The 137,451-nt window shown below is 35.9% G+C and overlaps 3 protein-coding genes across 9 annotated transcripts in view; 2 read left to right on the top strand and 1 right to left on the bottom strand.

The window, feature by feature from the left end:
- LOC110440354 overlaps positions 1 to 1,469 on the bottom strand; it is a 40,066-nt gene extending 38,597 nt beyond the window's left edge. The window contains exon 1 of the mRNA XM_021483374.1: positions 1,381 to 1,469. The gene's annotated coding sequence lies outside the window, so the exon portion shown is untranslated. The remainder of the gene's footprint in view (positions 1 to 1,380) is intronic.
- Positions 1,470 to 3,209: 1,740 nt separating this feature from the next.
- LOC110440362 (zinc finger matrin-type protein 5-like) lies at positions 3,210 to 5,049 on the top strand. Of its 2 annotated transcripts, none has more exons than XM_021483395.1 (2): positions 3,210 to 3,250; positions 4,353 to 5,049. In XM_021483395.1, the coding sequence occupies exon 2, from the start codon at positions 4,387 to 4,389 to the stop codon at positions 4,900 to 4,902; it is 516 nt and encodes a 171-aa protein (XP_021339070.1). In that variant the 5' UTR covers positions 3,210 to 3,250; positions 4,353 to 4,386; the 3' UTR covers positions 4,903 to 5,049. The 2 variants fall into 2 exon arrangements, with proteins under 2 accessions (XP_021339070.1, XP_021339069.1); XM_021483394.1 differs by having other exon boundaries at positions 3,212 to 3,279.
- Positions 5,050 to 19,458: 14,409 nt separating this feature from the next.
- LOC110440333 (protocadherin-11 X-linked-like) lies at positions 19,459 to 131,520 on the top strand. 6 transcript variants are annotated; one of them, XM_021483326.1, is made up of 8 exons: positions 19,459 to 19,531; positions 24,606 to 24,970; positions 29,183 to 29,237; positions 30,712 to 30,859; positions 121,578 to 124,485; positions 126,552 to 126,719; positions 128,738 to 128,891; positions 129,269 to 131,520. In XM_021483326.1, the coding sequence occupies exons 5-8, from the start codon at positions 121,756 to 121,758 to the stop codon at positions 129,775 to 129,777; spliced, it is 3,561 nt and encodes a 1,186-aa protein (XP_021339001.1). In that variant the 5' UTR covers positions 19,459 to 19,531; positions 24,606 to 24,970; positions 29,183 to 29,237; positions 30,712 to 30,859; positions 121,578 to 121,755; the 3' UTR covers positions 129,778 to 131,520. The 6 variants fall into 6 exon arrangements, with proteins under 6 accessions (XP_021339001.1, XP_021339000.1, XP_021338999.1 ...); XM_021483325.1 differs by lacking the exons at positions 19,459 to 19,531; positions 24,606 to 24,970; positions 29,183 to 29,237; positions 30,712 to 30,859 and adding an exon at positions 67,370 to 67,929; XM_021483324.1 differs by lacking the exons at positions 19,459 to 19,531; positions 24,606 to 24,970; positions 29,183 to 29,237; positions 30,712 to 30,859 and adding an exon at positions 84,817 to 85,438.
- Positions 131,521 to 137,451: the final 5,931 nt, after the last annotated feature.

The raw sequence follows: 137,451 nt of genomic DNA, 5'->3' as shown, positions 1-137,451 counted from the left end.
AATAAGTTAATGTCAGATGAGATGCCTACATTTATATCGTTTACATATACTAAAAATAAGAGCGGTCCAAGGATCGAGCCCTGGGGGACACCAGAGTTAATATATTTATGACCAGAAGATTGACCGTTTAAGACTACATACTGTTTTCTATTATAAAGATAACTTTTAAGCCAACAAAGCAAACTACCTCTAATACCTATGTTTTCTAATTTGTGAAGTAGACCTTCGTGCCACACCTTGTCAAAAGCTTTTGAGACATCTAAAAATACTGTACAAACATCCCCACCATTATCTATACATTTATAAATGCTGTGGATTATTTTTAACAGCTGATTAATGGTAGAATCATTTCTTTTAAATCCAGAGTTTTCTTTGATAAGAATGTTATTTGCCAAAAAGAATTCATAAATACGTTTGTATACTATTTTTTCAAGACATTTAGATATATTTGAAAGAAGTGATATTGGCCGATAATTTTTAACATCATTTTTGCTGTCTTTTTTATGAATAGGACAAACTTGAGCTGTTTTCCACAAAGTGGGAAAAATACCTGACCTGAGAGAAGTATTAAAGATATGTGCCCAAGTATGACATAATGATTGACAGCAATTTTTAAGAATAAAATTTCCTATGCCATCTGGCCCTGTTGCCTTTTTGGTGTTTAGCGACTTAAAAATATTACATACCTCTTCTGGAGTGGTTTGTACGGTACTAATTACAGGTAAGTTATTATTTACATTAGTTTGGGGTAGAACTGGTTTCTCGATGTTATCCGGGATAGTACATTGATCAGAGAAATATGTGTTAAATCGATCTGCCTTGTCAGTATCATCGTGTATATAGTGATTGTTTTCCATTAAAGGAGGGATAGTGTGATCACCATTTTTGCGTAGAAGTGATTTAGTAATTGACCAGAAAAGTTTAGGATTGGTATTTTTGTTAGATAGTTTAGTAATAGTGGATTCTTGCCAGCGTTTAAGTGCTTCGCGTTATATGCCTATGTCACTCCACTTGCACGTTGTATCAAGATCTTTCTGCACTTACAGTGTAGTTGGGTGGTTTTTTTTAATCAATGCTTTTATATATTATATAGCTAGTTAGAACCAAGAAGAAGAAGAAAAAGAAGAAACGTATGCTTACCTGTTAAACTCAGCGAGTGAAAATAATGAAACCACGTGCACGAGGCAAATATAGCAATTCAGATAAAAAAAAAAGGGGGGGATTTGCTTGAGAAAACTCGATTGCACAACAATACCGAAATACTGAACTCGTTCAAATGTAAACTGAAAGTAAACTGAATGACAGTAACTGGGTAAGCATAGTTGTGGTGACACAATTAGATAAAAGAAAAAGTGGATATGAAATCCATTAGGGACTTACGAGTCAAATATAGAACTTGGACCTACTGTTGCTGCTTAAACTACATGTCGAAACTAGGCTCGCCATGAAGCTAAGGCGGTTGTTGATGGCAAACAAATAACAAGCGTTAATGTGACCTCGTAAAACGAAGATGGATAGTCCTAGTGTCAGGAATGTACGGGCAAAATCGTAAGGTAACGGGTTGTTTCGCCCTAAATCCTGTTCGCCCTAAGGGTTGTTTCGCCCTAATTCCCGTTATCCCTAGGTTGTTTCGCCCTAAAAAAAATGTTAATTTATACGCTAATATAAAAGTTAATATTTAAACATATGAACTAAACTTATTAGTTATCTAGTGTTAGGTATATATAAAATAAAAACACGCAACTGTGCGAGTGCGGAGTCAGCTTTTCACAGCTGCCGTTTGTCACACTCCCTTAAAGACAAGAAAACACATATTTTTTTTATAAAATTGATTTTAATCATATGGAAGACCAAGAGACTTAATTTGTGTCAAAACTGCTAAAGTTGAAAAAAAAAATAACAAACAATGTTTCACCATATTTTTGTTTTGTTTTAAGGGCGAAAAAACCTAGCGCGAACAACCTAGGGAGAACGAGATTTCGGGTGAAACAACACGGACCTAATCGTAATATATACTTCTATCTAGTTTTAAAAGTAAAAAAATGGCAGAACTTTTTATAGAAACCGCTGAAAGTTTCATCAATTTCCTTCCTGAACGCAAAGAAATACAGATATTATAAACATTTATTATGTATTGTTCATTGGGGAACTATATTTTTGTAATTTCATAGGTTTTATAAGACACCTATTTGTTAACCTCCGATCATGATAACTTGACTTATCACTTTTCGCCACTGCCTTAACGATGAAGTTCTGCTTTAGATTAGATAATAATTACCAGTTACATGTATATACTGTTTTTGAGATGGGTATGTGCCTGTTATTTTTTTTAGTCCAACATCACCCATTTCTGTTGTTGTTGTTTTTTAAAGAAATACTTGACAATTTTTCTTTTCAAATTTTCTGTGGATGGTCGCTCCCATGACCCTCAGTTGTGTGTGTTTCATTTTGAGACAGTAAAACAAGATGGCCACTGTATGCTAGTCGTCCTTCTTGGATTTTGACAGTATATGTTGTTTTGTTTTTTTCTCTATTTATCAAGAATAAAGGAAGTTATACTTATCCAAGGAACACATCAAATCGTTTCTTTTTTCATCGTTTTTTGTACATCCGATATAATAGTATGTAAAAGATACTTTCTTAAATATGTTTGCTAATCAGTACCTTCAACAGTTTTTACATACAATCATTCAAATATGAAGAAACCTAATTTTTAAAGCAAGAGATGGGAAACTTGTATAAACTGTGGTTAGATTTAACATTTGATTCCCTAATGAATTGCAAGAAAAAATATCAATTCCTTGTAAGTGAGATCGGGTTAAATAATTACAGGCTTACATTCTGTATCATGCACGCCTCATCAGATGAGGCATGCATGATACAGAATTTAAGCCTGTAATTGGAATAACCTTGGTTGGAATAACGTTATTAATCAAAGTTATCAACTGAGAAAATTACATTTCTCTTCTTTTGCAAGAAATAGATATTTAAAAAAAAAACTTATGGTTTATGTTATGTTGTTAAGTTCCCGATTAACCGGGTCGCTACACAAGCATTGGCATGAACAAATATTCCCGTTAATATGGCAATTTATCGTTTGAAGTAGCAAAAAAAACAAAAAACATAATTAAGTCAATAATAATTCATGAAAATTTTGGACGCTACTTCAAAAATATCAGTGCTTTAGTATAACCCAGATTTCAGTTACTATATGTACTTCCGGTTTTCCTCCTATGAGAACATTTTGCCGGTATGTTGTTGCATTTTAGGATTTAAACGGTAATCTCTGATAGTAACGGTACTGTGCTGTACTTACCGATATGGGATCGAGAGTCATAAGATCAGCACGATCAGTTCAAAGTCTTTTCATTAACAACAGTCTGAAATTCTGTCAAAAATTAATTATACCATCCACCACTGGGACCTGAGAATTTGTTACAGCTACGGTTATATTTGGACCTAAATTAAGGTGTTCAGAGTAAATTTACACGTTTGTGGGGTTTAGATCGATTTTCGGTAAAAAAAAAAATACCACCCCAATGATCAAGAAAGTTAGGTGGGGTCGATTTCTCGACATCGAGAACTTTCCGCCATTCTCCTTTATATGATCATTGGGGGTGGCATTTACCGAAAATCGATCTAACCCCCTCCCCCACAAACGTATAAATTTACTCTGAACACCTTAGTTTAGGTCCAAATATCTCTGTTGACTCCACTTGTGCACAGGAGTCTGACGTTTAATCGATATAAGTATAACAGTCTATATATATATACATGTACATGTGTAAAAAATGCCCTGTATACTAAAAAAAAGGTGGGTTTTTTTTATAGTAAACAGGGTATTTTTTTTTATATATATATACTTTTATACTTATATTCAATAAACGTCTGACTCCCGTGACCTGTGTTTCATGTGAAGAGGACAGTCACAGATTTATTGTCATATTCGAAAAAATATTGATTATGTAAATCCAAACAACCAACTTTTTCCTAGACAGTAAAATAGTAATATTTATCAACAATAGTTAATATGGTCTCTTCACAAACACTATCATTACAGTCTACACAACTTCAAATCTAACAAGCATATCATATGCTAATGAAAACTACAGTATGATATAAGCTTACATTCTAAAAATATTTTGACCACTTTTATGAGGGACAGTATTGTGACACGACCAATGTCTTTTATGTGCTTAGAGGCATTTCAATTAAAGCATTCAATGTGAATGCTTTAATTTCAAATGTCTCTTAGCACATAAATGTAAATGTTAGAAGACACTGCCTTCCTTTGTCAAATAATGTGGTTATTTACATGTCAAATTATACTTTCTTTTTTTTTTCTATTTTAGAGGAGGATCGATAATGTGATATATTTGCTTGATCATGGGGAAGAATTATTATTGTGACTTCTGCGACAAGACATTTGCTGATAAAGCAAACAATCGTAAAAACCATCTAAAAGGCCTGATACACCAACGTTGTCGCAAAGCTTATTACGATCAGTACCGCGAGCCGGGGGTAATCCTGGCAGAGGAGTTGTCGAAACGTCCATGTAAACATTTTCTGTCCTCTGGACACTGCTCCTTCATGGGAAGTTGTAAATATTCACACATGACAGATGAACAGAAGCAAGAAATGCAAAGACAAATTGATGCTAAGAAAAATGTTGCAAGTTCCAAGACAGCAGAGTCAATAGAACCACCATCTCTTGAAAAATGGCTAGAAAAAGTTCAAAAGTGTTCAAAGGATAAAACGAAAGTAGATAAAATCCACAAAGAACAGGAATTACCTGTGTATTCCCTTCCTCCACATCTGGAGGGCATCACTAATCTTCCTCCCTCGTTGCTTCCTCCCCCTCCAGGCATTTTTACATCCCTGCCTTTGGAGGAGTGGGGCTGAAAATAACTGTGTAGTCTAGATAATATTTTTATTGTGAATTCTTTGTATAATAAACATGTGAAGGTCTTGTCAATTAAATTTTCTCAATGGCACAATATTTACATATGTCATTGTGTTTTTTCTGTTTATTTTCATGCTGCATGTAGTTCTAGTAATATAAATATATATATATATATATAATAAATCAGAAAAGTGATCCTTACGGACGAAGAAATATTATCATAAATCAGAAAAATTATCCTTATGGACAAAGAAATATTATTATAAATCAGAAAAATTATCCTTACAGACGAAGAAATATTATTATAAATCAGAAAAATTTCTCAAAAAATTTCTCAAAAAATATCCCAGTCTGAAGAATCTCCTAGAAGAGATGAAAGTACTAAAGACTTGTTGAGAATTTTTCTTTTCATAATATATATAAATATATACACTTTAATAATGATTCAATTATCTAATTAATCAGTCTCTAGATTTTAAAATTCAGTAGTTATATACAGTTTGGATTTCCAACACTTTTTGGCCCCTAGCATCACTGATGACTCCTAGATGGACAAAACAGCTGTATGATACAGTGCAATTAATTTTTTGGGCAATATTGCATACTGTATCTATTACCAAATTTTAAAGGTGGACTCAACTATGTGTGTGTGTGTGTACTGTTAATCTTTCTTAGGTTAGCATATGTATACATGTATATGCCATGACTATATGATACTGTGAATAACATCAATTTGTTTTCTGTTGTACAGTGTAATAGTAATCTTTACCTTATCACTGACTCAAAGGTCAATTCCAAGCAAGTTTTTTGTTAAAAAAAGCCTTTAGGATTACTGGTACCCAAAATAACACAGACTGTATGTCTTCACTTTTGGCTATTTCTAAATATTTTCTTCAGGTTGGTAAGTACATGTATAGATTATGAGAAGATTCTTGTAACACAACCTATACATGTTTCTATCTGAGGTTTCGATGACTGGTATGGTATTAACGGTTCCTGTGATAACATAGCTTTCTGACGACGAGATATTTTTTTTATATATGGCGTCTTCAGAGGAGGCCAGGTATTACTATTAGGACTAGTACGGTATGTACACAAGGGTGTAACATGGGAACTAGTTGTCCACAAATCAATGTTGATTCGGCTACATGTACAATTAGTTGTTATGTACCGAAATGACTCAATTCAGCTACGCATACAAATGTAATTCACTTTTGGCTATATATTGAAGAATGTTAAGAAGGAAACTAGTTGGGTATCAATTCCCAGGCCAGGTGGGATACTTCAGCATAAAGTCTGCATCATATCAGCACTCTCGCAGGGAGGCAAATACACCAATATACTGCCTCCAGCACACACATATACATACATTACACACACGGAGGCACACCATTAAATGACTTAGCTTTTAACAGAATGCTAAACCCTATATGTTCAAACAAATTATATTAATGGTGACTATGACCTGTCTAGCTACCTATTGACCAAAAAGCAACCCCAAATGAAACAATTTGGGAAAGAAAGTCAGGAATTATATGTAGCTTGAGTTTGACCCACCAGGGGGACTAATAGAAATGTACATCAACTAATTGTCTACAGTACTGGAACAGAAATAGAAAAGTTTTTGTGGACAGACATTTCAATAACCTCTCACTCTGGGCCCGTATTCATGAAACCGTACTCATACTCAAGCATGAATTCTGTGCTCACACCAACTGTCTTGTAACTCAATTAAATCATGTCAAACGATCAAAAAGTGAAATGTATACAATGAAAACGTTTTTTGTCTTCAAGTTTTTCCAAATCATTGACAATTTAAAGTTTCATTAATAATTTATAACTGGAAGAAGAAATTAGGCTTGAGCATGAGAACGGGTTCATGAATACGGGCCTGATCTTTTATATGTGAGGACAGAAATTAAAAGGACAAATATATTAATAATTGGTATAAAGGAAACTCGCATTATAAATCATTCAATATGGTTATTACTATATATCAATGACCCAATATCACAAAAGCAAGTGTACATTTTCGTAAAGGAAAATAATCAACATTGATTTGAGTCTTAGTACTGAAGTGTCAATTGTAAATCAAGGGAAATAACTGTCATTATTTTAAATTACAAACCAAGGGAGGCTACTGTGGTTGTTTTAATGTTGGAGTGCAACATGGCCCGCTAAAAAATGGTAGTGACGTTCACACAGCACTTCGATTAATTACAAGAAAAACGATTTGAAAGTGACAGGTTTTTGAAATATTTAAAGGATTTATTGATTGCTTTAAAAATGCAAAATAAATTTCAAATTATTGTAATATAACATCAGAACATTAAAACAAATATGAATCAATTTTGTGCCAGGAATTAATTGAAATTGAATTATTTATTGAGTTGTGTAAATGTGTAGGATGCCCCGCTGTGGTTTTGATTGGTTTGTCAGATGTTGGTGACATCGAGACACATGACAAAAATATCTTAAACAATATTTTATTCGGTAACGGCACCAATAATCATACAAAAATACAAGCTTTAAAAGGAATCTGACAGCTCTACTGCAATCATAAATAAAATGTAATAGAAAAAAGAATGCTGCAGGGCCACACAAGGATTCGAACCCGGGTTACTTCAAATTCTTAGACGGACGCTTTACCATTTTAGCTTGGTCGCTGGCGAACGACCCAGCTCAAGTTTCCTACATTTTTTTAAGTCTTGGCCCCCGAAGACACAACTATTTATAACCCAGGTTCGGGGACCAAGCATTCAGCCAGTACTTAAAACACGGGTTAGCAAGAGCGAAATGCACGGACAGGCCGTGATTCGAACCTGGGACCCTCCGAACTCTTGACGGTCGACGCTCTACCAGAGTTCCACTTCACAAATAACACACGTGTTCGTCTGGAATAATAAAGTCATACCTCGATCAGCTAGCTCACTGACCATGATATATTCAGATTTCGGTTAATTGTGAGCTGACAATCAGAATGCATTTTAAATGATATAATTCGGCACAGCGATGAAGAACATTTATACACAGTGATTGGAAAATCAATTAAAACTTCATTCTATAGCTTTGATAAACTATCGTTATTATTATGATTTTAAAGTAAAAAATCAGAATTTCGTAGTTTGTATGATTAACGACATTGTAAACGCAATTGATAATTGCAACTGAGGTGAATTTATCATCGTAATAATGTGTAACAGATTGATGAAGAGTGTCGGGTCAGACAACTAAAAAATCACCCTCAAGGAAAGGGACGAGTATTTTCCATTTATTCTAATATTTCAGTCACAACTGAACAACGGTAGTCTTGCGTAATTGCCAGGATATCACCTATTCTGGACGAATCCATCTCCTAGGGGCAAGTTGGTCCTTCCCTGCTTTAACGGAATGAAATTGATTTGAATCTATCATGATAAAATATGATATACTAAAGACCCCCCGCTCCCTTGTTCTTATACAAACCTGTTCTACTCAGCACTTTATGGCATGGAACGCCCTACATGAATTTAATGTTCAATTGCATTATCAATAAACCAAAGAAAACATCAGTCAAGCTCTACCTTCATTTAACGATAAAAGTTCTTAAAACTTACAAAAGATTGAATACATATGTATGTGCCATTAAAACTAAACATGTTACTACCGTGTTCTCCTGTAGTGTAGAAATAATATAGACATGACGTAAAGCTTCATTTTAAAGGAACTTTTAAGGTTCGTTTCATAAATCACGTGCATTTGATAATGACCAATCCCAATCAAATCAAATAATTTTTCCGATTCTTAAAGAAGGCTATCCATTTCTCTGAATTAATTAATTTAATAAAGCTACATAGTGCAATAAGTTCGAATGCAATGCAGTATCCGAAAGGCCAGGGCGACATTTTAAAATGTCGCATGTTTTTAACTTGTTACAGTTTGTCTCTAAAAGAATTGAACGAACTATTTAAAGCTGTTAACTAAGAAATGAGGAATGCATTAAAATGCTAGTATCTAGTGGTGAGACGTCCATGTCACAAAGCCTCGTGGTTTAACATCAAGGTCACAATGCCTCGAGGTTAATCATTAAGGTCACAAAACCACGTCGTTTAACATCAAGGTCACAAAGCAACGTGGTCTAACGTCAAGGTCAAAAAGCCTCGTGGTTTAACGTCAAGGTCACAAAGCCTCGTAGGTAAACGTCAAGGTCACAAAGCCTCATGGTTAAACGTCAAGGTCACAAAGTCACGTGGTTAAACATCAAGATCACAAAGCCACGTGGTTAAACGTCAAGATCACAAAGCCACGAAGTTAAACGTCAAGATCACAAAGCCACGTGGTTAAACGTCAAGATCACAAAGCCACGTGGTTAAACGTCAAGGTCACAAAAACACGTGGTTAAACGTTAAGGTCACAAAGCCTCGTGGTTAAACGGCTAGGCCACAAAGCTGCGTGATTAAAAAGTCAAGGTCACAAAGCCTCGTGGTTAAACGTCAAGGTCACAAAGCCACGTGATTAACCGTCAAGGTCACAAATCCTCGTGGTTAAACGTCAAGGTCTCAAAGCCACGTGATTAAACGTTTAGGTTACACAGCCACGTTGTTAAACGTCAAGGTAACAAAGCCTTGTGGTTAAACGTCAAGGTCACAAAGCCATGTAGTTAAACGTCAAGGTCACAAAGCCACGTGGTTAAACGTCAAGGTCACAAAGCCACGTGGTTAAACATCAAGATCACAAAGCCACGTGGTTAAACGTCAAGATCACAAAGCCACGAAGTTAAACGTCAAGATCACAAAGCCATGTGGTTAAACGTCAATATCACAAAGCCACGTGGTTAAACGTCAAGGTCACAAAAACACGTGGTTAAACGTTAAGGTCACAAAGCCTCGTGGTTAAACGGCTAGGCCACAAAGCTGCGTGATTAAAAAGTCAAGGTCACAAAGCCTCGTGGTTAAACGTCAAGGTCACAAAGCCACGTGATTAACCGTCAAGGTCACAAATCCTCGTGGTTAAACGTCAAGGTCTCAAAGCCACGTGATTAAACGTTTAGGTTACACAGCCACGTTGTTAAACGTCAAGGTAACAAAGCCTTGTGGTTAAACGTCAAGGTCACAAAGCCATGTAGTTAAACGTCAAGGTCACAAAGCCACGTGGTTAAACGTCAAGGTCACAATGTCCCGTGGTTAAACGTCAAGGTCACAAAGTCTCGTGGTTTAACGTCAAGGTCACAAAGCCTCGTAGGTAAACGTCAAGGTCACAAAGCCTCGTGATTAAACGCCAAGGTCACAAAGCCATGTAGTTAAACGTCAAGGCCCCACTTGTATAAAACATCTCAAAGTTAAGGAAATTCTCAAGCAATGTATTGTCTATGGGAAATCTTAGACTTGAGGAAATCTCAAGAGTTGAGATGTTTTATACAAGTGGGCCCTGGTCACAAAGCCAAAGTGGTTAAACGTCAAGATCACAAAGCCTCGTGGTTAAACGGCTAGGTCACGAAAGCCTCATGGTTAAACGTCAAGGTCACAAAGCCTCGTGGTTAAACGTCAAGGTCACAAAACCTCACGGTTAAACGTCAAGGTCACAAAGCCACATGGTCAAACGTCAAGGTTACAAAGCCTCGTGGTCAAACGTCAAGATCACAAAGCCACGTGATTAAACGTCAAGGTCACAAAGCATCGTGGTTAAACGTCAAAGTCACAAAGCATTGTGGTAAAACAATGTTTAGACTCTCAAAGCAGTCAGACACTGAAATCTGGGTTTATCTATAGGATCAACCCTTAATTTGGTCTCCACATGTTTCCAGTTTTCAAGGTCATTATGTTGAACGGTATTTGAAGTTTCCGTAGTTGTCTACCGCAAAGACTACGAGCTACGCTATGATACTTAAATCATTATCCTAACTTGCTTTCCGGCTATGTCCTTCAGAAACCGTCATTATTAAGACAAGTTCACCGTCTTAGATCGTTGTCGAAAGACATTTTGCCAAAATGTTATAATCACTAAAAATGAGAAGAAAGGGGCTTCGATTTAAAAGATTAGTATGTCGATGCAGAGAGCTAAGCAGAGTAAACCTTTAATTGTATTGCGCCATGTCATCTTTTTAAGACTAAAGGTCAAGGAACGAAAATCCATGCCTGAACTGTTCCAAAATACAGGCCGGTAATGGGACATGTGCCTATACAATGGGGCTGCAACGATATATCGTATTGTATCGTATCGTGATACCTTCTTGTGTATTGTATCGAATTGTTCTGTTTGTCTGTATCGCGATACACTAACAGTACTTAAATTATCAATCAAATACTTTCAAACTCTAAAGAAGTGTATTTTTATTTTTTTAATCCTTCAGTAAAGATGTGGTCCACTCTGCAGTCATACCCAAAAGTACTAGAAATGATACATAAATATATTTCAATAGTATTTACTATTGAAGTCTATGACAAAACTCAATAAAATCCTGCTCTCAAACATTAGGAAGTTGACCTTTCAAGCAGATATTTATATCGTGATACGTATCGTATCGTAAGCATGATCATACAGCAATACGTATCGGTATCGTGAGGCATACGTATCGTTGCAGACCTACAGTGTTCTATAAAACGCTTTACAATGTTCCGTGTTTACACTTTTCGATATTAGAACTAGCATTTCAACCGTACCAATGTAATAGCTACACTTTTAAAGAATTTAACCTGTATATCACTGTCTTAAAAAGAACAATCTTGAAATTTTGATTCTTTTAGTGAGACATATCTTTTCAAATGTTGAAACATTGGCCTGTATTCAAGAAACCTTTCCCATGCTCATCCTGAAATAATGAGATCTAAGTATTTTTCTTGTGACTTGCAAGGGAATAAAAAATACGGAAGACATTTGACATTGAGATTTTGCCCAACTTCAATTCAACGTTATATATACAGTGTACATGCAAAACTTTCAAAAACAATTTTTGAAAATATAATCTCATTCAAATAACGAACTGAGTTTGAGCATGAAAATGGTTTTATGAATATGGGCCTTGGGCTCAAAGTCCTGAGAAATTTATTTCGTTCTTCTCTTGGCAAAGCTGCTAACCCCTGTTTTTGTCGCGCTGACCGAGGTTTCCGTTCGGCCTGTAGTGGTCAGCTTTGAGTAACAAATATAAAAGGGACCACTTGAGAATGGGGACCGGTAGCTGAAGGACCCATATGCTGTCTATAACATTCTATATGATGATATCTCCTGGTAAGGGACCCACTTGTGAACCCTGAAAGTGGCCATATTGATAACGCCTTTAGTTCAGACAGAAAGAAATCGCTGCTATTATCATGACAAATTATTTCTTGAAAAGTTAATCAACCAAACGTTTTAATCCAATTAGTTAGCAGATGCTCGTCCGGGGGTCACTTTTAATGAATGTTTGCTTTTAGTGAAGCTTTTTCCACGTCGAATGAAATTGAACTGGTCACCAGGGGACGAGCGCAGCCCCTTTTCACGCCGCTCTCTATCAGGTAGGGTGGACAATAACGTTCGTTCTTTAGCAGACTGCGGACGCGGACTCCATAAACCAAGCATTTCTGCCTGATTTAATGGCTAATCGGTGGACATAGAAGGGCTGAAGTGTCAATGGACGGCGTCAAATCTGTCATATTACACGCTCGGTTAATTACACAAATATTTTATTGTTGTTTGTGCCTCGCTCAGTTGGAATTGTGTTTTCTATTGATGCGTTTGAGTTTCCAAGGCAGAGCTTGAATTGAGATTATTTATGGGAACAATGAATGATTGATTTGGTATTTTTCGTTAATAGCATGATGAATCAATTTTATAAGCAGATTTGTTGTTGTATTTGATAAATGGCAAAGTTTCTGCGGTAGCATTATAGGAACTGTCGAATATGATAGTTGGTCGAAAAATCTCAAGGAATCGTTACGTATATACTTCATACAAAAGAATACATTTCGAACCAAGATATCAAATGCGCATGCGCTTCATAAATAAAGGTAGCTAGGCAATCTTGATGTTCAAATTTTGAATTCAATGGGTCAAAACTTCTATGCTCGGCGAAATCATTACAATCTCTCAATAATTTCCTTTAAAAACGAAATGTCAACCGTGGCTCCGGACTAATACAACGTATCCGCTTAAAATCTTTTAAAATATGTAAAAAATACTAATATTTTGGTTAAAACAAGAAGGACATTAGAAAATTGTTCAGTACAAAACTGCGGGCACAATTAAGGAATGCATCTTACTTTTGTCAATTTCATGAAAGTAAAAACTTGATTTCCTTTGTGATACATGCTGGTTTTTGGTCCCATGATTTTTTGTGTGTGCTTTTTTTATTCAAACTGGACATTTCTTAGCCCCTATGACCGTTTATAAACTATTTTCCAACAGGTATTTTGAGCAGAATTGTTTATACATGTACCTACTGTTCCCATGCCCTCGAAGATTTCGACAGAGCTGTAATAATGTGTAATACATAAAAACTACATCAGTGGCTTTCACGCTATGTCGAATAAAAAAGCGATATAGGTACATTTTGGCCAGACATATCGGATGCCATTATTTGATGAAAACCAACTCGGTGGCGACCCATATAATAATTTGGTCCGTTTTATCTGTAATTGTTTGTTTTGGGTACTTTCTACTCCTTAATGGGAAACGCAATTTGTAACGGAAATAAATTACGGAAGGAATTTGTGATATTCAGAAGTGTGTGCTTTACAGACAGTTTTGTTTATTTTTTGCTGTAATTTTGTGTTATACATTTTATATATACGACGTTAACATTTTTGACATAGTGATGGACATGTTTGAATCTGGGATTAGAATTCTTGTCATGTGAAATCAAATAAAAGCATGGTGTTCTTGCAACTGTGACACTCGAACTGTGACATGTTAAACACCCCCATTTCTGGAGCGAGTCGTACAACCATTTACTCGAACTGAGAAGATCTAGAGTCGAACATCCCTTAACTCAATCTGTGGTGGATCGCACACCTATTTTCTCGATCTGCGACGCATCGTATACCTATTTTCTGGATATGTTACGAGTCAACCATTTTTTTCTCTCGATCCGCGACGAGTCATACAGCTATTTCCTAGAACTGTGATGAGTGGAATACCACTTTACTCGAACTGTTTGTTACTCAAACTGTGACGAGTCAACCATTTTTTTCTCTCCATCCGCGACGAGTCATACAGCTATTCCCTAGAACTGTGATGAGTGGAATACCACTTTACTCGAACTGTTTGTTACTCAAACTGTGACGAGTCGGACATCCCTTTACTGGAACTGAGACTAGTCGAACACACATTTTCTCCACGTGAAACGAATTGAACACCTCTTTACTCGAAACTTTACCGGTGTCGAACATCCCTTAACTCGAACTGAAATGAATCACACATCTATCCTTAGAACTATGACGGTACGTGTTTGATTCGAACTGTGACAATTCGTGTTTAACTCGAACTGTGAAAAGTCGAACATCATTCCCAGTATGTTTAACATCAACCTAACAAGGCATTGAATGCTGAGCCCAGAGACGCAAGACTAGCATTACTTTCGGTGAAAACAAAACGTTTATGAAGAAACCATCTCGGTTTTATCAGTCATTAAATAATTGATGCCTGAGAGTATCACATTTTTATGAATTAGAGACCGAGGCGGGAGACATGCTGAAGTAATCACCTCGTCAAGAAACACACTACCGACTTATGTAATATGGAATTTTTCATCAAAAGATGATTGTTTCAGTAACAGGCAGGACTCCGTTCCTACCACCGGAGGGTTGTTGTGGACAGCCCTATAAAACAGTGGGATCCTTTTCTGAAGGAAAATCATGATGCTGCGAATTTGCCATTATGATTTCTCCTGAAGAATATTTCAATTAGCCCTGTGTGTTTTCGCTCCCTGAGAGAAGTTACCGGGTCTGGTCTGGGGTAAGCTGGTCTGGGAGTGTTGGCTAGTCTGGTTATGTACAGTATGTATGCCAGTTCCAAAGTTCCTTTGGTACACAAGCATAGATCAGATCACGCGCAAATTGTGACCTACCTCTTGATGCAAGAGCTTAGGAAATCGGTTTAGAGAAGTTGCTTATTCTTTTACACTGTGAAATACTATACGTAAGCAAATAATGGCAAATGTCTACTCTTTCTTCACGACAACACATATTATTATACTACTGCTAAACACTAACAAGAAAGAATATTCTTAATTCATGAACAGTACGTATGGTTATAAAGATGTTGAAGAAATACTTATTCTTTATACAGTAAAACCTCGATATAATGCCCCTCGTTTTATTTACCAACTCGCTTACCGCCAACAAATTCAAGCCCCCTTTTTTTCTTAAAACTCTTTTAAACATTTCCCCCCACTTTATAGCCAAAACTCTTTATAATGCCAACATTTCTCTAGGAATAGGGTGGCAGTATAACAAAGTGTTACTGTATTTTAAAACTATTCAAGATAACAGAATAATTTGAGAATCTGACCCAAATACGATAGAGTATATCGTTAATTGTCAATCATAATCAATCAATAATACAAGTATACCTTAACATAGAGTATTTAAACAACAGGCATACTGAAACGTATAAGTCCTCTTTATACAGCAAACTATTGGCGTTATGAAGAGGTTTGTCGATATACAGGGTAAGATGTATCAAGCAATGGTCATAAAAAAGGAAAAGGGGATCTTGAAATATGCTGACGAACAGTGATGTAGCAAATAAAATATGCATGTTTTCGTGTGGCATTATATCGTGGTTTTACTGAATGTAAACGAGGGTTTTGTTTTGTTTAATTTTGCTTAATGTCCTATTTACATATCAGGTCATTTAAGAACGTGCCTTTATGTGTGTAGTGAAAGCGTGCTCGCGTGTGTGTATGCAGGAGACAGGGTATGTTGGTGTGCTTGCCTCCTTGTGATAACGCGGATTTGATGCCGACTTTATAGTGCTATCTCACTGAAATGACATAATATCAAAATGTTACTGCATAAAAATGAAATACATAAGATCGATGCTTATTGTATATAAACGAGTATTTTTTCTCTATATACATACTTGGAACTCGGGGGGGCATTATATCGAAGTGTTGTTGATAAAACCGAGGGTCGTTATAACGAGATTTTAATATAAATGTTAGTGTTAATTTCTTATTTTGGCATCTGAACAAACAAACTTTAAATGTAAAGTGTACACAAAGTGTAAAGCCGCAATTTATTCAGTTTACATTTTATTTACGTTTAAAGTGCTCTTGCCTTGTAAATCAATATGCGTCTACAAGTAGATTTTAAACTCCGTTTCTTTGTCATGTTTAAAAACATATGTGTTGATTTAAAGTGACCAGAAACACACTTCTTTGAAGTTAGAAATGTCGGGAAGAATGACCATGATGGAACGGTTTCCGGTCCCCGGCTTGTTAGGACAGAGAAACAATCACTCCATCCAGTTCCTATGTGCTTACACTAATCACCCTGTGATTGAAGAGTAATGACAGGGTACAGGTACAAAAAAAACACAGGTAAAAACAGTAACACACATGTACGTACAACAAAAGGGAAGTGTGCCCAAGTTTGTTCTCCCAGGCGCGTCATTGGGGAAACCGATCTACCTATTAAAGATCAAACTAGGCTTGTTAACCCCCGGACCACCGACCACACTCCCTAACCACAGTGCCCGACCTGCACCCCTCACTCTCGTAAGTCTCTCACAACGAGCCGTGACTGACGGGAACACACATTTTTGAGGTTTACGCTATAAATGAGCAGTTTGAACCATATAATTAAATTTTATTTTTTCATTATCTTTGCCTTGGTGTCGGTCTGACAGTATCGGATGGTGGGGTCACCAGGTACATTTGTCACGTGCCCATATAGCGAGCTAGCCCTGAGTATGGTGGTAATATAAGTAAAGTTATAAGAACTGTTATTGTCTACATTTATTTAAAACCGTGTATGACCTCATATTCAATCCGTATTTTGTTTCCGAGACAATCAATTTGTTCCTCTAGTTTAATGAACACGCACATCAAGCTCCATCTTGTTTTACAAAAGGTATTTCCGCCTCGGACATAGCATTAGAGTTACCACATAGTTATCGGGGCTGATTCATGATAGTAGTCATTCAAAATATACTGTAAAGTATCTTTTCGGATCGAGGCATGTATTTCACCAGGTTCGCCAGTAAACTGAACTCGTTTGATGTTGACGGCTCAAATCTTTTCAAATGATCAGACAGGGATGTGTCCACTACACGTCCCTGGATCAGATGAGCAGATCTAGACTGTTATATAATTCGCAAACTTTGTTAAAAGTACGAAATATACATATCCTAAAATTCAAAATGATTGCAAGTAGATTTTATATATTTACAAAAAATAAACATTTTTCTGTCAATTTTTTGAAGGGGGAAACCGATGGAAAAATTTACAAAAGATATCAGAATACCTATCATCCTAATTCACCTGAAAAGCAGACATCAAATGAAAAGTAAAACCTGCCTAATCAGTCTTCTCTAGGACCAATACTTTCGCAGGTTTTCGGTATACACATATAGTGGGAGTAAGGTCCAGTCTACACAGGTTCAACACTGTGATCACAGGGACCTGAGACTTTTTACCGAAAGTTCGTGCAATTGTAATCAGGTCTGTAATAATTATAAGCATTTTTAGGTTTAAAAACAAATAGGGTTGTGATTTTAATTTATCACAAAAGAGTCCAGCTATCAAGTATAACTATCCTGTGCTCTGAGAGACTACTTGCCAAATTAATATAGTCCCAAAATACAAATGTATAATGGGTCTTCCGAGAGATATTTTCAAAAAAAGGAAATTGTTACATTATAATACAATGTATGTCGTACATATCTCAGCAGAGACGTATATATATAATATATTACGTCTCTGATTTCAGTTTAATTAATTGATCTTTATTATATCATTGGACCTAAAAGTTATTGCCCCTGAATTCAGAGTGACGTTTCTCGCAGACGGCAACGGTAAGCAGTGTCGATCTTTTCTTTACTGTAATCAGAGACGTATAATATATGGTATAATACGTCTCTGTTGTAATTTTGGTAAAATATCACATGTATTGTCCCTGTACCAGGAAAATATGATTATTCGTTTCCCCTAGACACAAATCTTGTGTATGCGGGCGAATGCAATAACCATTACGAGGTGTAATTTCCGTCAAATAATATTCGACAAAACGTACATTTTTTTTAAAAATTTCTGTTATGCCTTCATTTATGGCAAAACTTGATATTGAATACTTAATATCAAAAAATATTTTAATAAACCCTGATGGGAACCGGATACATGTCGGCATTTCTTACGTAAGTTTTAAATATTTTTGCAGGTGCGCAGTACCTCGTTAGCATAATCCGACGACCAAGGTGCACTTCTGCATCATAAACTATCGCTAACGACCTATCTCGGATGTCTCTCCGATGTCGCTTACATATTGTGGTTGTCACCCGACTCCCGTTATGGTCGACAGGCGTAAAATGTAATACAAAGCTCGGGTCACCAGGCATAGTTAATGACAGGGTAGGTGAAACTGCAGACACGATCATAAAACATCCGCTCATTGATGATTTAATCATATATGACGATCCTTACAGCACCCCATGGCAGACTCGGGGACAGGATGGGAGAAAAATCAGATTTAATTTGGGCTCACGGTAGGCCAGACAACGATTGGACAGAAAAGGGAGGAGGGGTTGAAATTTCCCTACTTCTCAATATAGGGTAGGTCAAAATATCTTCACCGACAAATTAGTGTGATGTCTAAAGATATAGTTGGTGTCGTCTGGCGGAAATGATAGGTTTTGATAAGGTCTGTTTGTTATTACTGAAAGTCGGATAAGGTTGTCCCAGACTCGCGATTGGTCAACTTGTTACTGCAGTCACAGACCATGGCTTTAAACAAATTGTCATGTTCCTTGCCAAAAAGCCCTTCCCCATCCCTTTAAATGGTTGTGAAGAAAAAAGTGTTTGTTTAAAATTGAATAAAGTTATATTTTTTGTGGTGTTTTCACAGAAATATATAATGATATATGTGTCGTGGCTTTCACGTTATAAACCTGCCCCTCCCACTCCCAACCCCCAGGGACACAAAACAAACAAAAACGAAATACACAAAACTTGTAAAATAAAAGATCTTCAGTTCAATCATAGCTGCAGTTGAATGCAGATATAAAGTATTTGAAATCTTTGATAAAACCATCTAAAACCTGCAGCCCCATGCATACTTTGTTGTACAAATTGCTAACACGTATCTTGCAATTGGTCAAGTAAGTTAATGAAACAATACAAAAATCTTTGTGTGGAGGAAGGAGGTTCTCTACATTGTAGGTAGATTTTGACTGGCATACATACTGTATTGACTGAGGAGCTCTTTCCAGGTCCATCATAAAATTGTCACAATGTTTATGTCAAGAAAAATTGAATCCCTAGACCATCAAAAGTGAAATCAATCTTAATGTTCAAATAGGGTAATATTATGAAACATCTGTATTTTAATCAAATTGATGAACGACAAAAATGTTAGCTTTAATCTTTTGCATCCATTCTTTTACAGAGACTACAGACTTGGATATAATTCCGTGCAATGAACTGTGTGTGTTTACTGACCACCTGTCTAAACTGTTCAGGTAATACCCACAATTTATTCTCCATACATCTCTGTAAATTAATGACAACCTGTCTGTAAGGACTACCTGTCTAAAACTTCTGTTGTTATACAGTTACCCTGAATGTTTTCTTCATACATCTCTGTAATTATAACCTGTCAATAAGGATCACCTGACCTGTCTAAACATGTTGTAATAATACATGGCATCTCTGTAATATTGACCTGTCTGTAAGGACCACCTGTCTGAGACATAATATGATAAAACTTGGCATCTCTGTAATATTGACCTGTCTGTAAGGATCACCTGTCTGAGACATGTTATAATAATACTTGGCATCTCTGTAATATTGACCTGTCTGTTAGGACCGCCTATCTGAGACATGTTATGATAATACTTGGCATCTCTGTAATAGTGACCTGTCTGTAAGGACCACCTGTCTGAGACATGTTGTGATAATACTTGGCATCTCTGTAATATTGATCTGTCTGTAAGGACCACCTGTCTGAGACATGTTATGATATTACTTGGCATCTCTGTAATATTGACCTGTCTGTTAGGACCGCCTATCTGAGACATGTTATGATAATACTTGGCATCTCTGTAATATTGAGCTGTCTGTAAGGACCACCTGTATAAGACATGTTATGATAATACTTGGCATCTCTGTAATAGTGACCTGTCTGTAAGGACCACCTGTCTGAGACATGTTATAATAATACTTGGCATCTCTGTAATATTGATCTGTCTGTAAGGACCACCTGTCTAAGACATGTTGTGATAATACTTGGCATCTCTGTAATATTGATCTGTCTGTAAGGACCACCTGTCTAAGACATGTTGTGATAATACTTTGCATCTCTGTAATACTATAATGACCAGTGTCTGTAAGGACCGCCTATCTGAAACATGTTATGATATTTCTTGGCATCTCTGTAATATTGACCTGTCTGTAAAGACCACCTGTCTGAGACATAATATGATAAAACTTGGCATCTCTGTAATATTGACGTGTCTGTAAGGACCACCTGTCTGAGACATAATATGATAAAACTTGGCATCTCTGTAATATTGACCTGTCTGTAAGGACTGCCTGTCTGAGACATGTTGTGATAATACTTGGCATCTCTGTAATATTGATCTGTCTGTAAGGACCACCTGTCTAAGACATGTTGTGATAATACTTTGCATCTCTGTAATATTGACCTGTCTGTTAGGACCGCCTTTCATAGACATGTTATGATATTACTTGGCATCTCTGTAATATTGACCTGTCTGTAAGGATCACCTGTCTGAGACATGTTATAATAATACTTGGCATCTCTGTAATATTGATCTGTCTGTAAGGACCACCTGTCTAAGACATGTTGTGATAATACTTTGCATCTCTGTAATAATATAATGACCAGTGTCTGTAAGGACCGCCTATCTGAAACATGTTATGATATTTCTTGGCATCTCTGTAATATTGACCTGTCTGTAAGGACCGCCTGTCTGAAACATTTTATGATATTTCTTGGCATCTCTGTAATATTGACCTGTCTGTAAGGACCGCCTGTCTGAGACATGTTATGATAATACTTGGCATCTCTGTTATATTGACCTGTCTGTAAGGACTGCCTGTCTAAGACATGTTATGATAATACTTGGCATCTCTGTAATATTGACCTGTCTGTAAGGACCACCTGTCTGAGACATGTTATGATAATACTTGGCATCTCTTTAATATTGACCTGTCTGTAAGGACCGCCTTTCTGAAACATGTTATGATATTTCTTGGTATCTGTAATATTGTCCTGTCTGTAAGGACCATCTGTCTGAGACATGTTATGATAATACTTGGCATCTCTTTAATATTGACCTGTCTGTAAGGACCGCCTTTCTGAAACATGTTATGATATTTCTTGGTATCTGTAATATTGTCCTGTCTGTAAGGACCATCTGTCTGAGACATGTTATGATAATACTTGGCATCTCTGTAATATTGACCTGTCTGTAAGGACCATCTGTCTGAGACATGTTATGATAATACTTGGCATCTCTTTAATATTGACCTGTCTGTAAGGACCCCCTGTCTAAGACATGTTATGATAATACTTGGCATCTCTGTAATATTGACCTGTCTGTCAGGACCGCCTTTCATAGACATGTTATGATATTACTTGGCATCTCTCTAATATTGACCTGTCTGTAAGGACCCCCTGTCTAAGACATGTTATGATAATACTTGGCATCTCTGTAATATTGACCTGTCTGTCAGGACCGCCTTTCATAGACATGTTATGATATTACTTGGCATCTCTCTAATATTGACCTGTCTGTTAGGACTGCCTGTCGGACACATGTTATGATAATACTTGGCATCTCTGTAATATTGACCTGTCTGTTAGGACCACCTTTCATAGACATGTTATGATATTACTTGGCATCTCTCGAATATTGACCTGTCTGTAAGGACCCCCTGTCTAAGACATGTTATGATAATACTTGGCATCTCTCTAATATTGACCTGTCTGTAAGGACCCCCTGTCCAAGACATGTTATGATAATACTTGGCATCTCTGTTATATTGACCTGTCTGTAAGGACCAGCTGTCTAAGACATGTTATGATAATGCTTGGCATCTCTCTAATATTGACCTGTCTGTTAGGACCGCCTTTCATAGACATGTTATGATATTACTTGGCATCTCTCTAATATTGACCTGTCTGTAAGGACCCCCTGTCTAAGACATGTTATGATAATACTTGGCATCTCTGTTATATTGACCTGTCTGTAAGGACCAGCTGTCTAAGACATGTTATGATAATACTTGGCATCTCTCTAATATTGACCTGTCTGTAAGGACCACCTGTCTGAGACATGTTATAATAATACTTGGCATCTCTGTAATATTGATCTGTCTGTAAGGACCACCTGTATAAGACATGGTAGGATAATACTTGGCATCTCTGGAATAGTGACCTGTCTGTAAGGACCACCTGTCTGAGACATGTTATGATAATATTAGAGAGATGCCAAGTATTATCATAACATGTCTAGAGAGATGCCAAGTAATATCATAACATGTCTATGAAAGGCGGTCCTAACAGACAGGTCAATATTAGAGAGATGCCAAGCATTATCATAACATGTCTTAGACAGCTGGTCCTTACAGACAGGTCAATATAACAGAGATGCCAAGTATTATCACAACATGTCTCGGACAGGTGCATGGTCCTTACAGACAGGTCAATATTACAGAGATGCCAAGTATTATCATAACATGTCTTAGACATGTTATGATAATACTTGGCATCTCTGTAATATTGACCTGTCTGTAAGGACCATGCACCTGTCTGAGACATGTTGTGATAATACTTGGCATCTCTGTAATATTGACCTGTCTGTAAGGACCAATACTGGGTCCCAGGTCTGTAAGGACCAATACTGGGTCCTAGGTCTGTAAGGACCAATACTGGGTCCCAGGTCTGTAAGGACCAATACTGGGTCCCAGGTTCGAGGCCTATGTAGGGCAGTCCCCAGAGATACTGGCTGCAGGTCGGTGTTTTTTCTCCAGGCAGTTTAGCTTTCCTCCACCAACAAAACCTGGCATGTCCTTAAATGAATAGGATGTAAACTCAAACAAGCCTTCATTACAAAATTCTGATTTTATTGGAAAAAAAGATCTATTTCAAAAAGTATATTACAGGAAAATTGAGCTGATGCTGATAATAATGGACTTATATTGTCGACCTACTGTATCCAGATTAAAAAAAATCTCTCACATTTATGTGTTATATCATGAAACCAAATCCATTTATGTGCATAATTTAACAGAATTGTGTAAATTAATGTACCAACTGGATGGTAATACATTTAGATTGATTTGGATTTTGATTCAGATTTTCATCACAGAGAGACAGTTCTGGATATCCATGAACATTGAAGACCATACATATTTTATAATCATTGATGGCATAGCCTGTATTGGCTGAAATCTGAAGTTTGTTTCTATGGGTTGTGTCATCAACAGGGATAATGAAGGGTTGCTTCCCCAGATGTTAATCTTATGCTGGAGGAGACTAAGGTTGTCTCCCTCTGTGATGTCTGAAATTTTGGGAATCTTATCTTTTGTAATCACTGTATGTATGCCCCGGGCCCTACACATAATCTTTGACTCAGAGTAGGAGATGGGAGCATTACAGAATAAGGAAATAATATTTATGATTATTGGCATTTCTGTATCCTAGCTAATGTAACAGGAGCAGAAAAATGCATGGCCTGACTGGGGTTTGAACCTAGGACCCTCAAACATCTAGATAGGTGCTCTACCAATTGAGCTACCTGGTTACCAACCATCAGCCCAGTCCAGTTCTCCTACATTCCTCCTTCCTTTTTCTTGGCTTGAAAGCCACAACTTTTCATAACCTGGCTTTGGGTATCCCCTTGCCTCAAAAGACAGCACTATTTACATCCGAGGTTCAGGTATCCCCTTGCCAAGAACTCACCAAGTACTTGCAACAAGGGATGTTCACAGGCATCAATGTAACAGGAGTGGAACAATGCATGGCTAGACCGGGGTTCAAACTCAGGACCCTCTGAACTCTAGACGGACGCTCTACCAATTGAAATACCTGGAAGTCAACAATCGACCCAGTCCAGTTCCACTACACTAATATATATATGGATTGGGTCGTTACTAAACATGGGCTTATTGCTGGATTAACATGGTAAACATATGACAAGTACGTTTTAATCAAATAGAATGGTGTTTAATAGGAGCGAGACATAATGCTCCAAAATGCATTACCTCAATGAGTTTGTAACCACTAGGCCTGCTGCTGGCTTTTTCTTTGTTCCATATATCATGAATAACTATTCTACACTTCTCTGACCCCACACTGCAGGAAATGTGTCCACTGGGACTTCTGGTTTTTGTTTCTCTGGTCAATGGTCCAGTTCAAACCAAATGCATGCTATCCCAGCATGAAGGATTTTGAGGAAACCATTTCCCCCTCCCCCAACCTACTGTTAGGGTTAAAAGACCACCTTATTTTCTAAAGTATAATTACTTATTAAACATCCATAAAAGTTGCTCTTTACTCTTTTGCAGCAGGTTGTACCTCCCCAGATATAGTGTGTGGTGAGCTCCGTGGGAGTCGGGAGTCGAGATCCAGGATTCACAGGGTGGCCTCCATGAACAAAGACCATGTTGGCAGTTTGGCATACAACTGCCATATTAATATAATGGTTATTGAGATCAGGAAAAAACATGGCTCTGTAGATTTATGGGGTATGTGTAGCTCCCCTGGGGCTGGACAGACCCTGACCCTTGAGGGACCCAGATGATTGTAAGTGACCTTCGTTAACCTTCACTGACCCTCTGCATCAAGGCTGCAGATGTTGAAAGAGTCCATTACCACTGATAGAGCCATATGGATCTGCCTCATTTGGATTCACCATAGGAACAATTTAAAGGTTTTCATTTTTTTCATCATTAAGAAATTGTATTCAAATCATGCACTTCATTGTCATTTATTGGAATTGGATGTGACTTTGAGATAAAATGATCATTGGTAAGTCTATTTTTTTCACTTTTTTTTTTAAGGGGGAGGGGAAGGGTAGGAGAAAGGGGGTGGATGGCATGCTATATCTTAAAAAATATTCAACTACTTGTTCTGATATTTGCAATATAGGCAATGGTGATTATTTTGGATCTGGATGCTGTACAAATTGTTATTTTCATGGTAGAGTTATTTTTGTGGTAAAGTGAAGCTGTGAATTAAACATGATATTATGAATATTTCTGATCAAGTACTGTTGCAGAATTAACCATATAGAAACAGTACATTCAATACTTTCGTTAAGATGAAATTTCTTCGCAAATGCAAAGATTACTCTATGCTAAATCATGGCTATAATATGTTTTAGAAGTTCTTACATACTGTATGCCAAGCATCATAATTATATATAAGTCAAGAAATGATTTCACATATAGGAAGATTTTTCTGTTTGGCTATTTCTGTTTTTTATTTCTTTTTAAAAATTCAACAACATATTAAGTCTCATGTTCAAAACATATGCTTCAACAATGTTTTTATTGTGTGAAAATATAAGCTAGATTCTCTCTTTAAAAGACTTTGTATAGAAAGTTGATAGAATAAATTTATTTTAAAAAGTATTTCCAATGTTGTTTGGTGCATTAGCTTGAATAACCTCGCCTAGATAGCAAATTATAACAATTTATATGTGACATAGACATTTTCTCGATGATTAAATGTGAAGGTATATTCAAGACATATATAGCCCCTCATACTAAGGGGTTCTCGAAACACACCTCTTTCAAAAGATCTTTTTTTTTATTGGGAAATCAAACAGATTGCCTGCAATTTATATACAATCGGTGATTATTCATGACATTTTCACCGGTATTAATTCATGTTACACGTAAAAGAGAAATTGGATGGCTTTAGTGAATACAAATTGCGCCTTGTGTACATCGACGTTTATAACGGTAGGAAGAACATGGCTGTAATGTGGGGTTTGCCTGAGCTATGTCATTAAGTTACAAGACCCGTACAATTTAAAGGTCATCTTTTTTTTTATTGAGGTAATTTCTTGATTAGTTGTATGATAATGAGGTTTAAGCTATCTATGTTTGTGAGAAACATAGCTAAAATTAGAAAATACTTTGACCTTAAATAGGACCTAGCTGGCACCATTATAAATTGAAGAAATTAAACTAATGATAAGATTTCCCCCAGTCAATATGTAAATAAGAGCTTTTATAAAAAAAGTTGTAGTCCTAAAACCCGTCATTTTTTTCCCTTTTCTAGCCGTATTAGGAAAGTTTGATCTTTCTGTAAATTAAAACCTCAATAGGCCAAACAAAGTAATTGTAATGTCCCATTTTAAAGCTGTTAAAATTTACGGGGAAAAAAGAAATATTTGTTTAACTGATGTTATCAAGAGGCTGTAAAGTTAAAAGTGCTTGTGGAAAGTTATAAGGTTATTTTAGTGTGGGAATTGAATAATGTGAAGGGTGTAGGCCCCTGGGGGAAAGGGGAGGAGCATTTAGAGATAAGTCTTTAAAAGACTACTCCCTCAGAACAAATGAAGGGATTTGAAACTAAGTTGGCACAGAATATCCATGCAGCAAAGATATTTGGTTTTACAAATAACGGTATATATATGCTGGACTTTTATGAGAAAATAATAAATATGAAATGAAAAACTCCTTGCTGGACTTGAGATTGTTTAAATTGTACAGTATTGTTCTTACCATCATAGCTACCTGGTTTATGAAAGTGTTCTGGCCCCACTATATGCTACAGTTTTATCCAAAACAAAATTAAGGGGACATTACTGTACCGGGTATATACGGAAAAAACCCAGTGCGATGGGACAGGTATCTTTGAATATTCCAGTCTCCCCAGCTGTACAAATGAAAAGTAATCCTGCAAGAGAACTGGCTTTTTTTAGAGAGAGATTTTACATATTGGTAAATGCCACCATGCCACAGAAACTTAATTGGTTAATCTCTGACTTCATGGGCCACAAGGGTTGTAAACGCTTAACCTTACTTTTATACGTTACTTTGAATTACATGAAAACACACAAGAGAACAATGTGATATTTACTTTTTCTGTGAACAAACATAAAGGTAAGACACTTTTTTTTGTAATTGCTTATAATTAGTGTATTGGGAGTGACAACCCTTTCAATTGTATATCTTATAAAAGTGAACTTTCAAATAAAAATATGCCCATCTAAAGACTAAAATAGTTTCTCAGTACTTGGAAGGAATTATCGTCAAAGTCAACCATTCTATGGAGTAAAGACATGTTTAGCTGAATAAAATTTGAACTTGTTAAAGGTTCGTAATTGTTAAACAATAACAAGGTCGTGTTTGGAATTGCAGTATTGTACCCATATGGATTCACCTGTTAAAGGTCAGTGTCATGGATAAAATATTCCCCCTTATCAAAAAGAAACTACTACTTTTCATGCCTTCATAAAATGTATCCAATCACATCCATACATGTGATGATTTGAGAGGACATAGGGAAAATTCTCTCCCATTGGTAGGGAGATTGAGTTCTTTGTAGGCAGATTTCCGTTGCAAGCATTATTTTACCAGAATCTGAATAATGAATTTGAATTAATATCAAACAATGTTAAAAAGTAAAGACTTGCTCATGTAATTGTCATTCATCCGATGCTTGATAAATGGTTGATAAATTTTCTCAAAAGTTAGGAATTTGAAACATTACAACAAATTAAAAGATGTAGTGAAAGATAGCCAAGAACCTATGTCTGAATAAGGCCACATATATGTTATAATCAATCTTCTCGGAATCAGAAGGATCGATACATCAATAATACCCTTACTGTAGGGAAACAGTATTATTTGTTTCTCCAATGTTATTATCATGTCTCACTTGGGTGATTAGGGCAAAAACACAAGCGAAGCATGATTAATCGAGGAGAAACAAAGAATCATGTTTACCTACTGCAAGGGAAATTATAAGAATCTTTTATGCCCAAAAAATAAATAAATCAATCAAAAACAATAACCCTACAGTAGTGTATAATGATCAAGTTGACACACTATTGTTGACGAGTGCTTCCGTCATTCATAACTAGGTCGTAGTGTATGTGTCGTGCTAATTGTTCTAGAGAGGCCCCGAATAAGGGAAATATGATCGGAGAAACTTGAGCGTTTTAGGGTGACATGATGTTTTATTGCCCCATCATGTGACCATCATTGTCCAATCAGACATGCTGTTATAAAGATGAGGTGTATAAGGATGGTATACAAAGACTTCCTAATATCGTCTGCTGGATAACCGAACTACTCTGTAGTGAAGCAGACGTAAAAACAATCAATCAATCAATCAATCAACCTCCTAATAGTAATTTGAAAATTAATCCGAATATAACAGAAAAATAGCTATACTCTTGAAGCCTCAGGTTTCCTTAGAGTATATTCTACGTTTGCCTGGTCCTGACAATTGTTTTGTACTATAGGTAAGATATCGACAAAATCAAAGTCACAATGAAATTGATTCGGATGATCCAGCCTCTGATCTTAAGTGTAAATTACCTCAGCACACAATTTCCCCGTTTTTAGCATAGGAGATTTCCTGCAATATAGGGATACAACACATGTATACACAATGACGTCAAGCAAATTCCTAATCTTATTTCCTTTCTGACTCCAGGAATGATTTATTGTTATGATAATCCCATCCGTTGGTGCGGATTAAAATTGCATTTTAATTGCAAAATAAAAACTGAAGAAGCTTTCCATACCAAAATGTTTTTTTTACAAGAGAAGATAAAATTGATAGGTTTGTCAGCATCAATAACCTGCACAATTTCATAGAAGTTAAGTAACATTCAAAAGACAACATTGTAAACGTTGTAATCAAATTTAAAAATAAATACTGGTAGCTGTTCAGAGAAAATAAACTGAAGTTGAAACAGAAATTGATGGTTTGAAGTATTTAATAGACAAGTAACCATTATTAAGTTCAAAAAACAATTTTATATTGTTTTGATGCATCCTCTTGAATAATTAATTTTGGTGGTCCTGCTAAGGGTACCAGCATTACAAGTCTATTGGGGAAGTTAAAATTTGTATAGAAGTAAAATGTTATTTCACAACATTTCATTGTTTTATTTTAGATGGAAGCCATGATGACGAAATTGAAGCTTTCTACAACATGAGGGACACTCACTGGTATGTTTGATATGTTGTATATATATTAGTTTTTCATTTGACCAAGTTAACTCTGATAGAAGATAGATCTAAAACTATTGAATTGTTGTAATTCTCCTGTATGTTCAGAAATCCAGGAACTCAATACATGTCTCAGTTTATCCATACCAACATAAATCTATCAAAATTAAACCCAGACAATTATCCAACATTTTATGTGGGTGACATTTTTTCATGTAAAACAATGAGTTTATCAACATAAACAAATGGACATTTAAACCTATATACATGTATTACATACTGTGGATTTACTCACTCTGGGTAGAAATGTCATGTGACATATTGAATTTCCGTATTTATCCGGCAATAAGCCCATGCTTGGTAATAAGCCCATCAATATATATTGCAGTTAGGAAGAATTGCCAACAAAAGCTTTTTCATTGTCCTGTAATAAGCCCACCCCCTACTTTCAGTCGGAGATTATGTGTTGTCCTCTAATAAGCCCACCCCCTACTTTCAGTCAGAGAGTATGTGTTGTCCTCTAATAAGCCCACCCTGTACTTTCAGTCGGAGATTATGTGTTGTCCTCTAATAAGCCCACCCCCTACTTTCAGTCGGAGATTATGTGTTGTCCTCTAATAAGCCCACCCTGTACTTTCAGTCAGAGATTATGTGTTGTCCTGTAATAAGCCCATCCCCCTACTTTCAGTCAGAGATAATGTGTTGTCCTGTAATAAGCCCATCCCCCCTACTTTCAGTCAGAGATAATGTGTTGGCCCCCTGGACTAAATGTAGGAGAAATACGGTAATGATATCCAGGATACATCAGCAGTAGATAGTCAGCATCATGTGATGAAATCTGACAGGTAGATGTGACACAGTAGAGTAATATTATCTTCCCCTACCTTGAGGGTGTGACAGAAAAATTGCGAACCTAAGGAGTGAATTATTTTGTTGTCTACTAACCCAAGGCTCTGCCAAATGTTAGACAACCAAACCAATTCCTTTTATTTCAGTCACAAATCCTGTGACAGAAGTCTGGAATGTTCAATTTGTAATTGACCCCTCCCGTCAGAAGTTGATTGTGACATTATAATTTATTGTTCCTAAAGAAGTCTTTTTAGACCTGGAAAGTAGTTGAAATCAGAAATTTTGTTTCTGGTGAAATCTTGTTAGACTTTGTAGGTAGATGAAATCTTGTTAATCTTGACAGGTAGATCTAATGACTTTGTAAGAAATAAATCTGGAAAGTAGATGAAACCATAAGACTTGGCACATGTATGCAGTCTGACAAGATCCTCTAAGACCTGGTTGTACTGAAGTGGACCTCTTTGTCACTTTTCCCTTGTGAAGTGTGGGTTTGATAGGGTATCCAGTGACTGATTGATAAGATAAGGGTGCTGATGGTTAAACGAAGTACTCGGCCTATCTCTCAAGTGCTTGTACAGGTATCTACACAGGTATTGATACAGGTCAACTTTTCTCGTTTATGCAGGTAACGGAATTACTCTCACCCCACTGGTCCGAATGAAGATAATAAATCTCTGTTGTTTTCCTGTACCAAGATACGAAGCCATGTTGACAACATTTCAAACATATCACCAAAGGTCTTTGGATATTGTGCTGAAAATTTCATATTTAAGGTAAGTGTAGACTTTATAATGTGTAATTAATAGGTGTTATTATCTTTTTACAACTTCCTCTTCACGGCAAATTATTTCAATATGCTATTTGGTACATACATACGTTTAGTGGTGTAGTTTTAAAATTGTACTTATTTGAAATTTGATGAACTAGCATAAAACACCAGGGAGTTTATACAAAACAACAAAGACAAAGTATAGTTGCAATAATGTTTATTAACTCATAATTGTTTACTACATAATTATAACAATTTGGCATTCTTGGGGCTACTCTGTATGACTGCTATTGGCAGTTGATATATGATATCTGCCAGTGTAGTTAATATTGGTGCATCATAATTGGAGCCTGTAGATAATGGCATAATGTCATGTTAGTCTACAGGTCCAAGTCTGTAATTGGGGGGAGCCCGGCAAAGACAGCCTAGTCTGCATGGTCACGTGGTACAGATATATATTAACTACTGGCAGATAATAAAGGTACTAAATGTTGTAATAATATTAGTTTATCCTACGGGAGCTTGTAGATAATCATCTGTTAGTCTACAAGTCCAGGGCTGTAATTGGGGGGAGCCTGGCAAAGACAACCTACAAATGTATAGTCTAATCACTGGATACAGAGAAATACTAATTTGTCTGAATTGGGGGTAAAATTCAGTTTGTTGAATGTATTGGCCAAATCGATTGAAAGAGACAAGTTTTGAAATGTGTTTCCAAAGTTGTTTCTTGAAGAGAGACCCCAAAAATGTATACTCTCGAAATATTTCATGTATTGCACGTTTCTGTTCCTTCATGTTACTTTTCACTGCAATACTGTCATACAATGTGAGATAGGGTTGTGATAATATTTTGTAGTACTGATGTATCACGATGCAAAAAAAAAGTCAATATAATACATTGATACCAAACTTGTAGGATCAATATTTTATATGGCACAATGTACTTGATAAAAGTCTTGGATTTCTATAACTCTACTATTCCATCTTTAAAAATATAATTCATTTGTAACATCAATGTATTATGAATGTTTGTTGCATTCTTTCATGTTTGAAGTTGAAAACTTTAACTGAAATAGTAACGAAAACCAAAAAAAACGATTTCACTACTTGCCAAAGTATAAACGGCAGATTTTTATTGTACATTTACGCTAGAGGGAATTTCCCTTTAGCCCAGTGGTAGAGTATCCGACTAGGAACCATAGGGATTGTGGGTTTGATCCCCGGTGGAAGCACACTTCTCTCTATCCTGTTACAAGTAGATATATATAGGGTCCTGCGTTATGATGGCCCTCCCTGTGGTGACAGGGAGTTAGAACCATGTTCGATGGTCACAGAACTCGTTTATAAAGGGGGGAATAGCATGGCAGGTTTTAATTGTACATAGGGTCATGGTTGCCTTCTAGCTTTGCAATAGAGGGAATTTCCCTTTAGTTCAGTGGTAGAGGGTCTGACTATAGGAACCTAGAGATCACAGGTTTGAGGCAGAGGCACACTACTCTTTTTCCTGTTACATACATATATAGAGCAGTATTTTAACCAGGGAGCAGAGATGAGGAAAGATTTACACAGCTAGGGACCATGGCCATGGGGAATATGTATATATTAAATACTGAAATGATATTGATGGTGATAAAATGTTCATCATTTAACCAATTGTTGCTGTACAATGTTACAACACTGTCACATAGAGATTTGATTTGTAAGGTATAACATCAGACCCTTGTTACGTCACATTGGAACAACAATACAAGTTGATACAAGTTGGTTCATGACAATGATAAAACTGGCGGTGTTTTCCTTTGATTTAACTGCTTTAAATATTTTACAAAATGTCCAATCGAACATTGCTTTGGTTGAGAAAAGAAGGAACTCAAATTCATTCCCATTACATTGAAACTTTATGAAACGAGCTTAAAATCAGATACAATGGGAACAGGTTCAAAATCCTCTATTAATAACATTTGAGAAAACAATAATTCAGTTTCAAAGAACCGACCCATATTGAAAAATTGTTTTGGGGAAAGAAAGTAAAAAATGGAAAATGGCCCACAATAGGGTTCACGTTTGCTAATCACACAGAGAGGCAGCACATGCTGCTATTGAGATAGTTTTGGAAATGTATTTTTTATTGATTATTGCTTTTAAGGCACAGAGTTTGAAAATCCTTTCACACTGCCTGACTACAGTGTTGTGTAAATGATTGTCCCTCCTGTTTCTACATCATTTCTTGTCAAGCTTTAATTCGAATCTGATTAGCAGCCATTTATCGTGAAGTTGTTTATGTGAAGCGAGCTACAGACACCAGCATGACTTGGAATCTCCGAACAACCAGGGCTTCAACCTTACAAAACTGTTTAAAGGGGGGGGCATTTAGTCTCGAAACAAATGAGTTTCTCATGGTCAAATTAGTTTGCTTATAATTGTCTCATTCATTTAAGTTAAAATTCAGATGTATTGTGTAAGGCGCTGTAAAAAAGACAACTTTAGAAGCGAAAAGCTCTGGAGAGTTTCACCTGTCAGTGTTTGAAGGCACTTTATTGATAACTCACAAAAGCTATGAATTCGCCGAGAATTTTATATCCCTTTGGACCGAAAAGCATCAATTTACAATACCCATCTATTTGGATTGGGTCATGCAGTGTCTCCAAGCTGCCATCCTGTGTGTGTGCATATTAGAGTCGACTTTCTGATCTCTATTAAGGTAATAAGGATCTATATATATATATCCTCAATGAATGTTTCAGAAATTATTTAGATGTGGAGATAGATTTGTAGACATATCGGAACGATTATACAGTATTGCACGCCGACAATCGTAGAAGTCGTTTTGTTCCGTTGTTGATATGGAAGCTTGACTCTAGACCGATTAAGTATTAATGACACTGATGGACAAGGGAGACACAGATATGTTACAGTACACATACAGTAAAGATAAAGACCCTCTATTCTAGACTTTGTTTTAGAGCAGAAACCATGCATGTTTATTTATGCTATATATATCTATCGGAACTGGACTGGGTCGATCGTTGCCCACCTGAGGTAGCTCAATTGGTAGAGTGTCCGTCTAGAGTGTGTAGGGTCCTGGATTCGAACCCATCTGGCTGTACATCAGGACCTATATTTGTATGAGGAATTGTTGCCCATCATAACATGGTCACAGTGACCTATATTTGCCGTTCCTGTTGACAATACATGGAATATTTCCAGAGTATTACTCCCCCTTGTGTTTTATGCAAGTTCACCAAATTTATGCAAGTTCACCAAACTTAAGTTAAGTACAATCTTAAAATTACACCAGGAAAAGTATGTATGTACCAAATAGCATATGGAAATAATTTGCCATGAAGAGGAAGTTGTAAAAAGATAATAACACCTATTAATTACACGTTATAAACTGCAGGTTTAGCTAGTTTACAAATATTTTTTATTTATATCGGATACAAAGGGATTTAGTTGTGGAAAGCTTTTCCATTTAGGAGCTCAAATTATCCTACACATAATCAGATACACCGCCAAAAGTCCGCGCAATTGCAATGCACATGTTTAAATTGACCAATCAGAAACGTTCTTCTGTAGAGCATGTTGTGAAAACTATATATATATGGGATTGGCTTTCATATTTGAATTTAATTACACTGAATCGTTTATGGAAGAAGCAGTCCTTAAAGTTTTAAAAAGATAATTTACAGGTTGTTATTTGCATCATCTTACGTAATTCTGATAAAAAATTTACGTAGGAACAAATTATTTTGTTGACGAAAAAGATAATAAAGGTATTTGAATAGAAATACATATTGCTGTTGTTAAAGATGTGCATTTATTTCATGGTCCATAAACTTATAACAAGTGCTACAGCTATCTGTTTACATTGATCAAAGTAAACATATCTGTTTACATTGTTCAAAGTAAATAAGGTTGTCAACAAATTATAATAAACCAGGTTATGGAGTGTATCCGGTAATTATAATGTGGTATCTGAAACCAGTCTAACATGTTTCCGTGGTTACCATTCATGTCTATAAAACACTTGAGGAAGGATAGGCTGAGTTTTGCTGTATAAGCTATTTTGTTTCTAACATAGAACTTTTTGTGCTAGTATTTTACATAAAATTTTGTTTGTGAGTTTGCCAATCGTTCTGAAAAATTTCATGAATATTTGAGATGCTAGAAATTACAAATTATTTTCAATTTATTGGGTCAAGCATCCCTCTGGATTTCTGAGGTTTGATAATGGTTGGTTGTTTGAGTTGTTTATCGTCTACACTTCAATGACGAAGTCGCTGTTTGGTCAATGTGACGGGGTAAGTTGGTGCTTACCAGGCCCTCGCTGATTCTAAAGTCCTAGGCCCATCCAGGCCACGATCCAAACTCTAACGGCTCCTCAGATGCAGATAGGCTGTTGCAGCGGCTGTGGTCCACGGAACGACGTCCTTAGTGCAGTCCCCGCTGCCCTCCTATGAGTTTTGATAACCAAACCTGATGTCTTATATATCCAATCTGAAAAATGTTAATGGTGATAAATTTCCGTTACAAGCACAAAATATAGTTGGCAAAGTAGAACTCAACCTTTGGAATATATCTTTGATGGAAAAGTCAGTTCAGCCTATCTTTACAATGGTTTTATGAAAGGTAGTCATTTCCTGGTTTTCCTTGTGATTTTGATGACTTTCAAAGTTGAAATTCGACATGTATGATGATCTGCAATTAGCACATTGACCTGTATTTTGACCATCAATGGCCTTAATTACATTGTAGAGAACTTGGCTGGTGTGATTACATGTCCCTGTTACCATTTAGGGTTTCTTGGTGTGGAGCATCTTTTCGGATAAGAAAATCATGTCGCAAAATAACTCATTCACCCCTGAAATTTCATAATGAACTATTCCAACCTTTGAATTGGAAGAGTTTGAATGTGTCTTCAGGGGTGAATGAGTTACGGTAGCGTATCAATACAGATTTCTAAACAGTTAAGTGAAAACATCTTTATTTGTAGGTTTTATTCTGTTAGAGTGTCACTATACCAAACAATTTTGATAATATCTCCACCATTTTGTAAAATTTCAATTTTGTGTAATAGTATTTTAAACAAAAAAAAAGAAAGAGGGGTTTCCTGTGATAAAAAGATAGGAAATTATATAAATACAGAAAATTTGTTTGGAGAAATCTGCTTTCAAAGAAACTGATTTAGCTGTTAAGGAAATTACATCTTGATAAAAAAAAATGAATTACTTTCAAGGAAGAAAGCGAAGACAGGAAGGAGTGATGTAGCATAAATGGGGACAATGTCAATTTGAAAATCGTCCGCCTTTCATCAGATATGTTTATGATATTATTACAGCTTATGCAGTATTTATGGATACATAACTTTTTAATCAAGATCAAGAAGGTTTATATTTGCAGAAATAAGATACCTTTGAACCTCAGAAAAAGTTCATTTCTGGGATATTTTTTACCTTATTTACATGAAATAGTCTGAATTTGATATTGTACCTGCTTGTTATTTTCAAGTTTAAAATATGACCATAACATTTTTGCAAACTTATATACTGAAGTTGGGAATATTACCCTGATGCAATAAGTAATTGTTACTGTATCAATATATATGACTGCACTGTGACAAAGACTAGATAAAATCACATATTTCTTGTTTTTTATTGTTCATGTCATGATTTTTATAAGTGCCTATTTGATATTATACTGGAGGAGAATTTGGGTTAATGCTTTTTGTCCCTCTGTTTTTTAGTCAGATCTCCTGGGCATCTCTTTGTACGAGGCATATATTGTCATAGACTTGTTAACTTGCAATTGTCAAATAAATATTGTATGCGAGTGCCTCATTGTATCGCCAAGCGTTGCCTACTAAAAGTGAGCTCTAATTCTATTTACAGAGTTATCGCCCTTTGTTTGCTATGCATTACGTTGTCTGGGGAAAATCCTTATATATACTTTGTCATTAAAATCGGGCTGCACTATTCACATGTACAGAGTTATTGTCCTTTGTTTAGTATGTATTGCATGTTTGGGAAATCTATCATATACTACCAGCATGTTGTCTACAAATTTTGTTTGTGAATATCTCTTTGGAAGGTGGAATGTTGCATACAAAATTTTGGTCTCGGACCCCACTTTTTATAATACAGGGTTCTTGACCTTTTCATTTTTGATACAGGAGTTAGTCCGGAGGTGGTGGACTTTGTATTGCTTTTGATACTCAGTGTTGTATTTACTAATCATCCTCAACAGTTTCCAAATATGATGGATATTGAATTTGTATCTCACTGGGACAGCTGGGCGACTAAAATAAAATGATGTACAAATGTGCAAATTAATTGATATTTCTATAAAAATCTAAAAACTAGAGAAACATGTTTGACTGTAACTAAATTAAATGATTTCAGGATCTCATGTGATATTTAATCTAGCGATTAATAATTTTTACATGAACATAACCTGATTAAATACCATGCAAATATTAGCAGAGCATCCATTCTGTAATGATAGTATACACGGTGTATTGACAATACAGATGTATTACATGTATTGACAATACAGATGTATCACATGTAGTAACCAAACAGACCCATATATTAAAACGAGGAAACATCCATTAAGTGGTTTCATTTAAATAACAGACAACACAATTGTTTGATGTCTCTATTTCATCCAGACATCAAATCATATTTGAATCTTTTTTATAGAAAATTTATTAGTCATGGAAAATTATTGATGTACAATAGAGAAGAGGTGGCGAATGTCATAAATGATGGATAGTTATACGGGAAGTCTTGTTTTACAAATAAAATATGCCGACCATCTGTACACCACGAATAAAGTGCATGTTTTCTTTTATGCAGCGTATTTACCTTGAGATGCAGAGAGTGGTGTAATAATTCAAAATTTGAAAAAAGAAGAAAGGTATAAGGTAATATTGTCACGGGTTTTAAACTTCGATGTTGATATAATTTTTCATTTAATTTGAAGATACATCATGTGAATAGGGGATGATGCTGTTTGTACAAATATACGAAACATTACTTTTTTTCTGACATTTACATGTACTTGCTGTCGTGCTGTTATACAATGTATATGATACTGGTAGCGAACGGAATCTGAACTGATGGTTCAAATATCCCTATAGACTCTCATTGACTGTCTTACATTTCGTCAACTCATTCACCCCAAAATTTTATAATGAACTGTTCCAACCTTTGAATTGGAAGAGTTCAAATGTGTCTTCAGGGGTGAATGAGTTAATTAGTCAGCCTAAGAATCACCTCTGGTTTTAATGGAGGAATTCATTATCATTCCATCTCGTCTTGTGTCATTACAAACTTCTAGATTGCCTTTTACTTTTGCTCAGTGTCTCGTACATGTACAGCAAGGATCTCTTGTCTTTGCATTTTGTTTGGTGTTTCGTAAGGAACAAACTGTCTTCACTGTTGTTTTGATGTCTTCTTAGAAACATGTTAATAATAATGATAATAATTTGAGGTTCTTATATACTGCTTTATCACAACCTAGTTTGTAGTTCGTCTCAAAGTGGTTCACAAGTTATTATCCATGGTTATAGGGCCTTAATGCAACTAGCCAATATATTTCTCAATTCCCTGGGGAGCATATACAGCTGGTTCTGCCATTTCGACGCTAACAGCTAGCATTCAACAGTTCTAGCACTGCCCAACCACATACTAATTTACAGCTGAGTAGACTGGAACAAGCAGAGTAAAGTATCTTGTTCAAAGACGGTGCCGTTACGTGACTCGAATCCGCAACCCTTGGATCACGAGCCCGGCGTCCTACCACTCTTAAGACTACTGTGCCTACTAAACTTTCTCAATCATTACATCAGTTTAAAGAGATCTATGATGAACAAATTGAATTATGAAAGTTCTTTTTACACAACCAATACATTTTTCTATTTACATAGAAAATTAGAAAATTGTATTGGTTGTGTAAAATGAGCTTTTCATAATCCGTATTTACCAACCTGAAGATAATGTTTAGAAATGAACAAATTGAAGTTGCATAGAGCTATTACCTGGTAATATATGTGTTCTGAATGGACCTTCATTTTGTTGGTTTATAAGATGGATTTTCAAGCTTCTTAGCTGTACTTTCTTGTGCTTATAATTGTCACATATAGGGACAGTATTTATAAAATGGGGAAAACAGATAACTATTTTTGGGTGACAAACACTCTTTTGAGAGTATTAGGGCACAGTGTTAAAACAAGCCTTAAAACAGGGATTTTATTACCATTTAAAAAAAAAAAATGCTTGTTAAAACTCATTTTTTTCCAGATAAAATAGAAATATTATCTTGATTAATGTTATCGTATCTACACAATTCACCTTTGACCAATGAACCAATACACAGGTCATGACACTTATAAAGTGCTTTTACCAGCAGATGTCATAATGATAAATATAATGTGGGTTTGATGGTCTAGACAACAGTGTCAACTGGTGTTACCAACTTAATACCCAAATATGATAGATATCAGCAATTTGTCATTTATTGAAACTGTTTCTAAGTATTTATACAAAATTATGAATGTTTTAGTATTTTTTAAACCGTGTGATTATAAAATCATTAGGGAAAATACATTTTGATCTTTTTAAGGAATATTTTATTATTAAGAAATTAATTTATTTCATTATTTGATGTATCAATATATGTGAGAAGTCAGAGTTTATCTACTCGAACATGATATTTCTAGCTGAGTAAGTTTTTAAACTTTTCTCACTCAAGACTTGTTTGATAGTATTTTGAAGCAATAAAACTTGTCTGTTCTAAAGGAAAAGAAAGGCTATCTGCACTTGACATCTGTGATTTTCAAACCCAAGGTTTATACTTTCAATATATTTTCCACTTGGAGTGAGCTTAGGGCTCTTGAAACACCAATCCCCTTTCCCTACCTGTATAGCTGTGTTGACCCTGAACAGCTATAAACATACCGTTTCCAATGGAGAAAAACTCCAAATCACGACTTTCGTGCCAAAAGTCAACAAACAGTAAACCTGGATGGCCGTAAAATGTCAAAATTGTACGTCTTAATGGCCGTAGGTCAACATAGATTCCTAATTTGTCATAATGTAAATACGGAGGTGAGAAATGTGGATGTTATTTTCTCCCATTGTGTCATATACAGTTCTGCAAATAATTTATGGTTCCAAGGTGTCGAGAAATTCGAAGATTGAACAGCATTTATGAGTACCAATAAAACTATATGTTATGCGATTTTATTGCCTTTTTTTTGTATTTTCAAATTGTTTAATGAAGACATTGATTGTATCTTCAAACAAAACGTGTTTCAGTACTCTATGTCTGAAAATTCTTGCATGTTTATATGCAGATATAAATTTTATTCTGAAGCATATTTAGTATTTAAAGTATTGACCGGTAAAAAACCTTTAGTAGAAATGTTTATTCACATGCATTTTATACATGTCATAAAATAACATTAGTCCTACCTATTTCTTGGTATACATGTTGTTTTATAAAAGGCAACTACAGTGAAATCTGCATAATAAGGGACCCTTTGAGACTCAATGCATTGGTCAGATTAGACAGGACATTATCAAACACAGGTGTAATTAACTCATTCACCCCTGAAGTCATATTTTAACTCTTCCATTTCAAAGGTTGGAATAGTTCATAATGAAATTTCAGGAGTAGATGAGTTAAGTAGTTTTCATAAGATATAGGATTACAGCTTATGTTGGATATGACAACATGTCAGATAACAGTGAAGTGTCAGATTAGACAGGGGTCAGTATATGTCTTTGTCTGTAGTCACAGGTTTGGAGCAGCCAAGGAATTGGAGGGGATAGCAATTGTTGAATTCCAGCCAAAATAAAGTTGTGGTCAATCTATTAGATACGAGATTTCATGTTCTTTAGGATAAGAAATGCATGTATCAGTATTTAAAAAATAAATTTAAATACCTATTTAATAAAAAAAATATCAAGATTCTGTTATCAGAATGACAGAAAATATTAGGGTCAAACAGAAAATCGCTTTCATCAAAGAATCGTCATGAAAACGGCATTTTGTCAGGTATTCATATATGAAGTATGGCATTCGGCCATTCCATATCAAAATTCCTGAGAAAAGTTTACTTGTGATTAAAGAATTTGTCTTCCAGTTGAACTTAAAAGAAGTTGTTATCTGATTTTGAATTAGAAATATTCGAGTCAGCAGCTGAGATAGCCAAAGGGTGTAACTCTGTGTTATTTTTTGGTTTAATTTGAGGTCATGAGAGATTGAGGCTTCAGAAAACTTTTATTATTGTAGTATCAACCGACAGTCATGCAGACAGGTTTTGTGGAAAATTGAAAACATATTTATTTGTCACGGGTAGAATTGTGATTTCCCCAAGGAAACCACAATATATCCTTGGGGTATAAGAGAAACACTAGAATCATTTGTCAGCATTGTTTACTTTTCATTTTCTATCCTTTCTTCCCAATTTTAGGCTAGATTTAACAATTTCTTCTGAACCCTCAATTATTAGTTTAATATATTGTTAAGTGGCAGATGAACGTTTGTTGTAGACTTAATAGCAGTATTGTATGTCAAACATTTCCATGACAATGATCGTGAATTATTTTGTATCAACAAAGTTTGTAGAACTATATGAGATTATTTGATTTGCAAGTTCCCCCTCGATACCAACAAAACTATCGCCGGGGGATGACAGATGGTATGATCTGGCAATTTTATGTACTAGATTGCAAATTATGTGCATTAATCAAGTTTGGCTTTCCATTATAAGTCATCAGTTTTAATCAGTATTATCAACTATTGAAAACAAAGAAAAAGAAAAAAAAAGGCTTTGTTTATTATTAGCTCACCTGCCCGAAGGGCAAGTGAGCTTATGTTATGGTGCGGAGTCCGTCGTCCGTCCGTTCGTCCGTCGTCCGTCTGTCCGGCGTCAACTTTTTGCTTTAAACAACTTCTTTTCGGTAACCAAAAGGCCTAGGAAATTGATATTTGGCCAGTAGCATGCTGGGATCAAGGGCTACCAAGTTTGTTCAAATAAATGACCTTGACCCACTTTCAAGGTCACAGGGGTCAAATATGTTAAAATCTTCAAACAACTTCTTCTCAATAACCAAAAGGCCCAGGGTACTGATATTGGGCCTGTAGCATGCTGGGATGAAGGACTATCAAGTTTGTTCAACTGAATAACCTTGACCAATTTTCAAGGTCACATTGGTCAAATGTCGTAAAATCCTCAAGCGACTTCTTTTCAATAAGCAAAAGGGCCAGGGTACTGATATTGGGCCTGTAGCATGCTGGGATGAAGGGCTACCAAGTTTGTTCAAATGAATGACCTTGACCAATTTTCAAGGTCACATGGGTCAAATGTCGTAAAATCTTCATACAACTTCTTCTCAATAACCAAAAGGCCCAGGGTACTGATATTGGGCCTGTAGCATGCTGGGATGAAGGACTATCAAGTTTGTTCAACTGAATGACCTTGACCAATTTTCAAGGTCACAGTGGTCAAATGTCGTAAAATCTTCAAGCGACTTCTTTTCAATAACCAAAAGGGCCAGGGTACTGATATTGGGCCTGTAGCATGCTGGGATGAAGGACTATCAAGTTTTTACAACTGAATGACCTTGACCAATTTTCAAGGTCACAGTGGTCAAGTGTCGTAAAATCTTCAAGCGACTTCTTTTCAATAAGCAAAAGGGCCAGGGTACTGAAATTTGGCCTGTAGCATTCTGGGATGAAGGACTACCATGTTAGTTCAAATGAATGACCTTGATCCACTTTCAACCTAATGTCCTTGTTCGACAACAAGGTCAGAGGGGTCATATGATTAAATCTTTTAATAGGTTCTTGTGAAATCTTAAGATTACAAGTGTTAGATTAATAACAGGTGAGCGATGCAGGCCCATTGGGCCTCTTGTTGTTGGGATTTACGTACCTACATTATACTGTGAAATCACAAATTTTCGAAGGTTTTGAATTTCATGGATTTCGTAGGTATAATCTTCATTCACAATTTCATTGGCCAACACATTAGCTACAAACTTGACAAAAAGCAATTCTCTGTTTGAGTGGGTACCCTTTATCCATGAATTCATGTTCCAACGAAATTGTGTTTTGTTGGGAAAGCATGAAATTTAGGCCCCCTAAAAATTCTGATTTCACAGTTTTGTAATGTGTTAAAATAAACAATAAGATAAAGTCTGCATTATATTAATGTCTGCAAGTACACTTTCAAAAGAATATAACTATATTAAGTGGGTTTTTTTTCACATACCTGGGGTTAACAATTTTTCTGCGACCTGCAAAAACCAATAAAAAGGTAATTCATCCTTACAATAGCACAGTCTGCTATGACTAGTAGATCTGAAATCAGAAAAAAAAGACTGGTCCTGCAAAATTGCCCATTTCAGCAAAACCTTCAAATAAAAACTTACACAGTGGGTCCACTAATTTTATACGCCCGCCTTGACGGGTCGTACTATGGTATACCCTCTGTCCGTCCCTCCTTCCCTTTGTCTGTAAACTTTTCAGTGTCCGCTTGATATCTTTAGTAGATTTTAACTGATCAACTTGACGGTTGGTAAGGAAGTTAATGCATAATGATCATGAGTGATTGAACTCCAAGCTGTATATTTTTTGTCATGACCAGAATCAGCGTTTGCCTAAAAATAGAGCCTTCGTTATTATGAAATAGTAATTACAACGGACAGTATACATCATAGGGTTAAATAAAATAGGCCACTGATCAATATTAGACGACTACATGTAGCTCAATATAGGTCAGATCTTTCTGTTGGATGTATTACTTCCTGGATGATACTTAAATCATAATTTGATGGTCATAAAATTTGACCCCTGGCTGTACCCTAGCTCCAGTAAATGACCACGTCTGTCAGACTTGTACATTACTGTTCAACTTTTAGATCAGGACTTCTATAACTATAGAAAAAAAGAAATCTCTGTTATTATTTGTTTAAACTTGTTGTGTGTTTTTATTGAAGTTTTATTGCAAGCGCCCCATGTTTTTAATGGTTTTTAAAACACAGTCCTGACCCTAGCACTAATAAAAAAAGTACTGTTCTTTTTTCATAAATGTTACAAATATGTACTAGAAGCAAATCCATTAAAGCTTAATTGCTGTTTACCAGATAATGCGAGTAACTTGTACGTGATTTTACTCGAGCTTGCGGGATGGATGTCAGCCATTTTGTTTGTCCTATTGCAGTCGTTTTAATTAATGACCTTTGTGTATGGGACCACTTCTGGCAATGAAAGAAGTTTTGTATTGTTATTTTTTTCTTCTGGATTTCATTTACGATTACCATAGCGATGGATAATGTTGCATTGTGGGTGTAACAATGGACGGTATAACACAGGGGAAATAAAAGTTTGACGAAGGTTTTCTAAACCAGCTGGTCGTAAATTCAGCCATAACGCACTCATTTTCACTGATTGAATTCCTGTCATTGTGTTGAAATGACCAATTTACGCCCGGCCATAAATACGGTATCATTACTTCAGTGATCCACGCTTTGTACGGTTTATGTGTATCGTACATTTCTCAACATATTGTGAATGTCTCACCTCTCAGCGCTGGAACTTTTCTCCTGTCGTTAAAACAATTTTGCAAGTGTGATTCAAAAGTTAAGAGTGTGTGACTGTGTGTAATGAGATGGAGTCTAACCATTATACTAAGCCTCTGTTGTTGGGGGGTCGTGCTCCGTCGCTGTCCAATTGGCCGATAGACACAGCGAGATGTGTTACCTGTGACTGTGGCTATTGTGAAAGGTCACTTTAAGTGTAAGGGGAATAAATAAGATGAGTGGTCACTTGTCTTGACCAGATGAGGTGTGACTTCCGTGTTCTCAATGACCACCTGACTCACTATGCAGTATACTTTTATATGACCTTCCTCATTTGCATGATCCTGACATTCCTAAATATCTTAACATATCTCTACTACTCATTCTCTTAACATTATAACCTTCTTTCCCTAACCCATTACCTCTTAAAACACCTCGATGCTCAACCACTACCTTCATATACCCATAGCTTTAGACATCTCAACTACCCATCCTTAACATCTGTTAGCAGACCTTAAGACTGGGTGACTTTCACTGGCGTCAGGTAGCTCAATTGGTTAGAACGTCTGTTTAGAGCTCGGAGGGTCCAGAGTTCGAATCCTGGTCTGGCAGTGCATTTTTCCTCCTCTGTAGCGCCTATGGTAAAACACTATAGAAGAATTTCTCATAATCCACTTAGTAGAGACTCATGCAAGCTCAAATAGGGTGCAAAGCAGGCTTGACTTGTTGATGGTATTGAGGCAGAGGAGGTTAAAAGTAGGATACACTTAACCATCCATGTTTAAAGCTCTTTTACCCTTTATGGTATAGGAATTATACCTGTGGTTGAATCTGAATTGAATCGGTCTGATGCCAGACTAGGGGCCCCTGTAATGATTTGGTTGCATCAGTGCTATACAGGTGCAAGGTCAAATTCTGGATACATTTGTGTAGGTGTACTAATTTAACCTGAGAAATAGGGAAAAGTTACTCATCATGTGTTCGAGTGTTCAAACTTTTAGGGATTGGGATTAAAATATTTGAGAGGAAGATATACTAGTAAATGGTTTTGACGGTTAAGGTCTGTTGAGTGTTTGGTGTGTGTCGACCCCTGACCCCTGACCTTCAATGGCTAAGGTCTGTTGGCATGTGATGTGTGGTGGCCGACACTTATAAACTGTCTAAGGAGGTTCTGTAACACAGCTCCCTACTTATTTACACGAGATAATCATCTCCCGATATAAATATCTACAGGTGTAAACAAATGTCTTTTCCTGATTACACGAGATTGCGTACATCTTACATCAGAGGGTTAGAGGAAGGGTGGTGTCCTTGGCTGGTGTTTAGGGTACACATTTCCTGCTTCCCCAACACATGGCATACACAAAGGCCCAGTGGGAAACATGGCCTGGAGTGGGAAATGTTAGGAGTATAAAACGAAAAAAAGACAACATAAGGTATGATAATTAAATACTTGTCTTTAGAAAGGTGTTACATAAAGTTTATGTTTCCATGAAAGGAGACCTGTCTATAAGGGATTTTTTCATTAGCATTCAAAACACATTTGTCTACAAGTGACTGGTTTCATAAAAAAATATCTTTGTAAAATGGACTTGTCTATGTATATGAGGTACATGCTGAAAAAAAAAGATAACAGAGATATATAATATTTATTATCAGATTGTACAGTCCCGTTACAGTTTCTGCCAGTGACAACAATTTGAAAACACTATATTGCCTATCCAAATTCAGGTTACTGGGTAAATTAATGTGGTGGGTGGGGTGTGGCAGGTGATGCGAGCTGGGCACCCCTACCTCTGGACCTGCCTATGTTCTATCCCTTCCAATTTGCCAAATTTATGGGGTGAGTATATGTTGTGGGTTGTGGATGAAAGCTCGGTGCACACCTACTTTGGATCTGCCTATGCTCCATCCCTCCCATTTTGGCAAATTTCAGCTACAGGATAAGGTCTCCTTAATGTGTTCATGAAACCATTAAGAATCCAGATGTTAGAGCAAACCCAGCAATATATGTTTCATTTACATGGGTTATATGGAAGTCAGTCATTTGTTTATGATAAATTGAGCTATGTAAACTTTGGAGAGTCCTGCTAGGGTCATGATGACAGCTCTGATGACCCGGTTGTCCTGGCGATGAAAGATGGCCACCAGATCATGATAGATGGAGCAATATGGCTACCATATTGATCACGAAACTATAAGCAAACTCAAGGACCCTGACAGGTCAAATTTCCCATTGATCGAGTTTAAAACCAAAACCTATACAAGTTCCTGTGATCATTTTAATCAAAGTCTTCAGGGAGATCTGTATATATCATATTTCAGTTTCCCAAAAACATTATTTTTGAAAAGAAAATTACAAAACCTACTGATGTTGATTGATCTAAATGAAGATGTGTAAAGATGTTTTTAGAAATGACCTTGCTATTGAACTTGGAGAAGAAAGAGTATCTTACTGGACCTTATTTCATTAACACACCTGTGTATAAGCTAGGGTGCCATATTTTGACTGAGGACCTGTCTGCTGGACCTGTTACTTAGTGCTGCAGACGGTCTGTCTATATTAACATAAATCATCCACTTTTTTTTGTTCCTTAATGGAATCTCAGAAACATTGAAGTACATTTGTTTCACCATGATAAGAAATGTGTCTGCATTGGAAGATGGATACTGGTGAATGATTCAATCTAAGATTACTCGCAAGAAGCTTCTAAAACTTTCCTGAGAAGATAATGGCATCATTTACCTATAATAGCTTAGGGATAGTATTTCGGGTATTTTCTTCTTTATTTAGGGAATGGACATCTTTTTGAAGTTTGAGAAAAATTGACAGCATACACCGAAACATATCGATTCCGATGATAGTTTGGATGGTTTTTTTTATCTCTATAATTAGCATTTAGTTCAGTTTTGTGAGAAAAACCTAGAAAGGATCAAGAATACAATCTGTTTGCCAAAAGTAACCTAGACTAGGTGAGGGTTGACGGATAGGTATACAGGAAAAAATCATGTGTATTTCTGAGCGTGACCTCAACATCACAGACAGATCACCTTTGTGTTCTGAAGTTGTAAAAATGTCTTCTTTCAATTAGATTTCAGATTGTTTGGGTCTGTCCATGGTAACAGTTTCAAAGTGTGGGTTTGTTTTGAATAAAAAAAATCGCAAGATTTCTGTGGAAGCTCGACTCGACCAGTACACTGCCTGTAGGGTATTTACCTGTATCAGGTAGTTGAAATGTTTATCCAATGTTGACAAGTGTCTTGAACTAACTTTCTTTACAGAAGAAAGTTCTAAAATTATGTTGGTGTCTATATATATACCTGTCCATTAATGAGTACACATTTTTATTTGTAAAATATCTGAGAAAAAAATATATGAAAATGTAAAATACAATTATATATCAGATTGACTACATTGTTACGGAGGAGAATCTTACAGCTGGCTGGTTGACCAAGTTACCGAAGGTAACCAGGGGATGATTATTTCAGGTTACTTGAGGTAACTAGAGACTACTTTAGGGGGACCAGAAGTAATCATAGGTAACTAAGTATTATTTGTTGGATACCACACTTTACCAGGGGTTATAGGTGTTGACTTGAAGCTGGACCCTGCAGGTTATACCAGAGGAAACCATAGTTATAAGCAGGAGATACCATTGTTACCAGGGTAACCAAGAGATACCATGGTTACCAGATGATACCACTTGTCACCAGGGATTGATGATTTCAGAAATCCTTTAAGTCACTGGCACCTGATTCATCCATTGTTCATTTAGTCCGATATAACAAGTTCTTCTTTTTTCAGGCTGTGATAAGCTTAAACCAAAGTCACATTTGAACCTTACCAAATCAAAGGCTCGGCAAGTTCATTTTAGAGTTGTAGGGGTGAATGAGTTAAGCAGTTCAACATGATTTAAACCGACAATCCTTCTTATTTTGATCTGATATTCTTATCTAAGACCGTAGCAGTAAGTAAGACATCCTTTCCAGTGATCTAGGATAATTACGTCAGAATTTTTGTCATCAACATTTGTTAAAGTGTATCCTGGCCAGGAAATAGTTTTTACAGTAAGAGTCTTTACTGAGTGATCATCATCCTATTACTCTCAATGATGGCCGAGGTTTAGCTATTCACCACTGTCTGATCAAACGTAACAACAATCTAAAGATGTCCATCAGCATAGGAGACACATGATTTTGGTTAGCACCTTTAGTTGCACCATATCTGTCCCATCCTTTAGAGTCTTCCATAAATATGATGTAATCACAGTAATCACTGATTCTGATATCAATTCATTTGTCAAATATTATCCATGCTATCTGACAGATAAAGCTGTTGTTTCTGATATAATAATAAATCTGTCCTGTCTAAAACAGTGCACAGCCCGTCCTATCTGACACAATGGTGAACTTGTCCTATCTGAAATATTGGTGAACTTGTCCTATCTGACACAGTGGTAAAACCTGTCCTGTCTGACAGTATAGTAAAACATATCCTCTCTGACATAGTGGTGAACCTGTCCTATCTGACATAGTGGTGAACTTGTCCTATCTGACATAGTGGTAAACCTCTCCTATCTGACACAATGGTGAACTTGTCCTATCTGACACAACGGTGAACTTGTCCTATCTGACGTAGTGGTAAACCTGTCCTATCTGACACAATGGTGAACTTGTCTTATCTGACACAATGGTGAACTTGTCCTATCTGACATAGTGGTAAACCTGTCCTATCTGACATAGGGGTAAACTTGTCCTATCTGACACAGTGGTAAAACCTGTCCTGTCTGACAGTATAGTAAAACATATCCTCTCTGACATAGTGGTGAACCTGTCGTATCTGACACAGTAGTAAAACCTGTCCTTTCTGACACATAAACCTGTCCTATCTGACACAATTGTAAAACCTGTAATACATGACATAGTGATAAACCTGTCCAATATAACACTGCTGTATATATACCTGTCCTTTATAACACTGCTGTATATATACCTGTCCTATATAACACTGCTGTATATATCCCTGTCCTATATAACACTGCTGTATATATACCTGTCCTATATAACATTGCTGTTTATAAACCTGTCCTATATAACACTGCTATATGTATACCTGTCCTATATAACACTGCTGTATATAAACCTGTCCTATATAACACTTCTATATATATACCTGTCCTATATAACACTGCTATATATAAACCTGTCCTATATATATAACACTGCTATATATATACCTGTCCTATATAACACTGTTATATATATACCTGTCCTATATAACATTGCTATTATATACCTGTCCTATATAACACTGCTATATATATACCTGTCCTATATATATAACACTGCTATATATATACCTGTCCTATATATATAACACTGCTATATATATACCTGTCCTATATAACACTGGTATATATATACCTGTCCTATATAACATTGCTATTATATACCTGTCCTATATAACACTGCTATATATAAACATGTCCTATATAGCACTGCTGTATATATACCTGTCCTATATAACACTTCTGTATATAAACCTGTCCTATATAACACTGCTGTATATATACCTGTCCTATATAACACTGTTATATATATACCTGTCCTATATAACATTGCTGTTTATAAACCTGTCCTATATACCACTGCTGTATATATACCTGTCCTATATAACACTGCTATATATAAACATGTCATATATAGCACTGCTGTATATATACCTGTCCTATATAACACTTCTGTATATAAACCTGTCCTATATAACACTGCTATATATATACCTGTCCTATATAACATTGCTGTTTATAAACCTGTCCTATATAACACTGCTGTATATATACCTGTCATATATAACACTGCTATATATAAACCTGTCCTCCATATATAACACTGCTGTATATATACCTGTCATATATAACACTGCTATATATAAACATGTCCTATATAGCACTGCTGTATATATACCTGTCCTATATAACACGGCTGGATATAAACCTTTCCTATATAACACTGCTATATATAAACCTGTCCTCCATATATAACACTGCTGTATATATACCTGTCATATATAACACTGCTATATATATAACTGTCCTATATAACACTGCTATATATAAACCTGTCCTATATAACACTGCTGTATATAAACATGTCCTATATAACACTGCTATATATATACCTGTCCTATATAACACTGCTATATATAAACCTGTCCTATATATATAACACTGCTGTATATATACCTGTCCTATATAACATTGCTGTATATATACCTGTCCTATGACAGTAGTTAAATCTGTACTATCTGACATAGTGATAAACCTGTACTATCTGACATAGTGATAAACCTGTACTATCTGACATAGTGATAAACCTGTACTATCTGGCATAGTGATAAACCAGTACTATCTGACATAGTGATAAACCTGTACTATCTGGCATAGTGATAAACCAGTGTCCTATATAAAACTGGTATATACCTGTCCTAATCTGACACAGTAGTAAAACCTATCTTACCTTACACTGGTAAACCTGTCCAGTCTGACACAGTTGTTAAACTTGTCTTTTTAGACACAGTAGTAAACCTACCGTATATGACATAGTAAACCTTAGCAATCTGACACATCAATAAACTGTCTTATCTGACCATAATAAACCTGTCTTATCTGACACATTTATGAACCTGTCCTATCTGACACAGTAGTAAACCTTTACAAGCTGACACATTTACAACCTGTCCTATCTGACACAGTAGTAAACCTTTACAATCTGACACATTGATAACCTGTCATGGCTGACACAGTAGTAAACCTGTTTTATCTGACCACACTCAGATGTCTGACATGTCATTATTTATCTCACCCTTTCTTGTTTGTTTCAGTGTCTGATATCCACACAGAACAACACTTGTATAACTGTTTATTCAGCATGGAACTTTGGCATGTAAAACCCGAGATTGATACGGGCACGGGATATTAAAAGACTTCTCTTGTTGTAAGATAAAGTAAGAGGTTTGTGGTGAGAACTTTATCTCAGTTTAACTCTCCAAAACAGACGGCCTTTCATTCATTCGGGGACACTTTCCGGCTATCTTATCTGATATCTCCTATAAGGGAGAGTTCTTATTGGAATCGTATAATGATTTTTTGTTTTTGACGGAGATAGCTTAGTAACCACCAATACACTTTTGAATTATGTAGGAGACCTGTTGGTATGGTTAAAATATAGGCTAATTCAAGGGCTGGAACTATCTCTGATTATGTATGCATTACACATGCTACTTGATAAAGTTCTTTGGGTGATTAATTTGTACTTGGTATAGATACATTTAGATAAGTTCAGGATATTTGTCCTGTTTTGGTAATTACAGTACATAAAAACACAGGTTGTTCTTGAAATTATCCCATGTAAGTTTATATTACAGGAAGTGTTAGTACTGGATCTTGGGGTTTTCTGAAGGGGTCATGGCAAGGGAAAGCAGAGTGCAGCTCGACCTTGCAGAAATTCATTTTTGTTCCTAAGTATACCCTCCCTCTTGAATAATACCCATGTTAAGTCGGTCAAATATATGTTATACAACATTTATAGAAGACTTTTCTGATTAATGTCTCCATGATAGGATATAAGTTTGCTAAATTGATTCTCAATATGATTTATAGAGTATTTATATACATTTATCATATTTATCCAGCAATAAGCCCATGCCTGGTAATAAGCCCACCTGTATCTATTGCAGTTTTTAGAAATGCCAGCTAATGTTACATCATTGTATGTCTTGTAATAAGCCAATATCCCTAATTTGAGTCAGTGACTATTTGTTTCCCTGTAAGCTTATTGGAGAACAAATATAGTAACTAATTTTATTCTCTCTTAAAATTTTATAAAAATTATTTTTTTATGAAATAACTTAAGTTACAATTTGTACAGCACAGGTCGTTCAAGGTAAGTGTCGCATTGAGCTGAAGAACTGATTTTCCTGCTTCACCCAGCTCAGCTTGGTTTGTAATTCAAATCTGAGAAAGTGTCTCTGAATGAGCTGATCTTCTAGTTTCACTCAGAGCTGAGTCTGGTTTTGAGGTTTTGCAGATGGTGGCCAGCATAACTCAGAGCTTTGAAATGTCCTGATTTCTGTGATCGACCTATATCGCCTATGGAACATGACCCCTAGTAGATAAGTGTACCAATACCTATATTTAGACTTACTTTGCATCATTTAGTGAAGAAAATAATCAAGTAAAAAATAAGAAAAATATTTAAACTTTTGTAGTGGGCCATTATAAAAGTGGTTACTGGTATTTACCTGAAAAGTGTGATACAGAACCTGAATATGATATTGTAGTGTTGTGTGATGTGGAAGACTGCCACCTTTAATATCACCTGTTTGTGTGATGTTTTCTTACATCTAGTTCTGACAAGTCTGCAGCAAGGTGTGAAGTATTACTGTAAGTACTACAGATAATTATCTAATCACCTGTCATCAACTACTGTGGGCGATGAAGCCGAGCCCATCAAAGTGACAATTTCTGTATTACCACAACCATTTACCAGTCAATTGCACGTTAATTTCAACCCAAATGTTGCAGATTAGTAATAGCTGAAGAAAGAATGCGGTATTAGAAGAAGTACATTTTGATTTGCCTGTGAAAATTGGTTCAAAGTATGCACCATCTTCATGTATGTAAAAAATGTATAAAAAACCCTGAAATGTCTGTTGGTGTAGGGTTACAAGGGAAACATGCTGATAATGAAATTTGACTGTGGTGAAAGGTGTTATGTGCCCAATTAGACCTATAGTAATTGAGCTTTAAGGAATTGCGTAGTGTTGACAATAACATAAACTCACCATGGGTGTTTATACCCATTATACGCCTGTGTTCATGTGTGCCCGTCATTATTTCGTAATACAGACAAGGGTAATTCTGACTGCTATTAGATCTGCCGATAATGAATGAAATTGCATGAGTGCCTTTTATTTGATAAATTGTTATGTCTCTATTATGTTCATTGAGACTTGAGCAGTTCTCTTTTCCAGATGGTGGGTAATTATTTAAAGAACAAAACATTAACCTGTTGACAAAATTTACCTTTCATAAGGTGTAGATTGTATGGTCCTGCTATAGGAAAGCAGAGAATAATGTATTTCTCAGTCTGTATTTCAATTCATCTATATCCATGCATTAGTCCTCCTTTTACATATCCTTAGCATTAAACTGAACAAATACAAGAATATAAAAGTTACAATATATACATTTATTACACAACACATGACATAACATGATTATATGACAAATAATTAATAACATATATACATTCATATAACAAACTACATAACTATGTTTGGAAAAAGAGGCAACTCAGTTACTACAACATAAACTATAAATATCCTTCTCCTGGATTTGTCGTCAGAAGAAGGATAGCATGTAGTGTCCAGTTAAATATCCTCATCTTAAAAATCTAGCGGACCGTCAACAATGCAGTGTTGGAACAGTACTTGGCTAGAGCTACTGATGAGTATGACAGAAGAGGATAATAACTGGACATCATGTATATTGTAATGAGCTATATCCCATCACGGTGTAGCTTTGCTGAGCTACCAGGTCCGGATGAGGAATAGGTGTCAGTATGGTTATACAGATATATAGATAGATGATCATCCCGTATTACACTATTCCTCATCTCGGTGCAGCTTGATGAGCTACCAGGTCCGAATAAGGTATAGTAGTGTGACGATTGTAAACTTCTAGTACTTCTATTTCCAAAACAAATTACTTAAACCTCGTTCGTTGCAGCTTGATGAGCTACATGTAATATCCCGAATAAGGTTTAAGATGAAAGAATTTTTTGAGGCAAAATACAGTTAATATCCCTAATCCTCTGCTTCTGTACGTATCTAGAAGGATACACCAGCTACGAGAATTAGGATACTGATGAATTCAATCGATCTCTACATATAATAATTTTGGGGATGAAATGAGAAATTAGAATTTATTAACAATAATTTTGAATGAAAAGTCCAGAACTCAGTTAAATGAGATACTGAATTGAACTGAGTGCCCCCAGCATATAAAATGTATTTTGAACATCTGTTTTAGTGATACTTGTTCATAATATGTTAATGAGATATATTCCAATGTTTACACTAAGTGTGACATAACTCGGGAAGATTTATTTAGAATTGTGCAATTAAATTTTGATGTGATGTTGGAACTTTATTAAATATATATAGACTAGACATGACATCATGTGTATCAATATGTACAAGAATCAACAGTTTAGCAAGACTAATACTCAGGTGTTACTTTTCCAGCATCAACATTAAGTTTTTGCGTTTAACTTAGTTTCACTGGAAGTTATAGGTGCTAGACCAACCAAACTTGGACCATAGATGCATCTTAGGTAGTACATCTCAACCCATTCATCAAATGCTGGATGCGGCCTACCTTTCATAGTCCATTGACTCTTAGGTAGTACATCTCAACCCAAGCATCAAATGCTGGATGCGGCCTACCTTTCATGGTCCATTGACTTTGTCACTCACCATCTCCATCAACAGCATTAAGATTTTGCATTTAAGTTAGTTTCTCTGAAACTGTAAGTGCTAGACCAACCAAACTTGGACCAGTCGGGCACGAGACATATCATTTCAAATGTCGTCTACATTGGATTTTTTTTGGTTTTGGGCCTGCTGTGGCCAAGTGATTAAAAGGCGTCTGACATTCTGCTACCACTAGCTCTCCACCACTGCGTCGCAGGTTCGAGGTACTGGCTGTTGGTCTGTGTTTTTTTCTCTGGTAACTTTTGCTTTCCTCCGCCATAGAAACCTGGCACATCCTTAAATGACCATAACTGTTAGTAGGACGTAAAACACAAAAAATCATTGAATTTATTTCACCGATATGTGCATTGATGCTGAAAGCGGGCCACAGACGCGACAATATCAGTCCGAATGGCTTGTCTATATTAGGGGTACTTGTTTAATATATCTCTTATATAATTAATATGGTGATGCTACATTAAATTTATTTGTTAATGAGTTGGAGACTTGTTTTATCTCTGATTAAGATGACTGCTCATTAGATTTTTTCCTATATTTGGGCAGTGTCTTGTTAAACACCTTTTAGGGTAGTGTCTCCTTAAATAAAGCTCTTACAGGGGTGATAAATCCTTAAATGTATCCCTTATTAGGGTGTTGTTTCTGATATATTTCATTATAAGGGTAGCGTGTCGGTAAATATCTCTTTCTTTGGTGTAGTGTCTTGTTAGGGCCCCGTATCGGAGATACGGGTGCCCTATAGTAATCACTCTGTCTGTCGATCTGTCTGTCCGTCCACAAATTTTGTTCCTGGCTGATTACTTTTGTATCTATGGACCGATGTACATGAAACTCGGTCAAGATGTTCAGTTCACAAAAATACACATTGAGGTAAAAAGTCAAGGTCAAAGGTCAAGGTCATTAGGTTCAAAGGTCAAGGTCAAATTTTACATATTTTCACCGATGAACATTTTGTTATGACATTATGAAGCAAAGTTAATCAGAATTAAACAAGGAGTCAACTGACCTAAGGTCAAGGTCATTGGGTCAGGGGTCAAGGTCAAATTTTGTAGCTTTTCACTGGTGAACATTTCCCTATGACATTATGAAGCAAAGTTGTTCCGAATTAAACAAAGAGACACACTGAGGTAAACAGTCAATGTCAAAGGTCAAGGCTTTTGATTCAAAGGTCAAGGTCAAATTTTGCATCTTTTCACTGATGAACATTTTGTTATGACATTATGAAGCAATGTTGTTCAGAACTTAACACAGAGTCAACTGACCTTAGGTACAGGTAACGGGGTCCAAAGGGTCAAGGTCAAGTTTTGTATTTTTCACTGATGAACATTTTGTTATGATATTAAGAAGTAAAGTTGGTCTGAATTAAAGAATAAGTCAACTGACCAAAGATCAGGGTCACTAGGTTATTGGTCAAGGTCATTTGGGTCCAAAGGTCAAAGACAAAGTGGATCTCTGACTTTTACCCTGGCTTTTGATAGAGGAGGTAGATTAGGTGAAAAACCCCAAATCAAACCTAACAAATGAGTGTTACACTGGTATTTACATTTCTGTTAGCCCAGCAAATATGGAGGAGGAAGGAAACTAGACTCACATCATAGTACATGTAAAATGTATATTTTGCTTCCTTGCGATTCTTTTTGAAGTCCAAATGTCAAACGTCAAGCTCAGCTATATGGGCAGATCGCTTCTTGATGATTATGGGGGATATATTGCCACAAGACGGGGCCCTTACTGACCTGTCAGTGTTCTAGTTTAAATTGATTTTCAGTGTGTTGCGTTGTTAGAGTTGTCTCATGTTATTAAAAATAACTGGTTATCAAGATAGGTTGTGATTATAAATAAAGCTGTTGATCTGCAATACATGAAAAAAGATGCCATTTATTTCAGGACAGTGGACAGGCGCCAGACAGACACGAATCATACAAATAAGAATAAGCAGGAAAAAATTACAGAAATATATTGGTATTTTTGCAAAGACTCTTTCAACCCATATATTTATCTTCGGTATTGTATACGTTTATGGTAAACAAAAGACTGTCATACATGTATAGATTCCTGTTACAATTGCATTTCCCGATGACTTCTCAAAACAACAGATTGGCCTTCGTCCATGTACATGATTTCATTACTGGCTAATTAATAATAGGGAACCCTTCAGGGTGACAAAAACTCTTTGTTGCCTCCGCAAAATCCAAACTTGTTAAATATGCTTGGTAAATGTCGGGACAATTTAGCGACTGTCATTACAATCAATTATTGAGAGGTTGTGGTCTGGGCCACCACTGATATTGAATTAGCTCAATACCGAAGCCTGAATATCCTGGTAAAATGATATCGGTAAATGCCAATTACATTTATATATGTGTATGTTAAGGTCTCCGCTATATCAGGTTTATATGAAAAAACTGTGCATCTATATTCTGGAAATATCACTTTGGATATATCAATCATCCAGCGGATTATTGTTACAACATACAAGGAAATAGAAGTAAGGGATGGATACTTATTAGAAATAATACAATAAAATAAAAAAATAAAATTCAAGTGGGTGCGGCAAATTTTTCGTGCCTGCAATGATTTCATCCATATTGGACATCTTTTAAGTTTCCGTATACATGTATAGGTTTTAATTCTATCCAAATGTAATGAAATTTGAGCAAAAACTACCCATAATAGACAAGCACATTATGTGCTGATTCGTGGACACAGACAGCACTGTAGTGTTTATCAAATACAATCAGACTTGGATGAAGGTAATTCTTTTAGCAAGAATAATTGCTGGTTTATTCCAGGCAGCAAGGTGATTTTCAAAAATGCTCGGATTTTGACCAAATTTTGTCAACATAATGAAGCATTGAAGACCAAGGTAGAATATTGCTATAATCACTATTTATTTATAATTGGTCCTTTTTGGATGGATTCTGTCTTCTATAAACCTTTTTTTTTCAATACAATTTACCTGCTCTTATTTTCAGTTTCCATGCATGGCCAAGCAGTAATTTTTGCCTCAATAAAATGACTTTAAATGGGTTTTTTGATGAAATGTACTGAGTAAGTTCTAACCTGAAAATGAAATTTTGATAATTATATTCCAATAAAAGTTTCAGTATGCCTGCTAATCCACCTGTATATCCTGATGTTTAGGAGATTAAATCAGACTAGATGAATCAGAGACCACTAAAAATTATCTCCTTTTATTTCCAATTATTTACATCTTTAACACATTTTCATCCATTTATGAAAACCCCAGATTTTCCAAAGCAATTGATCAAACAAACACACGGTATTACTTAAATGAAAAAGTCGTAATGTTTTAAACAAATCTTGAACGAACAAATCGTTTTCAAATAATTCTGAAGTATTTAATATAAAATAAACAAATTTGAAAATGTATGTAAGTTGACTTTGCGTTAAAGAGCCGGACTGAAAACTAAACTGTGTTTTATATGGCCCCTATCTTGTCATACTTAATGAATCACTAACTCAGGCAGAAAAGGATGAAAATGACACAAAATAGTTATATAAATGACTTGATGTGTAACAAATGTCTCCAAAGTGTTTGATGTGGAGTCTGGGTTACTCAGCTGTTACTAACATCTATATTACCCTGATCTTGTTGATACGACAGGTAACACTGTCGTCCCCCTCCCCAGTATAGATTTGTGCTTGTTATATCATAAACATATCAATGACTGGTTATACAAACAAGTCGAGTCAAAAAAATGAAAAAAATTAAATGTTGCACTAATATATTCAAATATGATATCATTTCCATTGAAAATACTTTGTGAAGCATTTTATTGCCTAGAAACACCTGCTCTGACAGAGAGTACTGTAAGGTAATGTTATTTGATGTGTATTGAAACACCACTGTATGATCAAGTAAATGATATTTCCATAAATTTGGAAATTTAAAATTTCTGAACAGTTTTTGATAACGCAAAACTTGTACAATGAATGGACGTTTAGCCCGTTTATATTTTGTAGGGGTCTATATACACGTAGATACATGTGTGATGATCATAATTGTGTAAGTACATGTATAAGTGTATAAATTGATACATAATAAGCATCTATGATAAGTATAAGCTAGTGGGATAAACTAGTGTCCCCCTTCATATAATTCTTTGTTTCTTGTCCAATCCAATTAAATATAGAAGAATTAACTGTCAAAGGGGTAAAATGCACTTGCTTGTTCCTTTTTTTCCCTTCTTTTTAGCTCACCTGGCACGAAAGGCCAAGTGAGCTTATGCCGTGGCGCGTCGTCCGTCCGTCGTCTGGCGTCAATATTTTACTTTAAACGACTTCTCCTTAATAACCTAAAGACCTAGGGTGATGATATTTGGCCAGAAGCAAACTGGGATGAAGGGCTACAAAGTTTGTTAAAATTAATGACCTTCACCCATTTTCAAGGTCACAGGGGTCAAATATGTTAAAAACTTTAAACATTTTCTTCTCGATAACCAAACTGCCCAGGGAGACGATATTTGGCCAGCAGCATGCTTGGGTGAAGGGCTACCAAGTTTGTTTAAATGAATGACCTTCAATTATATTCAAGGTCACAGGGGTCAATTGTCTTAAAAAACCCTTTAAACAACTTCTTCTGAATAACCAAAATGTCCAGGGTGATGATATTTGGCCAGTAGCATGCTGAGATGAAGGGCTACAAAGTGTGTTGAAATGAAAGACCTTCACCCATATTCAAGGTCACAGGGGTCAAATATGTTTAGAACTTTGAACAACTTCTTCTAAATAACCAAAATGCCCAAGGTGATGATATTTAGCCAGTAGCATGCTTGGGTAAAGGGCTATCTAGTTTGTTCAAATGAATGACCTTCACCTATATTCAAGGTCACAGGGGTCAAATATGTTAAAAACATTAAACAACTTCTTCTGAATAACCAAAGCATACTTGGATCAAGGGCTACCATATTCAAGGTCACAAGGAGCAAATATGTTCAAAATATTTAAAGAACTTGTTCTGAATAACCAAACGGCTCAGGATGTTGATATTTAGGCAGTAGCATATGCTGGATCAAGGACTACTATGTTTGTTAAAGTGAATGACTTTGACTTATATTCAAGGTCACAGGGGTCAAATTTGTTTAAAATCTTTAAACGACCTCTTCTGAATAACCATGGGTCCCAAGATGTTGATACTTTGCAAATTGCATCCTGAGATGAAAGGCTATAACATTTGTTCAACATAATGACTTTGTTCGACTTTCAATCACAGGGGTGAAATGTGTGGGTTTTTTTTTAAAAAGGCTCTTTTGAATGAATTATAATCATAAATACTGATATTTTGCCTGTAGCTTTATTTTATATCACTTTTAAGGTTACAAGTGTGAGATTTATACTAGGTGAGCGATGCAGGCCCATTGGGCCTCTTGTTTAATATTTGGTTCCATGCAGTATAAAAATAATATGACATCTCCTCATTTTAGTTCTTTTTCAGGAGAGTTAAGAAAGTCACTACTTCTATGACTGATTAAGCAATGACCTAGATCCTAGCCATTGCTATAACCTAGAAGTGAATCAAACTAGTTCCAATATGTACTTGACAAGTGTATGAAGTTGGATCAATGGCCTTACAGAAATTAAGTCACAAGTTTACTAATGTTTTTTGCCGCCACAAAGTAGTGGAAGAGAGAGTAATGAAAAAAGTATGGTGTTGCTTTTCCGCGGTCAACATTAGGTTTTTGCATTTAAGTTAGTTTCTCTGAGACTATAAGTGCTACACAAACCAAAATTGGACCATAGATGCATCTTAGGTAGTACATCTCAACCCGTGCATCTAATGCTGGATGCGCCCTACCATTCATGGTCCATTGACTTTGTCAGCATCTACATCAACATTAAATTTTTGCATTTAAGTTAATTTCTCTGAAACTATAAGTGCTAATAATGAACTTGTAAGTCACTCTTTTCCAAGCTTTCGGGCTACTCAACATGTTCGTCAATATGGATGTGACATGGAGGTCCAGTGACATTTAATCCCTGACGAAGGCTAAGCCCGAAAGCTTGGAAAAGAGTGACTTATAAGTCCATTAATATTATTGTGTTCCCTATAGGAACATATGTTTATAGACAATTAGTATAAGTGCTACACCAACCAAACTTGACATGTGTATTGATGGTCAAAGCAGGGCACAGGTGAGACATATCAATCCACATGGCTTGTTGTGTATGTGTGTTATAGTAACAAAGACCTTGACATTGGAACCATGTAACACAAACGTTTTGAAGTTAGTTCTATAAGTTTTTTCAAAATCTGTTCAAGTTTCACCTTTGACCTTGAACTTTGACCTTACATTAAATAGGGCTCTTTGTTTTGCATGCCCAATCATATTACCATGTTTGTCAATGATACTTGATTAACAGCCTTTATGCTATCATGCCTATATAAACTAATTATGATTTTTTCTCTCTTTTACTTTCATCATTCCTTTCCTTGACCTTTGACCTATGACCTTGACTGTCATCAGGATCATCCTGCGGTCATGTCCAATCACTGTACAGAGTTTTAGTGAGAATGAATGAACGGCCAAAGACGTTACTCTATCCTTCTGCATCTCTGCAGTTATGAGGGAATGATAAACTCTTTGCTTTTCATAATTTTTAGTAGAAATAAAATCTATGTATTTTGCAGCAATTACCAAACAGGTTTTTCTTACTTATATTAGACACTCTTGTTGGTCTGGATTGAAGTACACAGAGGGAGAAGAAAGGTACTTCAGGTCCTCAGATATTTTGCAACACAATTTTGTAAAAACAAATATACATGTGACTGGCTTTATCAACTGTGTGTCTCCAGATTACAATTTGAAAGTTGAATCTAGTGAGTGGATTGGCTAACAATTTATAGAATGTTGTTTAAACTTATACATTGTTTACCTGAAGCATCTGATTACAATTCATGGGAAATGCACATATTGAATAGATACAGAACTAAATATACAAAACTCATTCAGCCCTGAACAACACAAATTATAACCAACTTAACTGACAACTTTCAGATTCATGCATTAGTAAAGATTTTTGTATGTATGTGTCATATTTACATTTTTCTGGAATATTTCATTTTCATGCAATAATTGCCATAAGTGCTTTTACAGAAAATCTGTAATATGCTATAGCTTGATAACATTAGATCTCTGAAAATTAAAGCAATGATGGGCATATTTTAGAGATTTTTTTTTATTATCAAAACCTAATGGATTGTTTCTAATTTTCAATCTTTAAAGCATTATGAACATAGTTTTCTCCATTAAAATGCATTAGGAATAGGTATACTGCTACTGTGTACATAAATAATGTTTCAGGTTTTGTGATTAAAATCGCTTGTAAGCTTTGATGGAAAAGAAAGAGCTAATAATTCATTGATACAGAATTTTGTTGGAGAATGTAAACTAGAACATCTTAACTTTCTGTACCGTAACTAGAACATTGTAACTTTATGTACCGTAACTAGAACATCGTAACTTTATGTACCGTAACTAGAACATCGTAACTTTATGTACTGTAACTAGAACATTGTAACTTTATGTACCGTAACTAAAACATCGTCACTTTATGTACCGTAACTAGAACATCGTAACTTTATGTACCGTAACCAGAACATCGTAACTTTATGTACCGTAACTAAAACATTGTAACTTTATGTACCGTAACTAGAACAGCGTAACTTTATGTACCGTAACTAAAACATCGTAACTTTATGTATCGTAACCACAACATCATAATTTTATGTACCGTAACCAGAACATCGTAACTTTATGTACCATAACTAGAACATTGTAACTTTATGTACCGTAACTAGAACATCGTAACTTTATGTACCGTAACTAGAACATTGTAACTTTATGTACCGTAACTAGAACAGCCTAACTTTATGTACCGTAACTAGAACAGCGTAACTTTATGTACCAAACTAGAACATAGTAACTTTATGTACCGTAACTAGAACAGCTTAACTTTATGTACCGTAACTAGAACAGCATAACTTTATGTACCAAACTAGAACATCGTCACTTTATGTACCGTAGGCTTTGGTTCTGTAAGTTCCCTTACAGTTGATTTTCTGATTCACAGAAATCATGCCAAAATATATACAGCATATCCAGGGTTTTCTTGCCAAGTTTTACAGCCGAATACAGACTGCTTCCCCATGCAAAAACAAGTTTTTATTTTTCCAAAATGAAGGAAAAATGAGGAATATCTTCCCAATTTCAATAAATGTATTTCTACATTTTCCTAATTCATAGAGGAACAGGCAGCTATAAAATTAAGGAAGAAAACACAGTGGTATCACCAACTGCTAAGAGGATTGGAACTCCAAACCCTCTAAACTCAAGACAGACACACTTTCAACTAGTCTATCAGGTGTCATTTAAGCCTTTTGAAGCTTAAACAGCTTTTAACAATGTAATAATGGATTTTCCTTCGTGTTGTGTCATTCAAATGAAAGTTAACACTACAGTGTGGCCGGGGACGTCATTTTGTATAGGAACTTCTTTACAGCCGTCCTCTCTGGTTCCTCAATGCATTTCGGCAGTTCTTTATTTGAGAATGGTGTCAGTTTCAGTGGAGAAAATGACCACTTGTCCAGTGTGTTTGGACAGTGCCTAAGAGACCTCACAATACTGATAATTGGGTGGACATTGGCTATTCTTTGGGTGGACAATTCCCACATGAGGTGTAGTCGAGTGCCTGCAATTGTTGCCGGACAGTCGCCACAGGCCACTGTCAACTAACTCCCAGGGGGCCGTGCGAGGAAGCATTCAGGGGCCGAGCGGGGCGGGCATTGTCTGACAATCAGATGTAATATGCACTGGTGAATATTTACTAATCTCAGGTAAAATTGGCTGGAAAAGTACGACCATGTGGAAATGTGTTAAAGGCATCTTGTATAGCTCGATCTGTACAGTTATTCTTTGTATGGTCACCCAAAATACAGTCTTGACATGAAATGTGTAATACTTTTGAGCTAGGAATGGAAACCTCTCCTTGAATTGATTTTCAGCCAATTGTGTGGAACCTTTCAAGTAAAATCAACTCAATTCTTTTTATTTGGAAACAAAATTGCAAGGTAGTGTGAATCGTAAAAAAAAATGCGAGTCAGACTGATTGACGATATTATCAACACACAACAATTACAGAATAAACATGTTTTTCTCCATTGCTTGGAAATTGACATTAAAGTGTGTATAGATTACGGGTTGATTGTAAAATGTCATCCCAATAGACAAATATGACGCTGTTGTAGATAGTGGAGAACGATTATGAAGCAGTGAGCTTTTAAACTTACTATATTTCAGCCTCGAAGAGATACAAAATACAACCCTTGTGAATTCACTTTCATTCTTATAGGAATTTAGTTAGGACATATCAACTGTTATTGGTGTTGCACAGAACTAACTTCTCAGCAAATTTGTCTCTGGAATAAATAAATCAGCGAAATCTTGGGGACAAAGATTAAAATAGCATACAGTTTAATTGCCTCCTGTCTGAACTGAAACTCTGGCTAGGCGAGATCTGATTTGGTACCGTAATATTGAAGCCTTGATCGTCTATGACTTTGACTGTTTCTTATTAAATCTTCAACATCTCACAATCTCAAGGTTTAACAACATGCCAATCCCTCCCCCCTCTTTTATTTTTATTTCCAAAATTAGAGATTGGAAGAGTACATATTTCAATGTTCTATTGTCTGTCCATCCCACCTCCATTTGCTCCGAATTAATCCCAATTCCCATACAGCTCAAACTTCAGACATTTATTCTTAACTGGAAGGGCTGGCTTGGGATTGCATAATGTCAGATGAAGGTGAAAGTTGCTATTTTTATAAATAGAAAACAGTTTCAAAGCAATAAAATCTCTTCCAAAACAATAATTTGAACTATTATTGGCCCTATCAAACTCAAATTTCCTTACTGGTAGTGTTTGCTGTCGTTTTGATTTTCAGGTCCAAATGTCAAGATCTCTGCTACCATAAATAGAAAATGGTTTTCACACAATAACTTAAAGTTTCCCTTGACGAACCACACACCAACTTCATACTGCTTCCTGGCAGAATATACTAGCTTGGGATTGCTTTGTAGGTCATATGTTCAGAGTCATTCAGTTTGTTTGCTTGAATCTTCTTCATAATACGTCCTGTTAACAGCTAAGGTCATTTCAGGAAGTGCCAGGTTTTGGTGGTGGAGGACAACCCCCGAGGTACCCGGAGAAAAACCACCGATGACCGAATGGAATACCATGTTTAATTTGGTGTCAAAGCATGATATATCAAGTGAGGTGTACTTTACTTCTACTTCCTTCAAACCTTCTTTGTTTCCTTTAAGTGCCTGCTTAGCAATACTACCTCACTTTTGGCCTTAGTGTTGAGCGTCCGCCCAAGTTGGGTAGGCAAATGGGCTCTGTACCAAGGCCAGGAAATACCAAAACCATTCAAAATGGTCGTTGTTTTCCCCTGCTTATTGTTAAGCATTTGAGGCTATTGCAACAACTGGTTCATCCGTTGTCAGTATAATGTAACCAGGTGGAATATTGTGCTGGGTGCCTTCGGCCTGGTATTTCAGTGAGGTAGCACTCTAAAGTCGTCATTAGATCTGTGCTATGGCAAGGAGGCAAATTCACCAAAATACTGTCTCCAGTACACATGCAAGCATACATTACCCACATGGAGGCACATCCTTAACCTTATTATCTGTTGTTAGAATGCTTAACTTAAAACAAATATACCAAACCAAGCAAAACCCTTTAATAAAACACAGATTGAGGGTTTAGTATTTTTTGGGTAGCCTCGAAACATTGGGAAAACTTTTTTATTATCATACAATAAAATTCTCGACCTCAAAGCTGAACATTTTATTGTATGATAACATGTTCATGAAATTCCTGAAGGAGTGTTTTTCATTTTAGATATTGAAAATCTTTTATACAGAAACATATTTGGGCACTGTATATTTTACTCAGATGACATAGAGCCCAATTTATAAAATGTCTATATGTACTGTACCAAGTTCATGATCAATCTACGATTTTACAGCTCTCTTGATATCTAGTGGTCGAGTTGACATCGGATTATGGAAATATCATTTTCTCTTCTGCTAGCTTTTCTTGTCACCATGGGGACCGTATTTGATTTCAACTTTTGATGGATCTAATACATAATTGTTTGTCCAAGCATGCAGGTATCATAATAAGATTTCCTTGTAAGCTTTTCTCACCTCTGCAGCAGCAGCAGCAGCAGCAGAATGCAGGTATCATAATAAGATTTCCTTGTAAGCTTTTCTCACCTCCGCAGCAGCAGCAGACTGATACAGGGCGGGATGCTGCTAGTGTATTGGCTAAAATGTCTAGATCTTTCTATGTTATTGGAAAGTCAGTCAATTTTTCCTACAGCAGATTGCAAGGTAGATGTTGAAGTCAAGTTGAATAGTTATATCTCAATGATGTCGAAGGACGGCACATTGCTGTAGGTAGGTATGTCTGATTCATAAAACTTGTAGTGAATTATTCATAGGATCTTTAAGCATTTGAAGTAATGTTGTGTAGAAAATGTGCGTGATTTTAATGATGATATCAATCGGGTATTACTGACTTCATCCCATTGAATTGTACATAACAAACGACATTAAGTATGGTGTTAGGTAGGTATAATACCTGTTGAATGTAAAATGAGAGTTTGTCATGTTTGTTTTTTGTTTACCTGTAAATCTACCTGTTGAGATAATGATTTACCTGGTTAAATTCCAATCCTGGTGTTAGTAATAGTTTATTTCAGAATTTACAGGTGTTTCTTGCTATCATATTCAGGTATACTGAGGGCAACCCTGGTGCAGTATCTCGCCCACCTTATTCAGAGAAACTGAAACAGTTACCTGAGGGGCACAGACAAGGGTATACTGTCAAATAAGCACTGCCTAGGGGTAAAATTAACAGAGCAACTGCTGAATTGGGCAAACCGGAAGGAGCACTTATGGAGGGACAACTATGACGGGACACTGTTCAGAAGGACATTTAATAGGTACTGCCGTGGAATGCAAATTTATTAGCACTTCTATAACAGACAGTGTATGAAAGGACGCATTCAAAGGGTAATTATTCTGAGGAAAAACATAACTGCTGGAAACATATCTTAGTGAGAAATATACTGGAGTGGGACACATACCTGTGTGTGACACCTGAGGGACACACCTGATACAGTTACCGGAAAGGGACACATGAGAGGGACACATGAGGCATGTGCTTGATACTTGAGGGACACACACATAATTGTGATACTAGAGGGACACTCAACTAAGAAGGCCTTCTGAAGGACGCATATACTTAATTGAGAGGGACACACACCTGAGTGGGAAACAGAGGGACACACCTGAGTGGGAAACAGGGACACACCTGAGTGGGAAACAGGGACACACACCTGAGTGGGAAACAGAGGGACACATACCTGAGTGGAAACGGAAGGACACACCTGAGTGGGAAACGGAGGGACACACACCTGAGTGGGAAACAGGGACACACACCTGAGTGGGAAACAGAGGGACACACACCTGAGTGGGAAATGGAAGGACACACCTGAGTGGGAAACAGGGACACACACCTGAGTGGGAAATGGAGGGACACACCTGAGTGGGAAACAGGGACACACACCTGAGTGGGAAATGGAGGGACACACACCTGAGTGGGAAACGGAAGGACACACCTGAGTGGGTAACGGAGGGACAAACCTGAGTGGGAAACAGGGACACACACCTGAGTGGGAAACAGAGGGACACACTCCTGAGTGGGAAACAGAGGGACACACACCTGAGTGGGGCACCGAAAAGACACCTACCTGAAGGACACACAGATACAGGTCAAGGTACACCTGACTTGAATCGTCACATGACCATCTGGACGAGAAGTTGATACCACAGACAGGTGAGTTATTAATAAGTATCAGTACAGGTAATTATTAGATATATCCGAGAAAGAGTGTCTCATGTGGAAAATTGGCAGAAACTTCAGCAGGTGGGGTTTGTGTTAGGGAAGAGAAGGATTTTGATACTTGGACAGATGTTCGGACACGCTACAGTGGTCAGTCACAGGAAAGAAGGTGGGTCCAGCCCACTACCTTCATTAGGGGACACTTCGTAAGCCCCCGACTTTCATTTCTTGGTTTTATGCCCCCGACTTTCATTTCTTGGTTTTATTGCATTCACTGGAATAATAAGAATTTTCCAGTATGTATATCATCAAGGTTGTAAATAATGTGGTAAAACCTAGGATGATTGTGAAAACTTACTGTGGCAAATATTTTTTACGTTAGAGTAACCTTTATCACAGGTTTATTGGAACTGTCAGAAATATTTCGTCTGTAACACAAACCAAATACCATAGTTTTCCTGCAATAAGCAGCATTTGTAAACATTTCAGCTGAACTGTATTTGATATGCGTTGGCTTATTACAAGACATAGGCTTATCGCTGAATTATAAATATAAAGACAGTATTACATTTCAGTGTGGATCTGACGAGCATCCCTTATAAGCGGCCCCTTTCCTTTTTTCTGGTCCGAACATGGCATACTTAAAAGTCATCGAAATTAACTGACTTACTTTGAATTATGTTTGTTATGAATTATTGAGGACTCTGGAAGATTTTTCATGCATCCTGTCAAACTTTTTGTAATTGCTAACGGCCTAGGCCACTTATTAATAGGTTTTATATGGCTCACCCCAGGCATTGTCTCAGAAGTAATATGTATTGATGAAATACACATTTCCATTCCTGTAATCAATTGTAATCAATCGCTGTAATCAATTGGACTGCAGACATTTATTTTATGTTGATTGAGAATGTCCATTTCTATACACATCTTGATATGTTTACGTATTGTATTCATGGCTGTGTGCAATTATCTGGGAGACATTTTGTTGACTGTCTGTAATGTTGAGTTATTAGAGAAATCCATTTGCACTAGGAAATGAGTAATGATAAATAGTAATTTGATCACTTCTCTGAATACAAATGGAAAAACATGTAGATCCACGGATGATGTATCGGTTTAAATAAGATTATCGTATGTCACTGAAAAATACTGTTTCATGGGACAGTTTTGAATAAGATTGTGATGTACAAGGTGATAGGAATATACATTGTCATTTCAATTACGAAGATATAAAGACACGAAGTGGCCTGAGGGGGAGGTGTATCTTCGGCGGTCATCATTGACCGATCTGAACGTACATATATTAGGTAACTGATATCATCGTGGTCCAAAGTTTCATTGAGTTTTTAGAATGGAGGCGGAGACAACGATTTTTTGGTGGGTGGAGATGGTGGGGGAAGGGTGTTGTATGGAGAATTGGTAGTATTGAAGGGTTTAATTTTAGTAATGGATCTTCGTCTTTATTTCAAGATGTTTGGTGACCGGTGATTTGTAATGTCATATATCAGTCTAAATTAAGGATCAATGTTTTATTCAGTCCTTGTACTTAAAACTTGTAAGTTCAAGGATTTTTCATAGGTCATTTTTTAAGTTGTATAAGTTCAATGCCTTTTTCAGACTTTTTTAATTTGCTGTCAAAAGATAGTTGGCAGATAAAATGCTTTGTATATAATAAAAGCTCATGACATGACTGCTATCAGATTTGCGATCTTACATCCTCCAAAAAACTTACTCATTTCCCAATTGCATGATGCTGGATATGAACAATAATTAAATATATACATTATGAAAGTATTTATTATCACTGTAAATTCAGGTGACCAGTAGGAAAATGCTTTTTTTTTTATTAAAACGTGTGAATGTGACAATTTTTAAGCCACAGGGAACTAATTTTAACAGATTGCCAGTTGTTAATTAAGAAAGGATGTACAATCAATTCTGTGATCTGAGACCGGATCATTGTCCAGAAGTCCATGAAGTGGTCTCTTGTTGCAGGTGGTCTTTTAATACATATTCAATTAACCTGAATAATGTCAATAAAAAAAATCTTTTACTGTGGTCTCTTAATAAAGGTTGTCCCTTAACAGAGGTTGTCTCTTGATGGAGTGATCTCTAAAGCAGAAAAGTCTCTTAATAGAGGGATCTCTCAAGCACAGATAGTCTTTTAATAGAGGGATCTCTCAAGAACAGGTGGTCTCTTGATGAAGTGATCTTTAAAGCAGATATGGTCTCAATAGAGGGATCTCTCAAGCAGATAGGGTCTCTAAATAGAGGGATCTCTCAAGCACAGATAGTCTCTTAATAGAGGGATCTCAAGCACAGATAGTCTCTTAATAAAGGGATCTCAAGCACAGATAACCTCTTAATAGAGGGATCTCTCAAGCACAGCTGGGGTCTCTAAATAGAGGGATCTCTCAAGCACAGATAACCTCTTAATAGAGGGATCTCTCAAGCACCGATAACCTCTTAATAGAGGGATCTCTCAAGCACAGATAACCTCTTAATAGAGGGATCTCTCAAGCACAGATAGTCTCTTAATAGAGGGATCTCTCAAGCACCGATAACCTCTTAATAGAGGGATCTCTCAAGCACAGATAGTCTCTTACTAGTATAATTTGTCCAATAACATCACCTGACATTTCTGTTCATATAGGCATATTTCCCGAGCACGCAATAAATATTCTTAATAACCTCAGTTCTAATATTTCAGAAAACCAGTATTTTCAATTGACTTGAACAATTCCTTATATTTTTATCTTATTTTGAAATAAGTTTTTAAGGATGTAGTTTTTATTGCATGCTATTATTTCCTCTTTTTCACTCCAGATCATATAATTTGTCTAATAACATCACCTGACATTTTTGTTCATATAGGCAGATTTGCCGAGCACGCAATAAAAATTCTTAATAACCTCAGTGTTAATATTTCATGCCCCTAAATTTGGTTTTTATTACACCACAAAAATAGGCTCTTAGTCATTGTGATTAGGAAATAATAACGTAAATTTGATCCTGATTAGGAAATATGATATTGCACTCTATTGCTGTTTGGCATGAGTTTATTCATTCCTTATTAAACAAATGCAGACCTGTTGTCTTGTCTTGCATGCGATCAGAAATATGGTTATTAAGATATTCTATAGTAACTGCTTGGTCAGAGGTATCACGTTACACACATTTATATATATTTATGTGTATAGTGTTATTTGGCCGACATATCGAGGTGACCTGTAGCAGCTGTATCATTCCCTATACTGTACTTTACCTGTGATATTAAGGTTGTATGCCACATTGTACATTGAAATACACACTTCAGGATCCCTATGCCACTGTCAAAGAAATGTAACTAAGTGTTGAAAACTCATTGTTTTACGGCATGACTATAGTTTTTTTAAATTATTTTTGAAAATAAAAATACCTTGTAGGACTTTTATTAGAAATAATAAAGGTGAAATAAACAAAATATAATCAACAAGTGTTTTGAAAAAAATAAGTGGGGCTACGCTTGTAAACGAATCCTGGATTGTTATAGTGTTGCTCTAACTGAATAAGCTACCTGGTCAATGGAAGTGTCCAGAGTGGCCCAACTGTGCAACAGTTATATCCAAACGGCATGTTCTACCCGTCAGCTATATATGGTGGTAACTGTGGGGCAAAACTTGTTGCACGATTTAGGTTTGCACACAAGTGGGATTGTGGCTACACGTCATAGGAAAAACTGAAGTGCAATGGGACAGGTATCCTTAATGTAAAACAAACTCCATTCCTTTAGGACTATATATTGCTTGTGAGAAAACTGAAGATTAATATGATTTTTTATTGATTCTTTAATATATATGTGCATGTATATTTGTACACGTATGTTAACTGGAATAGAATTGTTTCTTCATTCAAGATACATTTTGATCAGAACTATACTAACAAGTATATTTCAGTTTTTGTTTTGAATAAAAAAAAAAAAAAACAGTTTCGAAAAGCTTTCGGGGGATAATATAAGAACTTTGCCAATTAGTGTCATGTGAATTTCTAAAGTCGTGCTTTGTTGTGTAGAAAGAGTATAAAACCCTTACATTAACCGGAGTAGTATGGCTGTCGTAATTATAAATTGATGGAATTCATAGCGAAAACTTGGCAGATAGATCTAGAATTAAATGTTTGTTTTACCTGAGGCTGTACAAACGGTAAATACGTTTGCTACTTGCTTTCTCATTTACACTTCAAAACGTCCCCTTTATCTATCTCAAGGTCAAGTTACCAAGATGTAATGTAATCTTCACCCAAGTAGATGACCACAGGGTCAGCATACTGGACAAACACTGTCACTTGTCAGAAGACTAAATAATGGATATTTTTTTTCAGGTGAATCTTTGATTTCTTGATAAAGTTCAGATTTATCTATGCCCATTCTGTTAAAGTTAAGTTAAAAGTTAAATTTTGCCAAAAAAGAACAAATTGATGAAATTGACAGCTTGAAACAAGATTTGGTTGAAATATATTATTGCTGTTTTACCTTATTGTATTATTCTATTGGCAATCTGATGTTGTTTTCCAACGTTATTTAGTTCAAAATTTGCAGCAAGCAAATTTAAATTAAACAATAAAATTGAAAATAATTGTGAGTGAAATTTTGTAGAAAATATAAAAAACATATATATAACATAATACTTTTATCTGTTGATGCAGGTAAAGATATATTTACATGGATTTTGTACTCAAGTAAATGTTTATATTCTAGTTCTTTATCAAAATTATGTTGTAAAAATTAGATCGTCTATATATATATGCACACTTCTAAGATGATTTTTTGCATTTTCTGCACACGTTATAAACCTTGGGAAATATTTTCTATGACAATAAGAAGAAATCAATATTTTCCAAAAAATCAAAAGTAAACCAATTTTTTTTACTGACTGTATTTAGAACTACTAGGGATACAGTGTTTACCGTTCATTCCCCTGTTAGCATATTATTTACATAATTTATAAAACAAAGGGCTGAGCCCTACATATAGCTAATCAATATGTAAGGCTCAGAGATGGGTTTTAAGGACACTGCCTTACTTCAGAGGTTCCAACATTATTTATATCTCCGGTCCCTCTCACTGACCATATGGATGAGCTGAACATCAAAAGAAATTAATTCAATTGTTGTTTTTGTTGAGGCCAATTTCACATAGAATTTAGTCTGAGTTAATTTCTACTTACACATGAACAGATTTCTGGCGTCTGTTGCAAGGACCCAGCAACATGTTACTGAGGACGATTCAAAGGGAGGGCACTTTCCCATGAAAAATACACAAGGAGTTAGTATGGGAGGAAAATGAATAAAGCAGCTCTGTCATAGATAGTAAACTCATTGAAGCAGACGAAAACCAAGAGAATGAAACTAATTTGAAAATGTAGACAAATTTTCTGGTCGATATGCCCCCCTTTATATTACTATCAACGGCCATCTTTATGAGGGGTAAAGATGTTTTTGTTCCCCGCATATCCTAGCTTTTTATGGTCAGTCTGTTGTCTTGACCACTGGTTTAAGATAAGTCCACTGACCATTCAGTTGTCATGACGAGGTGTCCATCTCTGGGGGGATGTCTTATCAGCTCCTAAATAGGTGGACATGACCACACATCTCCAAACAGGACCACTGTCTGGAATGTTTACTTTTAATTAAAATCTGTATACTTGATAAACAGGGTCATCACTGCCAATACAGAAAGTTGTTTAAGTATTGATGACAATAAACTTTAAATTCAGCCTTGCAAGATGTAAGTTCAAGCCTTAAAAAAAGTATTAAATAGGAAATTTAAAGTGTTTTAAAGATTGTATGGTTGCATATATATTTTTCTAATCGAGGAAAATACTTTATTTATTCTGTCAAGATAACAATGCTTACAAAACATAGCTATAATAACATTTTCATGCATGGGTCTGTAAGATGACAAGGCTTTGGATAAGTCTCTGTAGCTATGAGGATATCTTTTAGTCCCTGAGGGGCATTTGTCTTAGACCCGTTCAGTTGTACTTACCAAGGTCATCCAGTCTTGGGACACAGAGGAACAATGTTACTGACAATCAAGTTTATAACTATCACTGGTTTGAATGGTCAAATACATTCACATTAGAATATACAATACGTTTTAGTGCATGGGTTGTCATTTCAACCAGCTCCCTTTTCCTCTGATATGTACAAGTGCACGTAGATTGTAGTATACATGTTTCTAGGTTTGTTGGGGGTAAGGGAGCAAGTTCATATGACAAACTGGAAGTTGGTATTCAAAGACAGGTGGTCTCTCTGTACAGGTTGTCTTTCAAACGTATTTTTTGACATGTTGTGTCTGAAGACATAATGTCATTACATTACAAAATATAAATGATCTCCGATGAAAAGAGAATGTCGCTAAAGACAGTTGGTATCTCGTTTAGTTCCCTAAAGAAAGGTTGACTCTTAATGACAAGTTACCTCAATAAAAGGTCAAGGAGTGACCTTTCAACACAGGTGATCTCTACATAAAGGTGATCTCTAAATACAGGTGATCTCTCAATACAGGTAATCTCTCAGAACAGGTGATCTCTTAATACAGGTGATCTCTTAAGTCCGGTGATCTCTTAATACAGGTAATCTCTCAGAACAGGTGATCTCTCAATACAGGTGATCTCTCACTATAGGCGATCTCAATACAGGTGATCTCTCAATACAGGTGATCTCTAATGACAAATGATCTCTCAATACAAGTGATCTCTTAATACAGGTGATCTCTCAATACAGGTGATCTCTAATGACAAATGATCTCTCATTACAGGTGATCTCTCAATACAGGTGATCTCTCAGAACAGGTGATGTTTAATGACAAATGATCTCTCAATACAGGTAATCTGTCAATACAGGTGATCTCTTAATCAATACATGTGATCTCTAATGACAAATGATCTCTCCAATACAGGTGATCTCTCAGAACAGGTGATCTCTCACTATAGGTGATCTCTCAATACAAGTGATCGTTCAGAACAGGTGATCTCTCAATACAGGTGATCTCTCAATACAGGTGATCTATCAATGCAGGTGATCTCAATACAGGTAATCTCTCAGAACAGATGATCTCTCAATACAGGTAATCTCTCAGAACAGATGATCTCTCAATACAGGTGATCTCTCACTATAGGCGATCTCAATACAGGCGATCTCTCACTATAGGTGATTTCTAATGACAAATGATCTCATTACAGGTGATCTCTCAATACAGGTGATCTCTCAATACAGGTGATCTCTCATTATAGGTGATCTCTCAAAACAAGTGATCTCTCAATACAGGTGATCACTCAGAACAGGTGATCTCCCACTATAGGTGATCTCTCATTACAGGTAATCTCTCACTATAGGTGATCTCTAATGACAAATGATCTCTCAATACAGGTGATATCTCAATACAGGTGATCACTCGGAACAGGTGATCTCTCAGAACAGGTGATCTCTCATTACAGGTAATCTCTCAGAACATGTGATATCTTGGAACATGTGATCTCTCGGAACATGTGATCTCTCGGAACATGTGATCTCTAATGACAAATGATCTCTCAATACAGGTGATCTCTTAATACAGGTGATCTCTTTATACAGGTGATCTCTCAATACAGGTGATCTTTCAATACAGGTAATCTCTCAATACAAGTGATCTCTCAATAAAGGTGATCTCCCAACACAGGTGATAAGGTGAACTCTTCTAAAGACAAGTTGGTTTTTACATATTTGAATGTTAGTGTTATTTTCATTTCAGGGCAGGTTATGTGTGATCAATTGAACCTGTAATATTTCAAAGTTCTGTTTTTGGTGGTGTTAATTTGGCTGTGATAAAGGGTTATCAAATTCTTTTTTTCCTGAAATTGAAAAAAAAAAGCAAATTAATATATATTAATAGGACAAAAAATCACATTTTTACAACAGGTTTCTCAACAGATTTCCCTCCCAGAAATGTGTACTAATAGATACATTTGTAAATAAAATAATTATCTGAGTATGGCTCCTCCCTAGCATTTTGGGTGGAAAGATCAAGAGGCACATTAAACTATACAAACTACTTCTGATTCAAGTGTGAATATTAGCTCTTTGTTTTATTGGGAACCAGTTTTTTGCCAATAAACCTCGTCACTGTAGGCTTTGCCCCTATTTGATGCCAATTTTAACAGATAGCAGCCATGTCTGACGGTCAACAACACAAACCACTGTTCTATAACAGGGAATTATGTTTTCTTTACTTAAGCTTTATCAGCGTAATTTCATTTCTGGAACAAAAGCGGGAATTATTTCTGTATCTGAATCACGACTGGAGTAGGTACAGGGGAAGTGCTTTGTCAGTTAATATTAGATTTGGCAGATTCAAGAATTTCAGCTTTTTTGTCAGATGGCAGGTCCATTCATGGGACAATGATTTCTGTGTATCTTAAACCAAATCTTCTCAGCAAAGAGGCTGGAATACCTCCAGCGGGCAAACAACTCTGAGGTTTCTCACAAATGGGTCTCTATACTTCCTTGATTTGAGCAATATAACATTACTTCCAATCTCGGACTGCCTCTTCAATGTTTTCGCATCACTGATAGGTACGTCCAGTCATCTCGTAGCCACAAAAGCTGAGATCAGATCTAGTTCCCGAAAATTACCCAAATTAGGAATGGGAGACAATTATTTTAGATTGATTCAATGATTTGGAAATATGAACTGTTCATTACGGATTTCCTTTCCACTTCTACTGTTTATATCGCTGCGATAACTAGTTCAGCTATAGCCCCGGGTCATCCCCAATTGAATTTTTATCACCTAGTTGAACAAGAAAATTTGAAATCGGCTGGACAGGGAGATAATTACACGGTATTGATATATCTTGTGGTGCAGGGGGATGGGCGGGCCATTGTGGTCCTGGGATCTTCCGTCCGGTTGCCGAGGTCTGTCACCGAGGTCTGTCACCGAGGAATATTCCTGCGGCCATAATCTGTCATGATGGTCATTTGCCGGTGTAGTGCATTATTTGATCGAGCATTCACACCTTGAAAAATTCATTCATTAAAAGTGTTTATAGGTATATTTACTTCAAAACCTTTATATATATGAATTTGTAGGAAATCTACCCCTGCTGAGTATGAACCCAATTGTTGGCTCAGTGACATAAGTTGCTCTTAAACCACGACTGCCACTTACTGAGTACAGTGATCGGTGGTTCAAATGTTGCCATGGTAATTTTCATCAATCTGCTGTAAGAATCCTACGAAGTTTTGAGAACAATTTAGCTTTCATTCTTCTCTGCAAATTACTAGCACTGTCCCTCATCTCCACTTAAGTACTCAGTGTGTCTCGTATCTAATATGATGCAAGATCCATCTAGTCTCCATAGCAATAATGAGTCACAACTTTTCAGTGTATATAGTATGATGCTCTTATATATACCGATGTATCTACATGTAGTCCATGTATTCATGTTCTCTGGGAAAGGAGCAACTGAACTTGGAAAACTTGACTATCGACCGTAATGATGGTAAATTGTTTTGTCTACCCTGGAAAGGAAAGAGATACGTATATTGTATTAGTACTGGTTCTTCCAGTTCTTGAGACGGACCTTCCCTCTGGAAAACTATTTTTTTCTTGTCTGTAAAAGTGAATATATTGATGGGAAAAAAGTGGTAATCACAAAGAATCCAGGAATCGGGCTATTTTGGTTTTTGTTCTTCTTTTAATACATCTTAAAAAACATTTTGTCAATGCAATATAAATTGAAACTGTTAAAAACATACCTGTTTGACCCACTGCAGGTGTCAGTATGCTATTTCAGGTTACCATGACCTTCACCTCTACAGGTTAGAGGTCAAATTAATGTAAAATTTCATTGAAATTTTCTCCACTGCTTAAAGATATCTTCATTAAACTTAGAAGAAGGGAACAGGAGCCAACGCCTTGCTTATTTTTGGTGTTGTATCGGATTTGTCGTCTAGGCGTGCATACCTTCAAGTATGCAGGGTGATTGCATAAATCTAGAAGTATGAACAAGGAGGTGCAACCACAACACAACCTGACGTCCTCAGTTAGCGTTGCTTTATTTACTGTTAACTATCACAACACAACCTGATGTCCTCAGTTAGCGTTGCTTTATTTACTGTTAACTATCGCAACACAACCTGACGTCCCCAGTTAGTGGTGCTTTATTTACTGTTAACTATCGCAACACAACCTGACGTCCTCAGTTAGCGGTGCTTTATTTACTGTTAACTATCACAACACAACCTGACGTCCTCACTTAGCGGTGCTTTATTTACTGTTTAACTATCACAACACAACGTGACATTCTCAGTTAGCGGTGCTTTATTTACTGTTTACTATCACAACACAACCTGACGTCCTCAGTTAGCGGTGCTTTATTACTTTTAACTATATATTACATGATGACCGGGAAGCCCTCTCCCGGCAAAACCGGTCGGCATGTAATATATAGTTAATAGTAATAAAGGGGGACGTCAAGTTGTGTTGTGTTTGCACCTCCATGTTCATTACACTTAGGTATAACCAGTATCACCCACAGCATGCTATATTTAGGTATCCATGATGTTCACCTCTGGACTATAAACATCAAATCAGCACAAACTTTTCAATAAAAGTTTGTCTCCCCTGTAAATTTTAAAGTGTTTCAGAAATCTTCATGAAACTTGAAGTGTACCTGCATCACCCACAGGGTGTGTGCAATATGCTATGTTTACATTTGTCACTGTGACTTTGGCTTCTAGGCCATTAGGTCAAATAAGTGAATATTTTTTCAGTGAAATCTTCTCTGGGCTATAAAATTTAAACATTTCTAGATATCTTCAATAGCCTGCATCACCCATAGACGGTGCACAATAAACTATATTTAGGTCATCATGACCTTCACCTCTTGATCAAATATCAAAAGCTTGCCTTGGCTGTAAATTTTAACTGTTGGAAGATATCTTGATGAACCTTGACCTTACTTACATCACCGATTGGAAATGTGTGATGCATTATATCTAGGTTACCGAGACCCCAGGTTAAATAAGTGCAAAATTTTCATTTAAATTTTGTTAGATTGTAGTTTCGCTATTAACTTAATTAGAGACATTATATTTATACTCAAAAAAACAAATCTTCAGTTCTGGTTATACTATTTTGTATGTATATATATATGTATATACTGGTGAAATGTTGAGATTAATCTATTTATTAGAAATGTGAATTTTGAGATAAAGGTCAAACAGCTTTAAGAAAAATTCATGGAATTTGTATATGAAAATGTTGAACATGCTATTTCTGGATATATGGCTAATAGTGTTATAATTATTATAACTGTTGTAAACATTCACCTGAGGAAGTAACTGCTGAGGCTGGATATTAAACAGATGTAACACAGAGCTGAGAGAATTCTCCACTTCCTCATTGCTGGCTTATACTTCCTACATAAATATTGATGGCTGTTTCACACCTAGATCCTCTGGTAGCCAGTTTATTTAAACTATGGATGGAAAGGTCTGACCAGTTTCAAAGGCATTCATAGTTCCAAAATAATTATAAGTGACTTTGCGATGATTTATTTATGTATAGTATATTATAAGATGTGTACTCTTACAGTTAGGCCATTTAGACAGATCAGACTTGCTCAAGTCCCTAATTGTTTATTGGATTCAGTGTAATTGTTGATATTTATGAGACATTCTAAAATACCATTAACCTGATAATGAAATGTGAGAGAATTAAATCAGCTTATTTCTTTGTGGCTTACAGATTCAAAATTTGAAAATGATATGAAACACAATTTTGTTGCTTTACTGAAATATTTCAATAAGAACTAAATCATATTCTCAAATCATTGATTTATCAATGATTGAATTATGTGTAAATGTTATTGATCAGCAGTTTCTTTGAGCTTCAGTTTCAAATGATAATTTTCACCTTTCAGATTTACACAAATATTCATATATCCATTGAAAATGTGAAAAATTCCCATCTTGTATATTAGTATAACATATTCGTTTTAATAAGTAGCATAAATATCATATTGTTTCTCATCATTAAATCCCCAACCATGTACCCAACTACCATAACACATGAATATTGTCCTCTCATCCTTAACCCTGCCCCTGGACTCCTAAAGTCCTGTCTGTCTTGATCTTAACTATAAATATAATGTGCGAGGAAAATATTTAAGAAAAAAGGAAAATTAAACAATGAATAAATAAAAAAAGCAACTCCTGTATCTGTAGTTTAAAGTTCTGTTTTTCGTGATGTTTTACAACCAAATTTGATGATTTTGAATGTGAAATGCCGTAAAAGTTATACTTCATTACAAATTTCCTCAATCAATCTACTCTGAAGGAAAGTGTTAAGCATGTGCTATATAAATGGCTGGTGTTAAAAATTTCCTGAGGAAATAGTTAGCCCGTTCTCAATTTTTCAGAATAAATAATGTACTTAGACCGATGAGACAAGATGTATGATCTCATTGGCTGATTAATTCGGTATAATGTATTTAAAAGTTCCGTATATAACACGACAATTTTCTACCTTTATGTATAGTAATTATATGTACAATCATGTCTGATGGTCTGCATGTCCCAGGTCACACATATTTAGCAGCTCATCCATATGTGAATCGGGCGTCTAGCAGTCTCCTGTTCCCCCGACTCTCCTCTGGGTGAACCAGGCTCTTCGCAGGCATGGAGGTGATAATGAGGCGATGTAATGACATCTATCTCTCATTAAACATGCATGTATCTTGTCACATTCCGACCCTACAACTATATTAATCTCATGCTTTCTTTTCCATGGAAACGTTACCGGTATACATGTAACGTTAATTCTAGTGATGATAATAAGACCAGTATGAAATATGTGTTTGTTCACACAAACCTCAGCATTTTCGTGAAATGAGATATTTATTGGTCTAGCTTGACATGATGTTGTGTTTTTTTTGTTTTTTTGTTTTGGAATCGGTGTATGAATGGGATAGTTTTTCATTGAAACAGTAACATGATATCACTGTCATAATTTATATATAACGTGTAAATGTAATACCCTACAGATGTCAAGTATTCAAGCAGACGGCAGAACATTGTAAATGTATATGCAACTTTATCTATGAGGCAATACACACATGTATCAAAAGGTTTGAAAGCTGCCATAGAATTTAATTCTCCCTTTCATCAATATTTCATGTATTAATGGAACGCATACAAAAAGCTGTGTTAGGGATATGATATTGGTTTTCATTTATGGCCACAAAATTACGATGTTTGTTTTATTACGTGTATGTCATACCGGAATAAGATCATGCATTGACGACATTCAACATGTGGCCATGAATGCTTATTTACAACTGTTATATCAATTTTTATCCATGTGCCTCTCTAATATATCTTAATGATTTTCCTCTTGAGATATATGTAATGATTTCTCCCCTCTGGCCCTGTTGTATATAGGTCTGCGATAAGAAGTGGGTGTGGCTTGAGGGAACACTAAAGCTTGTGTGTGTCCCAGCCGGAGGGAGGCTCGCAGTGTCGGAGAAATCATAGCCTGCCATGTAAACACAGTTCGGTACTGATTGCTGCGATGAAAAATGAAACCAAATTAGCCAGTAACTGCAATCACTGGCCAAACACTATTTTCTTTCATCCACTGTAGCCTTTTCAGCTTCTGTTTAGTTTCAGAAATTTTGGCACATGCCTGTGGCTTTGAATTAACCCTGGCTGCCATCTGCAGGGAAGGTCTAGTTTACTGGACAACTCTTTCTGTGTGGGTATTTTATTTTTTTTGAACTCGCTTAGCTTTGAAAGTCACAAATGACCTGGAATACTGCGTTGGTCACCAAATGAAAGTCACCTTTCAGTTTTTCACACAAATGTTTATCTACATCTAAAATGGCCTTAATTTAGTTTTAAGATAAATTTGATTTGATACATCCTCCCTGTCTGTCTGGTTGCTAAGGGGGTTTCTAAGGAGGACATGGTCCGGAGCCATCTTCACTGAAATATCAATTTATAAGTCAGTCAGGGTTTATTTTGTTTGTTTGAGAATATATACATGTTGAGTAGGCCACACATAGTTCAAATCCCACGGGATCTATTAGAAGGTTAAATTGGGGCTCCACAGTTCTTTCTTTGTCAGTGTTTCTTGTTTCCTTTCAGAGTAATGTGCATAGGAAGGAAACTTGTCTACATTACATGAATTACAAAAAAGGACCAGTTAATCAATTGACAGACTATAGAGGCTAAATGTAACATGGATACCTGTATTAAACCTGTCTACAACAAACAGTGGACAGTTCTCATTACACAGGTTGTATATAACGGACAATGGACGGCATACAAAGTGTCTATACAATAAACCTGTGTATACAGAAAACCTGTCCATAACGGAAACTGGGCTAGAAAAAACTGTTCCATTACAGAAACTTGCCATACATGGAACTTGTCATTCAAAGGAAATATCTCAGAAAAGGTTGCTTGTCTATACATTGAATTGGTACAGGAAGAGGATCTAGTAATTTGTAGGAATTGACTTGTGCCCAATCCTTTTGACTGTTTAATGTCTATAAAATACGTTTGAATGTAAATTTAATTGGTGGATTTAAAAACTTGTGAATATAGGAAACTTGTCGATAAAGGAACCTTTTCTATAAAGGATATTTGTCTATAAAAGGAACTGTTTGCTATAAAAGAAAATTTTCTTAAACAGACTTTTATACTCATTAAGGAATTTTGTAGAAAATAACAAAATAGTGCCAAAAGTCTTCATAAAAGAAGTGCCAGACAATGAAATAAAATTGTTCAACAGAAGAGAAGTTTAAATTTGGTACAGACTCAATGAAACTTAGATTGATTCTTTTTTCTTTCCNATCTTCAGGTTGTAAAACTACAGGTTACCAAATGTTATTATGTAAGGGTGGCATTGAGACCTCCTACTAAGCGGCTCACAAAAACACTGTTTATACTGGACTATCTTGTTGCCTAATATATTATTTACGACCTCGTCTCATAAACGTCTTGGTGATAAGATAGTGAAGGAGATCTGCCCTAAACAAGTACCTCAATATATACAGCCAATTTCACTTCCTACACTATCACAAGCTATCCAGGTTAAACAAACTGTTTAACTGTTAATTTTTAGGGTATTTTTATACATGTACCATAACATCTGTCTATACTACAGTTGTGGGATCGCACAACGTTACACGATGTGTGGTGTGCGCACAATGTGTGCATGGTGTGTGAACGATGTGTGAACGATGTGCGAACAATAAAAAGTTGGACGATCATTGCTTGTGCACATTTGTGTGCACGATGGATGAACGTTGTGCGATAACAATCATGGTTGGTGTAAAATGAGGAATGCCTTAACAATATATACAGTTTCGTGTTTAAATATATAAGCTTGATTTTTACGTATGTTTCTATATTCTACCTACATCTATAAGCTTATCTTTATGTCTTTGCTTTCTTAAAATTTGTAATTGTGTTTTCGGTATTTTTTAAACGACCTTAATCGACACATGTGAAATTACACATGACAGTCCCGTATACAGGTAAACATAGCCACTTTGTACATGTACCTGGACCGTAGTTTTCCCCCGCCCGGGGCGCTTACATATTTCTTTGGGTAGGGTCAGGGGTGTGAAAACCCAGATGCAAGGGAGCTATAGGCAAACCGAATGCAAATAACAAATACTAAATGTCCAGTTGTGTTTTCATTACGGTCATACGGTATCGCATATCAGCTCTATGTGTCGGAGCCAAACCCATTCAACGGTCACTGTAATGCTGTGTTACACGGATTGTAAAACTGTACATAATCTTCATAACTGTGATGAGAAATTACAGTAATACATACAGTTTTCATTATTGCATACAAGCTTTTCGTATTTTTTTCATTCCATAATATTGATTTACAAATTGTACCCATGCAATCAAACAGTTGTGCGGAGAGAAGCGCACAACGGGGCGAACGATTGTTAAATCGCACAGTTGTGCGCACCATGTGTGGATGATGTGCGAACGGTGTGTAACAATGTATGCACGCTATTTTTGGTGCGTTGTGCGGTCACACAACTGTACTACCATGTAGAAATAACCCCAACATCCGAGGATCCAGGGAGGCTGGGGTCATTTAAACCGCCCTCCCCCCCTCGTCTTTTGAAATAGAATTAGCTGTTTTTCTATAAACCCTCATACCCTCAATCACAGCTTCTCTCCTGGACCTTCTCCGTCTCAACAAAATCCTGGATCCACACATGTCAAATGTCTTTTTCTACATGACAATAACTTGCCTACATAGTGACAACCTGTCCAGTACGACCATTTCGTCTCTCCTTTCCCTCGACACTCCTTATTGACAGTTTTCACTTAGTAAATAAGTGATCATTTTAAAGGAAATTATCTGTTCATGTTATTGTAAGCGTCTACCTATGCCATGTTGTAAAGTATATATTCTGATATTTAAAACTGTAAATGATGAATGCCTATACTTTAATAAGCCTAAGTCATGTATATAATATCAAAAAGGCATAAACATATACAACAGTAGAGTTATATTATCTCTGACAGCTTTTAAAGGACAGACACAACACTTTTTCTTTCACTGTATACATGTATATTTACCATAGAAATTGATAGCATGTCTTATATTATGGCATTACTCCTCAAATTTACATTTGTACTTGTTATTTTAACATTAGCTTTCTGAAATTTTCAAAACACATTTATTTATTTTCATTTTCTGATAGTTCATATTTGTTTAGTAATCAGTATATTGTTTGTTTGCCTTGGATTGTATAACATTAAATCAAATTTTGAATGACAAGAATTTAAAATAAAGAAATACCACAAAATATAATTTTCTGTTAAACAGATGTAAAGCTAACCATGCTTTTGGTGTGTGCATCCCCTTATGTCCATGTTTGTTGCAATAGAAACCTACACCTTTGAATGACAGCCAAAGTTTGTCTATTGAAATTAGCAATGAAAGTGCATTTTGTATTTTACTCAATGAGATGACATGTTAGCTGTAGGGAGATATATTCAGGCCGACTACAGTGATATTGGGTTATTTCTGAAACTCTAGCCAGGGTGCAGTGCTTACACAGTTGAACAGGAGTCTGGGTGTACTTTCACTGTAGCTTTGATACCAGTAACCTGCGCCTGGACCAGCGGAGCTGTCAGAAGTTGTTAGACCCCCCCTGTCATTCATGTGTTATCATACCCCTAACTAAAGCGAAGAGACAGTGTCGATCATGTGATGTGTGAGCGCTCGTGTGTGTAGGGAACACTGCGAACAGGGATATAGCACTAACAGAGAGTTAAAGGGGACAGGTAGAGGATATAGCGTTGATCTTACGGACGGATTACAGGTAGATCTCTCTCAGGTGTGAATTTTACCTGTGTTTTATCAAACAGAGGTTACGGATTACAAGATTCAACTTTATATAGTCTTCAACCACAGAATTCACTACAATTAACACAGGTAAGCCATTTAGCCATTTTCATTTAATTTTTTGTTTTCAATTTTTTCTTCTACAGAAATCAAATGGGCATCTATTTCTCTTGTAAGCTTCAACAAAATAAATCAAAATACTTTTGTCAAAGAAAATTATCTGAACTTTTGTTTAATCTTGATATGGTTTCAAACCTCCCCTGCTGTCGTCTGCTCATAGCACAGCATATCATAAGGGAACTTACAACATGAAAGTACAACATGCAGGTATTTCTGTTTTTACTTGATTTATACTTTTACATTTAATTCTGTGATTTGAGTGGAAAGTGAGTGTCGGTAATGTCGAGTAATGGTGGACAAAGATGATGATTGATTTAAAAAGTACTTTATCAAGATCGTGTACATTTCTATTTTCTATGCGTAATTGAATGTTTAAGTGAGTTTTATGGCGTGAGTTTTATTGAGACCCTGAGGCAAAGTTCAGATTTTCACAAGACCTGTGGCTATGTACAATTTTTTAAGTTTGTATTTTGTATTTTCAAAACCTTTAAAAACATTTTCAACAAAAATGCTGTTTGTAAAAGATTCAAGAAAGGAATCAGTTTTGGAAACTTGTATTGAAATCATGTGAAATAATATTGGGAAAACCTGTGCAATTTTTCAAAGATGCATCCATCAAAAAATAAGAAATGTCTACATCGGAGGTGTAAGGAACAAAAAAGTTAAATGTGTGAAAATAGATATTCACAAGAATGTTTGAAATGTTACGAATAAAAAATTAGAAGTTGTAGTTATGCCAGGCAAACAAAAAGGCCCTGTTTGTAGTCACCTACATTATTGCTCGTATTTATTCACCCAGCGAGAAATCCTAGAAGAAAGTGTCAGTAACGACGACTGTTTGTAAGATACAGCATGATTCTGGATCAAAGTGTACATGAGGTTTCTCTAGAAGGCATTACACATGTAAACCTATCTACTCTGGGGGGTTAAATCCTCGTAAAATCGCTTGCCAAAAGTATATATATTTGACAGCAAGCAAATGAAAAATCATAGCAGATCTTGTAGGCATGCAAAATTTATCGTCCAAGAAATTTGCTTTCTACCAGACAATTTCTTGTTTTACTGCAACTGTCTCCTTTAACAGACTTACATGGAAACTGATTTTCTGCATGGCCGAGATATCTGAAAACGCATTTCGCGTGTGCGGTGTCGTTTGTAATATTTTTGTAGCTTTTTAACTCGAGTTGTAACGAGTTGGAATACTTTATTACACATCTGTACGATATGCCTGATGCACATGATGCAAATCGGTTCAAATTTTATTTCAAAGTCGTTGATGCGCGACTGTCATATTTTTATGTTGTATCATTACAAGAATTATTTCCTACGAAATGGTCTCGCATGTTTTTCTAGAGTTTATTTAAAGTCTTTGAATTTTAGCATAATTATATATATAGCTGCACTAGAGTTGAATTTTTGTTCAAATATTGATTGTTCACTTTGAATATTTAAATCTCGAACATCAAACAAACACAGATGAGATAGTCAAGCTTGGGTAGGGAGAATCCTTTTATTATCTATTGACTTCATAACATTTACTCAGATATGTTGGAAGATAGCTATAGCAAGTTCTAATATTAAACCAAAATAATTTTGAATTAATTATTTCTTATGAGAATTTTTAGCTTAAGATTAAAATATTAAAGAAACTATTTCTCCCTCTAAAATATATTGACACATTTTTCGATTTTGATGTTATCTTTTAAAATCTGATATTTAATCTAAGGTGGCTGATTTTTGTTGATTCATACGTTAAGTTATATTGAAGATTATTCCATTTGAAAATATTTCTTCTTCTTTTTGTGTGTGTGATGAAGATCAGCAGAAAATTCAATTGATAAGGAATACACGTCGTGGAGCTTACAAGTTAGAACCAGAGTCTTGAGTTTTACGCTATTGACTGAATACCTTTGATTAGAAAACCCAGAGGTCTGCAGTGATATTTTAATCCCTGCATTTCAGCTTAAATCTCAAGTAGAGATTTGTAAATGTACTGAATGTATATTTCTTCAAAGAGGACATTTCATGCATAAAATAAAGCACATGAAAATAAAAACTGAATGATAGATTTTATTTTGCGTTAAAGAGCTGTTTGATTAAAATGTACTAAATCTGATGGATAATTTTGAAGTTTTAGAGTGAACCTATTTTCAGTTCATATACATTTTCAGTTTCCTTAGTTTTATGCAAAAGTTATGAAATCCCTTTTTCAGAGTGTAACATCATGACCATTTGGTGGTAAATGGAGTTCAAAGCAAAGGTTGGATGTGGTTGATTTGATATTTTGGTTTCAGAGTTCTGGTTGGTTTGTCAGAGGCACAAGAGTATGTTTATTGTGTGGGAGAATTATTTGGTGGTTTTCTTTCCACTTGAAACCATGTGGAGCAACTATAATATTTGTGGACCAGAAACTTGATTTTTTCATCATTTCAAGGTGCGGTGCGGTTATGCCATAAATCTGTTGGTGTATTTTACAAGTAGGTATTGAATGATGCGGAGCAGGGAAGTTGATACAGTGTGGACCTTATGTCGAGGAATGAAGGGGTGGTGTATAAGATACTGAAATATTCGGTCGTAATAATAATATTCCCATAGCGTTCTCTATCCCAGTACATGTATTAAAACCTTATAGAATTACTCGAAAAAAATTCCCATAACTTACCACTACAGATTTTTTGGCCAAAATAGATAAAAGTCCATATGAATCTTGATACCAGATGGTACCTCTACTTGATTTCAGGTCCGGAATAAAATGTGAAAAAAACGACAGTGCGGTGTGTGTTCATTTATACGTGTATGTAACCTAGACATTAGATGGTAATTTTTGTTTTGAGTAAATTGAACCTGCATTGTTTATGTATGCATGGCCCTGTAGTGATTATATTGCCCTTTTTAAGAAATCTAGCACTCAAGCCTTTTAGATATGACACAAGAAAAATATGATATAGGTTGTTTTGAGATGACCATACTTGTAGACATGTAGTTATATATATTGCCACATCCTGTTTAAATTAATTTCTTATGAAATTTGTAAAAAATTAAAAACCTTGGACCAAGTCTATCACTTTTTAGGTGATGTAAATCATAATGATAACTATTTTGGTGAAAATAAACAGGTTGGACCTTCTCCATCTGCATCAAGTATACAGTTTAAATATCAACATTCATGTTTCTATATAAAAAATGGAGTGATAGACGATTTGGAACTATTCCATCATTCTTCAGCTATAGAGGTGCAAGTTACTAATCCACCACCGTTACTTAACCCATCCATAGACACTGGCTTGAAATTGAGGTTACATGGGAGTGTAAGTCTGCTCCGCTGATCATCGTCACTTGAAAGTGAGGTTATGTGCCAGTACGGTTGGCCATGCTGGTGCATAAAGCGATGACAAGCACCTGTTGATATTGACCTGGCACACGCATAGCCAATAACAAGATGGGTTTGAACATCAGGAGATATGTCATTGCCAAGTCCCCTCTGACGAACAGCATTGTACTTGACACAGCTTGAGTACAGGGATATCATGGCCACAGATGTTATATTCTGTTTTCATGTGAAATTGAGACCTACTGTCTTCTCATTAAGGATATGATGCTACCTTTCACATTCTACCTGCTATTTTTGTTCAGTCTAAATCTTATCACTTTTGATTCAGATTTCAGGTGTTCTTCAAATCGTGCCATAAATGACTTGTATTTCGCAATATACTGTAGTGAATTTGTGAGAACATCAGAATGCCTCATGAATTTTTTCTGAAGACACATTTACACAAATGATGCATATTTTTCATAAGTGGAGTGTTGTGTACTGACATTGGGTCTCAATCTCTAATATACAGAGTTATAGCCCTTTGTCAATTTTCCATAGCAAAGTTAATTGATAGTTGAGGACTATGCAGAGATTCCTCAAGCCTATTATACACAGAGTTATGGCCCTTTGTTCATTATTGATAACAAAATGTTAAGAGGTGGGGGACTATGGATAGATTGCTTGCAATGCTTTGTCTTGTTTGATATTAAGTCACAATAATTTTGGACAGATCATTACCAGAATTTCCTGGTTAAGAAGATTTCTCCTCTGAATTTAATTGTCTCGTACATCACCAGACTAAAGATCCAGCCATCAAAACGCCATTGGATAGGAGTTTTGACCCAGACTGCTTCTTGTGTGGACAAGAGTCATCATCTTGACCATTGGTCAGTTCTTAATTGTCTCGTAAACTTTCAACTTATTATATGAGAATTTTGTTTATTTTCAAACTCCAAAAAAATCATGTATTTTCTTCGATTCAAAATAGTCGACACTAAACAAGAAGAACTCAAAATTTTGCAGATATCTTAGAACTTCTTGTAAATAATTTGTATTTGTGTGTTTATTAAGCCTACAATACTCATTACAACTTCAGTAACTTGCTTGACCACTGCATTGTTCAGGTGGATAGACTAATTATAGGGATTACACCCACCTAATGCATGTCCAGCATTTACCGCGACATGCTAATGAGCTGGCATCGCATGTCCAGTTTGCCTGACCAGGGGTCATCAGAATGCGGACAGGGCATGCATTGGTCAGTGTTATTATCCCACCTCGACCTGACATAACACCAAGGTCCTTTGTCCTGGAGCCTGCACCCGGCCGGCCATCTTGACCACTACCTTATATGGGGATTATCAATTAGGGTGATCACTGTAACATGTTTATGGACACCAGAGATATGCTTACCGACAATGGACATCAGTCATTAACATAAATTTTTCTGTCAAGTTATTTTTGAGTATGTTGTCAATCAAATAAATGGATGTTTCTTCATGAGACCATGATCAGTGCAATCCCCAAACATGAGAATAAGATTTGATCAAAAGCAAGATGTTTTAGAAAAATTATTGAAATTTTATCGGTTTACCATATAACTTTGTGTATACAGTTGAACCTTGCTGGTCTGGACAGATTTGTGTTTTCTGAGGAGAACCTTGTTAGTAAGGAAACATTTGTTTTGTGTGCAGTGGGACATTGTTAATCTGAGCAGTTTGGTGTGTGCACATTAAAACCTTGTTAATCTGAACAGTTTGGTTGGTGTGAACAGTGGAACCTTGTTAATCTGAACAGTTTGGTGTGTGCACATTAAAACCTTGTTAATCTGAGCAGTTTGGTGTGTACACATTAAAACCTTGTTAATATGAACAGTTTGGTTGGTGTGAACAGTGGAACCTTGTTAGTCTGGACACTTTGGTTTGTGTGTACAGTGGAACCCTGTTAGTCTGGGCACTTTGGTTTGGGTGTACAGTGCTGGATCCTTGTTAGTCTGGACGCTTGGATTTATGTACAATGGAACCTTGTTAGTCTGGGTTTTTTTAATCTATGTTTACATTAGGGCCTAATGGTAGTCTGGATTTTTTGTGTGTATTTACTGTGAAACCCTGATATTTAGTTTCTCTGGAAATTTGGCTTCAAATACAATTGTATATAGTTGACCTAATTTCGAACATCACTTCAAGTTTCATTGTCAATATTCCACCACTTTGACAGCCCGGAATTAACTTCCTTTTTAAATAACAACATTACCAGTGGTAGACATTTGTTTATCAGCCCAAACATGTTTGTATTTGTATGCCATCTAGATATAATTTCAAAACTTAAAAGAACTGTTAGATGTTATTTCAAAGCTTTTAAAAGAAAAAGAAGTTAACTATATCATCTTAATTGCCCTTAAAAGCTCGGTTCTGAATGCCCCATGAACCAAGGAACATTAATTCTCACTTAGCTATGTGTTCGGTTCATGACGCTTACAGATCACTAATGTACAGAATTAAGTCACGATCCGATGATTCGATCACATGTTGTCAGATATGAACATGGATGTTGTTCTTCAAACAGTATCGACATACCGATCAGCGACTGTCAATTTTGAAAAATTTGCTGAATGGAAATGCATACCCAAATATCTCTGTTCCGAATTCAGAGACACTCATAAAAATGTATTTTCATGTAATGCTATTGAGTATTGTGAAAAGTTTAGAAACTTCTGGCTCGAGATTATTAATTATAAAGTAGTAATCTTTATAATAGCAATACACATATTACCTGCTCTGTTACATTGATTTTAAACTGATGCATACAGGTATTGCTTACCACAGCTTTTAAACTGATGCATACAGGTATTGCTTACCACAGCTTTTAAACTGATGCATACAGGTATTGCTTACCACAGCACCCACGTAAAATCAATCTGCCAAAGCTATATATATTCATTCGCTACAGTAATTAATTCACTTCAGATTCAGCTTTGATATTGCACATTTTTGTTTGAATTTACATGGGAAAGAAATACAAGTTGTCACAGACTATTGGATGTGTGGTTTTGAATTGCTAAGTATGTAGTTTGGTAACAATATTTCTTGTTTTGTTGAGTAAGCGAATTCTTTGTACAGAGGAAATCTGCAAAAATAACACTTTTGCAAAAATTACCCAGTATGCAGTATTTTTTTAATTTGCTGTTTAAAGTTGAAAAGAAATAGTCAAAAGTCATTAATCCACCCATCCTTTTTCTGCTAAAGGGAGTCTGAATTGTGAAAGGGATGTAAAATTTATAACAAAATTGAAAAGTTCTTGTACTACTGTAATATTTGTGGGAAGAGCAAGTACAATTTGCAAGTAATAGTTCTATTTTATGCTATACAACTCCCATCATTACAGAGCATCATTACTCAGGCTGTTGTTACTAACAATAGATTAGAATGACGCAATGCAGATTATCACAAGTGTCAGCTAACAATGAGGATTCTCAGTTTTTAAAGGGAGAAAAATATATTCACTTACGCAAGTGATTTCCCCAGAAAGAAATTGTCGAAAGAGTAGCACGCCAGTATTTTTGCATCATTTTAACGGAACTTAATTGTCGTTTAGATATATTGTCTTTAAGCTAACTGTCATTTACGGTGATAGTGATTCTGTCCTCTGAGACTGAAGGGTTCCTTTACTTAAAAGCTATGAACAAATTTACAGCACTGAGAACTCGTAGACTCTGTCAGCGCAGTATAAGACACCTCAATTTGTCGAGGTATTAAGTTTGATGTTGACAGCGAGAGTGATCCACTGAGACTTATAATTATGGATTTATGAAAGCTAGTTTCCTTTAGGATAAAAACAGAAAAACGCTTTTAGATAATTGAGCAACATATATTACAATTTCATCTAATTTATTGGCATAAGAGAAACAATTAAGATTTGTCATCTTATGTGCTGAACTTCAGTATCTTACAACCCTGATCCCTCCTTCCTTTTTAACTTCCACCTGCCCTAGAAACCGCCATGTCCTTCCTTCCGTCCTTTCCATAATTCCCGTATCTCACTCGTTTTTATCGGCTGCTGTACCCATTAACTTCTAAATTACAACAGTTAAAATGGATGTCTAGTACTACAGCCATTAATTGGTCGATGATTCTTTTCAAAAGATTTCCTTGTTACATGTTAAGATGAAACATTTATTCCTTCTCCTGATCTTGTTAATCTTCTTTTTTTTTCAAAATTCTGATTCACAGCTAATTTGTAGCTTTTGTAGTTTTGATTGCGTAGAAAAGCAAGCTGGTAAATTGTGTTATGTGGTAGTGTATTGATACCATTAGTTATCATATTCAGACTTCAACAGAGATGAGTGCGTTTTAGAATTTTGTATTTGTTGGACGATGGGATCTGTTTTTGTCGAGAGATAATCCACTCTCATTGGTCGATAGAGATGCTAGCGTGCCTGGCCGCTCCATGTACAGATGTGTGTAACTTCTATAGGATATGCTGATAAGAACAATTTCATTTACTTTGCCAGAGGAGTCTCTTTCTATCGTCAGTTTTTTTTTTATGTCGTCACTTTGTCATCATCAAAGACGATTAAAATGGAGTATGTGCCCTTGTTAGAAATCCATTACGTCTGAAAAATGTTACAAATATCTAAACATAGGCAACTTTCATTTATATGTCAGAATTAAAAAATTTCTTCTCAAGACCAGGACAAAAAATATATGCCGTTAGGGGTTTTCTTTCGTGTTAAATGTCAGAGTTATAACCCGTATAATGTAGTGCTGTGATACTTTGAATATATTATTGATTTAAAGTGAACGTATAAAGATTGTATACTAACAGATATACATACGATCATAGGCTATCGTACTTTACATCGATGTCGTTACCCTATACACCTTTAATTTTCTTTCTCCATCTGTCGAATCCGTGTCGGAAGAAAAGCGTTTTGACGAGATAAAGCACCAGTGTCCTTTTTAAATTATCAGCGACATCTACAATTATAAATATTACCCTCCCTTGCACCACATTTCGTAGTTTTGATAGAAGTAGTATTGGTCCATCAATGTCGACTGCCATTACCTGTTGTCGGGGTAACAGTGTACCTGGTACCAAGGTGATAGTCGGGACCCCTCCAGCACCGAGCGGGGACGTCATTCCGACTGGTACGTCATTACACAAATATATTGACAGGATGTGAGTAGCGAAATCTTAGAAATATTCCTGGTGTGTCTGTTTAATGATAATTGAACCTTGTATGAAGCTATGCCGTCCAGCTGTCTTTTAAGAAATCCCGCTGGACCTGGGGGGCATATTCTTTTGACTAGATTCCAGAAGCCTCATTTCTGTGATTGAATTGAATTATACATACATTCTAGTGATTTTGGACTTCCATGAAAATATTATGTGGGGATGCATAACATTGGTAAATCAAATTTATTTAATCAAATATAATATGAACATATGATCATTTTCACGATGGGCAATTTACTTTCGCCGAAAGCCACATATCCATACTAATTGAAATATGAAGTTAGCGTCTCCCTAAATACTTTCGGTTTAAATTACGTTACCATGGGAAAAAATGCTATTTCAACTGAAGAATTGAAAAATAAGAACAGACATTAAGTTTGTATCAGAGATGTGACACTATTAGGACATGTAAACTAATGAAAGAAACCTCCTTAGGCAGAATGGTGTACATGCGGGCAATTTCTTTCTCTTGTTTTCAGTATCCAGACAGATTCTGTCTGTATTTAAAGCTTGTATGAGAGTTTACGCTTCAGGCAGGTATCACTGGTGAAGTATATACACATGTCTGTTAAATTTAGGTTGGGAAAACGTCAAAATTCTTTTTCTTCCGATTTCGAAAAAAAAATTAAGGCTGAAATTTTAGGATAGTGGGAAAACTTCACACATAAATCATAAAAACGAAAAGGAGGATGGTGTGATGTTATTCTTTGCACATGCTTACATGGGGAACCATTGGGAACCATTTATCAGAGTGCCACCTGCTGCCAAGCTGAGCACTTATTGGTACTCCACCACAGGCATAATTAATTACCTTGTCTCCATTAAAGTCTTGTTCACCAAAAGACTTGCATCTTCAATGGCTGTATGCACATGTACCCATGCATGTTAAACATCTGAGAGATCCAGGAAGTGAGATAGGAGCATAGTTACATGTAGCTGGGTTTTGATTGCTGTTTGATGGTCAGTTGACCTTATGTACAACTTTGAAGGGTTGCGATGTCCTGCTGATAGGCTAGTCTGGGTCACTTGTGGTCAGTTGGTGTGTAACCTTAGCCTGCTGTGGTCATTGTTTGTACTAATACATGTTGATGGGGCTTGTAATCTCCATCTGTAGCCTGTCTGTGATAGAGCCTGAGGAAGGATCAGAGAGGGGAGGGAAAAGGAAGTGACACCAATCATCGCTAATCTGTTTACTAAACTGGCCTTAATGACACCAACTTCTCAGAGAGGACATTTCACCATCTTGATGTTTTATGAAAAAAAAATCAATAATTCATTTTCTTCTTTAATGAGCACCCCAGGCTGCCAGTGGATCCCTTGGGAATCAGTACTTTATCATTTGCTTGTAGCTACTAGAAGTGGCAGACACACTAGGACCTTGCTGTTTGAATATTGGTTAGCTTATTGATAAAAACAAAATGTATTCGTGTCATAAAATTTCAAGACATTGAAGTTATATTCTAAAACTGAACATTTTCAGTTTTATAAGAATGATCCAAAACAAGAATTCCAAATAATTGGTAAATTTATTGACATTTAAATAAGAAATCTTTATACAAAAATTATGTTAATTAATTAAGCTAACAACACTTTGAAGAACTCTTATTATTCTAAGAATTGTCAGCTTAATGCCATATGAGTGAACATTTTCTAATTAAATTCTGCTATTATTTGTCATGTGAAAAGGAGTATTTTTAGTGGCCTTTATCTTTTATAAGCTGTAGAAGAATCATGCATACATACACTTTGTCCTATAATATGGAACAAGTATGGACAAATTATTTCAATGAATTTGAAATGATGTCATTAAGCTTACCAAACCTTCAAACACCAGTTCTAAGATAAATTATTGATTCTTGTCTGATGAGAGATTAATGGCCAGGTGTAATTGTGTCTTAATAAGGACAAGCAGGTCGGCCAATTATTTTTAGGTGATATATTTTTCCCTGATAGGATTTTTAACAGTTTTTATATAATTAATTTACTCCTGTGGACTCACTTTACTTAATATTAATTTCCAGGTAACTGGTACTAATGTAAACACATTTGTTTGAATTTAATTCTGAATCAATTGCTTAATCAGTGATGAATTAATATTTATAATACCAAGGTTTAAATTAAATTTAGCTACATGAATGTATATGAAATGTTGCAAGAAAAGTCAGCATTCGACAACAGAAAGAAAAATTACAAACCATTCAAATATTTGCAAAGACAATTACTCAGAAGAGTCACAGGACAAGGAAAAAGTCTAATTGATCATCGGAGAGAAAAACAATTAAGGAGGTTTTTTGTTTGTGAGTCACAAACAAGGAATCTTTATAAATAAAGATTTTGACGTTATCAACTGATGTCTAATTGTAGAAAAATGGCCCAATTGTTTTGACACAATTGGGACGCTCAAGCATGGTCACATTACTAATTTAAAATCAAAACAATTTGTAAGATCGCTAAGGGTTCAGTAACTGTCATTGGACAGCGTCCAATCAGAAAGATGAGATAATCGCTTCCTGACTTCATGTATATCGTACACCCATTCGAATGGTCTATCGGGCGAGGACTGCTTGTATCGGACTTAAATTTCAAAGAAACGTTTACACGTATCAGATGTTTCTGACAGATAGCCCGAGAGTCAGACAATCTTACTGTGAGATATTGATCGGGGGTTTACACAATGTGTACCTGTATGTAACCCTATTATAGCAGGTGGGCTTCCAAGCCCTCAGACTATACGGGGGAGAGCACAGGGAGGGACTCCTAGAGGAGTTAACTTCAGTCGTACGCCAGGCACAGTCTTGCTAACTTCTTATGCCGATATCCCCAAACAGAAAATGGGTATAGAAACATACTTCCATTTCTAAAGAGTTGATAGCTTGATTTGAGCCATTAGAAAAGTATGTCCATCATTTTTGGACGATGTCTATTTTCCTACTTTCTTCACACATAACAAATTCCACAACTGGTGAAAAAATGTGTCAATAGATGTCATAAATATCAATTTGATTGGCTAAATGTTTTGAGTGAATTTAATAGGAGTTCTTAAGGTTTAAAACATTTTAATTGAGAATTTTTTCAATGTTTCATTTCCAGACCTTTTTAAACATATAGATTATAATACATTAACATAAGTAATCCCCCTTTGCTGGCCTCTTCTTAATGAGCGTTAATTGTATAACAGAACTGGCCCAACCGTTTAATTAAAGTTCAAACGAAGACCGATATAGAGATGATATTTCATACGGATCTGACACGGGTGGCTGACCGGGGACTTGATCTCCGTGTGAGATATCCCATACATGTTCGCTACCTGTACTATGTTTTACCTGTTTTTGTTCTTGGTGTCTCGTTAACGAGGCAGTTTTTTGGGGACGCCCTCATTGCTTATAGGTGCGTTACTCATTCAGACCTAAACAGTGTTACAAACTTTCTGGGATATCGGCATGTTTACAAATCGAAATGTGGAAGTTTAACTTTCTCGCTGATCTCATTCAAGCTGATTCATTGGATTTACATGGTTTTGGTTTGGTCAGCAAAACACCTGAGTCGGTGAACATGGACGTGGCTTTTACGACAGTACAGTTACACCTGTGACCTCTGGTCCAAACACCTGCTTCAGGTATGAACAATTACCTTGTTGTTTTATTTCTAAAACTTAGGACCATTCAAATTTCAACTTTTCCATTTCTGATAACCAAGAATTAAGTTTTATACATAGTTGGGTTACCTGACTTATTTGAATCACTGACATGAACATTTTTTATTCACTCTTGATTCTGAAAACATTTTGTTGCATTCATGCAATGTTATAAGAATTATAAGCCAGACCTCAGTGCCTTTCCTGACTAAACAACTGGGGGCTGTGATGATCCTATTCCCAATGTTGTCGTCATTTTCTTCTCAAAATGGACTTTAGATTCTGTATATCCATACCTTTTTAAAGTTTCGCCCACATAGTAGGTTTATGGAGAGAGGGAAAAAAAATTCAGGTAAAAAATCCTTATTTTCTTGCTCATATTATTTATTTTTCAAATGTTAACACTTCAATTTTTTGAATTCCCTTCAAATTTTGCTGTTTCGCAATAAGTTTTTTCCGGAATCAGTGTTTTCCAAAATTCCCTGGAAAAACACTGGACAGTCCTAAATTGCTTTAAAACAGAAAAATAAAAAGAATTTCGTTTAAAGACTTGACTACTCTGTTGAAAGGCTGTTGTAAATATATAATGTGATTGAAGGTGTGAAAAACACTTCTACTGAATAGAGTCACAGACCTTTTTATATGTATTTTCGTTTTCCTGTTGAAAAAAGCTTGAAGTATTAGCTTGAAAACACAATAATCAGTTTCCAAAAGTTTGTTACAAAATGTTTGGATATTCTGATTAAAAATAAACATACAGCGTGTATTCTTGTTTTCATTTTCTAAATAGCTCCACTTTCAATTTCAAAGTCTCACACTTTGATTAGATTACTTGCTCCTAAGCGCTACGTATACATGATGGATCTGATTAGTTTTAAATTGTTTTCTCATTTGTGTTAAAGAAAAACAAAATAGAAAATACTTCTGTTCTTGAAAGCTGTTTGCTCCTTTTCAAAATAACATGACTTTTGTGACCAAATAACACTGTCACGTGTCAACCAATCAAACGAAGTGTTACAAAGTGCGATTGGAGCAGACACAGAGATCTAATGTCATAATGGAACACATCGGATACAGATATTCATGAAGACAGATTAAAGTTTTAGTTTTACGAAAAAACAAAAATTCAATACCAATGATCAGTATCAATATCAGTTCCAATGATCATATCTTTATTCATAGAACAGATTGTGTTTGTTTGAAATCCTGTTTATTTTCAATATCATTCTCCGGTGATACAATACAGTAATGGATGTATCGTAATAAAGATTTAAATTTCCGTCAGGATTATCCCCGAACTGTGCTTCAATTCATACAGTTGTGTATATGATTACACATAAAATCAAGTTTCAGCTGAAATATTCATTTAAAGTATAAACTGATTGAGTTCAATTTTCCCGTTACTTGTCCTTCCAGTCAGTTAAAATGATCCAGTGTTTTTGACACGTACACGGCAGATCCATCATTCTCATGCAATGTCTCGAGCCGCATTAACAGGACCCACCGTCCACTTTCCATTAGATTTGCGACAAACATAATCTGCAGATGATCGGCCAGCGATAAGACATAAATCTGTCACCAAGGGGGACAATTCTGTAATGAGCCTGCACTCCAGTTATTGATGCCTCCCCTGATGCTAGCACATGCCGTCCCACACTCCTACCAAGTTTCCGATTTTATGCAGGATTTACAAATTTATTTCCGAGTTGTGCATTTCTGACCTAGACGGACATACCCACTTATTGCTCACAAGGGTACATTGGAAGTGTGAATTCAACACCGAGCAATGTTTATAGCCGGGGTCAGATACTTCGGACCTGGCGTTTTGTCTCTGTAGCGATATCTTGTATCGTCAGGTGTCATCGATTCATTAACGGGGGCCTGATAATCATCTGTCCCCCGGGTTAGACAACCAACAATGACATTAACTCGTAGTACGTTTGTGATGAAAAACTTGTCCATTTGTGTTATAATTAATTTTTTATTTCCTTCATGTCCACTCGCCACGTGTTTTAAATGTATTGTTCTTGGCCACACAAACCTCCCACTATTCTTACACATCCCCTGCCCGCTGTGACGGCGAGGTTTGTATAGCGGTGCCTCTGTCGTAAGATTGGATGTACCACAATGACCATTAATCATAGAGAATGCTACAGCTCTGCTGGTGGCTTTGAACAGAATCTGCCCCATCTCTAGGACAAGCTGACTAATAAAGATCAAGACTGTCGGATACAATTTTTTCATTTGATACTCTGCAGACTTCCATAGCAGACAGCATTGTAACATCATCAAATGGTGTGCTTTGTTCTTGGTTGATCATCAAAAAACCGTTATTTGACTGATTCTAGGGAGTCAGCTTCACAAGGAACTCGTCTACATTGGGAACAATAGTTCAAACTCTACTGATGATGATATCAGTATTCCTAATACACCATTCAGATAGCCATTGTATTGCATGACCATTCACAGGCATCCTCTCCTTTTAATTTTGCCGACAGAAACTAGATATTCGAACAATAGCTAGACTAGAACTCATCAGAAATGATGAGGATTGTGCTCGATATTTCCTCTTATAGATCAGAATACTGTCGCATGAAAATTGCTCCTAAACATCTTTATTGTCACATTTGTTTTTAAATCTGTCATTATATATCCTGTTTCCATGGTAACATACCATGTTACATCACAGTATTGAAGAGTACTGTGCCTTTTGATAAAAAACGACATGAAATATCCTGATGCTGTATTGATGTTGGGAAAGTGATAATAAATCAAAAGAGCAAAATGTTTAATTCATATGCCGTCATCAGTTGTAGTTAAAATTCTGTACTGTTAAATGAAAATTATTGAGTTGGGATGGTAACAGATTTGCTTCCTTAATTATTTTCTCTGTGATTATGTCAATTTGTTGATTGCAATGTTAGATGCAAAGACATATTTATTTAAAATTTCTAAAGCACTGTTTCCTTCTGCACCATATGGTCTGATCCAATGAAATTAGTCCTTTGTCATCTGTCAAAACCAGCTTTAGTAGTTCTCTATTTGTTGATCCCTTTAGAAATATAACAGACTAAAATTTGAGATTATAAATAAAATAAATTAGATTTTGCAAAGTTCTGTATGACACAACTGATTGTTGTACTTTGAATAGGCAGGCTTTTTGAAATCTCGAATCCTGTAAAATTACATTGTATTTTATCTAGAAATAAATCATTCAGATTTGATATTCTCAAACATAATTTCTAAAATATTTTCATAAAAAGTATCGGAGACGATTATCAATTCTGATATTCGCATATAGTAATTTCAGATTGTCATGTTTTTGAGAAATTACCCATGTGATAAAATTACCGATAAACAATATTGTGACATGTAAAAAGTTATAAATGGTTTGACAAGAAAATGACATTACAGAAGAAAAGAAGATTTGAGACAATTGCCTGAAAAATGAATTGTGCACATTTTACATCCAAACGTACAATTTATATCATGTCATCAAATATGCTTGAAAATCCGTAAAAATGAATTTTCCTTAAAGCAAAATAATTTTTTTATATATATATATTTTTATAATGAACTGAAAAATAAATCTAAAGTAATTTTAAGTTACCCAAATTTTTTTGACCATTTTTATTACATAATCATTGGAAACCAGCATTGTTTGATGAATGTGAATTTAAACTAAAACATATTGGCTAGCCATTACCAGGTGTCCAGTTTAAAGTGCATGGCTAAAGTAAACCTAGGGCATATTTTCACCTGTTGGTCATCCTTTCACAGGTGACAGTTTCAACATGTAATTTTCTTTGATCAAGTTTTAAGATCCAATATCTTTGAAACAGGGTTAAAATTTAAAAATAATACCCAACCAATAATCCTCTTTCACTGATAGGTGATGAAGCAGTTTTTTTTCAATTTGTCCAAACATGATGTCATTATATTTGTACATCTTACCTTGTGGGGCCTCAGGGGCGACATAATGCTTTTCAGACAGGTCGGCAGACTCTGCTAATCTTTATATCAGTTTTGCTATGACCCCCAAAGCAAATCTTCAGACCTCAGACAGGTTCGAGCAGTGACAATCAATTTGTAGAACCGTTCCGCCTGATTTCTCTCATTTACATATTGATATAAGGTATTCCCTGATCTTAACAAATATTTATACTTACCTGTATTTTATTTACCTGTCTTAGTACATGTGTTTATTTATTTACTTTATTTATCTCTATGTTTTTATTTCATGTGTTCAACCTTAATACCACAAACATCAACTTGATTTCTTTTGATATTTACACAAAAGATTTTCAAGGAATCTTTTTCATTTGATATTTATGCCATTGTTCATATATATTTTTTATAACAAAATAGCTTAAAACAGGAATAAAATTGATCTTTGTATTGAAGGAATCATCATCATTTGAATTTTTATTTATTTTCTTTCTAATTTTATTACAAAACAAAGAAAATGGAGTGCTGGGAGTACCATTTTTAGATTATTTTTTTATCATTATTATTTCAATTTTATTTCTTAAGTTTTTTGTTAAGTTAATGAACAATGGAAACTGGCTGGCCATGAAGTTACTTCAAGTGGGGTATTTTACAGGCCTATTGTTAGATTTGGCACGATTCGGGCATAAACTGCACCAATAGGAGTAACCTTTCAAAACTACTTTGAAAAAGAACAGACCTGAAAATGGAGTTGATTAACTCATAAAACGACTGATTAAACCGGCTATTGGGACTGATGGCTCATAAAGGTGGGACATAAAAACAGAATAGATTCCTGGACAATATTTCTGTCGAAGGAAAGAAGAAACATACAATGGACCTACACTTTGATCCAAACGAAATGTTTTTTCATCTGCATTGGTTTTATTGGAGCATTTAAGCATTTGGGTCGCGTATAAACTGCTCACATCTGAACATTGTTAACAAATCTGAAAGTTTGACTCGGTACAACTGTTTCTGTTGGGGTCAGTATAGTCTTCTCCTTTGTCTGTGAATCACACAGCAACGTCCCTGATATCAAATCAAACTTGTAATTGGTGGTGGAATGTTTTCCACCTGGACAACCTCATTGTGATTTCTGTGTTTTCCTCATTTGTTCGCGATCTGGCTCGGTGAGATACCTCACAGTTCTCATGTTGTAGACCTATCATGGTTATCGCCTTTTCAAAAAAATGATAGACTGGCGTGTTTTTTTACTGACTCTGATTAGATGTGTCACAGGTGGGCAGTGTTTCGGAGACAATTGAAATAAACATTTTAATCAGGACTCGCATCAGTGTGCGCCTCTTTCTCGGGTGTCTGTGCATGGTGCTCAGGTGCTGTGTCGGCACACTCCACAGATAGTACAGGTGGGCTGGCTATGCCTGATAACACCTACGTCAGGTATGCTGAAAAAATGCCATGCACATCTCCTAAAACTGACTCAGGTCTTTAAAAACCAGAGCTCTCCTTGTTACAAAGCATCTTGTATTAATTTCCTTAAAGGAATTAATAATTAAGGCTTGTAATTAAAATACCTGATTAACTCCAATATCACAGCGTGTGTCATCATTGCATTTTACCTGTTATCTGTATTTAAGAGGATTACCTTGTCCCGTCTGTTGCTTGTTGTGGAAAGATTAATATGTTTTAATGAATAAAAATTAATAGCTGCTAAATTTGAACATAAAATGCTCATGATTGTAATTTAATTGAACAGGTTTCATTTTCTTGGTTTGAATTGCAATGAATAGAAAAAAGGAAATATAATGTTGATCGGACATTGTAAATATTCTTTAGATGACTTTTTGTTTGTAATAAAATACTTAGTCACGACGGTCACTTTTGACCTCTGAACTTACCTGACAAGAACTCGTTTGAGTAAGCTGTTGGCTGTTAAATGAACGTATCGATGAAATTTTTCAACAATTTATTTAAGAGAACAATAACAAGCGACAAGTGTCAAAGCCGAGGTTCTGCCTTAAAGTACAGAAACCTGATTTTTTTTCTTAAGCTTTATTAGGCTAACAACACATAAATGAAATTTTAACTTTCACCAAATTTTTCACGGATATCAATGATTCAAGTGTTTTGACTGATTCACTGTTTTAACATGATGGTTTAATCATTTAAAATCAGTTCATCATTTCTGTAATAATTTAGAAAATATCATTAAATTTATAACCTTGTTCATGGATTATTAAGCTAACGGTGCTAGACTTAACGAACAAGGATAAGTTTAATATATAATGTACATACAAGATTTATTATACTACAGGGACTTGCCAACGTTTATTATGTATTTCACCCTAACAATGATCAATTTGTGTTTTTTATTTGTCTATTCAGACTTAGGAACGAGAGCTTTTCGTATTTCTATTGAAACTTAAGAATGATCATGACAGTTGGATCTGGAGACTATTTCAGTGCCTGAAAACAAATTGATTTCCTTAAAAAAAATTAGTAGCTGTCATTTGAAATGGAGAGAGAGGTATCGCACCACTATTGTCGCTTTGTAGTCTTGTACAAAGGCCGGGAAATAACGAAAAATATATCAATAAAATGATGACAAGGGAGGTATACACTTAATATGCAAGGTGTATGCCAGCACAGCGTGATGCGGTAAATACAGGTCAGGTGTTTCGTACACGTGAAATGGATTCTTTTGAAATCAACCCTGACTTTTTATATACCTATTAAACAGGTCCCAAGAGGGTTCCGTTATAATGTCACCGACTCATATTGAACGTCGGCCTTGAGCTGAAGTCGTCCAATGGAGAAGTTAGATGATCATAAATAAGCCCACAACATCATATTTAGTTAATTCAAAACCATACAAAGTATGATGTATGACGAAAGATGAATTATGAATATCTTCAGAATGTCTGTTATTATAACAAAAAGTGTTATGTTCATTTGGCTGTTCTATTGATTACCAGATTTTAAAAGTTATTTTTTGAAGTTTAAATGTTCATATGGGAGTAATTGAAACACTATTAAAAGTGTAATGCTGACGGTATTCGCTCATTGCGAAAAGCATCATGAAAACTCTTTAATTTTATGGAAGCACTTATACAAACGAATGAACATGTACATGATCATGAGGGCTCTTTTATTATGTTGCTAAGGTACACAAAATCTATTTGCTAAATGTTAAAGAGATTTCTGGTCCAAGTGGAGCAGCTTGTACATGTACCATGCCATTTCAAATCTTCAGATTGTCTTGGGAGATTTTATGATCCCAAATGTTGAGGCATGAAAGAGTGATCTTTGTAAGGAAATGAATAAAGGAGTCAATGAAATGAACAAACAAAATGCAAGAAATGAGGATAACATGATTCAAAGACAATGGGCACATGAATGGGAGAGTGATAAGGGAGTTAAGACATAGGTAGGAGTGGGTGTGAAGGGCATAAATACTGCAGTATTTAGTTTGGGGGCAGGCAATAATGTGGAGACTTTTTCAGGGGCAATTATGCTTGAGGGGATGGGGGGGGGGGGGGGGGGGGGGGGAGATTTTGAGGCCCATATGCTGGGAAGTAAAGATGCATGATGCAAGGGGCATGCTCCTGGGGGTATACACGATACTCAGGAATAATGTATTCATAATGCATATATAGTGTGTTTGAAGGGGTTTTAGAGGCAAATATAAAGGAGAAGAAATTGCAAGGATATATCTACATCGGAGAGAGTTGTAAACACATTTTATTATGGGTTTGGGGGTTTAGGGGTGCATACAATGATGGAAAGGGGCTTAGGAGTAGGCTTACTTGGAAAGGTTTTTTTAGGAAGACACATAATATCAAAGACAAGTCAGATATTTACACTGTATATCAATGAGTTAGAAGGGAGGAAAACAACAGTGGTGGTCCCCACTTCATGACACTTCGACTGCTGCTGCTACAAACTGGCGCTAAACCAATGTATAAATACGGAGCTGGTCGATCGGGTGTGACGGTGATTTTACTCTAGTATATTTATACACTTTTAACGCTTGGTTAAACCATACCTCGACACCTATACTTACCATGTGTATCATAATATACCAGGAGTTTTAAATGTTCGGGGACCGGCGATTGGTCGGGATGGGTGACGGATCCTGTGTCTATCGACTCTCTAATGTGTAACAAGCTATGTAGCACTGACGCAGTGTGTTAGTTAGGCGGTGGAAAGGTGTGTGGCTGATCAGGGAAGGATTAACACTAGTTTAATATAGCAGTCAGTTCTATACGGATTTTCGTTTTCTCTACTACGGATGGAATATACACGAAAGGTTTGTATAATAATTAATGTCTTTGTTCAGGATTTTTTTTTTTTTTACACACATTGATTTAGTCGCATCCTGTAAAGACTTTGCAGTGATGCTGTATAAAATGTGGTCTTATGCATAATTGATCAATGAAGATGTGTACAGCACATGCATATAGCATTGTTTTATTTATTTTTTGTGTGTGAACAAACTAACACATCAAAAAATAAAAACACACAGCAATTATGACTTTAAAAACATTTGGTTCAAATATAATTTTACTTTGGACATTATCACAATGGTCCTCAAATTGAATTAATAGCAAAAATTTTAAGTTCTCTTCAATATTTTTTTTGAATTCAATTAAATTTAGCACCTAGTCCTAAATAATATCACTTAACTAACATAGGTGGTCTCCTGATCGAGGTGTGAATATGTGAGCAGTTTTAACTGTACAAATACTAATTGAATTCTTTGATTGAAATTCTACGTTTGGTGAGAGGTCAGTGCGGACGTTGACTTACTGCACATTGTGTGTACATAGCTGTCAGCAAAATCATCTGTTTATAATATAGGAAATGATTAAACGGACAGAAAATACATTTGCGGAAACAAAGATCGTGATACGAAGGTTGTGAGAGCCGTTGGCACTTTCAGGTGTGTGTTGTGTAGGTGGATGACACAAGAATCAGTTCTGTAACTCACGGTAACAAATTTTACGCAGCAATTCGTCAGGAGTTAAATCTGTGATTCTTGATTTTAAACCATTGTTTCGGTAAGAAAGGTAAGAAAGGTTGACTACAGGTAAAATTAATGTCCATGACTTGAGGTAAAAGTTTTAAAAGTGTTATTAATCAGGTGTCGGTGAACTGATCATGCTTTTATATACCTCCTGGGTATAAACATAGCAAGCTTTATAGTTTTTCTTCAGTATGGCTTAATTATAGCTAAATTGGCTGTTAGTTTAGAAGTCACAAGTATCATATGCTTAATACAAACTTTTGTATCTGAAATAAGTTCACAAAAATCGGATTTCCTTGTTTAAAACTGCATGTGATTGGGTTTTGTTCATAATTTCGCAAGAGAGATATATATATGTATAGCCCTTCATGTGTTTACCAGTGTATTTTAAAAATGTTTGCATAAAAAAATGAAGTTTTTATCCCAGTATCATTAAGCTGACTTTAACCTTTGAGGAATGGTGCCTCGTGGTCCCTTTGTTTTAATGTTAGAGGTACACAGGTAAAACACAACAGATGGGTAGTTAACATATGCATGTATTTTAGATCTGTGGAGAAAAGGATGCAGGTTTAGTCGGGGAAAGCTTCGAGATCTGGTTTGTGACACTTTTTAACACATCATAATGTGAAAAATCAAAAAAATGTTGGAGAAAATCCATCATCATTGGAGAAAAATTGCACAGTTTGTGCAGAATTTACTAATTACCACGAGATGAAATTGACATTTATTGAGGAAAATCAGACCTGAGGATTCGAACCCTAGACCTCTTATCATGACACAGTAGCTCTTAAACCATCAGAGCTACAGTACCTTATGTGCGGCAGATTTCAGGAAATGTTACTGTATGTATGAAAAACTACCCGTAATTCTGAAGTGTTTTTGCCTTCAGTAGCACCAGGAATTCTTAGTAGGGAATGTTGGGGAGTGGGAGTTGCTAGGACTTGCAGGTGGCTTAATAGGTAGGAAGGGATCAAACAGATAATTTCTACTATTTCAAAAGGATCCAATATGGCAACATTATCAGGCGATTAATCCCCTAAATAAGAAGATTAGTATTGAGAAATCATCATTGTAAGTTGTAGAATAATTTCTTTGAGATCCACCCGGCGTTTATCTGTTATTCCTGTTCGGATGGACATCATCACTCAATACAGCCCCCCATTTCCTTGTTTACTTTGGGGTCATACAAACTATTTACCCGGGGAAGGTGTAACAATGAAATCGGGTGATGGGTTTACAATTGCGACATGCTTCGGTGAACTGGCACAATTTCCGCGTTAATGGCTATTTGAGGGATGACCATTAGGTAATTTATTCTGTGATGAAGTCGGTGTTAGGAGTTACAAAGTTTAAATGACCACCTCACCCACTGACCAGCTCAGTTGGTCAGTCATTTAGCGGACACTTTAGTAGTGCTATATGCGACACCTGGAACTTTGACCAATTTACCTGGAAAGTCAGGCAGGTGGGAAGTAAATGTTTGTGTCACCTGTTTGGATTTTAACCCATGAAGTTTTACAGGTAATGTTAAGTTAATTCTTTATTTCATTGGGTTATGTTTTCATATATATGATCTTAAATTGTCAATAGGGTTATACGTTTTTGTACGTATACATCTTTGTGTGAGATATTGTTTTCCTTATGTGATAAAAATGTGAAAGAGAAATGATAGGATCTTGATTGGCACTTGAAGCAACACTAGAAAGCAGTTTCCAGTAATCTTGTGCACAGATTTCAAGTTTTCTGAAAATGGGTATAGGTTTGATGTTTGATGCCTCAATCTGCAACATAATATGGAGAGGGCCCGGCATTATGTGTTTGACTCTTCTGTTTGTTTGTCCCTTCCGTCATTCCTTCCATCCATCCATACATCCATACATCCTTCCGTTTGTACAGCATCTTGATTATAGACTTTTCAATTTTGTTTTATAGCTCAATTTATTTTAAATACAGCATTATATGTAATTAGTACCATAATAATAAACTTTGGCCAACTTGACTGATGTCCAGCTGAAGACATTGTCACCAGTGGTCATCTAACATCTGGTCATTGACCGCTGGTTACACAACTGGGGAGCAGATGATGTGAATGACCAATAATGGCCACTCTGTTACGTTGGAAAGTTGAGTGAATAATGGCTTAGGGGGATAGGGAACCATGACATCAGTAAGAGAGTTGCGCTAGGGGAGGTTATATTAGGTTAGTATCTGGGCTATTACATATATGGCATGATCTGTTATGTCCTGGAAATTGATTTTCACATTTCATGGTCCATAATTACGTCGGATGCAACGATTGAATTCAATTTATCTCTTAAACGTAATTTCTCCTGGAACATTTATTTCATTAGAACAATTGTGTCGTTTCCATTTTTATCAAGCATCTTCAACTGGAAAATAAAATATAACAAAATCTGGTCCAATAATGGAGACATTGAGACAGCGAGCCCTTAAGTGAAATTCTTCTATAACAGAGATGGAGGAGAACAATAGTAGTTAGGTGGTTTTGAAAATGGCTAGGAGAAAACTTAAGTAGCTAGATTTGAAAATGTCAAGGATGTCATATAAATTAAAAGGACATTTAAAAAACCCTGGACAGTTTTGAAAAATATATATCGAACCAAAATTCATGATACTGCAGGCATTAAAAAAAGATTTAATAGCCATTCAAACGGATTAATAGCTTGACTTACAGAGTCAGTGTATATCCCCCAGATTATCTGCAGGGCTATGTTTATTGACCGAAAACATTGGTAGAAGTGGAAATCTGCGATTTAATTGGCACACGATAATACTCTAAGGAGAGATCAAGGATTTTGTTCTTGTGTTCATAGACTCAAAGTTTTGTAACACAGATTCCGATTGTAGACAACAGCTGAGTTCGTCATAATTCGTACACAACATCAAAGCTATTTTCAGGTCCTAATTCAAGGATTATTAAATACAGGCCGTGTTTCTTATGCCCAGAAGCGGATTAAATCGAACATTGACAGATTATAGACAGTAGTATATATGTACACTTAATGGTATATATATAAAGGCAGTCTAGAAATACGTTGCCTCTTCATTACTTGCATTTGTGTGTTTTCTACAAGTCACAAAGTTTGAGTAAAATGTCATGTTGTTCATAGATTTTTCTGATGTGTTATATGCTTAAGAAAGTGTAAAGTTTCAAAGTTACGGGAGAATAATCACATTTTTTGTGAATAGTTTCAATTGATATACGTGTAAAAAACAACTGTTTACAAAATCAACCTTTTTCATGATAAAGAAAATCAACTCAATCTTTTGCCTCAAGGGATACTGCGTTATGAAGTATAAGGGTATATGAATTTCAATACATTTAGCAAAAAAATGAAAAGATGTTCATTTTTCCACAAAGACATTCTTTTTGAGATATATTTGGTGTATGAAATTCAATACAATGTAGGGGGAAATTGCTCCTATGACGAAAAATTACAATTGATCAGAGAGATGAATTTCAAACAGAAATTTCAAACATGTTGAAAAGGTGTATGAAGTGAGAATATTCACACTAGGCAAAGATAATCCCGAAGTGACTGTCACTTCTTTTGATCAATATATCTTAAACATGTTTAAGTGTCAGAAATACCAGATGAAGAAATTGTAGATTTAAGACATCAAAGTCAGGATTTATGTCCAGCAGAAAATAAAATTTTGTACAGAGTGTTTGAGGGTAGGGAAAAGAGCCGCACAAAGTTGTATCCAGAATTGTAGTGTGATGGACCATGAAATAGGATATTCAACAAAACCGACAAAGAAATAAAATGTTCGGTAGCAGATTTAATGACGTGTTAAATTTATATGGCTTGTCCATTCACTGCAATACAAGAGATTGAATATGACCATTCTAAAAACGGTACATTTATCAAATAACCATCATATCAATTTTTCAATTGACAAAGAACCTCGGTAAAGAAGTGTGATCACACATCGAGATACAGAAAAGTTCTACTCAAGAAGACGCCATCGTGTCCACTGAATATCTACTTTCCTTGATCCGTATTAATATTTTATGAACTATATGCACACATCTTTTTGAGTAAATTCGGTCATGAAATATCCAACTTTCACCGAAAATAAAGCCTTATTATGAAGATTCCTTTGGACATTCATTGTTCGTCGATTCAAACTGACACAATTCATTTGAATCAAAAAATATTTTACAGCATCTTTATGACTTTGATGTCAAAGGGAAAAGTTGGTCAATTAGAATGGCTCTATTTTTTTATTGGTACAAAATTGATTTTGTAAATCTTGCTTTTAATGCATCTTTATAAATGTTTCAATACAAATCCAACACTGAGGTTGTCTCCACGGGGATTGGCCGAGACTTAACGATTAAATATCAAGGTCCCGCAAACATTCTAATGAATTGAAGGAAACTAACCAGTGGACAAATAAGGTTGATTTTAATTGTACCCCGGTTTGTATTTCATTTTCTAAGTGTGTATATACTAATTGAATTAAACCCTTGCATGGGGCAGACATTTATTCCGCCAGTACTTTACAGTTTGTATGCTTCATTTTAAATGAAATATAAAAATTAATGACTATGCTTGTTTACACTTTAAAAAGTAATGAAGACCGACTTATATACGCCATCAGCCGTTTTACGAACTGGTTTTAAAAAGTCGCCTTCCAGCATAAAATACATCTAATTTGCCGTCACAAAAATATCTTTATGAAAATCAAATTCTTAAAAGATTTTTGTTTGATTCGTATAAAAAATATTAATTTAGAGCTGTCACAATTTCAAAGACCATACTAAATTTTGCGAAATGATAAATTTGAAATAATTTTCTGTTTTTATTCTTAAAATGTTAACAGGCGCCATTAAATAGCATTAGTTAGGTTAATTGACTTCCTGTCATCAGATGGGATTGACAAGTCGTTTAATTTGTGTCAGGTTCCCCACCCCTCCGACCCTACTCGAGTAGATCGCAGCTAACCCTCATTAATATAGCTTTAATTGTAGTTACTAACTTTATCCCCTTTATGAACTCTGAGCAGGACAATCCTGTTTCCTTATAATGTGTATATATAATACAATCTCAGGAAAGGTCAAGAATTAATGTTTTTACCCAATAATATTTCCATAATACATGTCACCCAGTCACAGAGTATGGCCTTAATTCATTAGAGGTTTTGTAATCGTGGTCATTACGGAGAATAATAGTCTTCTGACTGTGTGCAGTGCCGACTTGATAATTTGATCCACAATGGAAGGAATTTGTGTCAATATTGACCGAGTACTCAACGACCATTCGGATTTCTCTTGGTTCTCTTCAGGAACAGAAAAGTCATACTAGGGAGGAGGAACTCTGACATGAGGTTTACACCTGACGTTTCTACCTGTCTATTGTCTCCCCCCTCCCTGATGTACACAGTCACCCTAACTATGTCAATATAAGCCAGGTTTGGGGAGGAGGGACAAAATGCTCCCTAATGGGCTCAACAGGCTAAGTCGGCTATAGTTCATGTAAACTGGCCAGTCACAATCACATTAGCATAAAAGTCATTACGGACAGTGATAATCAGAACATCTTATTCTGACTACAGTTAAACATTGAAAGGTTGATTTTTTTTTGAACTTTTAAATCTAAACACCAGTACTGATCCAAACTGGTAGTTAAATGTGACAAATGGCCTTTGAGAATGTTTCCGCTCCGATCTCAAACAAACTACTTATACAGAGTCAAACATTTAACTGTCACAGTTTTAGAGATTTCTGAATTCTAACTGAGGGCAATTAATGCGTGGAGAACACTTCATGAGATACTTTCCTTTGTTAGCAGGATTTGTGTGCGTGTGTATACAGAACAGAGGTGAGCCGTGCTCTACTGGTACCATAAAGGGAGCTTGCACATGAAAAATGTACTGTCATTGCCTACAGGGTGACAAGCTGATGTACTTTACACATTTTCATTGTGAAAGTGTTATTCCAAGATGTGGTATTCGTTGGAAAACTGCAACAAAAAACAATTATTTATAGATAACTACATAATTAAAACAGACAAGTAGAAGGTCGTGACTGGCAGTGAGGATGGGTGGAAAAAATGTATGGTGTCAATTTTTTGAGATGCAGGAAATCTTTTCTTTTTTCATGCCATCTACAAGTCTTAATTTGATGGAATGCTTGAAATGGTTATATATTAAAAGCTGATACTTTTCCCCATGAACTTCTAAGTGACATTTCAATTTTAACATTTGTAGCCTACAGTTATACATCAGGAGGTTGATTTTGTAAAAACTGTTTGTTCTTAAAACGATTTATTGGTTTCTATAGAAGTCTACCAGTAAGCTATCAATTAAGGATACACGTACAGTAATCGGATAAACCTGGATAAGTGGTACTCTCTACTCAGTAAGATATATCCCAACAAATTATTCAGTTATCTATATTATCTAATTATGGTATTAGGGACTTACATATTGATCCTTACAATTCATATAAGGTATAATAAGGGCTCCCTCTGATCCCTGTAACCCAGACCCTCAGATCTCTAAGGGGAGGTAATTATCTTATCAGGCCTTGTAATTGGCTGGGGAGGGAGCACCAGATAAGAAAAGCTAACAACTGATAGTGCCACTTATAATATAGTCAGGTGTCTGCCATTTGACCGGTAGTGGACAGTGTCCAGTTTTCTTGGTATTTCTCAGGGACTGGTAATAATGTCAATGCAGGAGTTTGGTTTTTGGTTTGGTCAGTAGTGGACAGTGTCCAGTTTTCAGAATATTTCTAAGAGATTGGTGATGGTGTCCGTTCAGATGTTTGGTTCACTGTTTGGTCAGCTGTGGACAGTGTCCAGTTTGATGGGTATTTCTCAGGGACTGGTGATAGTGTCAATGCAGGAGTTTGGTTCATGGTTTGGTCAGTGTTTGGCGTAAACAGGATTAGAGTCGCTGTCCACCTTTCTACATCAAACAGGAATGGCAGATAGGACCTACATGGGTCAGTGCCCCATCTTAATCCCCTATTGGCCACCGCTAATTCAATTACCCTCAACAACAGGGATCAAGGGCTGATAGTCAGTATACAAAACAAGCAGAACTTAAAGGGACTATACTTGCTTGAGGGAACGAAGGGGCCAGATTTTCATAGAAGTGTGTGCTTATATACTGGCTTGGAGAAACACTGGTGATTTTTTCATTAGAAGTTGTGAAATCCTTAAGAACTTGAGAAGAAAGGGGGCCAACTTTTCATAAGAGAGTGTGATAGCTAAAGGGGCTATATATGGAATAAAAGGGGCCAACTTTCCTACCTGTTTGACCAGCTGAAGGGATTGTGCGGACCTAATGTGTTAAAAAGCACCTGTTTTTTCTCTCTCTTAAATGTAAGGGGAATTTCACGGTGGTTTTTATAGATTAGGGGACAAAGTGGAGATTTAAGGGGCCAGCTTTGTGGTCTAACTTGACAGATCATTGTTGGTAAGTGTTTCATCATCAGATTAGTTGTTGTTCCCCGATAATTAGATTTACATTGGGGATTTTGTAGTTGTTAAAACTCAAAGATTTCTGTATATGTTTATATACACTACCTGTTAGAAATCACACCATAATCACAGACACTCCACAGAGACATACTACCAACACAGAATCTTGTAAAAATAAAACTTTTTCTAAATGTTTGTGGGAAAATCCAGGGTGACAGATTTTAATTGAAGGTTAAGAATAGGTATCAGTATCCAGAGAAAACAACCAGCACAGCTGTTATTATTCCTGTCAGGGTTATAGCACCATTATATAACTCGATCCCTAATAATAGCTATATCCACCTTTTACTACTATAGCCCCCTAATGGGATCAAGACTTTCAGGTCTAAGAAAAGAAAGGTGAGATTTCTTTAACCAGTTCGACAGGATTTAGGGGTGTTTTTATAAACACATTTGGTTTGTAATATAAAAAAAAATCATTAAAAGTATCATTTCAAGGTACCAAAATTTAAATGTTGTTTTTGTAAATGTTTTGTCTTTGCAGTTGGAATTTTATGTTATCAATAATCAGAAATGAAATATTTTAAACTGTGATGTGGGTTTGATTATTAATATTTTTGAATTTTGGATTGATAACACATTTAGAAGAAAAAAAATATGATTTGACCTCTCATATCCTTCTTTATTATAAAACGTATCTGATTCAACTGTTAGATTTACAATTAACTGCAGTTCTTTTGGCTGAAAAGACATTTCAATTACAACATTTCTGGAATTGGTTAATTGACTTATTAATGATAGAGGCACAAGGGAAGTTTCCAAATTACTTAAGATACTATGTAATAAATGAAATGTGTAGCATACTTAAGTCTTTATAAAGAAGTTTTCTTACACCTTTATAAATCCAGATAATTGGTTCGTCTGGGACAAGTTAATTCCTAGGAGATATATTTTCACTACCAGAGCAGATTGCACCATATCAGCTTGAGCCCCTATATTGAAATGATTAAAAAAGGGAAAATTCCAGTGACATGATTGTTGCCCTAACTTGTCATCTTGGTCATAAGTCTAAAATGGATGATCGGCTGTCTCGATACTGATAAGCTAGTTTAAAAAACGTGAATTAAAGTTTTCTTAACTTTGACAACGACCATCCGTCAGGGGTGTCTCGTGTCTGACATTATAGAACTGTCCGGCATGTCTAGTGGGGGCGGAGTTGTATGCCCTTCTTCATCTACTGATGATGGAGTCTAAAATAAACAAACACTGACAAGTCACGGACAACCGATTTTGAAAATTAGCCAGAGAATTTGTTAAGAAGTGAAATAGTAATGCTTGACATCTTTTCATCTGTCACTGTGATTGGTTGGGTACTGATTTTTACCTGTGTTGACCAGGAGTGACCACTGCACCCTCTGGTGGTCACCAGTGGTCAGTGTGGTCAGTGTATTTAGGGACTATAATGGAGTTAGACCTGAGGACTTCCTCCGTGTAATTACTACAGTAGCACAGTGTCATAGGTTCTGTTGTGTGTGATAATTACTACTACACCATCTTGACAAATCTAATTAGACTTTTCTCTAACTTTGCCTCATGTCAATTCTGAAAGTCTGCGGGCCAAATTTATTCCAGTCAAATGTATTGGATAAGTTGAACTGTCAAAAAAGTCCAGGTGTGGATTTAAGTTAAGGATCTTAGCACATCAGTGTATTTGTGATAATCGCTGGAGAACCGATAGGTATAACATTGGATCTACTGATAATCGAAACATCTCGGACCAAACTTGGACAAAATTATATTCTTCTGATTCAGGTGAGTACAAAAAATACACCATGGTAAATTTCATTGTTAATTTTGGTTATGAACAGGGAAAATAATGAAAATGCACACATTCTAAATTCATTGTTAAGGTGTTTTTTTAAAAAGAGTATTTTTCAAGGTTATTTAGATCGGTAACATACATAATAATAGAAATTAATAAATATTATTTGCTTTCAAAACTTATAGGCCTTTACAGTATAATTTTAAACATTGTTAATTCTGATCATATCCTGGGGTTTTTTCACTTGAGACTCAAAATGTAATCAGTTCAATAATTAAACGGTTTGTTAAAATAATCTGATATCAAATTTTTATCAACTCAATCAGGTATATATGGTGTCTGCTAGGAAGAGATAAGACGGATACACCCCACAGAGTTCAGACAAAACCCACCTACCCACATAAACCAAAGATTACAACCATCCACAGATATCTGAATGAACTTGTCCATATGTGTCTACTAGAAGAGTACAACAGTAATACATGCTTCTTCGTACACAAATACATATATACATGGCATCATTCATACATTTATATGGTACTAGTTATAAAATGGTTTTGAAATGTAAATTACGTGACAATTTAAAAATTGTTTTCATTTAATATTTTCATTATTCTATTCTTGCATGCAGGTATATTTTCCCTTACATTGGGGTAATTAAAAAATGGTTCTATTAGATTTTTTGTCATTTGAAGAGAATATTTAAAGCTTTATTTTAAGATTTATTTAGTCAAGAAAAAGGGACAGTAATTTTCATACAAGAAACTCTGAAGGATCCACTATAAAACATATATCAATTTCAAAGATAAATAAATTTTAAAAAAAATGTATGAAAATTAAAAAAAATATATATGTGCATGATGTGTTCAAGACAAAACCTGCACACATAAACATATTTAAATTCAGTCTGAAATATAAATAATTTTGAAAATATGATTCAAAAGATTTTTTGAATCCAACCATATTTTGAATTAGGGCCTGATTTTATTGAATTCAACCCTATTTTGAATGAACTACACACCTGTAAGATTTGCACCTGTGCGGCTGTAAAGATTTACCTGTTTACCTGTTACCTATCAAACAATTTAAACAAGTGGATGTTAGTGAAATAAAACAGTCTATATAAGATCCAATGGTCTATATTTATGACAGGTTTCCCAGTGGTTAATTTCATGTATTAGACCATGCCAATAGAAAATGACCGTTTTTCAAGTCTCCGTCACAGATATCGGGATTGTTACACCTGTGTGAATGAGGTTCCTAATAAGGGACAAGAGGTCAGGTTTTATGGCAGTGATTTGTGTTATATGGAGGAGAAATCAAGTTAAATAAAGCAGACTTCATACAGTGTGACTTAATATACTATGAAAGGCCGGCAGATGTTAATCATGTCGCAAGATGTCCACAGGTTTACGTGTAGAGTAGGCTAAATGCTTCAGTCAATACAAATTCACTTGTTGCTAGATTTAAAATGAAATTTTTCACCTTTATCTCCACATTTGATCAGTTTTTGTCGGTTTCACCCAGAGAGAAAAAGAAAAATTTGATATTTTTCTGAGATAACGCAGGTTACCTCAATCTTCGATAAAAATGTTAAGACCTTTTGTCTTTACACCTGTAGAGAATGTCCAGTCATCGTCCAGTTAGACTGGTCAAGGCTGGACAGACACCAAGGTTACCCGTCTCCCTCACCCTCCTGCAGTCATCTTATCTCCCGGGACTTAGCTCACAGCTACAGAATGAGAGGCCCTAATACTATTTTCAAATATTTGTGCAAAAGTCATTGATAAAATTGTAAGTGTCAGGTATATTGTGGGGCTCCGATGAAATTTCAGTTATCTTAATGAAGTTAACGTGTCAATGTTACAAAATTTCTGCTGATTTGAACACCTGCTGATTCTCTGAGGAGACGTTTCATACTTCACATATAATACATGTTTTGTAGCAAGCATGTATCTTCTCTTAATATCCCCTCGCAACGAAAGTTTGAGGGGATTTAGGATTTAGCCCGTACATATGTACATATGTTACACTCTTTGTCAGCACTCTAGCGACTTCATTTCTCAATTTGTATCACTTAAAATGTCTTGTATGAACAACAATTAGTTCCAAAGTTCCAAAATATTTTTTATTAAACTTGTGAAGAGAATTAAATAACCAAATTGTGACCTAATACCATATTTATCCAGTAATAAGCCCATGCCTAGTAATAAGCCCACCCATATATATTGTCATTCAGTAGATATATGTTAACTAATGTTATTTCGTTGCCCTGTTATAAGCCCACATCCCTAATTTGGGTCACAGGTTGTGTGTTCTTACATCAAATCTTTAGTTTGAGTGGAAGATAGTTTAACAATTAAACACCACATATGTCTATGTGAAAAACTATAGATATGAACTTTGACCATGTGTCATTTTGACATAGCATGCATCTGACATGTATACAAATCCCAGAATATGTTCTGACTGATGACTGGTGGGTCCCTTGGTACAGACGGGTCCAAAACAATTCTTTATTCTATCCTACAAAAGTACCTGTTTGTCCATCCCCCAATCTGATGGTAGTTATCTGTATGTTTTGGTGTTGTCCCCTGGTCAGAAGTCAGCCTAGATCGTGGGGGTCACAATTGACCCCTAATCCATCTAATTGACTCCCCACAAAGCCGTAATTATGGCTGCTGACCAGTATGTTTGGACAGTGCCTTTGTGTTACACGAAGCAACATTTCTTTCCATTTCCATCGAAGATCCCACACGACACCTCACTTTGTCAATAAGATTGTTAGTGATTATCTGTAGTCGCTTTGAAACGTACCAGAGAGCAGTAATGACAATAATTTTATATTCTTCGGTCGAGAACGTGGCAGACACTGTAATTATCTGCCCCTTTCACTGTGTTGGGTTCAGCAGATGCGACCATGGCGACACATTCTAGCACACATCGTAGTGCATATGTAATTACCTGTCTTAGGGATATGCCCTTCACTGTAGACAATGGAAGATAAAATCTGTCAGAATGCCCTCCTCCCAGCGTCATATCACACTTGTCATTATAAAAAAGTGAAGAACAGTTTCCAGTCGAAAAGAAAAGTTTCCTAAGATCAGTTTACTCACAAAATTACCCAGTAGAAAAAGTCTGTTCAGGTGTTATTTGAATTCTCAACAAATGAAATCTTTTATATTGAAATAATTTCAAGTATGAATAATTAAATATATTTAGCTTTTATTTATTAATACGGACATTTTTAGACATTCATTTTAGGTAATATTAAAACCATTAAGTTTCAGTAGAAGTATCATTTGATTAATCTATCAGAAATAATTACTTGATTATAATGAAAAGTATTTTTTACAATAAAAGTACTCTATTCATGTTGAAAATTCAATTTGAAACATTAGTGTATTTTTAAAACAAAGCACAGAAAACCGTCTGTGATTGAACATATGTACATTCCTGGAGTAAAATAATACACCTGTAAATTTAATTATCAATTTTTATTTTCTCACCTATTAGTTAATATCCTTCTATAGTTGATTTTGCTTTTCTTAAGGCACAGGTATATCAGTGAACACACCTGTAATAGGTGTGAGACACACAGGTATGCACAGGTAAAAATACCAGGGTACATGTACACCCCCCACCTGTCACATGTAGCTCATTAATTAACTCTATAGGGAAGTTTTCTCACTGACAATACCTATCAATTTACCTGACCATGTGCTCACCACTGGTCAAGTTTGGCCACCTCTCCCCTGGTGACCTCTTTGATGTTTCTTAAAGGTAACCGTTATAAAGGTGAACATCTATTGTTCTAGAAGAGATTGTTACCAATGGTAAGAATATTACATAGACCACAGTGTTCAGATTTCTTCAACAGTTTTCCTTTTGATTTGGATGTGATATGGTGCTTTTATTACAAGGTATTTTCTTAATCTTGTTGTTCAATCTTGGTAGGTGCTTGCATTTATTTCTGTAATGTACTTACCCGATATTTCTTTTCAATATAGTTTTTCACTTCTATCATTTTTATTGCTGTTAATTATTTTGTTGATTTATATTATATATGTAATATTTTGAAAAACAAAGAATTTCCTCATTCTTAAATGTGGTACTCATATCACCTTTTACACTAGTTTCATCTTTTTTATTTTTAAATGAAGGATTTAACTTAAATTTCAAAGCAAGAATTCATTCAAACAATGAATTATCACCAGTTGATTAATTTAAAAGTGATATTTTTATGTCAACTTACTATCACCACATAAGTGCTTGACCATTTAACTCTAGAGCTTTGAATCATTAACTCTCTGTTAATGAGATACATATATAAATTACTCAAAATTTTATTTGTTTTATAAGATAATTTTAAGCAAATTAAATCCTTTAAACTTCACAGAAATCAATTGAATTATGCACTTGTATTTATAAACTTTCTGTAGGTAAAACAGAATTTGTTTTGATTTATCGAATAATCTTCATGTGTGTAATTGAGCGTCTCAAATTTGACAAGTTTAGAATCTACAGTACATATGCTTGTATTTACCTTACGTCTTAATACCTGTGCACACAAAACGAGACAGATGTGTGACGTGATCGAGTTTCAGAGATAAATTCTGCTTGCATTGAATCTGTAGTGTAACGTTTCAGTACAGGACTGTTCACTTTCAGGGTGACATGACCTGTTACTCTCTTTTGATTTCTATCTCGTAAAGGTGAAAATACTCCGGTTCAACACTGCAACAGATCAATGACTCAAATTTGTTTAGTGAAATCCAGAGGTTTTTATTTCACAGGTAAAATTATAATCTACACTAACCATTACAGTTGTGTATATGCTCTTTTGTAATACTTTAGTTTAATGTCTTATAGTTTCTTAAAATGTGGATACAAAAACTGGTTTATAAACACTTTATTGATCAATGAACTCAAAAAAGTTTTGGGAAACATTTAAAAAATTTGATTACGCAGTAAGATGAACTTTATTTCATTCAATTAGCGGTACGGTGCTGCTTTACCGTTATTTTATAGACACGCGTGCTGAGATCTTGTGCGGCTGTGTTTCAACATACATGCTAAGTTTACGCTTATTGTAGACATATCATGCTGAGGTCTTACTATAGTTGTGTATCATTAGGTTAATGCTTAGTTTACCGTTATTTTAGAGGCAGTCATGCTAAGATCTTGTGTGGCTGTGTTTCACCAGACACGCTGAGTTTACCGCTACTTTAGACCGACATAAGGAGATCATGGATAGATATGTTTTATATATTGCATTAAATGATATAAGAAGATGAGACACCTGAGGTTTGTGTTTGGTCATCAAACTGACCGGTGGTTAAGGTCTCCTTTGTCCATGACCACGGGTGATCAAATCCCGGTCAGTTTCTCTGAGGGACAACTGACAGTCAGTCTGTGTTTCCCCCACAGATTGTGAAAGCATTGAGTACTTACATACATTGGTGGCTATTGTCTCGACCATATCGTCGATCAGTTTAAGGAAACAGCACAATGGAATTTAGGGATATGCCTGAGATTTCCTTAGTAGGTAGATGTCCTCTATTGTACGGGGATTGCTATAAGTAGATTACGTCCCAATAACTGTTATAATACTTCTAATCCGGGTATATCATACAACTTGGCTAATACAAACCTGTTTTGTGTTTTGCAGGAACCAACACCATTGCATAAAGGAAAACATCACAGTCTGTTGGGAGACTTTTACGTCGGAGGTGTGATTGTTGTGATTCAACAGACAAACTCTTCAAAAAGGAGGTGTGAATGTTGATGGTTCAGTGGCAAATATAATGAGGATGTGTATTTGATGTTTATGTAAAGACTAGTCAACGATGGATTCTTCTGTCCAGATTATTTTCGTCATGACTGCAGCGTTCTGCAGCCTGTGTGATGGAATCATATATTACCATATAACGGAGGAACGAGACCCCAAAGTGCTTGGTAATGTGGGTGCAGACGCAAACATTACAGACACCGCGTCAACAACTTTTCGATTTGTGGAGACAGGAAGTCAACATTTAGAAAAATTCAATATCGAAAGTCAATCTGGAATTTTGAGTACTAAGGCTAAGTTAGATAGGGAAGAGCTTTGTCGTTTTAACAAAACTTGCGAATTAAAATTACGAGTTGCTGCTGTAACAACCGGAATTACTAGCGTCCAGTGGTTGGAAGTGAGGGTCGTTGTTGATGACATAAATGACAATGCTCCAACTTTCAAACAACCAACAATGACCTTGGATATCTCTGAAGGGTCGAAGAGTGGTAACACGTTTCCAATTGTCGGAGCAACTGACGAAGACATGGTTGGCAACAACTCCCTCCGTGGATACCAGCTAAGTTCTCCAAGTCAAACTTTCCGATTGGTTGTTGGAGACGAAAAGCCTGATGGAACTCTAGAAGTGAGTCTGCAATTGATTGAGGATATTGATAGAGAAATCAAGGATTCGTATAAAATCTATGTAATTGCAAAAGATGGTGACAGTCCCCCGCGGACGGGAATGTTGACTGTTGATGTCAGGGTAACTGATATTAACGATAACAAACCTCAGTTTACCAAAACCCGTTACGAGGTCACAGTTGAAGAGGACATGGCTGTCAGTTCCAACATTCTACAGATCAAGGCTACGGACAAGGATATTGGACAGAATGGGGAGGTTAGATATCGTTTTAGTGACCGTGTAGGGACCGACGTCACTGAATATTTCAGTATTGATGAACGATCTGGCAACATTAGCCTCATCAGAAAGCTTGAATATGTACAGGGAGGTAGCTACACATTTATTGTTGTCGCTTTTGATCAGGGTAGTCCTCCGAATGACAACCAATCTGTCGTCGTAGTCACAGTGGAAGATAAAAATAACAACTCTCCAGATATTAACATCAATTATTTGACTCCAAAGGATGGAGAGGTCATGGAAAACTCGGCTGTGGACACACCCATCGCGCATATCCAGGCACTGGATGGTGATGTAGGTAAAAACGGGGAGGTCACATGTTCAATTGACAACCCACTGTTTCGCATGAACCCCATGGCTGGGAATGAGTTCATCATCGTGGTGAATGGTCTACTTGATCGCGAGGACCAGATTGAACACGTTATCACCATTTTCTGTCATGATGGTGGAGTGCCCTCGCTCAACAACAGTATTACGTTCGGCATGCAAGTGACGGACGAAAACGATAACCCGCCTGAGTTCATGAACCGTGTGTACAACACCAAGGTGTCGGAGAACACGCCTGCTCCTGCCCTCATAACCAAAGTCAGTGCCATGGACTCGGACCAGGAAATGAATGCCAAGGTCACCTACAGCCTCCCGGAGGATGCACACTCGCTGTTCTCTATTGGTGCACAGTCGGGCATTATTGAGTCCCGTGTACCTTTTGACCGCGAGACGGTCGATCGGCTGGAGTTTCGCGTGTTTGCTGCGGACAATGGCTTAACAAAAAGATACACGGCTACTGCTACTATCATTCTTACAATCACTGATCAAAACGACATCACACCCAAGTTCACACAGGAAGTGTATGAGTTTGATGTGTATGAACATTCTCTTGGATTTTTCGGAAATGTGACAGCAACAGATGACGATTTGGGTGAGAATGGACAGATTTCCTATATTATACCTCCCGAATATATCACCATGCCGTTCTCAATCTCAAAGAGGACTGGAAAACTGGGAACATACCGTGAAATGGACCGCGAGAGGCAAGATCAGTACCACTTTCGGGTCATTGCTAGGGACAACGGTTCCAACTCTCGTGAGAACACAGCTCAGGTGATAGTACGAGTCAAGGACCTTAACGATAATGCACCTGTGATGACATTCCCCAACGAGACCAACAGTTCTATCCTTCTGTCGTACCGAGCTGAACCCGAATCTCTCGTCACAACTATTGTAGCTGAGGATGCAGACATCGGCGAAAATGCAGAAATAAGCTTCATCATTATAAGCGGTGATGATGATGGATTGTTCAAACTTGATCGTAACTCAGGTGAGATTTTATTGAAAAGGGAAATCAAGCTTTTCGAAATAAAGATGTATACGTTGGACATTTCTTTAGAAGATAATGGTATGCCAAAACAGAGCACACGTCATTACATCAACATACAGGTTCATTTTGTCAACAGTACTGTCATATCGGAGGAAGTAGTGGTAACTAGTGGCAACATCCTCATCGCAATAGCGATAGCGTGTATCACTTTTGTCCTCTCCACAGCAATCATCATCTCAATCTGCATCATTCGAAGAATCGACATGAAAAAGCGTAATTACAATTCAAAAAGTGCTGAAGAAATGAAGATTATTCAGACGATGGGTCGAGGAAGTAACAGGTCGTCGTCGTCGAAAGGTTCGCGTGACGAGTTTCTACCTCCACATCACATGTTGAACAGGCCAAACAGGAAAGAAGTCAGTTTTTCTTTGGACGATGAACAGGATAGTGGCTTCACCTTCACCGTTCCTCCGAGTCTTGCATCCTCCGTCCCACACAGTCTTACCTCCTCAGGAATGGTCACCTTCAAGGCGGGTGGCTCCATGATGGACGATCCCTCCAACAAACAGGTAAGCATTCTCATCCTAATTAAAGGGTTGGGGAGGTCACCATCTGGCTATAGCTATCATCTGGCTGGCTAGAAGTGTCAAGGCTGTAGTGGGTGAATAGAAGGTAAAAATAAAAAAGTATTAATTGTGAGCACAAATACTTGTATACTTTTGTATGTAATATAATTTTATTAGAATATTTATCAGGAAATTAAAAAAAATATCTTTAATTTTAGTGTGTAGTGAACACATTATGTAAAGCTTCACCCCAATTCTCGCAAAATTTTAAATGAATTATGCTTGTGAATATCCCAAAACTGTCGAGTTACCATATAGTGGAACATTTTTAATCTGGTTTCATGTAAGTTCAATTAATTCAAAAATTTATATTTAAATTTTACCTACCAGGTAAATGTAATTATTTGTTATGTATATGGTAATATATTTTTTTATGCCTTGGATCAAAAGTGAAATAATTAAAAAAAATATCTACACATACAATTTCAATCAAATTTTTTTATGACTTTGAAAAAAATGGAATTAAAGCTTTTTTCAAAATCTGATTTTTAAATTGATGGAAGACTTTTTTGATTATAGAAATTATTAAAATCTGATCCTCAGAATGATGGAAGACTTATATAGTGTTGTATTTGATAACATAATGTATAAGTCGACAGTTGATATGTCTGAAACAGATATCCGGCTAAAGACTAGCTCTATAACTCTTTACCTAATCCCTAATCAGTTAACTGACCAAGATAGCCAGCATAAGAGCCAGAGATGACCACTAGAATGACCACTTGAGCACACAAGATCTTGTCTCAAGTGTCCAGTGTGTCAACAATAAACAAACTGTCCCCCATTCTGCTCCAGCCCCTCTTGTTTACGAACATCACTCTGATTTAATACTGAGAGTCAATAACGTTCCAGTAATACCTGATTACTGCCTCAGACAGGGTTGTCCTGTGGCCCCACTGACAAGTGCTCGGAAAACACACCTCCATGTTGGGAAAATTGGCAGCTTGCATCTAACTCCTTGTCTGTTTGTCTCGGCCTGATTAATCCTAAGAGCCATGTTTGCATGTTTCTTTAATACTGTGAGCGTACAAACAAGCCGCAATAACACCCCTAACAGGATGTAGGTATCGGGTATCTCCCCGCCTGAATATCGCCACCCTGTCAGCCACGAGACATCGGAGCATCACCTGCTCATTGACTCCATAGAATATTCCCCGAAATTATTTTTACGATTAATGTGAGAAAAACATTGTCACATTTTATGTAACTTAAATTTCTCTTATGTTTGGCCTCATTTGACAAAAGTGATACAATTTAATTAAAGGATAATGCATTAACTGTGTTTTTGTCGTTATCAGACATATCTGTTAGATAAAATTTACCTGTGCTAAGCTGTTTTATAATAGTTATTAATATTGATCTACTAGCTAAGCTACGTAAGACCCAGGCCGCTCTCTGTCTTGTCATTATAACCTAACAATGGGGGGTTGTTAGTGTGGGTCTCAGACAAATATTGAAGAAACATCTAATATTTAATTTTCCAGTATAATGAATATTAATTTACTGACCTATTTATAGATCTGTTAAATTATTTCTTGACATTGTAGACTTACGTGATTCTTTTATCATGGTCAGCAATCTGATCTTCGTTCTAAATCAATATTTTCCTGATCCTAAACAGCAATAAACCATTCAGCATATATCATGAATAATATATTAATAAAACAGATAAGTAATTTAACAAGGTTGATCATTAAAATTAAAAAAATAAAATGGAAGTCTCTACAGGTTGTCCAATTTTATAGTTAGTGTGTTTTGGAACACTTTTCTATTTTGCAGTTCAAAATTGTTCCAGCAATACAGAAATTTCATTATCCATATGCTTTAATGTGGAGGATCATGAAACTGGTTGCATGGATAAACGAGGCTGTTTTGACAGTTTGTTTAAAAATCTCCCGAAATAGACGAATTATATCTCAATTTTAATTTCCATATGTATATCGTAAATTAAATATTGATTAGAGATGTGTAAACAAGCTTTAATTTGAATTGTTTTTTTTAATTTCCAGCTTGCTCCTCAACAGACCAGCAGCCATAGTAGGGATGGCAGTAACCTCTCGGACAACAAACAAAAGCAGGTGCATCGCATGGCCTCTCTCCGTGTCCAACAGCAGCTCCTTATGTCACAGGACGGAGGGGGTCAGTCGGTCTGGAGGAAACACCCACAACTCACAGAGGTAGGTAACACCCCTGTCATCATTGATGGTTGTGGCCCTTCTTCATCTATAGCAAAACTGGATGTATTTATGCTATCCAACCATATACTGTCACAATCACCCCTCCCCCTAGATCTACCCCTCAACCCAAACCCCATCCTAGAGCCCTCCAAACACCATACCTTAGAACTTCACCATTCTTAAAGCATTGGGTTGTTCCTTAAAACCAACTTTATTATCTGCCAAGAAGAAATAATACAAGAACTACTTGTCATTAAATATTAGTACACCTTGATAACAAATGAAAAATAAAATAAGATATTCATGTGTATTTCGTATACAGGCCTGTATTGTAAATTGATTACGTTCAAGTCTGATATTTGTCCATCTATTTACCGATTTTCGACTAATCTCTAAATTCCAAAATGAATTCATTGTACAAACATGAGGTAGCCAGTGATCCAAGAGAGCCTGAAGCCTTTGAATATATTGAGATAGATATAACTTATGTAAGGCTTCTCCGATTTTATATGTCAAGGTTTGGCGACTTTGAGAGATTATCGGCGCCAATTTCACATTTTTTTTACACGTCAATGATTAATCAATAATCCCCGACAAATTGTCTACATAATCAATTTGTATTTCTTATACTTACCCTTAAGAAAACCAATTGAATTTTACTCCCCGCAGATATCTTTTTAATACGTAATTTGTCGCCCAGTGGCCATTTCTAGGGTTGACAAATTAGACATCATTGTCTAGTGGTGTCAGTATTGCTGAGATCTATAAGATAGGGTGGGGAGAGGGGGTAGATGTGACGAGATAAATTGGGGTGTCGGGATAAAAGACTCTCCGAGGTCAACAGTTGTTCAATATTCTCGGGTATCAAAAACTCTGTCATTGTGTTATTAATTGCTTTTCTATACAGGCCACAATTTTTACCTAGGAAGTGTGTAAGACTGCTTATTAGACATTACCCAGGTATAATTTACCTGGCACAGAGCCCCCGGGCTAACAGCTACATCACACCCTGAACCACACCTGTAAATAGTAGGCCCAGATCTGCAAAGCCTTGTTACCTTAATACATTATATTTGTACGAATCTTTAATAGAAAGTGATGTTTGAAAATTATTTAGATTTTTTTCTGACAAGTGTATATTCATTCGAAATTACTAACCAAGACTATATCTAATCTGTTTTAATTGAATTATTTATACAATTTTTTATTTTTTTTTAATTTGATGAGAAAAGCTGGTAAAGGCTTCAAACAACTGAATGTACATGTAGGTAGGGTCCATAAATTTATGAATAGCTTACCAAGGTAATGTAATTTATTTTACATTTTCTTTTATAGATATTTAAAAAATAATGTTCAAATCTCTAAATCGAAAGTTAAGTATAAATCTCTAAAAGTGTTGCTAGGTGTATGGTGTTCAATTGAACCAATTTTGACCCAAAAAACATGATAGAAATTATCGTTCATCTTCGTATTCAGAATTATTATGTTGACAACTTTTTTAAAATTTGAAACAGTCTTTAAACTCTAGTCAATGTAAAATGTCTATTTCTCCCTGGGGTGTAATTCACATGGCAGGTGTGATGCTCAACACTTGTATTTGGGGATGGGAGATATCGCTTTAGGCCCATTGCTAAGATTAATTACAGGGAGAACAGACACAAAACGGATCCTAGAGCCTAAGAATTGTTTTCCCGTGAATCCTAGCTGGTTACACAACTACATGTAGGCCAATCGCCCGAGAGCCGCAGGTGCAGGATAAAATTTACACTGAAAATCATCAAATGAACAGATTTTTTGTCCTGTTGAGACTTTATCTAGCTAACCACGTTGATTTCATTAAGAAATCTATCTCTGTGGTGCACTTTCAAAAGTTCCTCTCCTAATTCCCCAGCCAATTAATTAAGCTTTAAATGTAGGTAGACATTATCTTTTTTGAGTTTGATGCTTGATTTCTTAATTAAATTATTCTAATGGCTGTAATTGATTGATTAGATAATAATGTTTGGTTGGTTTTACAGAAAAAACAGTTGTCAGTACCTCGGTCCCACCAGGAGGGCCACCATGACGATAACCGTAGCGACCTGTCCGGAGAATCCACAACAAGTGACAGTGGCCGAGGTGGAAGTGATGAGGACCTCCGTCATGCAGGAATCTCTCACCCGCCTGAGTTAGGTAGGTATTTCGGCCAATCAAGGTTGATGTTCGCTTAACACAACTTATATATAGATATGTCCATATAAAAAGTGGAACAGGATCAATTAAACTTTATCTAAAGATTGATTTCAAGTAGATTTTGTTCAGAAAAGTAGGTGAAACCAGTGAATTGATACCTCTCCATTGGTTATATACAGAGTATTGTACAATTTTATTTTAATGTGAATAATACAATACATGCCAAACTATAATCTGGTATGAAGAATATAGAAATAAATCTATTTTATTCTAGCATTGTAAATTTATTGTTTCCAGTGTCCTCAATGCACCACGATATTTAACTTTTGATACACTTTTCTAATGGCAAAATAAAGAAATGATGTTTTTTTTTCCAGATCACAGTGGAGATTCTCGCCATTTCTCAACCACAGACAGTAGCGGAGTTTCTTCTCTTTCTTATAATTCAAGTGCTGTGAATGCAGGAAGACCAATGTTTTCCACTTTTGGACATTCTAACAATGACACATTTCCACGGAATTCTAACAGAAATCCCGTACCCCAGGGTGGGCGCAGTCACTCGAGGCCTCCTCGTCAGGGGCAACGAGTGCAAAGGCTACAATCGGACAACTATCCCCCACACCATAAACAATTTGTTGACATTCCAAGGGCGCCGTCAGCTGATCTGCGCTCAAGCAGATGTTCTGTAAACAGTGATAAAAACCAAAGAACAAATCGTCTTCAAAGTGCCACACCGACATTTGACGACACGCTCAGTGAGAGCTGTGCGACGACCAATCGTGATGATGACGATGTTACGACAACGTCGGGAAGCTATACTGTGAATGCTGATGATCTGTGTAATGAAATAGATGAACTCTTCTTGAAAACTGACACAGTTGTATGATAGTTTGTGATAAGTGGTATAGGAGTGAGAGAATATCTGACAAAGACAACTTAGGGGAAAAAAAGGAGAAAGTATGAGAGTGCGAGAGAGAAAGAGAGAAAGATGGGAAATAGGGATATGACAGAGACTGAGAAAGGTTAATGTTTAGGTGCTCAGTATAAAATTCTTGCCAAATTTGTTTATATTGAAATGTTCCATAAAAACAGATATTTGTCTTGTCTATGTTAAGTATATATGCTACCTAACTGTGAAACTTATCTCTATTCAGAAGAGTTCCACTATAAAAAGAAATTACTTGAACGTCTTTTACGATTCATATTAAGGACTTATCAATATTAATATCAAGGCGTATTATCAATTGATGACAGAAAATACCAGCATTGGTGAAATTGAGGTATCTTTTATTTATTGTGAACCATTTAATTTTTCGCAAGAATTCAAAATAGGTAACAAAAAGGAACAATGATCAGTACCTGGGATATGATTCTTAACGTTTCAATAAATATTAACGAGATATTTAAATTGTGATCCACTCTCCTCTCAAATGACGTTAAGATGTTCAACATTCTGTGACAAATATTTAATTAGAAATATCATAAGGGAGATAACTCTTATAAAAATACAAATCTGAAATCACATTGTAAGATATAACATAGTGTATATCCTTAAGTTGATAACTTCAAGTGTGTATTGCGACCAGACTAAACTTTTCAGTCTCTAAATTTAATAAGCTGACATTTGAAATACGTTATTTTACTAAAAAAAAATGGCAAAAGAATGCTAGCTTGTTTAACACGAATAATTAATGATGAAATGATGTTTACATTTTGACCAAATTATGTAAACATATCTCGAACATCAAAATGTTTAAACCCAATGCCAAAGAAAAATACCTGTTTGTATACATGTGTAGTCTTTTTAATGTCACATGATTTTTCCATAAAAATGAATTCACATAAAAACAAATCTAACCATTTCCCTTTGATTGTTGATTTACCACAATAAATCTCTTTCAAAGTTAGAACTAAAAAATGTTTTAGATGCTGCGTTAGATGATTGTCTTTTTTTGGTCCATCAATACAGTAGTGTAGATAAAATATTCTAAATTGTTGTCGGAGAATTTCTTTTTACAATTTCATATTTAATTAAAACTTCTTTTTCCTTTTATTGTTCCTGTGTATGATATCAGACCTCTTTGTTGCTATATTTATCATTGTACGTATGTGTATGTTTCGTGTGACAATTGTATATTGGGTATTGTTTTAACAGAGCCAAAATTACACCGTTTTCATTCCTATACCTTTTTTGTGCTTTTATGCATTACAAAACTTAAATATAACAAATGTTAAGAAAGATTAAAAATTAGTTATTTTTAAATTTGATTTTAAAATGCAAAATCACAAATAGATCTTAGAAATAGGCTTCTGACAAATACCCGAAACACAATATATATTTAGTGCAATATTCCGTGTAACTGTTGGTGTAGAATGTGTTAGGACTGAAAGCATTGTCTGAATTGTACTCAAAAGTGCACAGTTAAGTATGTAAGTTCAACTGCTTTAATTCTGCTCCGTAATTCAGCAGATATTTTTCGAAGGGTTCATGAAAGGAACTCCATTCTGTTGCTGTGGTTACGTGCTGTTGTTGATTTGTCATGAAATGTTATGATCCATGTTTTGTTTTGTCTGAAGTTAGTATTACAAAAATTGTATAAAATTGACCAAAATATGAAATATACATAAAAAATACAATAATACAATAAAAAAAAAAACATATAATGAATTATATTCGGTTGTTTTTGTTGTTATTCAAAGTTATTTTAAATAGTAAAGACAGACACTACATATATTGTGAGAACTTGATTAAGATTTTTCAGGTGGAGAATAATTTGTTATGAACATCTGAATGAAACAAGAGAATTCTGAACTGTCAACAAAAATGTACTTCAAACTCCAAATCAATAAAATATGGACAATAAATTAATAAAGGAAAGACTTTCATCAAGATTCTTGAAATTGTACAAGTATTGTAAGACCCTTCGCCCGTATTCATGAAACCGTCCTCATGCTCAAACTCGGATTCCGTGCTCAAGGCCAATTTCTTATTCAGTTGATAAATTAATCAAAATTTTCATATATTTTTTTCTCAATAATTGGGAAGAATGTTTGAGAGATGTTGAGCCAATCATTGTTTGCGATGTCTAGACTTACTTTTTGACCTTGTAACATGATTTAGGCAATATATTAGAAAGTTGGTTTGAGCACAGATTCCATGTTTCAGCATGAGAATGGTTTCATGAATACAGGCAAAGGTGTTCCGGATACATCTTCTGCTTTATCAATGACACCAGCTTTGTATATCTGCATCAAACCCAAGTAATGTCTTGTCCTGAAAGTAATCCTAAGGAAATGACAACGAAATCTCAGGTTTTGACCTTGTAACATGATTGAAGCAAGACACAAGAAAGATGGTTTGAGCACGGAATCCATGCTAAACCATGAGAATGGTTTCGTAAATACAGGTCCAAGTGTTCCAGAAGGATATAAGTATCTCCTGCTTCATCAACGACACCTGTCATGTATATCTTAAGTTTAATCCCAATCCTGCCACGTCCTCAAAGTAATTCTCAGGGTAATGACAACGAAACCGAAAGAACAGGGCACATTTATGAGCATTATTAAGAACTTCCATTTTCATATAAGGCAAGGAAATGGAAAATTTCCCAAAGCAATCCTGATATGACCTAGCTCGAGTTTCCTCTGGCCCTGACACCAGACTTTTGACAGATAGATGTCTGGTGTTGGTCAGACATCTATCTGTCAAAATATCTTCATCAATTTGCATATCTTGAAACCTTGTCTCATAAGTTTGTCCAACATCGGTCACAGGAGTCACAATATTCTGCGCAAGCTCTTTGATAAAAATATCAGCTGTGTAAACATCGTTGGTGAAATGGGGTTGTAACTATCAAGAAAGGGAAAGGTCACGATGGGATAACAGAAACTTTTTATTATACATGTTGTACAGTTTAGTAGCAAGCTGTCCATGTTGGTTAAATATTAAGTAAAGATTGGGGTAAGCGCTAACACTATAGCAAATTATACATCACCGGCAAAACTGTTTGACCTCATAAGTTCCTTATAAACAGGTTTTAATGTAGAGATTAGTTTTTCTAAAGCTCCCAATTAAAGTGTTTTACAGTAGAGTTCACATTTCTAGGGTCCTGCAATGTTCGTTATAAGCATGTTTACTCACCAAGAACAAAATTCATGGCCCCCTTATGTTCATTTTCTGAAGATTTGATTGTACAGTATATATACAAGTATATACCCGCTTGGAGTTCTTTTGAGGTTCTTACTTATAAACATGTTTTACTGCAGTGAAAAATATATTTTTTAATTGCTGGCTTACCTTATAAACGTATTTTATTTGAGATAACAGATGTGTTTGGTCCTTTATAAACCTGTTTTTACTATAGATCCTGGGTATTTCGGCCTTCTAAACATTTGTTTATGTAGAGAACTAAAGGACCAGTTACAAAATGGACCAGGAAGATATTCTATGGAAACATTTTATTTTGATAGCATAGGTCAAAATACACGTCTCTGTGTCCATACATATTTTTTAATTTCGTAGTCGGGATTCGAACATGTCTCAGAGGCCAGAGAGAAAAGTTTCACCCAAGTGGTAAAGGGGAAGCAACTCCAACAAAATAAAATTATAGCTGTACCACGACGATCATTGTTGAATTATTCTCGGTGTTTATTAGTCATAAGCTTTTCTGATTTTAATAAAACAAAAATGGCATACTTTTGCTAAGTAGATATATAGACAACAGCTCAAATTGTTTGCCAAACCCCACCCACAGAGACATATAACGTCTCTGCCCACCCCCCCTAGTAGTCTTACTAAAACAATCAATTGAGTTTTTAAAAAAATCATTATAAATTCGCAATCGTCAACACACAAAATAAAGCCACTTTTCAAACTCTATAAACACTGCAATACAGAATAGATAAACAAAGTTGGTTTTATCAGTACAGACATATTGCTTCTGTTTCCGAGAAGATTGCTGATGACGCTGGATTATGGAATGGAAGGTCTTTTGATGGATGTCATCTTTTTGTGTAATAACGGGCATATTGATCAAATGTCCGATTTGGAGTGCCTTATTCTTATTTTGTTAAACGAACTTATTCACTAATTTCGACATCCATGTCACACCATCAAAAGTATAAGACATTATTCAAATATCAGAGGAATAAGTCATAGAATGCTAAAATATATAACGAAAGAGATCGCCCTCCACCTCTCAATTATTTTTAACTTCTCTCTGCAGTCAGGCCTTTATAAAAAATATATTCAAAAAATGGAAAGTTGCAAAAGTCATGCCAATATTTAAATCAGGTAACATCCTGTTATCCATGCAGTTTCAAATAATAGTCTTATATCATTACTTAGATGTGTAGGGAACAATTTGAACGAGTAGTATATAAGCATAATTATAAATATTATTAAAAAAAACGACTTATTCAATCTGGATTTTTCAAACCATTCATACTCTCATCAACTTATTGAAATGAGTCTTCTTCTGTCATTAGAAAAAACGCACATCATTTGTATTTTGTGATTTCTCTAAAGCCTTCGATAGGGTATGGCACGCAGGATTACTTTATAAACTTAAACAATATGGCATCTCGGGCAATATCTTAAAATGGATTTCAGACTATCTTATGAAAAGAGAACAAGCAGTATGATTAACGAACCCGTATTCTCAGTTAAAACACCACTGCGGGTGTACCTCAAGGATCTGTACTAGGACCACTATTATTGTTGATATTTATAAATGAGATTTCTAAAGAACTTACTTCATTATCACGCTAATTTGCGGATGACACTTTACTGTCATATTCATCCCCTAATTTTGTTGATACAGAAACTAAAATATACTCTAACCTGAATATATTAGGAAAACGGTCGAATGACTGGCTTTTGACTTTTAATCCGACAAAAAACAGAAATCATGATAGTGACATTTCCAAATCTACCCTTTCAACCACAATTTTTCTTCAATAATACATCAGCAGTGATGGGAAATGGACAGAACATATAGGTTGTTCTTTTCGCAAAGCTTCCAAATATATTGCAACGTTAAGAAAACTTCAACTTACATTAAGCAGAAATAATCTTGATAAAATTTATCTGACATATATATATCCGACCACTTCTTGAATCATCCTCGATATCCAGGGGTTACGCTCACTTTCGATCTGCAGAGAGCGAAAGTGAGCGTAACCCCTGGATATCGAGGATGTTTTTGAATATGCATGTTATGTAAGGTATGTGCTAATTGGTGAAGTTAATTCATGAAACATTGAAGAAATCCAATAAGAAGCTGCTCGGACTATCACAGGGTTGCCCATATATACTAAACTGGAGTTACTATACACCGAAACGGGCTGGAAACCATTGTGCATAAGAAGAAAGATCCGTTAACTGTCAATGTTTTATACAATAAACAAGAATTCCACGAAAGTGGATGTGTCGCCTGCGCAGGAAGCTTGGAGATTACGAAGACATAGATACACTTTTCATTTCAAGAAATAACGTTAAAAGTTATTTACTATTTATAGTAACAGTGACATTGACCTTTGACCTTCGGACCTGAAAAGCAATGCCAAGCAAGCACTTTTGGTAAGGAAGCACTGCATGAAGTTTGAGTTTGATCGCCCCAAGGAAACTCAGGTTATCGCACGAAAACAGATTTTCTATTTATAGTAACAGTGACCTTGACCTTTGACCTTCGGACCTGAAAAGCAATCTCAAGCAAGCTCTTTTAGTAAGGAAGCACTGCATGAAGTTTGAGTTTGATCGGCCCAAGGAAACTCAAGTTATCGCACGAAAACATCTGCGCGGACGATGCCGCCGACGACGCAGACGCCGACATCGCAATACCTATGTGTCACCCGCTTTTCGCAGGCGACACAAAAATGATATTGTCCACGAAGACTTACGCGAATTTATGCCACCGATTATTTAAAACATGTCTAGATATAATTTAAGGAATGCACACCAATTAAGCATACCGAATTCTCGGTTGAAAATTATGCGAAATTCTTCTTTTTCAATCAACTATTAAAGCATTGAATGATCTTGACGAAAAACAATCCTCCGAAACCTTCAGCATTTTGAAAATAAACTTTAAAAATATTTCCTTACTTTTGGAACACGTTAATCTAACATATTACATTGTCGTTTAAGAAACCGTGCGAGTTCTCTAAACTATGATTAATTTTGAGCAAATTTAATTAACACTCCTGCATATAGTTGTGGGCATCCCTGTGAGGATTCGAACTACATTGTATTTTTTTTACCTGACCTTAATATAATCTATCCCCGTGTTTCACATTTTAGGTCAATGTCATGGTACCCTGGTCAAGTAAATATTGATCTTATACTGAATGGAGATATAATATATTGTCGTGAATTCGGTGTGTGTTATTCACACACCGTCACAACAAGTAGTTGCAAACGCTCTCAGCTCCTGAAATCAAAGACAAGGTGGAGGAAATTCACTCACGTGTTGCTGGTTCGATATCTAGAAGTATAAGAGACCGCGCCAACGCGTCACAGCGATGATATCACGTAGCTCACGAGATCTCGTGTCGGCGCGGTCCACGGTCCAAGGGAGATAACTCTCCCGAAATTCACCACACTCCTCCCCGTTTTATGAAGGTCCCTTCTGGGGCCTGGTTATGGCCAGGAAGAAGTCCATTGATCGGAAACCGCCTAGGCGTTGGCGCTTGACGTCGGCCAGACGGATGTCGGCCCTCCGGAGGTGGATTAATGGGGAGGTCAGAATCCCCCTTAAATGAACAGTGTTTTGCGAAGGGAAGATCCCCCCTTAAGTGAACAGTGTTTTGTGAAGGTCGGAACCCCTATTAAGTGGGTAATACATTGTCGCCCTCTAGAATTGAGTGACAAGTTATTTAGTAACTCCTTAAGTAACAATATGTTAAGCACAGTCCTACCGTACCCATTTGGAGATGAGATTAGTGGTGGAGGCCAGTGTTTGATTTAGGCCTCAATAATCACAGCTTCTAGACTTGCTGGGCTTATCTCCCCAAGGAACACCACGGCTATGGATACAATCCACACGATAGGCACAGTCACCCCGTGCCTTGATAAGTATGAGAATAGTCTCCCCGTGACAGTGCCCAACATTAGCTACGGGGAACGTGGCAACACTGTTGGTCAATACGACAGTGTGTTCCCCTGCAAATTGCATTGATGGGCATGCTGCCTGTAGGCGGCCCCATTTAAGCTGTTATCCTACCAATTACTGGCGAAGGGAGCTGTCTTATCACAATAGGAACCTAGGTAGCCAATAAAATGTTCAGGGAAAGAATGCCCTCCCAATTTGTAGAAAGATGTAGGATGACTTGGTTTTTAGAGGATAATAGGGAAGCTTAACCTCCCCTGCCTGTGGATGCCACAGACAAGTCCAGGGGCTACTTTAGTGCCCCCCACTTTGAGTTTGGAGTTAAGGAGGAGAGAATCCCACTCCCCTTACTACCACCGTACTTCTAACGTGCTGAGGGGTTACTCGCACGGAGTGCAGGAGTAAGCTGGTGGGGAAGTGATCCCTCCCCACACTGCAGGTGTGCCATACAA

The sequence above is a fragment of the Mizuhopecten yessoensis genome, unplaced genomic scaffold (genome assembly GCF_002113885.1).
Source record: "Mizuhopecten yessoensis strain PY_sf001 unplaced genomic scaffold, ASM211388v2 scaffold11179, whole genome shotgun sequence".
NCBI lineage: Eukaryota > Metazoa > Mollusca > Bivalvia > Pectinida > Pectinidae > Mizuhopecten > Mizuhopecten yessoensis.
Note: the sequence above shows the minus strand (reverse complement) of the source record. Positions and strands in the feature narration are given on the sequence as shown.

Bases quoted from the DNA above. Each gene is read 5' to 3' on its own strand.
- LOC110440333 (XM_021483326.1), top strand. From the start codon at position 121,756: ATGGATTCTTCTGTCCAGATTATTTTCGTCATGACTGCAGCGTTCTGC. The intron at 124,486-126,551 runs GTAAGCATTCTC...TTTAATTTCCAG, and splicing joins ACGATCCCTCCAACAAACAG to CTTGCTCCTCAACAGACCAG. The intron at 128,892-129,268 runs GTAGGTATTTCG...TTTTTTTTCCAG, and splicing joins CTCTCACCCGCCTGAGTTAG to ATCACAGTGGAGATTCTCGC.
- LOC110440362 (XM_021483395.1), top strand. From the start codon at position 4,387: ATGGGGAAGAATTATTATTGTGACTTCTGCGACAAGACATTTGCTGAT.